This window comes from Bombina bombina, chromosome 3 (genome assembly GCF_027579735.1).
Source record: "Bombina bombina isolate aBomBom1 chromosome 3, aBomBom1.pri, whole genome shotgun sequence".
NCBI classification, from domain to species: domain Eukaryota; kingdom Metazoa; phylum Chordata; class Amphibia; order Anura; family Bombinatoridae; genus Bombina; species Bombina bombina.
The window spans coordinates 514,173,609-514,317,787 of record NC_069501.1 but is presented as its reverse complement, the minus strand read 5'-3'; the positions used below and the strand labels follow the sequence as shown (position 1 = coordinate 514,317,787).

The 144,179-nt window shown below is 39.3% G+C and overlaps 1 protein-coding gene across 1 annotated transcript; it reads left to right on the top strand.

The window, feature by feature from the left end:
- Positions 1-25,994: 25,994 nt before the first annotated feature.
- On the top strand, positions 25,995-90,931 carry TNNI1 (troponin I1, slow skeletal type). Its single transcript, XM_053706921.1, has 7 exons — positions 25,995-26,059; positions 27,862-27,903; positions 36,956-37,087; positions 37,200-37,289; positions 38,291-38,467; positions 42,757-42,868; positions 90,682-90,931. The coding sequence occupies exons 3-6, from the start codon at positions 36,962-36,964 to the stop codon at positions 42,862-42,864; spliced, it is 501 nt and encodes a 166-aa protein (XP_053562896.1). The 5' UTR covers positions 25,995-26,059; positions 27,862-27,903; positions 36,956-36,961; the 3' UTR covers positions 42,865-42,868; positions 90,682-90,931.
- Positions 90,932-144,179: the final 53,248 nt, after the last annotated feature.

Below are 144,179 nucleotides of genomic sequence, written 5' to 3'. Positions count from 1 at the left end.
TTCTAGTATGGGAGACATTATTTCCTAAATATTTAAAACACACATATTGGGGTAGATTACAAGTGAAGCAATATTTAGCATTCCCGCTTGAGTGTAAATTTTGCTAGAAGTAATCCTTTTCTGCCCCTTCGGGGAGCACACATATTACAAGTTGAAATTTAAAACCTGACACGCACTAACCAAAGGACTTGGAATATCGCAACCGTGTTAACATATTCTCCCCGTAGACTTCAACGGAGAGCGCAGAAGAAAAAAAAACTAACAGTTATCGCTTGCGCGCCAACCCGGCAGAAACTATGAATCTTTCACATTCCAAAATTTATTTTTATTGTAAATATATATTTCTATATACCTATATATCTATTTTGATAGATATATAGGTATAGCTATCTATTTTATATTAACATTATCAGATATACAAGTAGAAAACCCTTTATCCAAACTGCTAGGGACTGAAAATGGTTTGGATTTTGGAATATTTGCATCTTTAAAATGGGACAGTTGGGGGAGGGGATGGTGTAAACAACATTTTATATAATTTAGACAATTTAAATGTATAATTTATATACAGCTAGATTACGAGTTTTGCATTATGAATGAAAAAGCATAGTTATGCTTCATAACGCTGGTTTTTCCCTAACGCTGCTATTACGAGTCTTGTAGGTAGAGGTGTACCGCACTTTTAAAAAAGTCCTTTTTCAATGGGACTCCCATAGCGCCGGTATTACGAGTTTGTCTGGGAGGCCAAAAAGTGAGCGGTACACTCACCACAAGATCCGTACCGCCATCTAAAGTCAGTAGTTATGAGTTTTACGTTACAAAGCTGGCTGCTGTACCATAAAACTCATAACTAAAGTGTTACAAAGTACACTAAACACCCTTAAACTATCTATTAACCCCTAAACCGAGTCCCTCCCGCATCACAAACACTATAATAAAATTATTAACCCCTAATCTGCTGCTCCGGACATCGCCGCCACTTAAAAATGTATTAACCCCTATTCCGCCGCTCCCTGACATCGTCGCCACTATAATAAACCTATTAACTCCTAAACCACCGCCCTCCCGCATCGCAAATACTATTTAAAGATTATTAACCCCTAATCTGCCGTTCGCCCACACCGCCGCTATAATAAACCTATTAACCACTAAACCGCAAGCTTAACATCACTCCCACTTAACCCTATCCACACCAAACCACATTTAACAATTAGATCCATATGAAATACAATATTCTATACAATTAGAACATCTATCTATCTATCATATATATATATATATATATATATATATATATATATATATATATATATATATATATATATATATATTAACATCTTTTCAAATTATCCCCTATACGTACAAATGAATGGCCATGACAAAATGAAGGGTTATTTAACCCCTATCTAGAGAAGCAGTTTAGGACACTCTATTACAAATTTACAAGCTTTCAACATACAGTATCTCACAAAAGAGAGTACACCTCTCACATTTTTGTAAATATTTTATTATATCTTTTCATGTGACAACACTGAAGAAATGACACTTTGCTACAATGTAAAGTAGTTAGTGTACAGCTTGTATAACAGTGTAAATTTGCTGTCCCCTCAAAATAACTCAACACACAGCCATTAATGTCTAAACCGTTGGCAACAAAAGTGAGTACACCCCTAAGTGGAAATGTCCAAATTGGGCCCAATTAGCCATTTTCCCTCCCCGGTGTCATGTGACTCATTAGTGTTACAAGGTCACAGGTGTGAATGGGGAGCAGGTGTGATAAATTTGGTGTTATCACTCTCACTCTCTCATACTGGTCACTGGTAGTTCAACATGGCACTTCATGGCAAAGAACTCTCTGAAGATCTAAAAAAAAAGAATTGCTGCTCTACATAAAGATGGCATAGGCTATAAGAAGATTGCCAAGACCCTGAAACTGAGCTGCAGCACGGTGGGCAAGACCATACAGCGGTTTCACAGGACAGGTTCCACTTCGAACAGGCCTCTCCATGGTCAACCAAATAAGTTGAGGGCACGTGCTCAGCATCATATCCAGAGGTTGTCTTTGGGAATAATACGTATGATTGCTGCCAGCATTGCTGCAGAGGTTGCAGGGGTAGGGGGTCAGCCTGTCAATGCTCAGACCATACGCCGCACACTGCATCAAATTGGTCTGCATAGCTGTCATCCTAGAAGGAAGCCTCTTTTAAAGATGATGCACAAGAAAGCCCGCAAACAGTTTACTGAAGACAAGCAGACTAACGACATGGATTACTGGAACCATGCCCTGTGGCCTGAGGAGACCAAGATAAACTTATTTGGTTCAGATGGTGTCAAGCGTGTGTGGCGACAACCAGGTGAGGAGTACAAAGACAATTGTGTCTTGCCTACAGTCAAGCATGGTGGTGGGAGTGCCATGGGGTCTGGGCCTGCATGAATGCTGCAGTCACTGGGGAGCTACAGTTCATTGAAGGAACCATGAATGCCAACATGTACTGTGACATACTGAGGCAGAGCATGATCCCCTTCCTTCGGTGACTGGGCCTCAGGGCAGTATTCCAACATGATAACAACCCCAAACACACCTCCGAGACGACCACTGCCTTGCTAAAGAAGCTGAGGGTAAAGGTGATGGACTGGCCAAGCATGTCTCCAGACCTAAACCCTATTTAGCATCTGTGGGGCATCCTCAAATTGAGGGTGGGGGAGCGCAAGGTCTCTAACATCCACCAGCTCCATGATGTCATCATGGAGGAGTAGAAGAGGACTCCAGTGGCAACCTGTGATGCTCTGGTGAACTCCATGCCCAAGAGGGTTAAGGCAGTACTGGAAAATAATGGTGGCCACACAAAATATTGACACTTTAGGCCCAATTTAGACATTTCCACTTAGGTGTGACCTCACTTTTGTTGCCAACAGTTTAGACATTAATGGCTGTGTGTTGTGGTTTTTTGAGGGTACAGCAAATTTACACTGTTATACAGGCTGTACACTCACTACTTTACATTATAGCAAAGTGTCATTTCTTCAGTGTTGTCACATTAACAGATATAATAAAATATTTACAAAAATGTGAGGGGTGTACTCACTTTTGTGAGATACTGTATGTAGTTATAACGAGCAGACTATCAGCCAATTGGATTGACCTCGCAATCTATTGGCTGATTTGAACAGCCAATAGAATGCAAGGTCAATCCGATTGGCTGATTGGATCAGCCAATCAGATTGAACCTCAATCTGATTGGCTGATTGAATCAGCCAATCAGATTTTTCTTACCTTAATTCCGATTGGCTGATAGAATCCTATCAGCCAATCGGAATTCGAGGAACGCCATCTTGGATGACGTCCCTTAAAGGAACCTTCATTCGTCGTTAGTCCGTCGGTTGAAGAGGATGGCTCCACATCGGCTGGATGGAAGATGGCTCCGCTCTGCTCCGGATGGATGAAGATAGAAGATGCCTCTTGGATGAATACTTCTACCGGATGGAGGACCTCTTCTTGCACCGCTTGGATGAAGACTTCTACCGGATGGATGACATCTTCTTGCTCCTCTTGGATGAAGAATTCGGCTCTGCTGGGTGAAGACGACTCAAGGTAGGGAGATCTTCAGGGGGTTAGTGTTAGGTTTATTTAAGGGGGGTTTGGGTGGGTTAGAGTAGGGGTATGTGGGTGGTGGGTTTTAATGTTGGGGGGGTTGTATTTTTTTACAGGTAAAAGAGCTGATTACTTTGGGGCAATGCCCCGCAAAAAGCCCTTTTAAGGGCTGGTAAAAGAGCTGATTACTTTGTAATTTAGAATAGGGTAGGGCATTTTATTATTTTGGGGGGCTTTTTTATTTTATTAGGCGGCTTAGATTAGGTGTAATTAGTTTAAACTTCTGGTAATTTTTTTTCTTTTTCTGTAATTTAGTCTTTGTTTTTTTTGTATTATAGATTAGTTTATTTAATTGTATTTTAGTTTAGCTAATTGTAGTTAATTTATTTAATTAATTTATTGATAGTTTAGTGTTAGGTGTATTTGTAATTTAGGTTAGGATTTATTTTACAGGTAATTTTGTAATTATTTTAACTAGGTAGCTATTAAATAGTTATTAACTATTTAATAGTAGTGCTGCGGAATCTGTTGGCGCTCTACAAATAACCGATAATAATAATAATAATAGCTATTGTACCTAGTTAAAATAAATACAAAGTTGCTTGTAAAATAAATATAAATCCTAAAATAGCTACAATGTAACTATTAGTTATATTGTAGCTATATTAGGGTTTATTTATAGGTAAGTATTTAGTTTTAAATAGGAATTTATTTAATTATAGGAATATTTATTTCGTTTTATTTAAAATATATTTAACTTAGGGGGGTGTTAGGGTTAGGCTTAGACTTAGGTTTAGGGGTTAATAACTTTATTATAGTAGCAGCGACGGTGGGGGCGGCAGATTAGGGGTTAATAATTGTAGGTAGGTGGCGGCGATGTTAGGGAGGGTAGATTAGGGGTTAATACAATTTATTATAGTGTATGCGAGGCGGGAGTGTGGCAGTTTAGGGGTTAATACATTTATTATAGTGGCGGCAAGGTCCAGTCAGCAGATTAGGGGTTAATAAGTGTAGGTAGGTGGCGGCGACGTTGGGGGGGGCAGATTAGGGGGTAATAAATATAATATAGGTGTCGGCGATGTTAGGGACAGCAGATTAGGGGTTCATAGGGATAATGTAGGTTGCGGTGGTGTCCGGAGCGGCAGATTAGTGGTTAATAATAAAATGCAGGTGTCAGCGATAGCGGGGGTGGCAGATTAGGGGTTAATAAGTGTAAGGTTAGGGGTGTTTAGACTCGGGATTCATGTTAGGGTGTTAGGTGTATACTTAGAGAGTGTTTCCCCATAGGAAAGAATGGGGCTGCGTTAGGAGCTGAACGCTCCTGAGGTGTTTTTTTCAGACAGCTCAGCCCCATTGTTTCCTATGGGGATATCGTGCACGAGCACGTTTTTCCAGCTTACCGCTACCGTAGGCATCGCTGGTATTGAGGGTTGAAGTGGAGCTAAATTATGCTCAAGATTTCCATTGAGAAACATGAGAGTCTTGAATATGCCCATCCTTTATTATCGGTATGCCTGAAATAGTAATTTACCGTTAACTAGTGCTTTCATTTATTGAGGATTAATAAGTGATAAATGTACACTTTTTATGCTCCTCTTTGGTATTTATTACTATTTAAAATTTAAGTTATTGAAAGAGGGCTTCCAACAATTTTCCTTAGGTTGGCTTTATAGTATTAGCTTGCAACACCTGTTAAAGATAGATGTGGTTATTATTGCCTTCAATTGATTATGCTACTTTTATTGTTCATTTCATTGGTCATTATGATTGGGTGAATTGGTGACATCATCCAGAGCCAAGGGCTCGGGGGTATACAAGGGAGTCACATTAGAACCTCAGAAGAGGGGTTATTTCTGCTAGTACCTAGGTCAAAGACGGACCAAGAAGGCAGGCGGACTTGGTTGTCCCTGGCATGACACGAATTCCGGGAGTGTTGTCCAAAGCAATGCACCAAGTACCAAGGTGAGGCCCGATGACTGTCACCAATTCCTTGTGCACGAGGACGGCAGTTCATTGTCTAGTTTCCAGTTTCGCAGGGTGCTTGCAAGAGCGGTGGAAAGGATGGGATTGGACCCATCTAGAATAGCTCCACATTTCTTTTAAATAGGAGCAGCTACTAGTGCGGCTGTGTGGCTGTTGGCGGACAAAAGGTGTTAATGGGGTTTAATCATGTTTTGCCAGGTTTGTTAGGTGTGAATTCTCCTCCAGTTCGGTTGTGGATAATAGGGCATTCTTTTATCCACTGGGCATCCATCAGGGCGCTGCATTCCCCAGAAGGTCAGCAGCTCGGATTTCCAACGTCCTAGGTCAACTTTCAATGGTTTGGGTGTAGTGGCCTAACATGGGAGGAATTGCCAGCTCTGTTGCAGGAATTGCACAGGAGGTGGGGTCAGCATCACATTATTGCACTGCACTTAGGGGGGAATGACTTGGGATCTGTACCAGTTTTGGATCTCATTAGGAGTATGGTGACCGATCTGAAGTGGGTGCATGCTTGGCTCCGTGATGTGCGGATAGGGTGGTCCAATGTGGTTGCTCGGCTGCACTGGAGGTATATAGAGACCCATAAGGCGAACCTACCGAACATTCAGAAAAAAGTTAATTGGGAGCTGGGAAGAACGGTCGCGGCCCTGGGGGGCTTTGTAATCAGGCACGATATGATCACGGCCGACAAAAAGGACCTCTATCACCCTGATGGCGTCCACCTAATGGACGTTGGGTTGGACTTGTTTATGAAAGACATCAGGAGTACACTGTTAAAGATAATATAATTATTAACAAAAACACAATCTTGGTTTGGTAATCATCTACACTCATGGACTGTTGGAGGTGATGATTATATAGTTGTCAAAAAAAATCAAAAGGTTTTACATTGTTTAGGTTTAGTCTAATAGGTATCTGGGAGCTGAGGTGGCGGCAAGAGTAAGTTGGGCTTGGCTCTTGTGGCGGGCGGGCAAGGCCCTAGGAGCGGACATGGAGAGAGAAGAGTGACAGTCTATAAAAAGGGAGGGAATACGCCCACTAGGTGCCGGCCTAGGGGGTCCTCTCCCTTGTGGATGCAGAATGAAGATTTCTACACATCACAGCTGTCTCTGCATCATCGAGCTCGAACAGCCGGGTGTCGCCCTGCAAACACTGAAAGGGGCCTTGTCCGTCTATCGGTAGGGGTTAGGTTAGGGTTAGATGCAGCCACCGGTTATGACGAATATTGATTTCAAGTTTGGTTATGTTATGTTGAAAGAGTGCCTAATAAATAATATCAGCCATAAGTTAATCGTTTATTGAATAAACATGACTGTGACCAGTCTTTCTCCCAATGAAGTTGGGTACTGGCAGACAGCTGCCAGTACCCAAGATGGCCCCCAATAAGGCAGATGGGGAGGATTAGAGAGCTGTTTTGGGGGGGGATCAGGGAGGTTGGGGGCTAAGGGGGGATGCTACACCACAGCATATTTAAATATGCTTAAAAAAATAAAAAATAAAAATAAAAAAAACTTTTATTTTAGTACTGGCAGACTTTCTGCCAGTACTTAAGATGGCGGGGACAATTGTGGGGTGGGGGAGGGAAGGGAGCTGTTTGGGAGGGATCAGGGGGTCTGATGTGTCAGGTGGGAGGCTGATCTCTACACTAAAGCTAAAATTAACCCTGCAAGCTCCCTACAAACTACCTAATTAACCCCTTCACTGCTAGCCATAATACACGTGTGATGCGCAGCAGCATTTAGCGGCCTTCTAATTACCAAAAAGCAATGCCAAAGCCATATATATCTGCTATTTCTGAACAAAGGGGATCCCAGAGAAAAATTTACAACCATTTATGTCATAATTGCACAAGCTGTTTGTAAATAATTTCAGTGAGAAACCGAAAGTTTGTGAAAAAGTGAACGATTTTTTGTATTTAAACTGTAAAGTGAGCAACCGGTATTGCTCAAAACAAAGTTCAGAACTATGTTATGTGCTGAGAGAGACTGTCACCCTCGCGACATGTAGTGTTAAATGGAGAGACAAGTATATATATATAAAAGTTGCAAACCAGGAGAAAATACAGCGTATGCACCTAAGTTTAAACACTGAGCAGAGACAAGGAAGCTATGAGACTTTTCTTAGACCACTAGTAGGGCCGTGCAAGTAATATACCTTAAAGCAGTCACTTTAGATGTATACATCAATACCCCTAGTATTCCTGAGTAGCCCAGCTGTAGAAAGTGATCTCACAAGCAGCCCGCTATTAGACATGCAGGAGAAATGGTGTTGCAAAAAGTATTGGCCTGTCAGCTCGTATATCCGTAGCGTTAATCAGGCTCATAGTATAGCACAATTCCACATCTCCGTGGCTTAAAGCTGTATCGTAACAGAAAATTTCAAAGAGTCACATGCAGGTTTAAAGAGGCATACTCACAATGCTGGGGTTCCGCTGTTTGAATAGCTTTTGAATTACTAGATGTCAGTCTCATGCAAGCATAAAGAATACTCACAGTGCCGGGGTTCCGCTGTTTAACAACTTGTGCATTCCAAGGTGTCAGTCTCAATTGTTGAGCCTTCGTACCCAGATAACACTACTCAGCCTCTCTCCATAACGCACACCTTCTCCAATCAGCTGGGATCATCCGGTTCAGCTGTAATCCGCGTCGGCTTGTGCGTGCTGGCGGAAGTGGAGTCCCTGTACTCCACAGTAAATAGAAAGCAAATGAGTATCCAAAGCGCGTCCAAGTTAGAGAACAAAGAATCACTTGATTTCCAAATCCTTAGGTAAAAAACAAGCCTTTATTATGAAGAATCAATAGGATAAAACATGGTCATAAAAACTCTCAGCAGAGAGACAAGTGAAAAAGGTCTGACCGGTTTCGGCCCAGTGTGGCCGAAGTCATAGACAGATAAGAACACACCTTATATACCTGTTAGCCACTCCCCAACTGGGAGTGGTATAGAAAAAGCATATTAAAAACGAAATCGTTACTCTAAGCTAATAAGGAAAAAGGGATATGTTATAAATATAAATATAATAACATATAATAACAAATGGAGAATCAAATAGAAAATCAAATATATATATGGACTATAGGCATGAGCGATGATATTCGCTTAAAGGTGAATAAATAAATAAATAAATGTATACATACATCATTACCTAAATACATAGACTAGTCTGAACCTACTAGGAGATAAATATAAAAAAAGTGGAATATGTATATTCATAAATATTAGAATAAATTTCATGATGGCCAGATGCAAACACTAATTCATAAATGTAAATTTACAGAAGTAATTTTACAGATGTATTAAAGAAACAACATTCAATATGAAAAAAAATAAAAATTGTTATTAATAAATAAATATCTAAATATGAACTAGAGGGCCATATTATCAAATGGCCAAACAGAGAAATGAACATAAAATACTTCATACACTAAGCCTAAATATATTATGAGGATGTATATATATATAACACACTTATACCTTATGTTGTACCAGCCAGCCCAAAAAGTAGTTGATTATAAATGGCTATAAGTATTAACCATTTCTGGAGTGTCAAGGAAAAATTGTGTAGAGTCAGGCACTATCTGTTTTTTATAATTGATAATGTCGAATTCCGAATTGAAACCCTCAGGTACCAGGCTACCGAGCCTGTGTATCCAATAGATCTCTTGCCTGGAGAGGATATGAAGTAAATCACCTCCCCTAGGTGGTCTCGACACCGACTCGATAGCCCGCCACCTGAAGGTTCCAACGTCTCCCCTGTGTACATCCAAAAAATGTTTGGATAGAGCAGAAACAGCCCTTTCCTGGGAAACATAGGAGAGATGCTCTCTAATTCGCTTACCCACAGACCTAGTGGTTCTACCAACATATTGTTTTTTGCACTGGGTGCATTCAATTAAGTAGATGACATATCTACTGCCACACTTGATGCAACCCCTGGTGTCAAAAACCTCCAGTGTTTTGGTTGAGGAAAAGGATTTTGAAACAACCATGTGGTCACATGACTTACACGTCTTTTTTCCACATTCATATGTTCCCTTAACTTTTAACCAAGAGCTAACACTGTCCTTTTGAGGCAGCATACTAGGAGACAAAATGTTGCCCAGAGTCAAATTACGTTTATAGATGAAATTGCATCCATCATCCATAATCTGTCTCAGTACTGTATCACCTCGGATTATTGGCAAATTTCTTTCAATAACCTTATAGACCTTATCAAATTGGTTAGAGAAAGCAGTGACCAAAGTGGGTTTAATTCTAGTGGAAGTATCATTCCTCAGTCTGTTATCTCTTGTCCTTCCTTGGTTACAACTCAATCCATTGCGGAGACTTCCATAAAAGTCTTGTTGATCAAATTTTTGGAGTAACCTCTCTCCTTTAGTCCCACTTTCAAATCCTCACTCTCCCTCAGGAAATCCTCTTTCCGGGAACAATTTCTTTTTATACGCATGAATTGGCCTTTGGCGATGCCTTTAAACAAATGCCTCGGATGGCTACTTCTGGCATGCAACAGCGTGTTCCCGGAAATTGGCTTCCTGTAGAGAGATGAGGATACCCCCCCAGTTTCACCATCAAATCTGAGGGTAATGTCCAAGTAGTTTATGCTAGTCTGGTGAACCGCAGACCAACACTGTTGACATTGAGCAAATCGACCAAAGTGTCTAATTGGTCTTTGTTGCCTGACCAAATGACCAGCAAGTCATCAATATAGCGCAAATATTTTACGATATATTGAGTACAATTTCTATTACCCCCAAAGACATGGAACCGCTCCCACCACCCCATGAACAGGTTAGCGTAGGAGGGGGCAAATTTTGCCCCCATAGCAGTTCCACGTCTCTGGAGGTAAAATTTACCCCTGAACATGAAGAAATTATGCCGGAGTAGAAAACTAACCGCTCTCAGCACATACTCTCCATGCTCAGGGGAAAGATCAATGTCTCTTTTCAAAAAATACGAGACGGCTTGTAGACCGTACTCATGTGGTATGGAGGAGTACAGGGACACAACGTCAATGGTAGTCCAACTGTACCCCTCCTCCCAAGTAACATCCTCAAGTCTGGAGAGCACATGGGCAGTATCCTTCACAAAGCTTGGTAATCTTTGAACTAGTGGTTGCAGGAATTGGTCCACCCACCTGGACAGAGGTTCCAAAAGGGAACCAATTCCTGCCACTATTGGCCTGCCCTGTACATCCACCAGACTCTTGTGGACTTTCAGAAGGTGGTGGAAGATGGGCATTACAGGATTATCCACCAGCAGACAATCATATGTCTGTTCATCAATAATGCCCATCTCCACCCCATCATCCAACAAGTCCCTTAAAATAGCCTTGTACTCTGATGTAGGATCCCTAGACAAACTCATATAGGCCTCGGGGTCCTCTAGTTGCCTTAATGCCTCTTTTATATAGGTTCCTGTATCAAGCAGGACCACACTTCCCCCTTTGTCTGATTGGCGGATTACCACCTCCTTGTTGTTTTGTAGTGTGGCGACAGCCTCCTTTTCCAACCTAGACAAATTAGAGTTACGGTCATGTTTTCTAGATTCATCTAGTTGTGTAAGATCTTCAATGACTCTCTTGTGGAAGACTTCCAAGCTTTTACCCCTAATTTGTAGTGGGTAAAACTTAGACCGAGATTTCAAATTGTGTTGTTTCTGTCTCGTTGGTGTATCTTCTAATCTAGCCTCCTGTGTACCACCCAAATCTTCTAGATCTATTAAAGCACAGACATCACTAAATGGCATGTCGTGATCATTCCTCTCCCTCTCCTGGGTATGCGCTTCACTGGGCATACTATCAGAAGATGTCGAGAAAAACTTCCTTAAGGTAAGATCCCTTACCATTTTGTTTACGTCCAGTATGGTCTGGAATAAGTCAAAATCCCTAGATGGGACAAAATTTAGACCATACCCCAGGACTTTTCTCTCGACATCTGTAAGCTGATAGGAGGATAGGTTAACCACCGAAAAATCACTCACTGGTATCTGTGCCCCCTGGTGCTCCTGCTCTCTCTCACTGGGTACCTCTGAGACTGAGACTGTTTCCTCTTTTCTTTGTGTGTAGCCCCTCCCTCCCCCTCTGGGTTGCTTTGGAGCCCACTGAAAAACCTGCATGTTAGGTCCCACATCATTAGTAGCTGTTTCTCTAGTAATGCCAGATTGGGAATAGAGAGACCGTCCCCTTCTACGGCGACCTCTCCCACCTCTTTTGGGTATAGCTCCCATTGCTCCCTTAGGATCCTTTAAAATACTTCTCGGCATAGAGTTAAATTCTGTGTTCTCTAATAGTTCAGATATCTCTCCCTCTGAGCCCGAGCAGCCCTCATCATCAAAGCTTGAGGCAAATCTGTCCTCATCTGTTTGCTCAGGCTCCGAGTAAGAGAAAGCAACCTGTTTTGATCCAACCGCTCTATTTGGCTTGTTCTTTTCTTTTTCAGGTTTACTTGGTGTTATATCCTGACCTAAATGCTGAGCCCTAGATCTACTATTGTGTGTCTGTGACCAAACTCTACCTCTCTGTTTCTTTTGCCAAATATAAACTGTGCCATTGCTATAGTCTTTCTGATCGCGTATATACTTAGAATGTTTAATTATGATAATTAATTTCTTAGACTCTTCTATAACATTCTTAAGTATAGCATCATATTCTGGGTAGACATTACACAATTTATACTTATTCATATCACCCTGCAGGGCGATTATCTTTTCCTTAACCTCTATCAACAAAATATCTTTATATTCAATCAAAAGAGCTATAAGTTTAAGTGAGCAGTCCGTTAGGACCTGATTCCATCTTTCAATGAACCCAGGGTCCTTTACCCTTTTTTGTATTTGATCGCATTTGGCGGTGAAATGGTGGCATGAAATATACCAAAATTGGCCTAGATCAATACTTTGGGATGTCTTCTAAAAAAAAATATATACATGTCAAGGGATATTCAGGGATTCCTGAAAGATATCAGTGTCCCAATGTAACTAGCGCTAATCTTGAATAAAATGGTTTGGAAATAGCAAAGCGCTACTTGTATTTATGGCCCTATAACTTGCAAAAAAAGGAAAGAACATGTAAACATTGGGTATTTTTAAATTCAGGACAAAATTTAGAAAATATTTAGCATGGGTGTTTTTTGGTGGTTGTAGATGTGTAACAGATTTTGGGGGTCAAAGTTAGAAAAAGTGTTTTTTTTTTTCTTTTTTTTCTCATATTTTATAAATTTTTTTATAATAAATTATAAGATATGATGAAAATAATGGTATCTTTGGAAAGTCCATTTAATGGCGAGGAAAACGGTATATAATATGTGTGGGTACAGTAAATGAGCAAGAGGAAAATTACAGCTAAACACAAACACCGCAAAAATGTAAAAATAGCCTTGGTCCCAAACGGACAGAAAATGGAAAAGTGCTGTGGTCATTAAGGGGTTAAAATGGAATGCTCTATCTGATTCATGAAAGTTTAATTTTGACTTTACTGTCCCTTTAAGAACATCTTTGTCACTAAGATAATAAATCCACAACCCCAATAAAGAAGATTATACATTATTTAAAAAAATAAATCAAACAGACAAATAATCAAACTGAAACAGCTGCATAAAGCACCTTTCTACCAATAGCTGCCTCAGAAAAGCAAAAACATCAAAAAGGTAGAATTTTGTAAAGGAATGCAAAGAAAACCAAGTACAGTAGCTGCTTTGAAAATTGAACAACTGAGGCCTCATTCGTAAACACCCATGAAGTGGTAACTGACCTAGTAGAATCATCAGAAAACCATGAGGGTGGAGACTGACCTGCCTCAAAATAAACCTTGGGAATAAGTTTCAACCAAGAAGCAGCTGGAAGTTTGCCTAAAGGCCTAAGTAGCATTAATGTAATACTTCAGTGCTCTAACAACATCTAAATTATGTAAAGATCTTTCTGAAGCAGTCTTAGAAATATGACACAAAGAAGGAAATACAATCTCTCTGCTAAAGTTTTCAGAAAAAACAACCTTAGGCAAAAAAAATCTAAAGTAGTTCTTAACACTGCCTTATCCTGATAAAAAAATATATAAAAAAGAGCAGATAACTCAGAAACTCTTCTTGCAGAAGAGATAGCCAAAAGAAACAACACTTTCCAAAAAAGTTGCTAAATGTTTACTTTATGCAAAGGCTTAAAAGAAGGGACCTGGAAAACTTAAGACAAAACCATGGATATCAGATCTACCTAGAAATAAAACTGAAAAAGATGAAAACTGCCCTTTCAAAGAACTGGCAGATAAACCCTTATCCAAACCATCCTGTAAAAATTTAATTTCATAATTACAGGCTTTCAAATACAGAATCAGAGAAAACTCTCTGTATCTAAGAACTAAAATGTTAAATTTTCATACCATCGAGTTCAAAAACTTGAGATCCAGATGGAAAAAACAGATTTAGAAACAGAAGGCCTGGCCTTAGAAACAGGAGCAAAAGAGGACAACTGGACATCTGTACTAGATTTGGATACCAAATTCTGAGAGGCCACACTTGAACAATCAGGATCACTAATGATATCTGCAAACTTAAATAGGAAAATATTCTGGGAAGGAATACAAGAAAAAGAAATGCAAACTAAAACAACAATAGAGCTACTAGATCGACCACTAACACGATTAGAAGGTCCCTGGACCTTACATAGTGCCTGGGAAGAATATTGATCAGACAAATAGACATCAGACATTTCTTAGGAACCCATAGAACTAGTATCTGATTGAACACATCTTGGAATAGACACCACTTCCCTGAATGAAAGGACAGAGGACTGAGAAAATTAAAGGACCACTCAATGCAGAAGAATTGCAAAATTAACAAGTGCTTAATAAAACTATGATTTAACACCTACTCTGAATTTCAAATAAGCAGTAGATTTTTTTTCTGACAAATTTATTTTTTCTCCCATTTTCCCCTCCCTGTATCATGTGACAGACATTAGCCAATCACACACTAGTATACGTATACCCTGTGAGCTTGTGCACATGCTCAGTAGGATCTTGTTCCCCAGAAAGTGTGAATATAAAAAGACTGTGCAAAATTTGATAATGGAAGTAAATTGGAAAGTGTCTTAAACTGCATGCTCTTTCTGAATCATAAAAGTTTATTTTGACTTTAGCGTCCCTTTAATTTCCAGTTGTTCACCCTTGCAGTATTAACTAGACAGAACTGTTCTATAACTATGAGGAAAAACAAAATATTTCCATTGTTGCTAGGGAACTGAAAGCATAGTTGCCAACAGTCCCTGATTTCCAGGGTCAGTCCCTGGATTTTGTTGTATGTCCCTGGATTTTTTTTGTCCCTGAAAATGTCCCTGAAAATCTCTTTTGCACAACATTTTTTGTTTGTATATATATATATATATATATATATATATATATATATATATATATATATATATATATATATATATATATATATATATATATATATATATATATATATATATATACATATATAAAGATAGATAGATAGATGATAAATAGATATAGTGTATTATTTAAATATAATTCATTCCTAATGGAATATTGTTATTATTATTGAATGGGTTCACATATTATTTGTCTTTCTAATTTTGATGCTGTGTTGTAAAAATAACCATATGCCCAGAATGTGTTCCAGAGACTGGGTAGGTGTAAGAGCTTGGTGCTGTAATCTGTATAATAAACTATGGATAAGTCTAAATTATACTATTACTTTCAAATGGGTGTGTTTTGATTGCAGAACTGAGTGGGCGGAGCAGTTGAACAGTAGGTCGTCAATACTCCAGTAACCCGCTTGCTTGCTCTGCTGCAAAGTGTCCCTGGAATTTTTTTTTAAATGTTGGCAACTATGAGCCACCATTGTGACATTGTCCAACTTATAAATGGAGAAGGGACTTTCTTAACAGAGGATAAACCTGAAGAGTCCTGGAAATTGCACAGAGCTTAAAAATTTATATTGGAAGCCTCCCGTCCCAAAGAAAACAAACTCCTTGTGCTCATTGTAACCTCCATACAGCTCCAAGGACTTAAATGCAATATAGGTCTGAAAGTACTCTCCTTCTTTAGAAGAATAAAGGGATTTGAATGGAACACCATTACCATTTTAGGCAAAGGATCATTATTAATGGTTTTAAAATTCGAGACAGTGGAATAAAGCTTGAGCTTTTAAAGGATTCCTTGGAACATATGTACGCAAAAGGTTTACGCGGTATGTACGCACAACTTGTTTACCGCACACCTTGTAATTAAATCAGCCAATATGATGTAAGCAGTTCTCATCCTATTGGCTGATTTGAATTTTTTAGCCAATAGGAATTCTAGGGTACCCCAATATAAAAGGGGTACCTAGCATTCAATCTTCAGTCGATCACATGAAGAGGACGTCGCAGATAACCACCGCCCCGCCGATAACCGCTCCTCGCCTCAGACATGCTAGGCTTTTTTATCTTTTTGGGGTGTTTTTTGTTTTAGATTAGGGCTTTTTTTTATTTTTATGGGCTGTAAAAGAGCTGATTGCCCTTTTAAGGGCAATGTCCATGCAAATGTCCTTTTAGGGGCAATGGGTAGATTAGGTTGTTTTTTAAGGTAGGATTTTTTATTTTGAGGGGTTAGATGGGTGTTTTGGTTGTAATGTTAGGGGATACTATGTATTTTTTTTTCAAGGCAAAAGAGCTGTTAAACTTAGGACAATTGGTAATTTATTCATAGATTAGGGGGTATTTTGGATCATTTTGGGGATTTTTTTTAAGGGGGTATTAGATTAGGAATAACCTTTTTATTTTGGATAATTTTGTTTGTTATATTCAGTAATGTTATCTTTTTTATTTTTTGTAATCTTAGCTATTTTTTTGTTTGTAATGTTAGTTTTTTTCTGTAATGTTTTTTTTTTATTTTGTGTAAATTTAGATTTTTATTATTTTCTGTAATGTTAGTTTTTTTTTGTAGTTTAAGCTTAAGTTTTATTTTTTTCACAGGTAAGTTTTTATTTATTTTAAGGTAGTTAGTATATTGTAATTTTAATTTTAAGTTAGGGGGTGTTAGGTTTAGGGGTTAATAATTTAATTTAGGTAGTCGCAATGTGGGGGGATGGCGGTTTAGGGGTTAATAGATTTATTTTAGCCTTGACAATGTGGGGGGACAGCAGTTTAGGGGTTAATAGGTTTATTTTAGTAGTAGCGATGTGGGCGGATGGCGTTTTTGGGGTTAACAGCTTTATTTATTAGATACGATGCTGAGGGATGGTGGTTTAAGGGTTAATAGTGTAGTTTATGGGTGTTACTGTACTTTGTAACATTTTTTATGGGTTTTGTGAAACTTTTTTGTTTTGCAAAATCAATAACTTCAGGTCTTTAAATGCGGAATGGATCGCTGCGGTATAGGCCATAACTATTGCGGTAAAGCAATACCACGTTACCTGTAGTACTGAGTAGCTGACCATTCCGCACACAAAGGCCATTTTTTAAGTGGTAAAGCCTTACCGCACAACTTGTAATCTAGGTGATAGTATCACTAATGTGTTATCCACCCACAGATATTAACAAATACACTCTGGGGCATATGTATCAAGCTCCGAATGGAGCTTGATGCCCCGTGTTTCTGGCGAGCCTGCAGGCTTGCCAGAAACAGCAGTTATGAAGCAGCGGTCACAAAGATTGCTGCTCCATAACCTGTCCGCCTGCTCTGAGCAGGCTGACACACATCGCCGGAAATCAACCCGATCGAGTACGATCGGGTTGATTGACACTAGGGATGGGCGAATGTGCAAATTTTCGAATTTCGAATGTAGAACGAAAGTTATTACCGAAATTCGAATTCTAAATTCGAATGTCGATAAGAACGAATATTCTTAAAAATTCGAAAATCGAATGTTATTTACAGTTTTCGAATGTCACTTTCGAATTCGAATGTTTATAATGATATCGAATGTCTACATTCGAAATTCGAATTTTTCGAATTCGAATATAAATTCTAATTTTTCGAATTCGAATATTGCATAATTCGAATATTACATTTAAAAGCATTAGAAATACTATTACAATCTAAATTAAAAAAAATTCGAATTCGAAAACACGTATTGCATAATTCGAATATTACATTTAAAGAAAAAGCATTAGAAATACTATTACAATCTAAATTTGAATTTTTCGAATTCGAATGCACGTATTGCATAATTCGAATATTACATTTAAAGAAAAAGCATTAGAAATACTATTACAATCTAAATTCGAATTTTTCGAATTCGAATATTGTATAATTTGAATATTATATTTAAAGAAAAAGCATTAGAAATACTATTACAATCTAAATTCGAATTTTTCGAATTCGAATACACGTATTGCATAATTCGAATATTACATTTAAAGAAAAAGCATTAGAAATACTATTACAATCTAAATTCGAATTTTTCGAATTAGAATATTTTTGAATGTAATCGTAAAATTCGAAACCGAACATTCGAAAATCGAATGTTAGAATGTTATGTAAACATTCGAAATTCGATTCGAACGAACGAATGTGTTAAAATTCGTGCCGTTTTTCGAATGTTGCGAAACATTCGCCCATCCCTAATTGACACCCCCTGCTGGCGGCCTATTGGCCACGAGTCTGCAGGGGGCGGTGTTGCACCAGCAGCTCCTGTGAGCTGCTGGTGCCATGCTGAATACGGCGAGCGTATTGCTCGCCGTATTCAGCGAAATCTGGCGGACCTGATCCGCACTGTCGAATCAGGTCCGCCAGACTTTGATAACTTGGGGCCTCTATCTCTCCATATTGGTACTAATATGCACTGTGACAGCAGGATCAAACCCATACCCCCCTAAAAATGTGTCTACACAAGCCTCATTATGTTAAAATGGAACACTTGGTAGACAGTTACATTTCTTTTTCTAAGAGCATTTGGTTGACAAGTTGATAATCTTCTTTACAACCAGCACCTGTCATGAAACCTGTATGGTGTGAACCAACTCCTCTCTGATATTGTTTTACCTGCACTGAAATCCTGAATTTCCTCAGTCAATCTGCCAACTCAGGTGTATCAACTCAGAACTGGACTCTCTATTTCTCTAACTTCCTTTTATTGGTTATCCCTTTACTTCCCTGAGCATCATCATCTGCACCAGCTAAACAACTTGCTCCCTAATAACCATTTACCTAAAACATTTAATATTGGCTTTTGCTTACATTAAAAAATAAAATGTATTCTCTATAAATACCCAACAGGTTTCTGAAAATAGATGTGCTTTGTCTATCTAATCAGGTTGTGTATAGCTGTATTTTGTGTCAAAGCCTTCCCAGTGAGAGATAATATAAATAAATAGAACAAAAATATTGATTGTAAAAATCAGCACGTCTATTTATGCAATAAATATTTTGTAAAGCTTTGAAGGGACAGGAAGCCCCATTTTCCCCATGATTCGGACAGCTTTCCAATGTACTTTTCTTATCAATTGTGCTTCATTCTCTTGGTATATTTTATTGAAGAAGCAGCTAGCTGAACACATTTTTAAGCCAATGAAAATGGGAATACAAGTTCAGCCACCAATCAGCAGCTAGATCCAAGCTCCTTATCCTATCTAGATTTGCTATTCAGCAAAGGATACTAAGAGAATGAAGCAAATTAGATAATAGAAGCAAATTATGTAAAATTGTATTCTCTATCAGAATCATGAAATAATTTGTTTGGGGGTTTATATCACTTTAAATATTTCTGTCTTTCGTTCCCAATGAGTCTTGTTCGCTTTCTCTGCATAATTTATTTTTCATTCAGTCTCTTATTGATAACATTCTCTTCAGTTCTCTATATATATATTTTCCAGTATGTGACCAATATCTGTTCATCTACATTACAAATAATTGTTGTGGGGGATCAGTGTGTTTCCCTGAGAGGACTGTAAGGTTAGACATTTGACTTTTTGTTAGAACAATACCCAGAGGTGCAAATGACAAAAATAGGAACAACAGCTGACACAGGAATTAATTATACATGGTCACTGGCTTGTCCCCCGAAAAATGATTGGGAACAACTGGTGACAAAAATGTAAGCGGTAGATGTTAAGCCAAATAATGTTAACTCTTTACTGTTAAACTGTGACAAAAAGCTTATTTTTATTTGCTGTATTAGCAATGGATGGTCAGGGGACAATAGCAGAGACAAATGAAGAAGGATAGTGACAAAAACAGGACTCTAGCAAAGGAAAAACAGAAAGAAAAATGACATCACCTCATTTTATTAATACACATACAAAGTATAGATACTTAATAAAGAGGCAATATATAAAATAAAGAGAAACGTCTGTCAAAGGAAAATATGAGTTGGAAAATGTAAGAAAAATACAGCAATAGAAGATTCTGACTCTGAGGAATAATAATAATAACTAGTATTTATATAGCGCCTTTCTCCCAGTGGGACTCAAAGCGCTTTTTCAGCGCTCGCAATTAACCAAATCGGCAGCTGAATAGTAATAGTTGTTATTATTACCCAATTTAATGGTACTCATTTTATCGACCTCGGAAGGATGAAGGGCTGAATCGGCCCTGCCGGGATTTGAAGCTGTGACCTTGAATCTTTTTTAAATAGGCTTTTTTGTAGTTAGGGCATTTACCAACTGAGCTACCTCACTGGCCTGGCAAAGGAGGCAGATTAAGAAATGAGGTAAATTAGCAATGCAACTATAGCTGTACTGTGAATATGAAAATGATATAAAAGTTATACTGTACATGTATATTTACAAATATGACTTACATAAAGGTGAGTCAGAGACAAATAGGATAAGAATTTATATGAACTGAAAGTATATAGAATTACCCTCATGGTTACAGATGTTGGCTGCATTTCAGTGCTGATGTGTTCCAAAATGGCGGCACTCATAATTAGAGGGAGGTGCATGAAATGTATTTAAGGTTTAATATCCCTTTAAAAATGCTATACAATTTGGCTAAATGGCAAGAACTATAAACACAGAACAGGGGTAGCGATGAAACAAATGATGCATGCATTACAATGGAGGATACATGACAAGGGTAGGTGCACAATGTCCGTAAAAGACAGTTTAGAAATTGCTCAGAAACAGAGAAAATAGTTATAAGATAAATACACTGATTTTTCAGGAAAAAAAATAAGAAATGTAGTGGGGCTCTGGTGACTACGCCCTTATTTTAAATATATGTAAACTATATATAAAAGGTAAGCAGAAAAGAATGGAATATTAATTTTGCGTTTGCCAGGAAAGAAGTGGTTACGTTTGTGTTCTTCATGTACAGACAACTCTATATAAATAAAGCATTGTGATCCCTATGAGGTGTATGACAGATTTTGGCTCTTACTGCTCATAAAATTACAACCACACTGCATTCTTCTCCCATAATAGATAGTGGGATTAAAATGTCCAGCATTCTCATATCAACATTGTCATAAGGATAAACTCTACCCCCCAAAAGACAGGTGCAGATTAAACATTGCCTTTCTCCACCCCACAGCTTAACAAAGGAGGAGGTTTTATCTGTTGAGCTTCAGTAAGAGTGGGGCACTGCTATTTCAGGTCCAGGGTCCTGAATTTATAATTCACACAAGCCAGCGCTTCATCTAGTGTAGGATCAGCAAATAGGTAAGTACAGTCATAACATATTATTATTGGTTTTAATTATTACTTTTTAAACAATAGTTTCATTAGGTAACATTTTGTGATGGGCTTTCATGATGTGCCAGTTTTTTCAACTGATATCCTTATTTGGAAGACATGATCACTAACTTGGATGGCTGGAATTAAATATATAAATTAACACAGACTACCTCTTAAACAAAATAACATTAGATTGTTAAATACACATGAATGTATTTTATCAGGAACATTAAAGGGACAGTTCACCCAAAAACTTTCTCCCCTTTAAATTATTCCCAATGATCCTTTTTACCTGCTAGAGTGTATTAAATTGGTTGCAAGTAGCTCCTTTACTCATATTTCAGCATTTGAAATAGCTGATTTAGTTTGTGGTTTCCCAACCTATACTGAAAGTTTTGATACTGGCGTATATGCTATTGACAAGCCTAAGTAAACACAGCCAGCAGAAGAGATTACACCCTCAGTGGGGGGCATGATAGTTAAGTAATAAAATGATAATTTTCCATTGTTCTCTCTATGTATTGAGCTTTGGTGTTCCAGACAAATATAAGATAAGGAAGCAAGTCTGTGTACATAAAAGTGATAACATAATGAGATCTGATATTACCTGAAGCTCAACCCATTGTAATAGGCTGTGGTTTCAAAGCACAAAACCAGCTACTTCATATACACAAATAAACCCGAAAATGCAATTTCTCAAATATTTTATACTCTGCAGTTGGTATAACAAGTCATTTAATATACATCAATGGAAAAACAATTTTACAGTGTACTGTCCCTTTAAATTACCAGTATATTATGATTAAACTTATGCCTGTCTCAGTTATAGCTTTTACTGTGCATGGAGTATATGTAGTTATGTCTCATTCAGACACTGTGCATACTTAGAGAGCCAGTAGTGGCATTTATTCATCAACAATTACACAAATTGTGCCAAAACAATATATGATCGGTAAGCAGACATGGTGTTTGAATGCAGGTACAGAGGGCATATGTACATATACTCTACGCACAATAAGAGTTGTCAGTCACTCAAACAGTCACGTTTACCAGCATAAATATGTAATACAAAAATATTTTTATTTAAAGTGAAGTACATTTATGAACATATCAATTTTTAATTGTCTGTGCCTTTAAGGATTGATGTTTATAATAGTATTAAAGGGACATTCCAGCCAAAATTGTAAACCACATGGATGCATTTCAGTTTTAAATAGCAGCATTTTTGTAATATACATTTATTAGCAAAAATGCTTCTAATAAAAGCTATAGCTGTTTAAAAAGTGTATTTAAGTATGCGCCGTGCACCAGCATTTTAAACACAGCACTTAATCAGAGAACCTAAGCTGCTTTTTCCTTCTGGTAATGACTCAATTTGTTAATTTCTTACATAATTCAAGCCCCACTGCTGCTCTGAGCAGCTGCAGTGATAAATAAAAACAGTGATAACTTTTACTAGAAGCATTTTTGCCAATACACATTTCTATTCAAAGATATACTTCATCTATGTGCATTAAAATTTTGACCGGAATTTCCCTTTAAATAAGCTATTCATTAGTCAATAAAATATAAACTAATAAAAGGTCAGTTATTTAACGTGAATACATAATAACCAATAAGTAAATAAGTTTCATATTTGAAATATCCTTTATGAGGAAACACTATAGGAGGTTTTGCAATATTCACTAGTAGTTATTTGTATTTAGATCACCCCACTGACAAATATTGTCAGGGCAATTAAAATTCAAACATTTATGATTAAAGGATTTATTTACTTTCTCGCTGGTCATTAGTTCACTCATTTAAACTCCTCATTGACTGATTGAAGGGTGATGGATAGAAGACAGTCAGTTTGGGCCTCACCCAATCCCATATTCCTGTACCTATATAACTGTAAACGTATCAAATGGTAGGAACAACAAAACTCTTCATAGATTTTAATGGACATTTTTGTTGCTATTATTTGCAATGTTTATAGCTGAGGCATAATCTATGCCTATGTAGCATTCGCTAACATCCTTGGTATTATCTAATTGTCATAGTTATAATTTTATATCTAGAAGGTACATAGGATTTCATCCTCACAATAATCATTATTTGTGAAGGGAAGTTACGGTTGTAGGTATAGTCACCTATCAAAAATTAACTATTGGTACATTTGACTGACATTTCTCTGGTAGTGTCATGCAAACTGAAACCCACATTTTTTCTTTCATGATTTAGACAGAACATACAAATTTATACAACTTTCCAATTTACTTCTATTATTTAATTTGCTTCCCTCTCTTGTTATCTTTGCTGAAAGGTTTATCTAGGTAAGCTCAGGAGCAGCAAAGAACCTAGGTTCTAGCTGCTGATTGGTGGCTGCATGTATATATATATATATACTGATTGTCATTGGCTCACCTATGTGTTTAGTTAGAAACCAGTAGTGCATTGATGCTTCTTCATACAAATGATACAAAGAGAAAGAAGCAAATTTGATATTAGAAATCAACTTTAAAATTGTATGTTCTACCTAAATCATGAAAGAAAACTTTTGGGTTTCATGTCCCTTTACGTTCTGTACTTTACATGTAACATCACCAGAACTCATTTAAACATATAAACTTGCTAACCTGTGCATCCATCATTGCTTGTGCTTCTGTTCCTGCACTTGGTGTGTGGAAAAGGGTAACTGTTAACAGGGCTAAACACAAAACTGGGCCGTATTCATGCATAAACAGATTTTCATTGTTATGTGATTATCATTGTGATTGAATTAGATTAAATTTGTATGTTTTGTACAGAAATATTATACATTTATCTACTGTACACCCTGTTTGGCGACGTGGAACAGGTTAGTTCACTATAAGCAAAGGATTCTATTAATAGTAGTAGTAATAATAATAATAATCACTTAATAAAAAATGAAGATGGTCATGATTCATACAGTTAATAATGTATCTAACTTAGAACAGGTGATTAAATTAAATCAAACTCCTTTTCTCAAGTCATTAGATTATAAAATTCTGGCTTGTTTGAGTGAGCATCACCTCAGGGTACCTTGATTAAGTCAGGGGATGTCATATTAAACACACATTAGTATACTGTGATAATAATGAGGTGGAAGTTTCCCTTCTTGGCCTTACTAGATTCATTAATAATCTAGTATTCATTAAGTATATATTAAGGATAGCTTCTCCAGATTACAAGTGGTGCGCTAAATTACTTTTTGCCTGCGCGCTAACTGTGCATATTGCAAGTTGAAAGTAAAAAAAAAAAAAGTTAGTGTGACCGATGCTTGCTGACGTCAGGACTTTACATACTGTGACCGTGCATAAACTTCTCCCCATAAATTTCTATCGGGCACGTTGTAAAAGAAAACACCACATTGGACTAACTGTGCTATACCCAAAGTGAGTTTAGCTCAGTTTTCGGCTTGCATTTGAGCCCAAACTATAAATTTCAACTAGTGATACCAGAGCAAATTAGTGTGGTCAAGGAAATTCAGCCACGCTAACCCTTCTCTGGTTAACCATGTGCTTGTAATTTCAATGTTGCTTGCTAATGGTAGCGCAGTCAAGCGATATTGGTTATTGCGCCCGCGCTTTCATTAGCGTGCCACTTGTAATCTGGCCCAGTTTCTTATGTCATTTAGGTAATATTTACATATCATAAAACGGCTAATACATGTAAGCTAAAGCTAATTTTATATAATGTGTAATACTTTTGTAGACATAGCACTATCAGAAAGATAGTACAGTACTGTAAATCAGAAAAGTTTTAAACAAATATAGACTAGCATTTGCATTTTAGAATACAAAAAAAGCACAAAAAAACAAAGAGTCAGGCAGAGAAGATTGTGACTTAGAGGTGGAGGAAAAAAAGTAATTATTTTCTTAGGAACTAAAATACCACCTCTCTGTTATATCAAATGGAGGCTCCGCCTCTTTTCAATAGGTATCTTCGAGTATCAGCAAGTCACATGTTCAGGAAGATATGCTTTACTGAATGATTCAGATTTATTGCATCTACCTCATAATTTCAGTTTAGTGAAGTATGGGAAAGTACTAACATTTTAATAGAAAGACTGGAGAGGTTGATACAGTCTTAGGGAATCTACAAAGACGGGTCTCTTTCATTGGTAGAGAAATTAATGTGCAGGAAAGTTAACTCTATTTAGTTATACTGTGACAGAACACATTATGACACCTAGTTGTCAAAATATGACATGACATTTCATTTTTCTCTCTCAGTTTATCTAGGTGATCTGCATTCTATATATTCATCATGCCTGAACCGTAAGTATATAGGTTGCAAAAGGGTTGGTGTGCTCAAAATACATGTACATAACAATAATATATAATTAAAAGGACATGAAATCCACATTTTTTCTTTCATGATTCAGATAGAGCAGGCAATTTTAAGCAACTTTCTTATTTACCCCTATTATCAATTTTCTTTGCTCTCTTGGTATTTTTTTTTGAAAAGCAGTAAAGTAAGCTAAATGAAGTCACCTATCAGAAAGCGCTACCCAGGGTTCTGAACCAAAAATGGGCTGGCTCATAAACTTACATTCTGGCTTTTTCAAATAAAGATGCCAAGAGAACAAAGAAAAATTGAAAATTGGAGTAAATTAGAAGGTTGCTTAAAATTGCATGCTCTATTTGAATCATGAAAGATAAAATGTGGGTTTCATATCCCTGTTACATAGTGTTATATAAGTCTGTGTACAGGGGTAAAAAGGGTTGCAATGTTAGACACACTCACATAAAAATATGTTAAATTGTATTTGTTCATTTTTGTGAGGTGCTTGAATTTAACATCTACTTTTTTTTTACATTATATTTTAAATCTTTCTGTAATCTGAATGGCGAATACAACATCAGAGAGGTGAGAACATATTTTCATTTTTATTTCCTTATCTCCTAACTTTCATCTTCTCCTCTAAACAGCGCTGAATATCTAATTAGGCTGCTGTCTTAGGCAAAGTCTCTTAGAGACTCCTTAACGTCAAGTGATAAAACACTAAGGACCAGAGATATTAGTGCTCTGCTGAGAAATACAAGTGCACGCTAATGTGAGCTGGTATTACAAATTGACAGCAATACGAACACAAGCTTGCGTTCGCATTGCTAGGAAGCATTGCGCTCACAAAAGTGTGCTTCCATGGGCTCCAAAAGGGAGCCTCGTTCTGATGCTGTCAGAGATGGCATCAGAACCTAAGCACAGTGAAGGGAGTAAGTAGCCCAGCGATGGCAGAAAATATAAATATATATATACTGTATATGGTTATATACAGTACATATATATTTATGTGTTAATATGTGTAAATACATAAATATATATATATATATATATATATATATATATATATATATATATATATATATATATATACTGGGAACATTGCCGTTTTTTTTTTTTATTACACTCCCCTCCCCGACAACTTTACCCCCAAAATAGCAGTTATTTTATTTAAAAATAAAAATGGTACAATTTGTATTTTTTTATAAAATACACTACACTGGGGCATTTGGGGCAAATTTAAAAATTAACCAGAGATCTGATCTGTGGTTAATTTTATAAGCGCTAATTGCTACAGCGAGCTTGCGGTAGCAATAACCAGCCACTTGTAATGGCTGGTTAATTATCTCATGCCCGTTTGCGGGTGCAAGATAAATTAGCGTTCCACTTGTAATGTAGCCCTTAATCGCATCTTACATTATTTGTACTGTACTCTTGTTGTGGGGCTACACTATAATATTTAGCCAATTCTTTAGCAACTGTATGTTTTTGGCTCTGTTTTAAGGTATATTAGTGGCACCATTACTATGCTTGAGTGAATTAAAACGTTAGGAAAATATCTAATTAACCTTTGTTTAGTGCATTGTAAATTTAGCCCTGTTTATAAGTACTTATCTTCTTTTGCTTGCAGACGATTTTTTATTTCAATGTTGTTGCCTTTCTTTTTCACATAATATAATAAGGTAGTTGAACCATTTGCAACAAGAGCTATATTGTTTTCTTTTTAACTGGGGCAGATGACACATTTTTAAAATACTTATTTAAAACAAAAATGTACAGTAATATAAACAAAACTCTAATGAACAATGCTATTGTAAGACATTTGGCATTGCTTGTACAAATGCCACAAGCCTACATGTAAACACAGATCCAAGAATACACAGATCCAAGAATAATACTTAAGCTGTTGTCTGTATTCATAAGTAACATGCACGGATGATTCATTTGTCTGGCCAATGTATGTTTTGCAAATGGGGAGGTAATGGATTAGAGAGAGATCAGTGGCAAACAAACTAATAATGTCACACAAATATGTGGTGCCTATAAACAGCTTGAAAACCTATGTCAAAATATCAGAAAACACCAGAAAACCTATGTCAAAATATCAGAAAACACCAGAAAACCTATGTCAAAATATCAGAAAACACCAGAAAACCTATGTCAAAATATCTCCCAGACGCAAACATTATTACAGACTGGGAATGTGGAAGCCAGATAATCACTCAAGTTCATGATTTGGCCCCATATGCAATCGGTTGGACAACTATGATATTTAATATTTTTTTTTTTACTTTATGTAATTTATGTACAGAACTCTTTATAATATATAACCCTGTTTCTCTTTTTTTAAGTCACCCTAATTAACACTTTTTTCCCTCTAATTACAGAGAAAGTCAAAAATATCAGCTTCTCGCAAGCTCCTCTTAAAGGTAATCATACAAAGTTTGTTAAGAACCAGTTAAAGGACCACGCAATTCAGTAGAATTACTAAATAAAAAGACAAGGCAATAACACTTACTCAATTTCAAATAAGCATTAGATTTTTTTTTCTGACAAATTTATTTTTTCCCCTTTTTCCGGCACCCTGTATCATGTGACAGACATCAACCAATCACAGACTAGTATACGTATACCCAGTGAGCTTGTGCACATGCTTAGTAGGATCTTGTTCCCCAGAAAGTGTGAATATAAAAAGACTGCAAAAATTGATAATGGAAGTAAATTGGAAAGTGACTTTAAATTGCATGCTCTTTCTGAATCATAAAAGTTTATTACGACTTGAGTGACCCTTTAAGAATATTTTTGGTTATTTTGGGTCATTTCCCCATCTACCTAAAACTCTATCTAAAACTACCCCATCTATCTAAACCCTCACATTTGCTTAAGAGCAATGTACTAAGAAATTATATATACTGTAGATTTATTTCTTTTTGGCCAATGTTAAAATGTTATAAAGAAGTATTTATTTTACACATTGCTCATAAGTTGTACAACATTAAAGGGGGACTGTCAGCCGCTCTGGAATCAATCCGGGATGTAACCCAACTGCTAGCGTGAATTGAAAGCACACGCTAGCACACTGAGAAATATCCAGGACGTGACCCACTCAGGAAGCAGATTAGAAGATAACAAAAATGAATATTGTTCCAGAATGCAGGAAAGCCACAAAGGATAAAACGTCCCTTTAAGTAGTACAAAGAACAAAAAGGAAATGCTCTTACTTGAAGCTTCTGAAAAAGGTCCTCTTTAGCAGGCTTGTAAAACAAAGGAAAAGTTCTCTTTTGCAGCTTGTAAAAGTAAAAGTTCCTTTTAAGCAGGTGTATAACAAACAGAAAGGCAAAGTTCTCTTTTGCAGCTTGTAAAAGTAAATGTCCCCTTTTTAACAGGTTTAGAACAAACAGAATAGCACAGTTTCTTGTACAGCTTGTAAAAGTATAATGTCCCTTTAAGCAGGTTTATAACAAACAGAAAGGCAAAGTTCTCTTTTGCAGCTTGTAAAAGTAAATGTCCCCTTTTTAACAGGTTTAGAACAAACAGAATAGCACAGTTTCTTGTACAGCTTGTAAAAGTATAATGTCCCTTTAAGCAGGTTTATAACAAACAGAAAGGCAAAGTTCTCTTTTGCAGCTTGTAAAAGTAAATGTCCCTTTTAAGCAGGTGTATAACAAACAGTAAGGCAAAGTTCTCTTTTGCAGCTTGTAAAAGTAAAATGTCCCTTTAAGCAGGTTTTGTTTATCAAAGAAAAGGTTTAAAGGTAAAGGCACAAGCTAGGTCAGGCAGGCAGAAGTCGGCATCCAAATATCAGCAAAAGGTATAGGCAAAAGACAAGGTCAGGCAAGCAGAAGTCGGCATCCAAGTATCAGCAAAAGGGTAAAAGCTACAGGCAAGGTCAGGCAGGCAAAAGTCAATATCCAAATATCAGCAAGTAGGGATTAGGCAAGAGGCTTGGTCAGGCAGGCAGAAGTCGGTACACAAAAGAACAAAATTGATATGGTACTCACAATCCAGGGAAACAAACAAACGGGCCCAGATTCAGATCTCCCGCCGTGATTTAAAGGGCAGGAGCGTAACCGTCATCAGAGGGGTGTGAGAGAAAGCGTCATGTTGCTAAGCAACATGACGTCAGACACACAGAGAAGTTCCGGGAGCAGCGGCGACACGGCGATGAACGGAAGCAATCATGACAGCACCCCCTCCTCAAGGACCCCTCCGGGGGACAGGACCAGGTCTATCAGGATGAGTCTTGTGGAAGGTCTTGACCAAAATAGGAGCATTTACTTGATGAGCAGGTTCCCAAGAACGTTCCGTGACTGGATAACCCTTCCAATGAATGAGATAATACAATTTCTTGCCCCGCCACTTGGAATCTAGAATATGGCTGATCTCAAACTCAGGATGTCCATGCACCAATAACGGTGGAGGTTTAGAAAAAGGCTTAGAATACCTGTTAATCATCACAGGTTTTAAAAGAGAAACATGGAATACCGGATGGACTTTGAGAGACTTGGGTAAAGCTACCCGATAAGCAGTGGAACATACCTGACCCAGTATTCGGAAAGGACCCACATATCGTGGTCCCAATTTGTTAGAAGGTTGTTTCAGGCGAAGAAATCGAGAGGAAATCCAAACTTTATCACCAGGGCGATATTTGGGAGCCTTCTTCCGTCGAAGATCCGAAAAGAACTTGTAACGTCTAGAAGTCACAGAAAGAATACGATGTATCTTCTGCCAATGTCGAGTTAATCTTCGGGCTGTAAGATCAGAAGCAGGATTCACTGTGGAGGAAGTATGCAAAGGGAATGTCCTAGGCTGATATCCGTAAGCTGCATGAAAAGGAGAAGTCTGAAGGGAGGAATTGTACCGGGCATTATGAGCCAATTCAGCCAAAGGAAGGTAAGAAGTCCAGTTAGAGTGATAATGATCCACATAATGTCTAAGATATGTTTCAAGACACTGGTTTACTCTTTCAGTCTGACCATTCGATTGTGGGTGGTGAGAAGTAGAGAGAGATATAGTAGTACCAAAATGTTTACAAAGTGACCTCCAAAATCGAGAAACGAATTGTACCCCTCTATCTGAAACAATATCTAGAGGAAATCCATGGATTCTTACAATATGTAGAATAAAAAGTTCAGAGAGTCTTTTGGCAGATGGTAATCCTGGCAAGGGTACAAAATGAGCCGTCTTAGTGAACCTGTCGACCACCACCCAGATAGTATTGTTCCCAGTGGACAAGGGAAGATCGGTAATAAAGTCCATGGATACATGAGTCCAAGGCTGGTGAGGTATAGGCAATGGTTGGAGTAATCCTGAAGGAAGTTGGCGTGGAGTTTTGTTCATGGCACATTGTGTGCATACTGAGACGTAATCCTTCACATCTTGAGAGAGTGTAGGCCACCAGACATGTTGTTTGAGGTTTCGAGTGGTAATACTGATGCCAGGATGTCCAGAAAGGGGACTATCATGAGCCCAAAATAAAATCTTGGAACGAAGGCGTTCAGGAACAAATAGTAAACCATCGGGAGGTTTACAGGACAAAGGAAGATGCTCTTGAGCGGACTGTAATTCTTGTAACCAAGAAGTTGTTAACTGGGCAATGACTTCATGAGGTTGGAGAATGGTACCAGACTCAGGAACTGGGGTATCTTGAAATTGTCTGGAAAGTGCGTCTGCTTTAATATTTTTTGAACCAGGTATGTAAGACAAATTATAGTGAAACCGAGAGAAGAATAATGACCAGCGTGCTTGCCTGGAATTTAATCGTTTGGCTGTTTGAAGATACAGAAGGTTCTTATGATCAGTAAGTATAGTAAATGGCAAAGAAGTACCTTCCAGCCAATGTCTCCATTCATCCAATGCCATTTTGATGGCAAGCAACTCTTTATTCCCTACGTCATAGTTAAATTCGAAAGGAGTGAATTTTTTAGAGAAAAAAGCAACAGGATGAATCCTTCCAGTCTCTGGTATTCGTTGAGACAGAACAGCTCCAGCAGCAACAGAGGAAGCATCCACCTCCAGAATAAATTGAAACTCAGGATTTGGATGACGAAGGATAGGAGCTGAGGAAAAAGCTTCTTTGAGAGATTCAAAAGCTTCTATAGCCTCAGACGGCCATACCTTACAGTTTTGTCCTTTTCTTGTGAGAGAAGTAAGAGGAGAAGTAATAGTAGCAAAATTCTTGATGAACTTTCTGTAATAATTGGCGAAGCCTAGGAAACGTTGTAAAGCCTTCAAAGAATCAGGTCTAGGCCAATCCAAAATGGCAGAAAGTTTAGTAGGGTCCATTTCGAATCCAGATGCCGATATTACATAACCCAGAAAGGGTATGGATTTTTGATGGAAAGAACATTTCTCCAGTTTAGCAAACAGATGGAATTCTCTTAGACGTTGAAGTACTTTCTTGACGTGGTGCACATGATCTTGGTGGTTCTGAGAAAAAATTAAGATGTCGTCCAGGTATATGATAACAAAAATATTCAAAAAATCACGAAAGATCTCGTTTACAAAATGCTGGAAAACCGCCGGAGCATTGCATAGCCCGAAGGGCATGACCAAATATTCATAATGCCCAAATCGAGTGTTAAAGGCAGTCTTCCACTCATCTCCTTTGCGTATACGGATCAAGTTGTATGCACCACGTAGGTCGAGTTTGGTGAAAATGGTGGCTCCCTGAAGATAAGTAAAAAGTTCAGGAATAAGGGGCAGAGGATAACTGTTCTTGATGGTAATCTGATTCAATCCACGATAATCAATACAGGGTCTTAATCCGCCATCCTTTTTTCCCACAAAAAAGAAACCAGCCCCTACAGGGGAAGAGGAGGGTCGAATAAATCCTCTAGCCAGATTGTCTTTTATATATTCTTCCAGAGCCATGTTTTCTGGTTTAGAAAGTGGATATGTCTTGCCTCGAGGATAGGCAGCCCCAGGAAGGAGATCAATGGGACAATCAAAAGGGCGATGAGGAGGAAGACGTTCAGCTTCTTTTTTGGAGAAGACATCCACAAAGTCATGGTAATGCATAGGTAAGGATTCCGGAGTTTCAACTGTGAGAGCAATAGTGAGTGGTAACTTAGTAATCTTTTGAAGACATTTAGTCTGGCATGTAGATCCCCAGGAAGTGAGTTCACCGAAAGTCCAAGAAAAAATGGGATTGTGAATCTGGAGCCAGGGTAATCCCAAGATAATGGGAAATTGCGGAGTGGGAATGACATCGAAACAAATTGTCTCAGAATGAAGTATTCCTACGGTGAGGAGTAAGGGTTGAGTAGAAAACTGAATGTATCCAGAACCCAAAGGATCTCCACTGACCGTAGAGACTGAAATGGAATACTCCTTCTTTAGTAAGGGTATAGAATGAGTAGAAACAAATGTAGAGTCAATGAACACACCTCCAGCACCAGAATCAATTAGAGCTTGGGTATAGATCTTCTTATGTCCAATTAGAAGAGTTACTGGAACAAAGAGTTTCTTGTATAGGGAATGACCACTATTTTGGCTTAACTCAGTTCCCTGGACTAGAGTTAAGCCCTGGCTTTTACTGGCCTAGTAGGACAATCCCTTAATAAATGCCCTTTAAGGCCACAGTACAGACATAAGCCAAGAGTCCGTCTTCTCAAGCGTTCAGTCTCAGTTAATTTTATACTTCCTACTTCCATGGGTTCAGCCTGATCAGTAGTAGGAGAGGCTGGAGTGACTGGATTAGAAAAACGAGGAGCTAAACGAAAAGGAGTTCGAGTTGAAGTCCTCTGTGTTCTATCCTTTTCTTGTTGGCGTTCACGAAACCTGGCGTCGAGACTGATGCAGAGATTTATTAAGGCTTCTAAGGACTCTGGAAGTTCACGATACACCAATTCATCCTTGAGACGCTCAGAAAGTCCTTTACGGAAAGCGGCTCTGAGTGCTCCCTGATTCCAAGTGGTTTCAGAGGCAAGGGTGCGGAACTCAATTGCATATTGAGAGACTGGTTGATTTCCTTGACGTAAATCCAGGAGAGTAGCTTCAGCAGCGGATGACCTTCCAGGTTTATCGAATACGTTTGAGAATGTAGATAGAAATGTATCAACATCCAACAGTATAGGATCATTCTTTTCTAGCAAAGGTGACACCCAAGCCAAGGCTTTTCCTTTCATTAAGGAAATAAGAAACGTGATTCTAGAAGAGGCAGTAGCAAAGAGAGTAGGGCTATTTCGGAAATGAAGACGGCATTGATTCAGAAAGCCTCTACATTCTTCAGGATTCCCATCATATTTATCCGGAAGAGGTATCCTGGGACTTAATTGTACCTGAGACTGATTGTTAGGAATCAGAGGAGGTAATGCCTCAATCGGATTTGGATTGGGATTAGGATTGGGAGGTGCGGTAGCAACCAAATTTTGTAATAGAGCAGTAATTTGATCAAGTTTAGTGTCCAGAGACTGCAAGTGAGTGGCATGAGAACCCAAGAGCTGTCCCTGGTGAGCCACGGCCATAGATAATTCAGTGGGGTCCATTTTTATGGCCCGTTTGTAATGTCAGCCGCTCTGGAATCAATCCGGGATGTAACCCAACTGCTAGCGTGAATTGAAAGCACACGCTAGCACACTGAGAAATATCCAGGACGTGACCCACTCAGGAAGCAGATTAGAAGATAACAAAAATGAATATTGTTCCAGAATGCAGGAAAGCCACAAAGGATAAAACGTCCCTTTAAGTAGTACAAAGAACAAAAAGGAAATGCTCTTACTTGAAGCTTCTGAAAAAGGTCCTCTTTAGCAGGCTTGTAAAACAAAGGAAAAGTTCTCTTTTGCAGCTTGTAAAAGTAAAAGTTCCTTTTAAGCAGGTGTATAACAAACAGAAAGGCAAAGTTCTCTTTTGCAGCTTGTAAAAGTAAATGTCCCCTTTTTAACAGGTTTAGAACAAACAGAATAGCACAGTTTCTTGTACAGCTTGTAAAAGTATAATGTCCCTTTAAGCAGGTTTATAACAAACAGAAAGGCAAAGTTCTCTTTTGCAGCTTGTAAAAGTAAATGTCCCCTTTTTAACAGGTTTAGAACAAACAGAATAGCACAGTTTCTTGTACAGCTTGTAAAAGTATAATGTCCCTTTAAGCAGGTTTATAACAAACAGAAAGGCAAAGTTCTCTTTTGCAGCTTGTAAAAGTAAATGTCCCCTTTTTAACAGGTTTAGAACAAACAGAATAGCACAGTTTCTTGTACAGCTTGTAAAAGTATAATGTCCCTTTAAGCAGGTTTATAACAAACAGAAAGGCAAAGTTCTCTTTTGCAGCTTGTAAAAGTAAATGTCCCTTTTAAGCAGGTGTATAACAAACAGTAAGGCAAAGTTCTCTTTTGCAGCTTGTAAAAGTAAAATGTCCCTTTAAGCAGGTTTTGTTTATCAAAGAAAAGGTTTAAAGGTAAAGGCACAAGCTAGGTCAGGCAGGCAGAAGTCGGCATCCAAATATCAGCAAAAGGTATAGGCAAAAGACAAGGTCAGGCAAGCAGAAGTCGGCATCCAAGTATCAGCAAAAGGGTAAAAGCTACAGGCAAGGTCAGGCAGGCAGAAGTCAATATCCAAATATCAGCAAGTAGGGATTAGGCAAGAGGCTTGGTCAGGCAGGCAGAAGTCGGTACACAAAAGAACAAAATTGATATGGTACTCACAATCCAGGGAAACAAACAAACGGGCCCAGATTCAGATCTCCCGCCGTGATTTAAAGGGCAGGAGCGTAACCGTCATCAGAGGGGTGTGAGAGAAAGCGTCATGTTGCTAAGCAACATGACGTCAGACACACAGAGAAGTTCCGGGAGCCGCGGCGACACGGCGATGAACGGAAGCAATCATGACAGGGACATTCTAGAGACACAGAACTGCTAATATTTTTTTAGTATACATTTAATTCAAAATGACTTCATAGAATGTGCAAACCTTGGAGCCTTGCAAGCTTCTGACAGGCTAGTAAGTGAGCATACCATACACTCCAACAAGTGGCAATGCATACTCCTGAGAATGGTGCAGAGGGTGTTCAACTAAATGTATGTTGTAAAGTTGCTTTGCAAATTATATACCTCCATGCGTTTCACTGAGGATTTCCAGGACAGGGCGGTGAGAGGGACTTGTAAGCGGAATCACAAAAGGTGGGGCTGGATTATGGTTGCATTGTGGGAGGGGCTAAACATGCCATGGGTGTGGTTAGACAGAGTATGGACGTGTTGTTGACAGAGCAGGGCTGGCCCTGATGAAGGAAGATGTGGAAGGAGCAGTGGGCAGCCCTCATACCCTGTGACAATCTAGCAATATATGGGGCGTTTATGAGGATTTCAATTATTATGAATATCTACGAGTCCCAGAATATATTGCACATAATACCTTTAATAAATAGAGTAAAGCTTACTTGCAGATGTGTATATTTGAGCTTTCTTCTTTTGATTTTTATGCAGTGGCGCAAAATGTGAGGTATGAGACCTCTAGTCTAGCATTTTGAAAATGAGATGACCTTGAGACTTAAAGGGACAGGAAACATCTGAATGTTCTTTCATGATTTGGATAGAACATGCAATTTTAAACAACTTTACAATTTGCTTCTATTAACTAATTTGCTTCATTCTCTTGTTATCCTTTGCGGAAAGGATAGCACTGCACTACTGGCAGCTAGCTAAACACACCTAGTTAGCCAATCACAAGAGACAAATGTGTGCAAGCACCAATCAGCAGCTAGCTCCAACCAGTGTAGGAAATGTGCGTATTCATTTTCAACAAGGGGTACCAAGATAACAAAGCATATTTGAAAATAGAAGTGAATTTAAATGAGCCTTAAAATAACATGCTCTATCTGAATCATGCAAGTTTAATTTTGACTTTTCTATCCCTTTAAAAAAAAAAATGTATACTGTATGTACCAAAATCAGATCAGACCCCATGGCTCTTACAGTCCCCCTGTCAGCCACATACCCACCTCACATTTGCTTGAGTAAAATTGCAATCTCTGTCAACTACATACCCCCATTAGTGGTGGTTCTAGGAGATGCTGGGTGGTACTAGGCACCTCCAGCTATTGGCGTCAAAACCTTAGTTTTGCAGATCATAATTTTGCAGATCAGTACATTTTTGCATGCCCTTTCCACAAGCAGGGCAAGAATAGAAGCAAATGAAAGGAAAGATTAAATCAGAGGTAGAAACAATTATGAGAGCCCTATGAGTGTGTTATGGAGAAGAGACTACAAATAGTATGTCACAGAAACCTGACAGCTAATCAATTCACAAAATAATTTCCATTTATAAAACATTATTTCATACATTGCACAAGTTTTGAAAACCTATGCAGAGAGGTCAAGAAAGGAGAGGGTAAAGTTTGTTAAGTCACAAAAGCAGGAGATGGAAATGGTAACTGTGCAGGGCTGAGGGCAAATACAAGGTATAGATACTTTTGATGATGAATGGGAATGGAGTGGGTAAAACTAGCAAGGAAAGAAAATGTCTAACCTTTTTTCTTGTCTTCTGATACAGAGTTTGATGCTAGCAAAGGCTAAGGAGGCCTGGGATCAGGATCACGATAACACACAGGAAGAAAAGCAGAGATACCTTAATGAGAGAGTACCAAATCCCAACACCCATGGGATGACATTAACTGCCCTGCAGGTATGGAGTTAATGGACAATATAAACCATTATATATTTTTTTTGGTCCCTCCTTGGCTGTTTAAAAATGAAGAGGATTCTTCACTAACAGCAGGTTGTACCTCCCCTGACAGGAGCTGTGCAGAGATCTTCATGAGAAAGTTGGCATTGTGGATGAGGAACGGTATGATATTGAGGCAAAGGTCATTCACAACACAAGGGAGGTAAGAAATGAGTTTTTTTTAAAATGTTCAGTTTTAAGTAAGGATGAGACAAGACCCAATGAAAATATACAAAGATGCATATGAGGCACCGTGTGTGTGAAGGGAAGGTGGACTCACAATTCTCATAAAAGGTTGGAGTTGTAACCATAGTTTTGTACATGGATGAATAGCTGATACCGATAATAGCGGGATTCATATAAATTAGAAGATGTAAACCTTTTTTAAAGGAACATGAAACCCAACATTTTTCTTTCATGATTCAGATAGAGAATAACATTTTTAAAAAAGTTACAATTTACTTATATTATCAAATTTGCATTGCTTTCTTGTTATTTTTTGTTGAAGAGATATCTAGATAGGTAGCGTGCACATATCTGGAGCATTACATGTCAGGAAATAGTGTTGACATCTAGTGATCTTGCTGATGTGTAACGTTGTTGCAAAACTACTGCCATATAGCACTGCTGTTAATTGCACACTCCTAGGGGCAGATTTATCATAGTGCGAGCGGAAATGATCCACTGTAGCAGATCATGTCCGCCGCACATCAGTATTTATCATTGCACAAGCATTTTCTAGTGAAATGCTTGTGCAATGTTGCCTCTGCACATTCACAGCCAATCGGCCGCTAGCAGGGGGTGTCAATCAAACTGATCGTATCCGATTGGGCGGATTGCTGTCCACTGCCTCAGAGGTGGAGAATGAGTTAAGGATCAGCAGTCTTAAGACTGCTGCTTCTTAACTCCTGTTTCCAGTGAGCCTGAAGCCTTGCGCAGAAACAGGTGCATACTGGGCATGATAAATCTTCCTGCTTTTCAACAAAGGATAACAAGTAAACAAAGAAAATCTTATAATAGAAGTACATTACCATGTGCAAAGAAGGTTTAGGTTTTGCCATTATTTATATCATGGCAAACTAGCATTTTGCCAATGTGAGGGGTAGACTGTTATTGTTAATGTGTATGTTAGGTTAACATTTTGTGACCAGCTGTACCCAACAGATTCAAGATTTGAGGATGAAGGTTCTTGACTTGCGTGGGAAGTTTAAGAGGCCAGCTCTGCGCAGGGTGAGAGTTTCTGCAGATGCCATGCTACGCGCTTTACTGGGATCCAAGCATAAAGTATCCATGGACCTGCGTGCCAATCTAAAATCTGTCAAGAAGGAGGACACAGAAAAGGTGACCTTGTTTTTGTGTCTGTATGATAGACTCTGATGTAAAACATAATAAATGAAATGTGTGTGCGAGTTTGCATGTTTTTCATTATAACAAACAAGGTGTCTATAATGCTTAGGGCATGTATACAACAGCTACATTTCTGATTAATATTTATTTATGTGAGTGATGATTAGGTTTGTGAGCTAGGTGTGTATCAGAGTTAACAACGTGCTTATTTGTATGAATCAGAAAATGACAAGTGTAAGTTTTCAATGGGTCGATCAGTCATGTTTTAGGCACGTGTGATGGCTTTGTACTCTATTGACAAGGTATTGTGCGTGAGGTGTTTCTAGGTTTTTTAAGGCCAACCTGGTTATCCAAATACCTTCTTTACTTTTCAAGCAAAACCGTCCCCTCCCTAGATGTAACTAAGAGCTCCATTTATCAAGCTGCAGCTTTGGAGCGCCTTACCGTGCAGGCTCACATCAGAGAACCTGCAGCCTATAATTAAGTAGCAGCTGTCATCAGACCGTTGTTTCATTACCCATATATCAGCTCTGAGCTGGCGGTTTACAATAATCCTTAACTAGTCCGAGCAAGCAGATTGAAGCCCCTGCACTTCACCTGTCTAGAGAGGCTGGAATTCTTTTCATCATTCGAAAAGGCACATAAACAACTTGTAATTGAACTAGAGTAACTTATCAGCTAAGTGTGTAAACTTTCTGAATACATTGTCACAATGTTTGCTCTAATTATTTTTGAAAGCCCACACTTTCCTTATTTGGAGGAACCATTCCGGAACTTGTTACGAAAGTAGACCAGGCTTTCTACTGTCATTTTGTTTTGTTAGCAAAAGTTACATTGTTTTGCAATATCTTATTGTATACGATGTAGTCAATAAGAAGTAGATATGTAGCAAGGTTAGACGAGTGTAGTTTGTAGTGTGGACTTCCTATTCTCAGAATTGGAAAACTCACGGTTTTATAGAGGAAAAAGCGATAAATAATAACAGTATACGCTAGTTTTTTTTCACTATGCATAATTAAAGATTTTACCTAAAAAAAAATCAAAGTATAGTGAAATTTACCTAAACCTGCAATATTCTTCACATTGATTGGTTGCTCAGAAAACCTACTTGTTTATATCTGTCACTAATTGTTTAGAGCAAAGAAGACGAGGAACATAATTTCCATCAGGCTTTTCCAGAAGTATATTCCTGAACTACTCTTGATTTTTATAACCTTGTAAATTGTGCAAAATGACAGTGTTAAATTATTTTACAACTTTTATTTTTCAATGCATTGATTATCAGCAGCTGAGCATTCTTCAAGAACCAGAAGAGGTATTGCTAGTTCCAATGCGCGGTTAATACCACTTCTTGGTTTGTTTCCTTTTTAGAGTAATAAGTGTTTGGTTATTTTGACACAATCTCGTTACCTTTCAGTTTGCAAGATAAACCTGCAAATTCTGCAGGAGCGAAACATTTAACCCCTTGATGACCACCGACTTACCCTGTGTGACGCTGGGGGTGGTTAAACAAGCCCTCTTATCAGGCTTGTTTATAGCGCAGGTCTGGCTGATGTCAGCAAGACCGCACTATATCTGCATGCTTCCGGCAAAGCTGCGCTAGGAAACCCCTTAACAACCATGCGACAAACAGGGTATGTTGGTCATTAAGGGGTTAAAGAATACACCGGCCCTCACAGAGAAATTTCAGTCACACCCATGGAACGCCCCTACTAAGACCACTAGCAGAAAAGGGGAACTTTAATTTTATAAGAAAAACAATACGCTTTGAATTTTGTATTATAAATATGAATTTCACCATGGGTTTTGCATGTGCAGTATAGTTTTATTGCGATTTCTACCTTAAATAGTTTTTCTTCTACATAATTTCAATTTGAATTAAAAAATTTCAATAAAATACAATTTTTGGCACAACAATCAAACAATACAATTTTCACTGCATATTTAAGTTTCAATTTTTCAATCATTTAATTTATTTATTTTACATGATTTTGAGATTGATTTTTTTTTTATTGTAATGTACTTCCCCTTCACAAACTTAAAGGGACACTGAACCCAATTGTTTTCTTTTGTGATTCAGATAGAGTATGCAATTTTAAGCAACTTTCTAATTTACTCCTATTAGCAAATGTTCTTCATTCTCTTGGTATCTTTATTTGAAAAGCAAGAATGTAAGTTTAGATTCCGGACCATTTTTGGTGAACAACCTGGGTTGTTCTTGCTGATTGGTGGATACATTCATCCACCAATAAACAAATGAGAGAACAAATAAAAATGTATAATAGGAGTAAATTAGAAAGTTGCTTAAAATTGCATGCTCTATCTGAATCACGAAAGAAAAAAACCTTGAGACACACTGTTCTCAAGGTAAAAACTACCTTTATAAAAAAAACAACCAGTCAGGTTTTCATTATAGCTGTACTAGAGCACAAGTGAAATAATCAGATGATCAGTAACCATGGTTACTACCCTGCTCTCACCAATTTTACTGATTATTTCACCTGTGCTCTACTTCAGCTATAATAAAAACCTGACCTGTTAAAAGGTACTTGAGGACAGCGGTTGAGAAACACTACTATAGATGACTGGACCCAGACTGTTTTCTATGGTAACATTCCCTATTTTAAACATTCAAATATCATCTCAGATAGCTTTGACCAGTAAGATCCACAGCTATTTAAGGGATGCCATTTTAAATCTTTTAGTTGTCCATTTTTATATCTTAATAGCCAGCTACTCTGATCCGCTTTCTATTTGTTTTTAGCCTATTTGGAGTTTAACCCCTTAAGTACCGGACATTTTAGCCAAAAGACCAGAGCTGATCTAGGCCCATTTTGGTATATTTCATGCCACCATTTTACCGCCAAATGTGATCAAATGTGTTCAGAAATAGCAGACATACTGTATATGGCTTTGGCATTGCTTTTTGGTAATTAAAAGGCTACTAAATGCCGCTGCGCACCACACTTGTATTATGCCCAGCAGTGAAGGGGTTAATTAGGTAGCTTGTAGGCGTAATTTTAGCTTCAGTGTATAGGTTACCCTCCCACCTGACACATCCCACCCCCTGATCCCTCCCTGACCCCTTTTAAACAGCTTTCTTCCCTCTCCCACCCCACAATTGTCACTGCCATCTTAAGTACTGGCAGAAAGTCTGCCAGTACTAAAATAAAACACTTTTTTTTAATATATATTTTTTTTTAAAAAAAATCTGCAGTGTTGGATCCCCCCTTAGCTCCCAATCTCCCTGATCCCACCAAACAGCTTCGAACCCTCCCCCTCTACCTATTTGCCACCATCTTAGGTACTGGCAGCTGTCTTGCCAGTACCCAGTTTGCTGCAAATTAGGCAATTTTTTTTCTATAGTGTAGCTGCCCCCATCAATACCCTCCCCCTCCCAGATCCCTTTATGGCAACGAATACCACATAGGATCCCCCTCATTCATTGCCCCTACCTCCCTCCTTCCCCCTCAATGACGCAGGTTTTATTTTAAATTTTGGGCTTCCCTATAGCATGATGTAGTGGACCCACCCACTCCCGCGCCCCTCATGTCCCTAAATAAAATATCAGCAGTACGGTGTGGGATGGAAGCTTCACTGCCCGAGTTCCCCTGTTTAGTTTTGTATTCAGGAAGTTACCTTTTTGGTTGATTATTCAGTCCTACACTGATAAGCATCAGGCTTCACACCACCTTTGATACATCACAATGTTGTGACATTTTTCTTCTAGTACTAAAAAAACCTATGTGCAGTAAAGTCTATGAGGCCCATTTATCAAGCTCTGAATGGAGCTTGAGGTCCCGTGTTTCTTGCGAGTCTTCAGACTCGCCAGAAACAGCAGTTATGAAGCAGCTATGTACTTAAAATACATAGCATTGCATTGTACAACAGGATACATATACATGAAACATTGTATATACACAATACATGTATTGACATAAATAGGACCGCTGCTCCATAACCCTGTCCGCCTGCTCTGAAGAGGGGGACAGAGATCGCCACAATTCAACCCGATCAAGTACAATCGGGTTGGTGGCCGCAAGTCTGCAGGGGGCGGTGTTGCACCAGCAGCTCACAAGAGCTGCTGGTGCAATGCTGAATATGTAGAGCGTATTGCTCTCCACATTCAGCGATGTCTGTCGGACCTGATCCGCACTGTCGGATCAGGTCCGACAGACATTTGATAAATAGGCCTCAATATGTATGTGCTGTTGAATGAGTTAACTGACTATTTCTAATAGCTTCAAATGTCTATAACTGATCGTGGTCATCTCACTATCTAGGAGCGTCCAGTAGAAGTCAGCGACTGGCGTAAAAATGTAGAAGCAATGTCTGGCATGGAAGGTAGAAAGAAGATGTTTGATGCAGCAAAATCCCCCACAGGACAATGAAAAGGTGGGTGCTCAAAAATTAGCAATAGTCAAAAATGTTGTTTTTTTTTTTAAATATTACATCAATATTTATTTCTTAATTCTTATTGCACAATTCCACTTAACTTCCATCCCATTTTGAATCACACATTCCCCCGAAGAACGTTCTTTATTGAATTTACATACAAACAAATTTGTATGTGAAACCAGAAATGTGGATGGTATTTATAACTATAAAGTAAATAAAGACAGCTTAATACAACACATAAGACACCAGAACCCTCCTGACTGAGGCCCCAATGATCGAAAGTTCCAAAAAGTGGCAACATATTGAAAAGGGATCAATTGCTATGTTGAGAAAGCTGGCAAAATATTCTAAATGATCAAGCTCAAAACTACTGTAAAGGCAGCATCTTCGAGAGGCATTTTACTATACATCGTAATGGGTTGTGGTGCTGTCTGCATCGCCTCCATTGTGATGTATAGTAAAGGAACCCATTTAAATATATCACCCAAAACTAATAAACATTTCTATTAAGCCCTAAAACAACATAACCCCCACTGCAAATTGTCCGTAAACTATTTAATCCCCTAACAGCCAATACGACCCTTACACTACTTGACCCCCAAACCGCTAATTCCAACCGCAAACAATCCCTACACTACTTAACCAGCAATACCCCACTGCAAACTACCCCTAAACTACTTAACCCCCTAACAGCTAACCCCCAAGACCCCCTAAGTTACCCTTCAAGTTGGTGAGTACAAACATTTGGGGTTTAGTGTAGAATTCTTTTTTTTTTTTTTTTTTTTTAGTTTGCAAGAGCTTAATCACTGATGCCCTTTTCAGGGCATTTCTTAACATAGGCTTTTTTAGAATAGGGATGATTTTTATTGTGCAAAAGAGCTAAATCATCAATGCCATTATTAGGGCAATTTTTAGAGTAGTTTTTTTAAAGATATTTTTTGTTTTGTGGAGGTGGGGTTACTTTTGTGTTAGTATATGTTTTTTTCAAAGCAAAGAGCTGTGATTACTTCAACTAGGGCACTGCCCGACAAATGCCCTTTTCAGGTAGGTTTTAGTTTTAGTATAGGTTGTTTTTTTTTTTATCGGGGACTTTTTATTAAGGGGACTTTATTTTTAGGATAAGGCTTTTACTGGTAGTGGTTTTTTATTTTTGGTAGTGTTTTTTTCTTTTTTTGTAATGATAGCATTTTTTTTATTTTTTGTAACTTAGTGGGTCTTAGGCTAGGAGGGTTAGCTGTTAGGGGGATAAGTAGTGTAGGAGTAGTTTGCAATGGGGGGTTAATAGGTTAGGGTTTGGGGGATATGTCAGATTGTGATGGGGGTGTGGTGGTTAGAGGCTAATAGCGATGGGGTTTATGGCAGATTAGGGGTTAATAGTGTAACAGATTAATAGTTTAGAGGCGCATTATATACAATTTTTTATTGATATGCATTTTCTTGTATAATGCATATTTTTTAAAGCACTGTATTGATTTTAAACTTCTGTTTTTTGTGTGTTCTTTTTTAATAATATTCATATATATGAACTTTGCAATGTTAAACATTATGCAGTTTTGTAAAACTATAAAGTCACTGATATTGTCTTTTATAATATTTATCTAAAGAAAAATAAATATAATTGCTTTAAAAACCCACAGCCAGTTGTTTAAAATCACTACAATACTTAAAATACATAGCATTGCATTGTACAACAGGATACATATACATGAAACATTGTATATACACAATACATGTATTGACATAAATAGGATTTTTTTTTTTAGCAAGGTAGACCGCAAACATGACGTAGATGTAGGCATTATAGATCAGAATCCCACCAAACGTTTTCAACATGAGCTTGGGCAGATGCTGGATGATGGGGTAGAATTAGGAATATTGGACCAACAAACAGCAGATTCCTTATATGTGAAATGTCCAATTATCCCCATCTTCCACCATCTGCCTAAGGTCCACAAGAGCCTTACTAATGTCAAGGGTCGTCCCATTGTTTCAGGGATAGGCTCACTTCTTGAGCCTTTGTGTGACTGGCTGGATGGAATACTCCAGCCACATGTTCTGGCCTTGCCAAGCTATATTCGTGACACAACGCATGTGTTGGGTATGCTGGAGGACATCGAATGGTATGCACATTACAGCTGGCTTACCATAGATGTGGTTTCGTTGTACTCCAGCATACCCCACAATATGGGGTTAAATGCCATTGAATATTTCCTCACTTCCAGTGCTGACTTAACTACTGAACACATAGCGTATCTTTTACGCATTACTCAGTATTTGCTTGAACATAACTACTTCTGCTTTGAGGGGGTGTTTTACCTCCAGAAGCAAGGCACGGCCATGGGGGCTAAATTCGCCCCCTCTTATGCGAATTTGTTTATGGGCTGGCTTGAACCGTTTTTCATCTATGGAGGTGATAACCCCCTCAGAGCAGAAGTGGTTTTTTACCGCCGCTTCATTGACGACCTCATATTTATCTGGTCATCTACTGAGAATAAAGCTGTTTCATTTTTTCGGCATCTCAGTGAGGCCAGGCATGGCCTCACGTTTACTTATGAGTGGCACAGGCAGAGAGTCAACTTTTTGGATGTCACTCTAACAGGAGATAATGAAACACATAAGATTATAAAAATTATACAGGAAACCCATCTCAGGGAATACGATCTTACACCACAAGAGTGGACATCCCTCTCATGTATTTAAGGGGATAGTAAAGGGTCAATTCCTGAGAGCTAGGAGGGTCTGCAGTAATGACAGTGATTTCCTCAAGCAAAGACTCAAAAGCAGGGGATATCCATCAAAGTTGCTTAACAACATAGCAAAGAAAACGGCCCTGGAAGGAAAAAATAACTCTTTAACGTTCAAACGGGGGAATAGGGAGGAAAGACCACTCACATTCATTACACAATATTCCTCAGATTTCTCAAAAGTGTGTGACATCATCCAAAAATATTTCCCCATCCTTTTGGGTGATGTACACCTAAAATCCACAGTGGAGAAGGGGTTCAGGTGTGTCTATTCAAAGAATCTGACCCTAGGCAACATGTTGTCTCCAAGCCTCCTACCTTGCAAACAAAAGAACAAAGGCTCTTGGTTGCAAGTTAATGGCACTTACAAGTGCGGGGATCACAGATGCAAAGCATGTGATTTTATCACTGAAGGCAAAGAATTTTATTCTTGTGCCACTACACAAAAATTTGCATCCAGAGGGTGCATCAAATGCTCCAGTACCTATATAGTGTACCTCATTGAGTGCCAGGCACACTCCAAACAATACGTTGGAGTGACTAGCAGGGAAGTCCGCACCAGAATCAGAGAACATTTAGGATATATCAAATATGAGAAGCCATGCTCAGCATTATCACGGCACTTCATTGAGGTGCACGGCAAAGATACTTTAGCATTTAGATGGCGAGGCATTGAGACCATAAAATTGCCCCCTAGAGGTGGTGATAAGGATCAGATCTTGGCTAAACAGGAGGTGTACTGGATCATGAAATTGAATACTCAGGTTCCTCAGGGATTTAACTCTGAGTTTGACATTATTAACCATTGGAAATAATTTGGTGTGGTTTTTGGTCCAGTGCATCTCCTGTTGGCCAAAAAATACAAAAAATACATTTTATTCTTCTCTCTGGTGCACTTTATTCTCCTCTCACTGGTGCACTTTATAATGTAATTACATAGTGGTCAGGATATTATTATCTATAATAACATACTTATTACCCCATTATTGTATAACCCCTTACTACCATTAAAAGAAATTTACTAATGAAAACGTCCAGAGGCACTGGACAGGAGTTCAACCTAAACCTGTTATTAAATACCCTCTAGTCCCTAGATTTTGAAATTGAGCTTTCTTTTAAATATTCACAGTAACATTTAAAGCTCTTAACTTTAATATAAGGAACATTAATTTAATGCATATTTGATTTTCAAGTGTAAATATAAATACATTATAGTTACAGGTCTTATCCAGATAGTATGTTGAACTATATCAACTTATTTGGACTGTATACAAAATTGCACTTTATAAATCTTTTTTAAATCTTTTTTATCTTTGGATTATTGTTAAGAACATGGTATATTTTCATAGAACTTAATTTCTCTTGATCAGGTCAATGCTTTGTTAAGTGACTTATTATGTGTGTATATTTGTCTTTACATGGTTAATAGGGGTGTGTTACACACCAACCAATAGTCATAAAGTTTGTATCCTTTTTAAACAGACACTTACCTGTGTCTAATTAGGTTTATGAGTATGGCACTGGGCCAAAACGCGTAAAACCTATCACTACTGTGTGATCCATGTTGAATTTTTAAATTGAATAATAAAGCTGTTTTTCTTTTACATATTTTGGATATCGGGACCGCTTCTTTTCTTTTTTCATTATATACAATGTTTTATTGATATGCATTTTCTTGTATAATGCATATTTTTTAAAATCACTGTATTGATTTTAAACTGCTGTTTTTGTGTGTTCTTTTTTAATAATATTCATATATATGTATCATAAGTCAATAGTCGCAACTTCAAATTTTTACATAACTGCATTTGTTTAACTTTGCAATGTTAAACATTATGCAGTTTTGTAAAACTATAAAGTCACTGATATTGTCTTTTATAACATTTATATAAAGAAAAAGAAATATAATTGCTTAAAAAACCCACAGCCAGTTGTTTAAAATCACTACAATACTTAAAATACATAGCATTGCATTGTACAACAGGATACATATGCATGAAACATTGTATATACACAATACATGTATTGACATAAATATGATTTTTTTTTTTAGCAAGGTAGACCGCAAACATGACGTAGATGTAGGCATTCAGTGGAAGTTAGCTGGGCGTTTCTTTGGAATAACCTGCATTTTAATTGGGAAACATCACCAGTAGTGCGATATATTGCAAGGGCTGCCTGCAGGTTAGATACAGGTTTTCAACCACAGTTGTCTTGCCACCTTTTTAGTGGCGAGATTTTCCAGTGTGAGGCATTTAGTGTAAGTACAGTTAGACTAAAGTTACACAGGTGTCATGAGATGCAGGACACAGCATAGAAGGTACAACTCTATTTTATTGCAGATCATAGAAGAATAAAGCTTGCACAACACATCTAACTTAGTAACTGCGACACAGACTATAACAGCTATAAGCCACGCCCCCATCCGGTGATGTCACACTCCCACTCTCATCACATCTTCCGCCTTTTCAAAGGACAAAGCATGCATTTTTTTTTTAGAGTACAACAAATAACAAGGTATACAAGAAGCATACAAAAATAGTTTTGTTTAGTGTATAACAAATAACAAGTTATAAAAGAATATATATGAATAACAAGAAATACAATCCTGACTTGGACATCGGGGTAGACTACACTACTCCACATTGACCATGGGATTATTCTGCCCATTATTCTGGTCACTTCTCTAACTAGTGCTAATCCCGATAGCGGGCTGGAAGTTTCACCACTCTTCCACTTGACGTCATTTTACATGAACTGTCCTCTGATACAGAAGAAGGTGATTGAGAGTCTGCTGGAAGCAAAGAAATATCCCCACTGATCTTGCTGAGGGGAAGGCACCCCTCATAAAACAGGGGATCCCAGAGGCTATGGCTCTCAGACATCCAGTCCCAAACTCTCAGGTACTGGCTGAAAATGTCTTCTATTTCGACGTTTGACTGTCCCTCCATCAGTAAGGACTACATAAGTCCTTGGTTCAGAGCGTCCAATTACCGTAGCAGGCATCTTCCATTTCTTCTCATCATCCAGTTTAACGCTGACACTTTGGCCCACAGTCAGCTCATGCAAGGGCCTCACAGAGTGTTTTCTATTGTAGAAGAATCAGTAACCCCTTTTCGTCTCTTCATCCCTTCTAAGGACCTTTCCATTAGCCTGCGGGTAATGTGGACTTGACGTAGAATGGACAAAATCATATTCACTGCAGAAAGAACTGAACTCCATGGAGGCAAACTGCATTCCATTATCACACACTAACTCCATTGGTATGCCCCACCGGGCGAACAAGCTCTTGAGACGAGTGATAACGGCTTGACTGGTAATCTCATTCAAGGGTGCAATCTCCAAATACCTGGAATTGTAGTCAATCATGACTAGTTACTTCTTCCCATGCAGTTCGCACAAATCTGCAGCTATTTTTCTGCCATGGGTCTGCAGGCAGCGGGGTAGAAATCAAGGGCTCCCTTCTCTGAGTAGGCCGGCGTTCCCAGCAAAAGGCACATTTTGACACGTGGCTTGCAATGTTGGAACTGATCCCAGGCCACCATATCGCCGTAGCTGCCCTTTCTCTGCACTTTGTAATGCCCAAGTGGCCATCCTGAATCCTGCTTAACATCTCCTGCCGCATGCTAACAGGAATGACAATGCAGTCTTGGAACAGCACTAAACCAACCAGCTCCGTGAGCTGCGATCTCTCTAGCTGATAAGAACTTAAAGACATCCAGGCTGCCCAGCTCTCGGGCCAATCTTCTTTTATGTACTTAATAACTTCTTGAAAGTCTGTATCTAAATGTGTCTCCTTTCTTATTTGCTCTAGCTTTCCTGACTAAATGGATTTGGATGCCAGAACTGAATCTACTTACACTTTCACATCTGATTCCATTGAAGATTCTTCAGCAGCAGCCAGTGGGAGCCTGGAAAGTGTATCTGCCACTACCAGTTGTTTCCTCGGCACATGCACTGCCTGAACGTTGAACCTGAGCAGCCTCATCAGAAGTCTCTGTCATGTTAGGGGTGTTTTGTCAATATCTTAGGAGTTGATTAGAGGCACTACCGGTTTATGATCAGTCTCCATACTAAATTTCTCTAAACCCACTAGGTAACGCTGAAAGCTCTCACAGGCCCAAACTGCAGCCAGGCACTCTTTCGCAATTTGGGCGTATTTCGACTACACAGCCATTAGTGTATGGGAACAGTAGGCGATGAGCTGTAGTTTGTTCTTATTCAGCTGCAGGAGGGCGACCCCTAGCCCATAACTGTTAGCATCAGCACTAACCACAGTCTTTTTAGAAGGGTCAAAGACCCCAGCAAGGACTTGACCTGTGCAAAAGCTTCTTCCTGTGAAGGACAACTCTGTGATAGGGTACAGTACTGTGGATAAATCTGGAAGGAACCTGCCCACATAATTCACAGGGCCCAATATTTATCTCAGCTCATGTACATCAGAAGGACTCTTCATCTGTTCAATAGCAAGGATTTCTCCTGTTAAGTGTAGTCAGTCCACGGGTCATCATTACTTATGGGATATTAACTCCTCCCCAACAGGAAGTGCAAGAGGATCACCCAAGCAGAGCTGCTATATAGCTCCTCCCCTCTACGTCACACCCAGTCATTCTCTTGCACCCAACTAATAGATAGGATGTGTGAGAGGACTGTGGTGATTATACTTAGTTTTTATATCTTCAATCAAAAGTTTGTTATTTTAAACGGCACCGGAGTGTGTTGTTTTCTTCTCAGGCAGAATTTGAAGAAGAATCTACCTGAGTTTTGTATGATCTTAGCGGACGTAACTAAGATCCATTTGCTGTTCTCGGCCATTCTGAGGAGTGAGGTAAACTTCAGATCAGGGGACATCGGGCAGGTTCACCTGCAAAGAGGTATGTTGCAGTATATTATTTTCTAAGGAATGGAATTGACTGAGAAAATACTGCCAATACCGATATAATGTAAGTACAGCCTTAAATGCAGTAGTAGCAACTGGTATCAGGCTGATATGTATGTATGTTTACACTTCAGTATTCTGGGGAATGGCACTTCACTGGGATAATACTGTATGCATATAACTTTTAGCCTAACTTGCAGTGTGAACGACTAGCAGCAGGCTTTTAATGACATTTCATAAATTAGATTTTAAACGTTTGCTGGCATGTTAAATCGTTTAATTATCTGAGGTACTTGGTGAAAAATTGTTTTGGGCGTTATTTTCCACATGGCTGTCGTTTATTTTAAATTAAAACAGTTTCACTGAGCTTCCCTCACTGTTGTGTGTGAGTGGGAGGGGCCTATTTTGGCGCTTTTGCTACGCATCAGAAATTCAGTCACAAGTCTGTCTTCTCTCCCTGTATGATCCAGGACGTCTCCACAGAGCTCAGGGGTCTTCAAAACTTATTTTGAGGGAGGTAATCACTCGCAGCAGACCTGTGAGACTGTGCTTTGACTGTGATAAAAACGCTTATATTTTAAATTGTTATACGTTTTTTCTGATATTAAGGGTTAGTCATCCATTGCTAATGAGTGCAATCCTTTGCTAAATTTAGGTTTTTACCGGTAAATTTGGTTTTTATAACTAATCCGGTTCATTGTTATTCAACTGTCATAGTTTTTTTCTGTGCTTCTTAAAGGCACAGTAACGTTTTTACATATTGCTTGTAAATTTAGTTGAAAAGTATTTCCAAGCTTGCTAGTCTAATTGCTAGTTTGTTAAACATGTCTGACTCAGAGGAATCTCTCTGTGCTATATGTGCAAAAGCCAAGGTGGAGCCCAATAGAAATTTATGTACTAATTGCATTTATGCTACTTTAAATAAAAATCAATCTGTACATGTTGAACATCATTCACCAGACAACGAGGGGGAAGTTATGCCGACTAACTTGCCTCACGTGTCAGTACCTGCATCTCCCGCTCGGGAGGTGCGTGATATTGTAACGCCAAGTACATCAGGGCGGCCATTACAAATCACTCTACAGGACATGGCTAATGTTATGACTGAAGTTTTGTCTAAATTGCCAGAACTTAGGGGTAAGCGAGATCACTCTGGGGTGAGAACAGAGTGCGCTGATAATGCTAGGGCCATGTCTGATACTGCGTCACAATTTGCAGAACATGAGGACGGAGAGCTTCATTCTGCGGGTGACGGATCTGATCCAAATAGACTGGATTCAGACATTTCAAATTTTAAGTTTAAGCTAGAAAACCTCCGTGTACTGCTAGGGGAGGTATTAGCGGCTCTGAATGATTGTAACACAGTTGCAATCCCAGAGAAAATGTGTAGGTTGGATAAATATTTTGCGGTACCGACGAGTACTGACGTTTTTCCTATACCTAAGAGACTTACTGAAATTGTTACTAAGGAGTGGGATAGACCCGGTGTGCCTTTCTCACCCCCTCCTATATTCAGAAAAATGTTTCCAATAGACGCCACCACACGGGACTTATGGCAAACGGTCCCTAAGGTGGAGGGAGCAGTTTCTACTTTAGCTAAGCGTACCACTATCCCGGTGGAGGATAGCTGTGCTTTTTCAGATCCAATGGATAAAAAGTTAGAGGGTTACCTTAAGAAAATGTTTGTTCAACAAGGTTTTATATTGCAACCCCTTGCATGCATTGCGCCTTTCACGGCTGCGGCTGCATTTTGGTTTGAGTCTCTGGAAGAGACCCTTGACTCAGCGCCAATAGATGAGATTTCACACAAGCTTAAAACCCTTAAGCTAGCTAATTCATTTATTTCTGATGCCGTAGTACATTTAACTAAACTTACGGCTAAGAATTCCGGATTCGCCATTCAGGCACGCAGAGCACTGTGGCTAAAATCCTGGTCAGCTGATGTTACTTCTAAATCTAAATTACTTAACATACCTTTCAAGGGGCAGACTTTATTCGGGCCCGGTTTGAAAGAAATTATCGCTGATATTACAGGAGGTAAAGGCCATGCCCTGCCTCAAGACAGAGCCAAACCTAAGGCTAGACAGTCTAATTTTCGTGCCTTTCGTAACTTCAAGGCAGGAGCAGCATCAACTTCCTCTGCTCCAAAACAGGAAGGAGCTGTTGCTCGCTACAGACAAGGCTGGAAACCTAACCAGACCTGGAACAAGGGCAAGCAGGCCAGAAAACCTGCTGCTGCCCCTAAGACAGCATGAAGTAAGGGCCCCCGATCCGGGAACGGATCTAGTGGGGGGCAGACTTTCTCTCTTCGCTCAGGCTTGGGCAAGAGATGTCCAGGATCCCTGGGCGTTAGAGATCATATCTCAGGGATATCTTCTGGACTTCAAAGCTTCTCCCCCAAAAGGGAGATTTCATCTTTCAAGGTTGTCAACAAACCAGATAAAGAAAGAGGCGTTTCTACGCTGTGTACAAGATCTTTTACTAATGGGAGTGATTCATCCGATTCCGCGGTCGGAACACGGACAAGGGTTTTACTCAAATCTGTTCGTGGTTCCCAAGAAAGAGGGAACCTTCAGACCAATCTTGGATTTAAAGATCCTAAACAAATTCCTAAGAGTTCCATCATTCAAAATGGAAACTATTCGGACAATCTTACCCATGATCCAAAGAGGTCAGTACATGACCACAGTGGATTTAAAGGATGCTTACCTTCACATACCGATTCACAAAGAACATTACCGGTATCTAAGGTTTGCCTTCCTAGACAGGCATTACCAGTTTGTAGCTCTTCCATTCGGGTTGGCTACGGCTCCAAGAATCTTCACAAAGGTTCTGGGCTCTCTTCTGGCGGTACTAAGACCGCGAGGCATTTCGGTGGCTCCGTACCTAGACGACATTCTGATTCAAGCGTCAAGCTTTCAAACTGCCAAGTCTCATACAGAGTTAGTACTGGCATTTCTAAGGTCGCATGGGTGGAAAGTGAACGAAGAGAAGAGTTCTCTCTTACCACTCACAAGAGTTCCCTTCTTGGGGACTCTTATAGATTCTGTAGAAATGAAGATTTACCTAACAGAAGACAGGTTAACAAAGCTTCAAAATGTCTGCCGTGTCCTTCATTCCATTCAACACCCGTCAGTGGCTCAATGCATGGAGGTAATCGGCTTAATGGTAGCGGCAATGGACATAGTTCCTTTTGCACGCCTGCATCTCAGACCGCTGCAATTGTGCATGCTAAGTCAGTGGAATGGGGATTACTCAGATTTGTCCCCTACTCTGAATCTGGATCAAGAGACCAGAAATTCTCTTCTATGGTGGCTTTCTCGGCCACATCTGTCCAGGGGAATGCCCTTCAGCAGGCCAAACTGGACAATTGTAACAACAGACGCCAGCCTACTAGGTTGGGGCGCTGTCTGGAATTCCCTGAAGGCTCAGGGATCATGGACTCAGGAGGAGAGTCTCCTTCCAATAAACATTCTGGAATTGAGAGCAGTTCTCAATGCCCTTCTGGCTTGGCCTCAGTTAACAACTCGGAGGTTCATCAGGTTTCAGTCGGACAACATCACGACTGTAGCTTACATCAACCATCAAGGAGGGACAAGGAGTTCCCTAGCGATGATGGAAGTATCAAAGATAATTCGCTGGGCAGAGTCTCACTCTTGCCACCTGTCAGCGATCCACATTCCAGGAGTGGAGAACTGGGAGGCGGATTTCCTAAGTCGCCAGACTTTTCATCCGGGGGAGTGGGAACTTCATCCGGAGGTCTTTGCCCAAATACTTCGACGTTGGGGCAAACCAGATATGGATCTCATGGCGTCTCGCCAGAACGCCAAGCTTCCTTGCTACGGGTCCAGGTCCAGGGACCCGGGAGCGGTCCTGGTAGATGCTTTGACAGCACCTTGGACCTTCAGGATGGCTTATGTGTTTCCACCCTTCCCGATGCTTCCTCAGTTGATTGCCAGGATCAAACAGGAGAAAGCATCAGTGATTCTAATAGCGCCTGCGTGGCCACGCAGGACCTGGTATGCAGATCTAGTGGACATGTCATCCTGTCCACCTTGGTCTCTGCCTCTGAGACAGGACCTTCTAATTCAGGGTCCTTTCAAACATCAAAATCTGATTTCTCTGAAGCTGACTGCATGGAAATTGAATGCTTGATTTTATCAAAGCGTGGATTTTCGGAGTCAGTAATCGATACTTTAATACAGGCTAGGAAACCTGTTACCAGGAAGATTTACCATAAGATTTGGCGTAAATACTTACACTGGTGCGAATCCAAGAGTTACTCATGGAGTAAGGTTAGGATTCCTAGGATATTGTCTTTTCTACAAGAAGGTTTAGAAAAGGGTTTATCTGCAAGTTCTTTAAAGGGACAGATCTCAGCTCTGTCCATCCTTTTACACAAACGTCTGTCAGAAGTTCCAGACGTTCAGGCTTTTTGTCAGGCTTTGGCTAGGATTAAGCCTGTGTTTAAGACTGTAGCTCCACCGTGGAGCTTAAACTTAGTTCTTAACGTTTTACAGGGTGTTCCGTTTGAACCCCTTCATTCCATTGATATCAAGTTGTTATCTTGGAAAGTTCTGTTTCTAATGGCTATTTCCTCGGCTCGTAGAGTCTCTGAGTTATCAGCCTTACATTGTGATTCACCTTATCTGATTTTTCATTCAGATAAGGTAGTTCTGCGTACTAAACCTGGGTTCTTACCTAAGGTAGTTACTAACAAGAATATCAATCAAGAGATTGTTGTTCCATCATTGTGCCCTAACCCTTCTTCAAAGAAGGAACGACTTCTACACAATCTGGACGTAGTCCGTGCCCTGAAATTTTATTTACAGGCAACTAAAGATTTTCGCCAAACTTCTTCCCTGTTTGTCGTTTATTCTGGTCAGAGGAGAGGTCAAAAAGCATCTGCTACCTCTCTATCCTTTTGGCTTCGTAGCATAATACGTTTAGCCTATGAGACTGCTGGACAGCAACCTCCTGAAAGGATTACAGCTCATTCTACTAGAGCTGTGGCTTCCACTTGGGCCTTTAAGAATGAGGCCTCTGTTGAACAGATTTGCAAGGCTGCAACTTGGTCTTCTCTTCATACTTTTTTCAAATTTTACAAATTTGACACTTTTGCTTCTTCGGAAGCTGTTTTTGGGAGAAAGGTTCTTCAGGCAGTGGTTCCTTCCGTATAAAGATCCTGCCTGTCCCTCCCGTCATCCGTGTACTTTAGCTTTGGTATTGGTATCCCATAAGTAATGATGACCCGTGGACTGACTACACTTAACAGGAGAAAACATAATTTATGCTTACCTGATAAATTCCTTTCTCCTGTAGTGTAGTCAGTCCACGGCCCGCCCTGTTTTTTATGGCAGGTCTAAATTTTAAATTATACTCCAGTCACCACTGCACCCTATAGTTTCTCCTTTCTCGTTTGGTTCTCGGTCGAATGACTGGGTGTGACGTAGAGGGGAGGAGCTATATAGCAGCTCTGCTTGGGTGATCCTCTTGCACTTCCTGTTGGGGAGGAGTTAATATCCCATAAGTAATGATGACCCGTGGACTGACTACACTACAGGAGAAAGGAATTTATCAGGTAAGCATAAATTATGTTTTTATCAGGATCCGGATTAATGCCATGTCCATTGATGATATGCCCAAAGTAACATAACTCCAATTTCTAAAATGGCATTCCAGCCCGGACTCTCTAATGGTCTGCAGCACACAGCTCAATCGCTGATCATGTTCTTCCAATGTAGACCCATACACTAGAATGTTGTCCATGACGACTGCCATGCCCTTGTGGTCTCTTAGGAGGGAACTCAGCTTTCTTTGAAAGATTTCAGGAGCAGAGGATATCCCGAAGGGGAGTTTGCAGAAACAAAACCGACCTACCGGTGTAATGAAGGTAGTCAGTTTGCGTCACTGTGGATCTAGAGGTATCTGCCAGAAGCTGCTGTAAGCATCCAGTGTAGAGAAGAACTTCACCCCAGCCAGTTTTGGAGCTATGTCGGCAGCACATATCTCTTTCTCTTCACCGCCTCATTCAGCCTTTTCAAGTCTACGCAGATGCGTACCTTCCAGTTTTTCTTCTCAACAGGCACAATGGGGCACACCAGTCAGTTGCTTCAACAACCTCTTCAATGACCCCCATATTCTTCATACGCAGAAGTTCCTTCTCCACTTGAGGCATGAGCTGGAATGGAATTCTACGAGGATTGGTAATGCTGTATGGGACTGCATCACTATTAAGTGATATTCGGACTGAGTTGCAAATCAGTAGGCCCAATTCACTGAACATGTCTTCCGAAATCTCATTCACCCTGGCGACAAGGCCCAAATCACAGGCTGCTTTCCTGCTCAATAGGTTGTTAACACACTGACCTCTAATTACATTTACTCACATGGTGAATTTCCTCTGCTTGTACTCACAGCTGGCAAGAAATTTCCCCGCACAATCGATGCGGCCACCAGGACTATGAAATTTCGTTGTATCTGAGGCTGTCGAGGCAGTTTTATGAATGCTGCAAGGGACATAACAGTGATATCTGCTCCCGTGTTAATCTTGAAGGCAACCTTGGCTCCCATTACAGTAAGGGTAACACGCCAATCTTCATCTGAACCAGACCCTACAAAGCACACTTCTTGACCCTCCTGGTCACTATCCACCTGCATCTCCTTAATGTATTCAGTTTTATACACCACTTCAAAATGGCCCATTTGGTTATACTTTCTACATCTTTTATCTATAGCCGGGCATACGACATTCTGATCATGGGTACAGTTACACCGTGTGCAGTGAGCCTGCTGCGCCCATCCGCTTCTGGGCCTATCTGTTGGCCTTGTTCTACCGCTCACACTGTGCCTTTCACCTGCAGCTCTCCTGAACTGCTGTACTTCATCCACAATACTCTCAGACCTCAGATCAGCACTTTGCTTTTTCACCAGTTCACTCTGGCGGGCCATCCTATGAGCCACATCTAACGTTAATTCAGCCTCCAACTGTAGCTTCAGTGAGACCTCAGCATCTGCAATTCCAATAACTATTCTGTCTCTGATTTTTGCTCTTCTTTAGCAACACCAAACTCACAGAATTCAGCTAGTTCATACAGGCTGCGCACAAATGACTCCACAGATTTTCCCACACGCTGAGCACGTTTATGAAAACAAGACCTCTCATGAATCACATTTATTTTGGGCACAAAGTGAGCACTGAGTTTAAACATAACTTTTTCCAAAGTAAAATTCTTCCCCTTTTTGGAAAGTAAGGGCATTAAACACTGGCTCCACATCTTTCCCCATAGAGTATAAAAGAGAATTAACTTGTACTTTACCACTCTCCTTGCCCAGCTTGGAAGCAATCTGCAGGCTTAGAAAAATCAAAAGGCTGCAGGCTGAGAAAAATCAAAAGGCTCAGGTGGGGATAAACTTCGACATCGTTATTACTCAGGAAACAGAAGCGTAGGCAAGTACTTCTGACACCATGTCATGAGATGCAGAACACAGCATAGAAGGTACAATGCTATTTTATTGCAGATCATAGAAGTATAAAGCTTGTACAACACATCAGACTTGTTTGCAAATACATAAGGTGAAAATGTATTTAAAGATGTTATTCAGGCACTATAGATTTAGGAGATTATAGATTCTGTTCTGTCCAGTCATATTTGTGGACCCTAAGATGGCTGATAGAATAGAATACAATAGATGTTCTTCATTACATGACCACCATACGTAAAAGTATAGGCCCATATATAAAAAAATATATTTGAAGTAGAAGGACACAGCAAGTCCAATAAACATGTGTGTGTAAAAAGTTTAACATAGTAACACAAAATCTGTGTGAAAATGAACAAATGGAATCAATTTGCTTTTATCATTTATTAATAGATACATTGATTCACAAATACAGACAATGTAGATTTCATCTTTTTTTACTATACTAGTAAATAAGTTCCATTGAAGTTGGTGGAAAACTATAAGGAAAGTTGCGCAATGGACATCTTATAACATTTCAGAGAGCTTCATACTCAAGGTCATTCCAGTCCTTTAGAAAAACTGGTGTCTGCATGAATGTGAGAATGGTTTTGCCCAGTGTAAACCACACAATACAAGTCCCCTTTATCCACTATTTGAATGTTTTAAGGTGATTTTAATAAACCATTTTTTTAACTACAAGTTAAGTGGAAGCACCTTTTTTTAATCATATATCTATCACTACATTGCACCTGCGCACCTTGAGATACCTACTTCTGGAGTGGGCTGGACTGCACCTGCACACCTTGGTGGAGCCAGGAGAGGGTGAGCTGATACACCCAGAGCTTTCAGCTTTCTTCTACTAGTACATAAGTGTGCTTATGTTAAATGTGAGTACTGATTCGGCTTTATGTCTACATGCTTGTGATATACCTTTAAGGTATCTCCCTGCATGCACTTCACTCCTTTAAAAGGGAGCCTCCTACTTCCAGACCTTGCCTGATTATTGAGAATACAAGCAGCCTTTCGTTTGTAACCTTTTGCCACAACTTCAGGTCCATTACCAATTCCTAGAACCCTCAGGGGATCTCTATCAACTATCCACAGTTTGACCTTGTGGATCTACTTTTGTTCCAGAGTGATTATCTTTATGCCCTATATACCTGTGCACAACCGCTACTGGAAAATCCATTTGCAGCTCTCCCTTTGCAGCGCCTGTCAGTTTCCATCACTGACCGCGATACCACAGCTACTCTCCAACTTCTGTTTCTGCTAACCGGAAGTGAGTCACACATTCACCGCAAGCCTCCTTGAAGCCTCTCAGGTAAAACGTTCCTGTAACTTTCTATCTGCTTACAGCTTACTAGGATTTGTCCTCTTACTCAGCTACCATTACTCCAAAGTTAATCCGGACTACCTGCTACTCCTCAGCTCTGTGTAAGTTACATTCCTGTTTCCAGACTCAGCTGTTCATAAGTTTATTTATCAACCTGAGACAGACTGTGTGTTTGAGACTGTAAATATTTTATCGGGTGAATGTGTGTGAAGGATTCTACTTTACTATCTGGAATACAACTGTGACATTTGATTACTATAGTGAATTCATTCAATAACCTTGTTCATTATACTTCTGTTTAGAGGTAATTTGTGTTACCTTGTATCCACTCCTACTGGCAATTAATTGCTCACTGTTTCCTTTTCTGACCAAACTGAGTCTGTGTTTGCAGAAATTGTTAGACAAAAGAGCTACATTTAAACCTTTTTCTGGTAACTGAGCACTGGATTCATTACAATGCTCATGTTTGAATATGCTGATCTACACATGAGGCGCCCCTCTGTTCTGTTCTTTTAAATTATAGAACTTCCCTCTATGGGCACAAGAGTGGTCCTTATTATCTTCTACATTTTTATCACTCCCCACGCAGTAGTCAAACTATACCTAGGTGACATATGAGAGGCCCAAAAGTTGTAATACGGACTAAATAATCCATGCTTACTTGTTCAGAAAACTGTGTTTATAAGTTTAAAACAAATTTTCCCTATTGTTTTTTTTCCCCTTTCTCTCCTGAACATATATTGTATGTATGCCTATATATATAAAAAAAAACACAAAATGAGGTTAACTATTAGAGATCCACAAGTGGTCTCCTTTTATTCATGAATACCCTCTGTTGCTATGCACATTCTATATTACTAGGAGGTACAAAAGCGACCTCAGATATCATCTGGAGGGTACACAGTTTATTTGGAAGATGACATACATCTTGATATTATTGAAACTCGTCATATGAATATATGTTGTTACTTTCATTTGGTTCATATTGGTTGTATTATATGTAACAAATCTGTGATGCATGTTTCCCTAACATGCTTTTTGTATACCTTATCTTCAACCTCAATAAAAAAATATTAAAAAAATAAAATCCTCTTTATTATTATTTTAACCATGGGTTTGGCTCCTTTTACAAGTTTGTGTTACTGATCTTAGAGCATTACATGTTGTTAAGTAAATATTAAAGTAGTCACTTTCTTACACAGTAGCATATAGTAAATGGTCACTAGTCTGTTCTAGTCACTAGCCTTGTTTTTTAATGAATTCAACAGATGCACACTGTATTGGCCATGTGGTGTCACTGTTGACTAGCATTTTACACAATGAAGAAGGACTTAATACGGCAACATGTTAATATTACATACTGTAAATACCACAGCGAGTTTAGAAAAAGGGACTCTGAATACTTTGGGCTACATCTGGCACTGTTTATTTTTTTTAAAGTAGCTCAATTTTCTGGCTGTATCACTATTATTTAGTGACAGAGTGATATGTGCTCTCTTTGTGTTTTGACTAAACCACACATGCCTCTTAATAGACAGCCAAGGAAGAGGAATGTGCACCAATTAATATATAAGTTAGATAGCTGTGTTTCTTTCCATTAATCATAATGTCAATATATTGGCGTTAGACTATGAAGGAATCATAGGATCCCCTGATAGTAACACAGTGGGGGTGGATCTTTTTTATTTATTACTTTTTATTCTGTCACATGGCTGGTGTAAGGATATTACAGGTTATGACTGGCAGAGGAAAGGGGCTTATATGGGCACAGGAACAAGCTGTAAATACTAGCAGCAGGTTTAAATAGTTATTATTAATGTACAGTTCCTGTAATGCCATGATTACTTTTAGGCTGTCAATATCCAGCTTCTAGTACTTAAAGGGATAGTCTAGTAGCGCTTGCTGATTGGTCTCTAAATGTAGTCACCAATCAGCAAGCACTACCCAGGTGCTGAACCAAAAATGGACCAGCTCCTAAGTTCACACTCTTGCTTTTTCAAATAAAGATACTAAGAGAATGAAGAAAAAAATGATAATAGGAATAAAATATAAAGTTGCTTAAAATGGCATGCTCTATCATGAAAGTTTAATTTTGACTAGACTATCCCTTTAATTGGTAAAAGGATGTTGATCTTCCATTATTACTTCTTAACTTAACTGAGATCTATTCTTAAATGTCTGTAAGGTCTCAATAGGTTTAAATTATCAAGCCTATATCAAGTAGCAAGAGCTGTATCTGATGCTATCAACTGTGGTTTGCATGTAATCCAACTTTTTGAACAACCACCTTATTGTAATCCCCAAACACCTAAGGATAGCCCCAACACCCTCCAGCATAATTTACCCCATTGTAATTCACAACATTGAAAAGAACCACTTACATGACTCCTTGTAGCAACAGGAATTTGATGATAAAAGTAAATTGGAAAGTTGTTAAAAATTGCATGCCCTCTCTGAATCATGAAAGGATCATTTTGATTTTGCTGTCCCTTTAATTCTGGTGTTGTTGCCTTCCTTTTCAATTGCAACTTTCCTACTCAAGGGACCTACCTACACAACTTTCCATACCACAATTCCCCAAGAGAGCCACCAACATGACCCCTGTCATAATCTTAACACAATCCACCCTTTGTAATCTCCACAAAACCCAAGGGATCTCTCAGAGAGCCCTGCCACCGTATTCCTGATTGGTTAATATCATAGCCAATCAGGGCTGCTTTAAAAAAATTTAATAGGAAGAAATATCAAATTTGGCCACGACCAACATAGAGAAAAAAGAAGACAAATATGCTATGAAGTATGGCAAGGGGATGCACTGCTCAGTAACATTGGTAACAATAGTATAAAGGTAACAGTGCCTACTGCAGCTGAACTCAGAAGCTCCATACTGGCCTGGACATGCGCTGCTAATAATTAGTGGTATCCAAAAACCACACTGTCTGTCACTAAACAAAGCAATTTGCTTCTGATAAAGTTGTAAAATAGAACTACTGTAAAAAAAACCCAACTATTTTTTAGGCCTGATTAAAATTCAGTCCCCAGTTTTTATATTAGCTGGTAATTCCAGATCTTTGATGAATCTCATACTAGGGATTTAGCAATCTCACAGTAAGCCTGTTTGACTTATTTCTACTCCTACTATATTATATTTATATATTTATTTTTAACTGTGTGGTATTATGTTATTTTATGAGCAGTAATGCTGTCATTACTTTTGAACTGGCTACAATGCAAGCCTCAAATCAGTATAATTTTATTCCTTGATATTCCAGATTCCTCAACTGAGGAAAATGAAAGACTGAGTTAGAGCTATGAAGCAATTGGCTATATTTAAACTTTTTTTTTAATGAAGACCAATAGTTTCTAGCAATACCATTTGAAACAGTTTATAAGAATATGTTTTTCTATTAGTCACAAACAGCACACACACAAACAGAAAATAGCATATTTACTCATAAAAAGTGTATAGGTTTACAATCAAGGGCTAGATTCAAACAGTAGCTGAAAAGTGACTATATAATTGCCTTTCAATTTTGAACAGAAATGTTTTTGCAATACCGATGTATTACGGAAATGCGTCTAGTTTCAGTGACAGGTTTTACTTTGCAAACTTGTACTTGGAACATATGTACATATGCTTTATGCACCTGCTCAGAGACAAATGGTGGTTAGTAACTAATCAGCACTCAGCAATGATGCAAACTGTTTCATTACTGATGTGGAACCTGCTGCTATAACTGTTTAGGGGCATTACACAACCTATTTACCACCTGTATCACAATCTTGTCATACTGATATAAGTTAACTGTTGGTAAAGAGCCTGTGACTAGTCCTTAACTGTGAATTAAACAATTAAAAGGACATTATAGTACAAATATTACATGTTCTAATTTTACCCAACTCACACTACTAACAATGAAATTCTATGTGTTTAACCCCACAAAGGGATTAAACACATAAAGACCTGCTCTGGAGCTGCAGAGAACTGCTGGTTCCAAGCAGGAAAACGGCCAACATGCCAACTAACATTGGCAATTACACAACCCCACATATCATTGTTTGTTTTTAGCTATGGTAGTGTAGTACTTACGGCTTCTGAGTGAGACGTTGGCTATGTGTTTAATCCCGTTGCAGGAGATAACACAGGGTTTCAGTTTGAGTAGAGTAAAGTGACATGCTATGATGAATTAGAACACATAATGCTTGAATGATAATCTCCCTTTAAGTTTATTATTATGTACAAAGCTATTTTATAAATCATTGATATATAAATTAAATAAAAATATAAAACTAATTTATAGGTTTCTTTTTTCTTTCAATATTTAGCCATTCCAGCCTAGACTACTGCAACTCCATCCTCTCTGGTCTCACTAGCTGCCACCTAGCTCCTTTACAATCCATAATGAAGGCCTTTGCCAGGCTTATCCTCCTTTCCTTACACGTCGCTCTTCATCTGCTGCACCTCTCTGCCAATCCCTTCACGGGCTTCCTCTTGCCTCTAGGCTTAAACACAAAATTCTCACTCTGACATTCAAAGCCCTCAACTGCACTGCTCCCCCCTACATTTCAGACCTTGGCCCCTAGTTATCAACGTGTCTACTTTACCTGCCTTCGCCGGTTCAATATGCCCGCCTAAGCTCGCCTACCATCGCCGCCGCGGACCTGAAAAATTTCGCCTGTTATCAATAAATCTGTCAAAAAGCCATACACCAAGTACGGGGCAATGAGCAGCGGACTGTGAGAGTTATCACTCATCCGATCTCGCTGCTCTTCGGCTTTTTGACAGCTTTATTGACAAGCTGTCACTAAGCACCCACACTAACTACACTGTTCTACCCCCTATACCGGCACCCCACGCAAATAAATAATGTTATTATCCCCTAAACCGCCGCTCCTAGACCCCGCCGCAACTCTTATAAATGTATTAACCCCTAAACCTCCGCTCCCGGACATCACCGCCACCTACATTATACCTAGTAACCCCTATCCTGCCCCCACTATACTGCCCCCACTATACAGCCAATCAGATTGAGCTTGCATTCTATTGGCTGTTCCGATCAGCCAATAGAATGCGAGCTATATCTGATTGGCTGATTGGATCAGCCAATCTGATTGAACTTCAATCTGATTGGCTGATTCAATCAGCCAATCATATTTTTCCTACCTTAATTCCGATTGGCTGATAGAATCCTATCAGCCAATAGGAATTGAAGGGACGCCATCTTGGATAACGTCCCTTAAAGGAACCTTCATTCGTCGTTAGTCGTCGGGAAGAAGAGGATGGTTCCGCGTCGGCTTGTCTGAAGATTGGCTCCGCTCCGCTCCGGATGGATGAAGATTGAAGACGCCGCTTGGATGAAGACTTCAATCGGATGGAAGACCTCTTCAGTGCCGCCTGGATGAAGACTTCAATCGGATGGAAGACTTCTTCAGCGCCGCCTGGATGATGACTTCTGCCGCTCCAGATCTCCTCTTCGGTTCCATCGGTGGTCGGCTGGCTGAAGGCGACTCAAGGTAGGATGATCTTCAGGGGGTAGTGTTAAGTTTATTTAAGGGGGGTTTGGGTTAGATTAGGGGTATGTGGGTGGTGGGTTTTAATGTTGGGGGGGTTGTATTTTTATTTTACAGGCAAAAGAGCTGTTTTCTTTGGGGCATGCCCCGCAAAAGGCCCTTTTAAGGGCTGGTAAGGCAAAAGAGCTGATAACTTTTTAATGTAGAATAGAGTAGGGAATTTTTTTATTTTGGGGGGGTTTGTTATTTTATTAGGGGGCTTAGATTAGGTGTAAGTAGCTTAAAATTGTTGTAATATTTTTGAAATGTTTGTAGCTTTTTTATTTTTTGTACTTTAGTTAGTTTATTTAATTGAAGTTATTTGTAGCTCATTTATTTAACTAATTTAATGATAGTGTTGTGTTAGGTTTAATTGTAACTTAGGTTAGGATTTAGTTTACAGGTAATTTTGTATTTCTTTTAGCTAGGTAGGTATTAAATAGTTAATAACTATTTAATAACTATTCTAACTAGCTAAAATAAATACAAAGTTACCTGTAAAATAAATATAAATCCTACAATAGCTACAATGTAATTATTAATTACATTGTAGCTATCTTAGGGTTTATTTTACAGGTAAGTATTTAGTTTTAAATAGGAATAATTTATTAAAGTATAGTGTAGTGTTAGATGTAATTGTAACTTAGGTTAGTTTTTATTTTACAGGTTAATTTCTCTTTATTTTAACTAGGTAGCTATTAAATAGTTAATAACTATTTAATAGCTATTGTACCTAGTTAAAATAAATTGAAAGTTGCCTGTAAAATAAAAATAAATCCTAAGATAGCTACAATAAAATTATTATTTATATTGTAGCTATCTTAGGGTTTATTTTAAAGGTAAGTATTTAGTTTTAAATAGGAATATAGTATAAAAGTATTTTCTATAAGAAAAAACAAAGGGGACGCGCTGTAGTGTTGATAGATATTGTGTTGATGTGAATGAAATTCCTCTGGTATCGTGTGAGTTGAACCGTGACAGATAAGTATGTGAGAGTAGAGGTGTATATGTGTATATGATTGAGTGAAATCTTGTTAATCAAAGGAGAATGTGTGACTTGTTACAAACCGTAAGACTTGAAACAATTGTGATACCTAAACAAAAAATCAGTTGGAATATTGCAAAGAACTAAAGACTTGCAACAAAATATGTGAACAGTTGAATTTGATTAAACTCAAAAAACTGAAAAGTCCAATATGTGATAAGTGTTCAGAGATAAAAAGTCCAAATTCAATGTAAAGGATATATAAAGAACAAAAGTTCAAAGGATCAAAACAAATGGCTTGCTCCGCTTGAATCCAAGGTGTGATGAATCAGGAAATCTAGGAGGATAGAAAAACAAGGGGCGCCAACATAGTGTGAATCAGTTTGGAAAACTGGAAAACAGTAGTTATAATAAAATCTACTCACAAGTGGAGTGGCACCTAGAACCAACTGGGTGCATACAGGCAGGCTGACATTCAGGACCAGCAGTCAGTACACTGGGGGTCTCACCCGGGAGACCTGTGGGTGGGTCAGATGAGGTAGATGGAGTCGGCTGTGTGTCGTCTGGTGAGCCGGATCGCCACTGTGGAAGTCCAAAGGGCTGTGTTGTTTATCCCAAAAGGGTAGCTGCTCACACGATCAGCCTTGTTTAAATAGGAATAATTTAGTTAATAAGAGAAATATTATTTAGATAGGGGGGGCAGGATAGGGGTTAATAAATTTATTATAGGTGGCGGCGGTGTAGGGGGGGCAGATTAGGGGTTAATAAGTTAATAAGTTTAATATAGGTGGCGGCGGGGTCCGGGAGCGGCAGTTTAGGGGTTAATACATATATTATAGTTGCAGCGTGGACCGGGAGCGGCGGTTTAGGGTTTAACATATTTATTGGAGTGGCGGTGGGCTCCTGGAGCGGCGGTTTAGGGAGTAATACATTTATTTAGTTGCGGCGGTGTAGGGGGGGGGGCAGATTAGGGGTGTTTAGACTCGGGGTACATGTTAGGGTGTTAGGTGTAGACAGCTCCCATAGGAATCAATGGGATGTTTAGCAGCAGCGAACATGAACTTTCGCTATGGTCAGACTCCCATTGATTCCTATGGGATCCGCTGCCTCCAGGGCGGCGGTTTGAAAACCAGGTACGCAGTGCCGAGCGTACCTGCTAGTTTGTTGATAACTAGCAAAAGTAGTCAGATTGTGCCGAACTTGTGTGCGGAACATCTGTAGTGATGTAAGAATAGATCTGTGTCGGACTGAGTCCGGCGGATCGAAGCTTACGTAACTAAATTCTACTTTTGCCGGTGTCTAGGGCTTGATAACTAAGGCGAATCAGCCTCGCCACAAATACGCTGCGGAATTCCAGCGTATTTGAGGTTGACAGCTTGATAACTAGGGGCCCTTGTCTCCAGATACTCTCCCTCCCGAGCCCTTCGCTCTGCTCACAATCTCCTACTCTCCTCCTCTCTTGTTACCTCCTCACACTCCTGTTTACAGGACTTCTCCAGACTGGCTCCCATCTTATGGAACTCTCTGCCTCGCTCCACAAGATTCTCCCCTAGTTTTGAAAGCTTCAAACACTCCCTAAAGACTATTCTGTTCAGGGATGCATACATGCCTTAGGCACTCAAAATTCTGCTGCCCCCCCCCCCCCCAAACACACACACACACGCCACAGGTTTTAGGCCTTTTTTAGCCATGATATTTTTTGGTCAGGGTGTTTTTGTTTTTTTGTTTTTTGTTTTTTAATGTCTTTTTAAGTAGATGTTCACCAGGGCTTGATAAATAGATAGATAGGAGACACACTAAGACACACAAACAAACAGATATACATACACACACACACACATCCATACAGACCAGCCCTATATATATATATATATATATATATATACTGTATATATATATATATATATATATATATATATATATATATATATATATATAAAAACTCATCAGTTGTAGCTTCATGCTGATTTAGGGGTGTTTATGTACTCTCTGTCTGTATCATATTGATTTCTGCACTAGCAGCAAAACCGTGCACAGCTTACACACATACATATATAATATAATCAAAAGCTAGATAGAATTCTGAATCCACTGTGTTAACAACAGACAAGGCAGTTTTATATCACTATAATTAAGACCATGAGAGAAAACAGGTTATACAGTCACAGACACAAGGCTATACTATGGAAAACATAATCAAAATAAATCAAGTAGTAACTGTTCACCTTCACCAGCATCCATCAATATTTATTTTAATTTTAGCCCTAATGCCGCCCTCTACCAAATTTAAGGTCAGACAGTCAGTCATTATATACCGTACTACTAACAGCCGGCCCAGCCAGCATCTACTGTCAACAGTGGCATCATCCCGTCACTCAGGCAGCAATCAGCAAGTTAGCACCTGAGTCTCTGATGGAAATCGAATGATCACAAGTAGTGACTCTCTGTGGCAGCCTGAGTTGGACTTGGTTCCCTACCTGAGTTCTTTGCTCCAGTCCACTGTCCTCACTCTCACAGTAGTCACTGTCTCCGCACGCCGCAGCTCTACTGGATCAGTGATCAGATTCAGTCTGTTTCCCACTCTCTTCCCGACTGCGTGACTCCCGGTCTCAACTTCAAGCCATGATGTGCGGTTGGTTATAAAAGTCATGTGACCCTCTGTGAAGCAGGTCACGTGACCGCCGAAGCTGCCCGCTCAAAGTAAAATAAAAAATATTTTTGAATTAGAGTTATCAAGTGAGTGTCAGTGTAGACAAGTGCCAAAAGGTGCCGCTCTAGGCACTGGCCTTGTTGGCCTATTCGGTAATACGCCCCTGCATACAATCTACAGTAACATTTCCTAACTCCATTGCTATCCCCTTGCATGTAAGCCTAGGAGCTCAGCTGTTTGTAGATCACCCGCACAAGAGCCGACTACAACAGTGGAACTCTCGGCAGGGCCCTTTACCCATTTGATCCCATATAAATGTTACCTTGTATACCGCCTATATTTATAGTGCTGCGGAATCTGTTGGCGCTCTACAAATACCTGATAATAATAATAATTATATACAGTATTCTGCTGTCTATAGGCATTTTAGGATTTTCAGTCTGCACAATAAGCTTTTCTTTTTTCATTTTTCTGTGTACTAGTTAACAATATTTTAAATTTGGGCGTTGACATCATTTAGTGATTGAGTGTTTTCAAGGCAGCAGTATAAGCTGCTATTGGTGTTAATGTCTCCAGGTCAATATTTCCTTTAGTCAGGAGCTGGAATTGTTAGCATCAGCAAATCTACTAAGGTGTAGCTGTAAATTCATTGTGAATGTGATAATCTAGATAACAGCAACTTATTATTTAAAAAATAAAAAAGTCAATCAATTTTCTCAATACCAAAATGCTTTATTTAAAGGGACAGTCTACTCCTAAATTGTTATTGTTTAAAGAGATTGATAATTCCTATATTATCCATTTCCCAGTTTTCCACAACCAACACTGTTATATTAATACACTTTTTACTTCTGTGATTAACGTGTACCTAAGCCTCTGCAGACTGCCCCTTATCTCAGATCTTTTGTCAGATTTTCATTTCAGCCAATTAGTGCTGACTCATAAAAAACTCCACAGGAATGAGTACAATGTTTTATCTATAAGGCACACATGAACTTGCAGTGTATAACTGTGAAAAGCTATAAAAATACACTGAGATAAAGGCGGACTACAGGGGCTTAGAAACAGACAGAAATGTAATGGTTTAAAGGTTATAAAGTATACTAAAGGATAATAAAACTCAGGTTTAAGAAGGAGCATTAAAAGGCACGGATGTATTGTAATAAGCATACAAAACAAATCTTACTTACGTCTTTTTTAAACTGTAGCAATTATTTAAAATATATATTTTACTCTACTTTGTGACGTAATAACAGACAGCCCTCAAAAGTGGGTTGCCCGACACGCTGCTCAACGGTCCAATCATGTGCGACTTATTTACACATTGAAATGAATATGCTGAGCTCCACAAATGCATGCGCACCGCCATTGTTGCCAGCAGTGTCTTCAGGAGTAGCGCATGTGCAACTTACAGATAACTTTCACTTGCTTGTGTTGGAAATACATTTTCTCTTGTTAAGTGTATCCAGTCCACGGATCATCCATTACTTATTGAATATATTCTCCTTCCTAACAGGAAGCTGCAAGAGTCCACCCACAGCAAAGCTGCTATATAGCTCCTCCCCTAACTGCCATATTCAGTCATTCTCTTGCAAGCCTCAACATAGATAGGAGGTCGTGAGAGTCTGTGGTGCTTTCTACTTAGTTTATTCTTCAATCAAAAGTTTGTTATTTTTAAATGGCACCGGAGTGTGCTGTTTATCTCAGGCAGTATTTGGAAGAAGAATCTGCCTGCGTTTTTCTATGATCTTAGCAGACGTAACTAAGATCCATTTGCTGTTCTCACACATTCTGAGGAGTGAGGTACTTCAGAGGGGGAATGGCGTGCAGGTTTTCCTGCAGATAAGGTATGTGCAGTAAAATATTTTTCTAGGAATGGAATTGACTAAGAAAATACTGCTGATACCGAAGTAATGTAAGTAAAGCCTTAAATGCAGCGATAGCGACTGGTATCAGGCTTATTAATAGAGATACATACTCTTGTAAAAATGTGTTTTAAAACGTTTGCTGGCATGTTTAATCGTTTTTTAACATATGTTTAGTGATAAAACTTATTGGGGCCTAAGTTTTTTCCACATGGCTGGCTTAAATTTTGCATAGAAACAGTTAACTGAAGCTTCCCACTGTTGGCTGTGGCAGTTTGTTGTGTCTGTTTTTAAAAACGTCTATGTCATTTTTTTTTTTTTTTTATCTGTTTTTTGCATTAAGGGGTTAATCATCCATTTGCAAGTGGGTGCAATGCTCTGTTACCTTATTACATGTACTGTAAAAATTTCGTTTGTTTTACTGCCTTTTTTTCACTGTTTTTCAAATTTTGACAAAATTTGTTTCTCTTAAAGGCACAGTAACGTTTTATATATTTGCTTGTTAACTTGATTTAAAGTGTTTTCCAAGCTTACTAGTCTCATTATTAGTCTGTTCTAACATGTCTGACATAGAGGAAGCTCTGTGTTCATTATGTTTTAAAGCCATGGTGGAACCCCATCTTAGAATGTGTACCAGATGTACTGATTTCATGTTAAACAATAAAGATCATTTTTTGTCTTTAAAAACATTATCACCAGAGGATTCTGTCGTGGGGGTAGTTATGCCGACTAACTCTCCCCACGTGTCAGACCTTTTGACTCCCGCTTTAGGGACTCACGCTCAAATGGCGCCAAGTACATCAAGGGCACCCATAGCGTTTCTTTTACCAGGGGATTCTGTCGAGGGGAAAGTTATGCCGACTAACTCTCCCCACGTGTCAGACCCTTCGACTCCCGCTTCAGGGACTCACGCTCAAATGGCGCCAAGTACATCAAGGGCGCCCATAGCGTTTATTTTACAAGACATGGCAAAGGTGGTGAATAATATTCTGGCAGCAGTATTAGTCAGACTACCTGAAATTAAAGGAAAGCAGTTAGCTCTGGGGGTAGATACAGAGCATACAGACGCTTTAAGAACCATGTATGATACTACCTCACAATATGCTTAGTCTGTGGGTGATTTTTTTTTGACTCAGGGAAGATGATTTAACCTGATTCTGATATTTCTACATTTAAAATTTATGCTTGAGAACCTCCACTTGTTGCTCAGGGAGGCTTTGGCTGCTCTGAATGAATGTGTACAATCGCAGGGCCAGAGAAATTGTGTAGACTGGATAAATAATATGCAGTGCCGGTGTGTACTGATGTTTTTCCAATACCTAAAGAGGTTTACTAAAAATTTTTTTAATAAGGAATGGGATAGACCAGGTGTGCCGTTCTCTTCCCCTCCTATTTTTTAGAAGAATGTTTTCTAATAGTTACCACCACACGGGACTTCTGGCAAACAGTTCCTAAGGTGGAGAGAAGAGTTTCTACTCTAGCTAAGCGTACCACTACCTCTGACGAGGACAGTTGTGCTTTTTAGATCCAATGGATAAAAAATGTTTATTCAACAGGGTTTTATCCTGCAGCCCCTTGCATACATTGCTTCTGTCACTGCTGCTGCGGCGTTCTGGGTTGAGTCTCTTGATGAGGCTTTACAGTTAAGCGACTCCATTGGATGAATATATTTCACAAGCTTATGCTAGCCAATTCCTTTGTTTTCTGATGCCTTGTTCATTTGACTAGACTGACGGCTAAGAATTCTGTTTTTTACTATACTGGCGCGCAGAGCGCTATGGCTTATATCATGGTCAGCTGTCGTGACTTTAATAAATAAGCTACTTAACTTCCCTTCAAGGGGCAGACCCTATTCGGGCCTGGTTTGAAGGAGATTATTGCTTATATCACTGGAGGAAAAGGTCATGCCCTTCCTCAGGATAGGTCTAAATCAAGGGCAAAAAAAAAAAAAAAAAAAAAAAAAGTCTAATTTTCGTACCTTTTAAAAACTTCAGGGCAGGTGTGGCATCCTCTTCCTCTAAGGCAAAACAAGAGGGAATTTTTGCTCAGTCCAAGGCGGTCTGGAGACAATCGGACCTGGAACAAAGATAAGCAGGCCAAGGAGCCTGCTGCTGCCTCTAAGGCAGCATGAAGGAACGGACCCTATCCGGTAACGGATCCTATAGGGGGCAGACTTTCATTCTTTGCCCAGGCGTGGGCAAGAGATGCCCAGGATCCCTAGGCATTGGAATTTATATCCCAGAGATATCTTCTGGATTTCAAAGATTCCCCCCCAAAAAAAGGGGAGATTTCGCCTTTCACAATTATCTGCAAACCAGATAAAGAAGGAGGCATTCTTACATTGTGTACGAGATCCATCCAGTTCCAAGAGAGGAACAGGGACAGAGTTTTTACTCAAATCTGTTTGTGGTTCCCAAGGAGAGGGAACCTTCAGACCTATTTTGGATCTAAAGATCTTAAACAAATTCCTCAGAATTCCGTCATTTAAGATGGAAACTATTCGTACCATCTTAACTATGATCCAGGAGAGTCAATAGAGGACTACAATGGATTTGAAGGATGCTTATCCTCACATTGTGATGCATAAAGATCACCATCATTTTTCAGGTTTGCCTTTCTAGACAGGCATTACCAGTTTGTAGCTCTTTCCTTTGGGATATCTACAGCCCCAAGAATCTTTATGGAGGTTCTGGGGTCGCTTTGGCGGTCCTTAGACCGCGGGGCATAGAAGTGGCCCCTTATTTAGACGATATCCTGATACAGGCGTCAAACATCCAAATTGCCCAGTCTCATACGGACGTAGTACTGGCATTTCTGAGATCACATGGGTGGAAAGTGAACAAGGAAAGAGTTCTCTATCCCCAATCTCAAGGGTTTCCCTCCTAGGGACTCTGATAGATTCTGTAGAAATGAAAATTTACCTGACGGAGTCCAGGTTGTCAAAGTTTCTAAATTTCTGCCGTGTTTTTTTCATCCCATCCGTGCCCTTCGGTGGCTCAGTACATGAATGAAATCGGCTTAATGGTAGCGGCAAGGGACATAGTACCGTTTGCACGTCTACATTTCAGACCGCTGCAACTATGCATGCTCAGTCAGAGGAACGGGGATTACACAGATTTGTCCCCCTGTTAAACCTGGACCAAGAGACCAGAGATTCTCTTCTCTGGTGACTATGTCGGGTCCATCTGTCCAAGGGTATGACCTTCCGCAGGTCAGATGGGACAATTGTTACAATAGATGCCAGCCTTTTAGGTTGGGATGCAGTCTGGAACTCCCTGAAGGCTCAGGGATAGTGGACTTAGGAGGAGACCCTCCTTCTAATAAATATTCTGGAACTGGGAGTGATATTCCATGCTCTTCAGACTTGGCCTCAGTTAGCAACTCTGAGGTACATCATACTCAGTCGGACAATATACACGACTGTGGCTTACATCAGCCATCAAGGGGGAACAGAAGTTCCCTAGCGATGTTAGAAGTCTTACAATAATTCACTGGACAGAGACTCACTCTTGTCTATCAGCTATCCATATCCCAGGTGTTGAGAACTGGGAGGTGGATTTTCTAAGTTGTCAGACTTTTCTTCCGGGGGAGTGGGATTTCCTCCGGAGGTCAAGACCAAGCAGGAGAGGGCTTTGGTGTTTTTGACAGCGCCTGCGTAGCCACGCAGGACCTGGTATGCAGATCTGGTGGACATGTCATCCTTTCCATCACGGTCTCTGCTTCTGAGACAGGTCCCTCTACCTCAGGGTCCTTTCAACCATCTAAATAGAATCAATCTGAGATGGACTGCCTGGAGACTGAACGCTTGATGTTATCAAAGCATGGCTTCTCCGAGTCAGTCATTGATACCTTAATACAGACATGAAAGCCTGTCTCTAGGAAAATTGAACATAGATATGGTGTAAATATCTGATTGTTATGAATCCAAGGGTTACTCATGGAGTTAAGTCTGGATTCCCAGGATATTATCTTTTCTCCAAGATGTTTTTGAGAAAAGGGTTGTCAGCTAATTCCTTAAAAGGGGACAGATTTTTACTCTGTCTATTTTTTTGCACAAGCGTCTGGCAGGTATTCTAGACGTTCAGGCATTTGGTCAGGCTTTGGTTAGATCCAAGCCTGTGTTTAAAACTGTTGCTCCGCCATGGAGCTTAAACCTGATTCTTAAGGTTCTTCAAGAACCTTTTTTGTTCCATAGATATCAATCTTTATCTTGGAAAGTTCCTTTTGGGTAGCTAATTCCTCGACTCGTAGAGTCTCCAAGTTATCTGTGTTACAATGTGATTCTCCTTATCTGGTCCTTCGTACGGATAAGGTAGTCCTGCGTACCAACCTGGGTTTTTTCCTAAGGTGGTATCTAACAAGTACATCACTCAAGAGATAGTTGTTCCATGCTTGTATCCTAATCCTTCCTCAAAGAAGGAACGTCTATTACACAATATTGGACGTGGTTTGTGCTTTAAAGTTTTACTTACAAGCTACTACAGTTTTCATCAAACGTTCACCTTGTTTGTTGTCTATTCTGGACAGAGGAGAGGTCAAAAGACTTCAGCAGCCTCTCTGTCTTTTTGGTTAAAAAGCATAATTCATTTAGCTTATGAGACTGCTGGACAGCAGCCTCCTGAAGGGATTACAGCTCATTCTACTAGAGCTGTGGTTTTCACTTGGGCCTTTTTTAAATGTGGCTTCTGTTGAACAGATTTACAAGACGGAGTCTTGGTCTGCGCTTCATACTTTTCAAATTTAACAAATTTGATACCTTGCTTCTTCGGAGGCTATTTTTGGGAGAAAGGGTTTTTTACAGGCAGTGGTAACTTCCGTTTAAGTACCTGCCTTGTCCCTCCCATCATCCGTGTACTTTAGCTTTGGTATTGGTATTCCATAAGTAATGGATGATCCGTGGACTGGATACACTTAACAAGAGAAAACATAATTTATGCTTACCTGATAAATTTATTTCTCTTGTAGTGTATCCAGTCCACGGCCCGCCCTGTCACTTTAAGGCAGGTAATTTTTTCATTTGAACTACAGTCACCACTGCACCCTATGGTTTTTCCTTTCTCTGCATGTTTTCGGTCGAATGACTGAATATGGCAGTTAGGGGAGGAGCTATATAGCAGCTTTGCTGTGGGTGGACTCTTGCAGCTTCCTGTTGGGAAGGAGAATATATTCAATAAGTAATGGATGATCCGTGGACTGGATACACTACAAGAGAAATAAATTTATCAGGTAAGCATAAATTATGTTTTTTCCTTTGATACTGCAATTTCTATTATATAGTTGTGCTAGTTTGATCTAGGGGTGATCCACATATACTTATCACTGTTTAGATGCCGCTCTCACTCTCCTCCACTGGTGCAGATGCTGCATCTTGGGAAACACTGCAGTCTTGTGACCGGCTTCTCATGTCGGCTCTAATCTCTTCAATATATTGCGCAAGCAGTAGCCAATGAGCATAAGAGTGCATGCATTGGGAACTGGATCACATTGAGGGAATTAAGCTACAGAGCAAACCCAGGTTGCCCACCATAATTGGCTAATGCCAATTAGCCACACTGTGGGGGTTTGGAAACACGCCCAAATTTCGAAGCTGATTGCAGCTAAACTATAGACATTTGACAGTGCAAGGTATTTAGACATAATTATGATTTATCTTAAAGTGAATGTAAATTTTCACGAATGAAAGCTCTGTTTTTAAAAATACTATAAAAACAGGGGCACTTTTATTCATTCCCCCACCCCCAGAAGACCTGGGGGCGGGGGAATCGCTGCTCCGGTGTTCCACGCTTGCAAGGAAGAAAAGGTAAGTATTTTTTAAAAAACGGCTGCAATGTAAACTTTCATCAATGAACGTGCCCCTGTTTTTAAAAATATTTTTAAAAACAGGGCTTTCATTCGTGAAAATGTACATTCACTTTAACGTTTAAACTAAAAAATAAGAGCACAGAGCGCAACCTCGATTCAAAGTAAAGTAGATACAATTTATTAGCGCACATAAACAAATGCACTTACTAGATGATTATGATAAAAAAGCCTCAAAAACAGGACCCACTGTTCCTATGCAGCTTCACTCGACTCTATCGACAAGCCTCTCTCACAACACTGTCTCTCTGTCCACAGTCTGAGTGATCAATACAATCCTCTGTTTTGCAAGTACCTCATTACAGGATACTGATGGTACAGCTTTAGTCGCAGATCTCATCTACGCGTTTCGCCTGTCCTTGTGCAGACTTTTTCAAGACTATCTGATCAGCTAATCATAATCATCTAGTAAGTGCATTTGTTTATGTGCGCTAATAAATTGTATCTACTTAACTTTGAATTGAGGTTGCGCTCTGTGTTCTTATTTTTTAGTTTCTTGTCTTAGGCCAAGTACTCCCTACAGTACTTTGTGAATTGAAGAGCTTCACCTGGATTCTTACACGGATTCCCCATTAAGGATTGTGACATTTCATACAGATATAAGAAGTGATGGTCATCACTAGTATCTTTTATGTGAGACATTTATAGGGGAGCGTTGCACATTTGTGGTGTTAAGCCTCATATTGGGATTACACTAATTGTGATTTTGATTTTATTGATTTTTTTATTTTTGATTTGTTTATTGATTCATGCATTTACTTTAGTGATTTGTATAGATTTTATTATTTGCGTCTCCCCAGCTCAGCTGTTTTTGTGAAGTGCAAGGCTTGAGCGCAGCTCTGTGTTTTTGTGTTATCGTAACGTTTACAGTAAGTTATGGAATTTTAAAGGGATACTGAACCAAATTGTTTTCTTTCATGATTCAGATACAGCATGCAATTTTAAGCAACTTTCTAATTTACTCCTGTTATCAAATTTTCCTCGTTCTCTTGGTATCTTTATTGAAAAAGCAGGAATGTAAGCTTATGAGCCGGCCAATCTTTGGTTCAGCACCTGGGTACAGCTTGCTGATTGGTGGCTAAATGTACCCACCAATCAGCAAGTGCTATCCAGGGTACTGGACCAAAAATGGGCCGACTTGTAAGAATACATTCCTGCCTTTTCAAATAAAGATAGCAAGAGAACGAAGAAAATTGATAATAGGAGTAAATTAGAAAGTTGCTTAAAATTTGATGCTCTATCTGAATCATGAAAGAAAAAAAATTGAGTTCAGTGTCTCTTTAATACAAAAGTGTTGGTTATGCAAAACTAGGGGAATCGGTAATAAAGTGTTAGGTTAGTAATTACTCGCCTACATCAACCACAAGCTCCCACAAAAGTCCCTAAAAACTTCCAAAATGTACAATAATCCAGATAGAGGGAACACCAAGGAGGCTAGAGTGATTTAAAAATATGAACTAGGAATAGAAACTTAATTTTACAAAGAAAAAATAACAGTGCAATATCGCAAGTAACAATCCAGCCCCATAGTAAGGCTTACCGGTTTGTTCCCTGCTCGAGGGTACTGCTTGAGCTTCCTAAACTGGTAAGCCTTACTTCAATATAGGGCTGGACTGTTACTTGCGATATTGCACTATGTTATTTTTTCTTTCCACAGGTTTTTTTTTTCACTAGTTTGTTAAAGAGATTAATATAAACTAGCTCTAAATAGGGGGCGCTATAATAAGTGTATTAGGACAATGATAAATGAGTGTGTAAGCTCTACACATCAACACAAAAACATCTACCAACACATATACACACACATATATGTGAAAAATTATATATATATATATATATATATATATATATATATATACACACTTACACAAGTATACACACACCAATGTGCATGTACACTATACACACACACAAAAACAGTTATATGTGAGTGCCAGTAGTAGTATCGTTAACACCCAAAATTCTATGTACAATAGACATATACATATGATATTCCAATGCTATATATGTACTATATATGTACTTTCATCTTCCAGATTTTTTTTCACTAAAATCACTAAAGATATCACGTACACTATATCATTTCATTTTTATATTTTTTCCTTCTTTTGGATATAGTTTTACATTTTTAAATTTTTTCAATCTTCAATATTCCTTTTTTGTTGGGACATGCATTTGGAATTTTAACTAGAAAGTTCACATCACGTCGAGGGACAACTATTGTGCACACTGGCTCATATTGCCAACTTTGGGACATTTTATATTGGACTTATTATCACAACTATTATATTGCATTATGTTTTAACTGATAGGGTACCCTACTGTTATTTGTTTTAGATAATACATTGTTTTAGATAATAAATTTCATATTTTTAAACCACTCTAGCCTTCTTGCCGCTCCCTCTATCTGGATTATTGTACGAATCGGTAATAAAGGTGTACATTGTCTGTCTTTTTTAAACAATAACAATTTTGACGTAAACTGTCCCTTTATTAGGATTGCCCCTGTCAGTTCAGTTGCCAGTTAGAAAATAATTTCTGTCTATATTCATTATACCGTAAAGTGTTTACAAGCTATAAGTAAAGATTTCAGTAGTCATGGAGTACAGTCCTAAACAAATTGAATGCATTATTATGTTTATTTTAAAAACCCAGCTCATAAAATGAAGTATAGCTGCAGATCATTACTGTAAACAGGAAGTCCTTCTGAGTATGCTCTTCACAGTGGGAGTTAGGAAGGGCAGGACACAAGCACACTGAGTCACTCCCATATCCCTTGGCACAAACAATTCATGATGAGTTAATAGTGGTTGCACCTATGCTTTTATATACATTGTATACTAGCAGATTTGGCTGCCATTATTATGATGTATTACTTAAACATGAGTCACTTCTGTTTTTCCTCCTTCTTACCCTTGTATCTCTCTCTTTACATACACACATGCACTCACACACACACACACACATATATATATATATATATATATATATATATACACACATATATATAGATAGATAGATAGATAGATAGATAGATAGATCAAAATAACAAGAGTATTGCATTGAGCAATGATACTTTTTTTATTGGACTAACTATACATTTATAAGTTGACAAGCTTTCGGAAGAGTTCCTTCCTTTATCAAGTCTAAAGCAATACTGACCAATTCAATGGAATTTACAGATTATATCTTGAAACACAGAATAGCTGAGAAGACAGTGCAGGGAGAGGAGGAGGTGTCGTAAAAATCATGAGGGGGGCTTAGGTAACAGGCAGACAGTGTCCAGTGTAGGAGAACAGACAGGGGAAATATATAGCTTTACATAGAGCATATAATGACATAAAGTTATATATCAACATTGAATCAATATCTATAAATATGTGAAATTGTATATACAGGGGGAATACAAAAGTTAAAAAAAAAGACAAAAGTGTGGACATAGGCTTACCTGTGTACCTATGTATAAAGAATGTGGAATATACAATGTAATTGACTAAATTGGCCGCAAATCTGCACGGGGCAGCATTGCACATGCAGTTTACCAGAACTGTTTGTGCAATGTTAAATGCTGACAGCATATCATGTCGGACAGACATCGATAAATCGGCCCCTTTGAATTCAATGCCCTTAAAATGACCATTAAACAAAATTCCCCATTTCAAAATGGGGTAGATTTATTACAGGTCAAGTGGACTTGATTCACTGTAGTGAATCATGTCCTCTCAACCTCGCTAAATGCCGACAGCATGTGGTGTCGGCATTTAACATTGCACAAGCATTTCTTGTGAAATGTTTGTGCAATTCCGCCCCCTGTACACTTGCGGCCATGATCGGGATCAGATTGGGATGATTTTCTTACAAATGCAGTCTTTTAACTTCTGTTTCTGGCACACCAGAAATCTACTCCAATGTGCTTAAAAAGACACAAAACACTAAAGGGCCAGATTACAAGTGGAGTGCTAAATATCGCTTGCATGCGAGTAAATCACAATGCAAAAATGAGCTTGCGTTCGCATTGCTAGGAAGCATTGCGCTCATGTTTGTCATCACTCAGTCTTGATTCACTCTGCCTTATATCAGGCTTACTTCCCTTCTCCCTTACCTTATGTTTCCATTCCCTCTTCTTGTATATTGTAAGCTTGAGAGCCTCTCTACCTGTAGGCCACTTTGTATTTAAGTGAACTACTACTGATTGTGCTCAAGGGCAGGGCATTCCTCTCCTTTTGTATAGCTCAATTACTACACCTACAACTGTAATGTACCCCTACTGTACTTGTTTGTGTATTATTATATCCCTGTAATGTTTTTATTCTTTGTATAGCACTGCGTAATCTGCTGGCGCTTTATAAATAACCGATAATGATAATGAGAACACGCTTCCATAGACTCTTATTGTTGCCTTGTTCTGATGCTGTCACAGACGGCATCAGAACCTCACGCAGCAAAGGAGGTAAGTAGTGCAGCATTTTTAAATATATATGTATACAAATAAATACATATATATTTACATGTTAATATATGTATATACACATATTAACACATAAATATATATGTATATAATTATATACATATATATATACATTGCGGTCTATGGGAACAGACAGTTCCCATTAACCACAATGTCAAGGCACTTCTCAGTGCCATTTATTTTTCTAACACCCCACTCCCACCAACTTTAAAGCCCCAAAACTGCCTAGTGCGGTTTTTTTTTTAATTAAAAAAAATAAAGCTTGATTTTTTTAAATAAAAAACTACAATGCCCTCTATTTTGAGGGCATTTGGGGAACTTTTAGAAAATTAACCAGATATCTAATCTCTGGTTAATTTTCAGCGTGCTAATTTCTACCGCGAGGCCACAGTAGCAATGACCAGCCACTTGTAATGACTGGTTAATTATTGCACTCCCCCAAATGGGCAAATGGGCCCCTTTTGCAGGAGCGCAATAATTTAGTGCTACACTTGTAATCTAGCCTTAAATAAATTCTAGACATGATGAAGATTATGAAGTGAGTATTAGCCTAAAAGTAATATGCAGATTTTTAAACATTAGATTCTTAAATATTATTATTATTGGTTATTTGTAGAGCGCCAACAGATTCCGCAGCGCTAATATTGAAGAAATCATTGTAGCGGCAGACCTCCCAACTGTCCCTATTTGAGAGGGACAGTCCCTAATTCTGAGCTCTGATCCCCTGTCCCTCTGAGAGTCCTTATTTGCAGAATTTCCTTTTAAAGGGGCAGTCAAGTCCAAAATAAACTTTCATGATTCAAATAGGGCATGCAATTTCCAATTTACTTTTATCACAGATTTGCTTTGTTCTCTTGGTATTTTTTGTTGAAAGCTAAACCTAGGAGGTTCATATGCTAATTTCTTAGATGTTGAACGCCGTCTCTAATCTGAATGCATTATGGCAGTTTTTCCACCACTAGAGGGCGTTAATTCATGTGTTTCATATAAATAACATTGAGCTCACACATGTGAAGTTACCCAGGATTGAGCACTGATTGGCTAAAATGTCAAAAGAACTGAAATAAGGGTGCAGTTTGCAGAGGCATAGATACAAGGTAATTACAGAGGTAAAACGTGTATTGTTATAACTGTGTTGGTTATGCAAAACTAGGGAATGGGTAATAAAGGGATTATCTATCTTTTTAAACAACAAAAATTCTGGTGTTTACTGTCCCTTTAAACCCACCCATAGACCACCTAGATAGACCCACAAACCACCCAGACACAACTACTGACTACCTAGACATGCCCATAACCCCAACCACTATCATCCCATGACTCCACCCCCTTTTTACATGAAACAGCAACAGCCCCCTCATCCTTCCAAGTGCCTTATACCTAGCTACAAATGTTGGGATGTATAGTTTATATAGCGTGATAGGTGCAGCCATGTTGTAACTTGCTCTATAGGTTTCCCTAACTTTTAAAGCACATTCTCCTCATCTAATCTTCTCTGCTGAGCCACTTAGAGATAGTCATAAATGAGCTGATAAAGTAACAGTTTGAGAGGGTTTGGTGTCCCATTAAAATTGTACACAAATGCGTTATGATTTCTTCCCCTGAGGAGGAGCTTGCTGGGTACACAACATACACAATGGGCTAGATTATGAGTGGAGCGTTATTTATCAATCCCGCATTAATTGTGCTCGACTTCGGCTTTTTGTGTACGTCGGATACCGCGTGTATTGCAAGTTGAAAGTAAAAGCTGAATATACAATATTGCAACCGCATTAATGTATTCTCCCATAAACGTTACTGTAACACAAAAAGTGGAAAGTAAACCTAACACCCTACTCGCGTGCAAACCCGATTGTATTTTCTCAAGTGCGCTAACCCAACATAAAATATTAATATTTCACATTCCTATGTTCTTCACATAACAGAATATGTTCTATTTATTCATGAATACATATATATATATATATATATATATATATATATATATATATATATATATATAAATAATGTTTTTTTGGTATAATATAGATCTATTTATAAATATAAATATATATATATATCTAGATAGATATACATATATAGGTATAGATATATACAGATATATATAATTCATTAAAATTATGGGGGGAGATAAAAAACTGAAATTAAAATCCTCCATGTCTCAAGATTAAATCAATGTAAATATTTGCATAGGAAATTAGCACAGCTAGGCAAGTATACCCGCTTGCTTTTCCCCAGAAATAACTCACATACAATGTTACCAATGCACAAGAGAATTCTGGGTAAGGTATGCAAATTAGATATGCAAATTCTCATTTTTTTATAGGAATATGTATATATAAATACTTAGAACATATTCCCCTATGTGAAGAACATTGGAATGTAAAATATTTATATTACAAACACAGTTAAACACTTTATTAAATATAAATATTGCATACATTTTTTTCCCCGTTTTCAGCTACTAAAAGGGACATTCCGGTCAAAATTTAAATGCTCATGGATGAATTACATCTTTAAATAGAAATATATTTGCAATATACATGTATTGGCAAATATGCTAGTGCACGGTGCATACTTTAATACACTTTTGAAACAGATTTAGCTTGTATTAGAAGCATTTGTGCTAATGCATGTATATAACAAAAATGTTTCTATTCAACTAAATGCATCCATGATGGAGACCCAACTTTCTGACACTGGGCCCTACATTGGACCACAGAATTTTTTTGGTAGTCTTCAGATTTCATAATGCCATGCACACATTCAAGAAATCCAGTTCCTGAAGCAACAAAGCAACCCCAAAACATCAGTGAACCTTCATGTTTGACCTTAGGGACTGTATTATTTTTTTTAAAAGCCTCAATTCTTTTTCTGAAAACAGTAGAATACCAAAAAGCTGTAATTTTGTTTTATCCACAGAACATTCTCCCAAAAGGATTTTGGCTTCCTCAGGTAAGTTTTAGCAAACAGCAATCTGGCTTTTTTATGTTTCTGTGTCAGCAGTGAGGTCCTCCTGGGTCTCCTACCATCACGTTCCTTTTCATTCAGATGGCGACGTATAGTGCGAGCTGACAATTGTAACATTTGTCAGCTTGAATTTGTCTGGAAGTTGATCAAGGTTCTTTATCCACCATTCAAACAATCCTTTGTTGCAGTCTTTGATCAATTTTTCTCTTCTGTCCACGTCCTGTGAGATTAGCTACAGTGCCATGGGCTGTAAACTTCTTGACAATGTTGCGCACAGTGGACAAAGGAACATTAATATCTCTGGAGATGGACTTGTAACCTTGAGATTGTCCATGCTATTCCACAATTTTTGTTCTCAAATCCTCAGACAATTCTCTGCTGTTCTTTCTCTTCTCCCTACTCAGTGTGACACACAGATACACAGAACAGAAAGGTTGAGTAAATTTGTCATCATTTTAACTGGTTGCCGGTGTGATTTCTATATTGTCAGCACCTGTTAATTGATACAGATGAGTTTAATTACAAATTACAGGAGCATCACAAACTTGGAATGCAATTATTTCTTACAATTTTGAGAAGGTGCCAATAATTTTGTCCGGTCCATTTTTGGAGTTTTGCGTGCAATGTGTCAGATTTGGCTTTTTTTCTCCACTTTTTTTGTGTCATACCGATACAAACAAAAGAAATAAACATGAGAATGCCTAAACATTTGTAATTGCAACAATTTTCGTGGTGTAGTGATGCATTATCTGACAGAAATGCAGGGGTGCCAATATTTTTGGCCATGACTATATATATATATATTTGAGCTCTTATAACTTTTTAATGCCATTTTTTTTCTTAGACATAGTTATTATGAGTGTAACTGTACTAAAAGCATTTTGAATGTTTTTTTTTTTGCAACTTGTTTGAGCATAACAGTTAACCAGAGCTCTGAGGTCCCACTAATCCGATGTGCATTAAATTAAATTCAGCTCGAGCGAACGTGTTTACTTTCAACTTGTAATACGCACCAGACTTCTGACATATGCAAACACTGGAGTGATACACCCGATATCACTTGTGCACAACTGTTAGCGCGCCACTTGTAATCTGGCTACATCTGCAGGAGTTAAATATATAGGGCCAGATTACAAGTGAAGCGCAAACATTTGTGCACACGCTATATCGGGTAACGAGCTGAAAGTAAATGCGATCGCGTGCGCACAATCACATTTACGCTAGAATGATTATCGCATCCTCAGAGCTCTGGTTAACTGTTTTGCAAAAACATTAAAAAACATAAATTATGCTTACCTGATAATTTAATTTCCATCTGTGGGAGAAGAGTCTACTGCTTCATTCATTACTTGTGGGAACTAAGAACCTGGCCACCAGGAGGAGGCAAAGACACCCCAGCCAAAGACTTAAATACCTCCCCCACTCTCCTCATCCCCCAGTCATTCTGCCAAGGGAACAAGGAACAGTAGGAGAAATATCAGGATATAAATGGTGCCAGAAGAATAAAATTAAATTTAGATCCATCCACCAGTGAACAGGTGGGAGCAGTGGACTCTCCTTCCACAGACGGAAATTAAAGCATAATTTATGTTTTCCATCTTAATGGGAGGAGAGTCCACTGCTTCATTAATTACTTGTGGGAACAAATACCGAAGCTCTAGAGGACACTGAATGAACAAAACGGGAAGGTAAAAGGAGGCAAACCCTTTACTGAGGGCACCACAGCCTGCAGAACCTTTCTCCCAAAAACAGCTTCCGCTGAGGCAAAAACATAGAATTTGTAAAATTTAGCAAAAAGTATGTAAGGAGGACCAAGTAGCCGCCTTAAAAATCTGCTCCAAAGAGGCCTTGTTCTTAAAGGCCCAAGAAGAGGCCACAGCCCTAGTTGAGTGAGCCGTAATCCTCTGAGGAGGCTTATGTCCCGCTGTCTCGTAGGTCAAACGGATAACGCTCCTCAACCAAAATGACAGTAAAGTGGAAGAGGCCCTCTGCCCCCCACGCTTCTGTGAATACACGACAAATAAAGACAAAGTCTGTCTGAAATCCTTGGTGGCCTGAGGATAAAACTTCAAGGCTTGAACTACATCCAAGTTATGAAGTAACCTTTTCTTAGACAAAGAAGGGTTATGACACAAGGAAGGAACTACTATTTCCTGATTGATGTTATTATCTGACACCACCTTGGGAAGAAACCCCAACCCAGTGTGAAGCACAGCCTTATCAGCGTGAAAAAACTGGTAAGGGGGCTCACATTGCAAGGCCGCTAACTCAGAGACTCTGCGAGCTCAAGCAATAGTCAGAAGAAATAGAACCTTCAAGGAAAGAATCTTAATGTCAGGCGCATGCATGGGCTCAAACGGCCCTCTGCAAAACCTTAAGAACCCAATTTAAGCTCCAAGGAGGAGCAGAAGTTCTAAATACCGGTCTGATTCTAGACAGAGCCTGAACAAAGGACTGAATATCAGGAAGCTCCGCTAGCTTCTTGTGTAACTGAACCGATAAGGCCGAAATCTGTCCCTTTAAAGAACTGGCGGCAAGACCCTTATCCAGACCATCTTGGAGAAAAGCCAGAATCCTGGATACCCTAACCTTGTGCCAGGGATATCCAGGTTCCTCACACCAGGATAAATAGGTCCTCCACACCTTTATGATAGATGTGACGAGTGACCGTTTTCCTGGCCTGAATGAGAGTATCAATCACTCTTTCTGAGAACCCTCTCTTGGCCAAGACTAGGCGTTCAATCTCCACGCAGTCAGTCTCAGAGAATCAAGATTTTGGTGGAGAAAAGCAGTGAACCAGCAGATCTCTGCAACAGGATAACCTCAATGGAGGAGACAACGACATCCCCACCATATCCGCAAACCATGTCCTCCATGGCCACAATGGAGCAATTAGAATAGTCGAAGCCTGCTCCTGTTTGATGCGGGACACCACTCGAGGAAGAAGTGGCAGGTGGGAAAAAAGGTAAATTAGGTTGAATTTCCAATTTACTGCTAAGGCATCTATCAGCTCTGCCTAGGGATCCCTGGACCTTGACCCATATATGGGTAGATTGAAACTAAGTCTGGACGCCATGAGATCTATCTCCAGCATCCCCATCTGTTGCAGATCTCCGCAAACACCTTTGGGTGGAGAGCACATTCCCTCGGATGAAAAAAGATTGTCTGCTGAGGAAATCCCCTTCCCAGTTGTCCACACCCCGAATGTGGATCGCTGAGAGCGAACAGTTGTGGGTCTCCGCCCATTCCAGAATCCAAGACACCTCCCTCATAGCTAGGGAGCTTCTCGTTCCCCCATAATGGTTTATGTATGCCACTGAGGTGGTGATGTCCTACTGGAACCTGATGAAACGGGATGACCCCAAGAGGGGCCAAGCTCTCAGAGCAAGGAATATTGCTCGTAGTTCCAAGATATTTATCAGTAGGGTCGACTCCTCTTGAGTCCACCTGCCCTGTGCCTTTTTGGCACTCCAAACAGCTCCCCATCCTGATAGACATGCATCCGTGGTCACAATCTCCCAGGATGGTCTCAAGAAGGATGTCCCCTAGGACAGCTGTCCCAGGCAGACCCACCAAGAGAGGGATTCCCTTGCTCTATTGTCCAGAAAAATCTGCTGGGATAGATCTGAGTGATTGCCGTTCCATTGTCTCAACATGCATAGCTGTAGAGGTCTTAGATGGAAAATGGCGAAAGGAATGAGATCTATGCTGGAAACCATGAGCCTGATCACCTCCATACACCTGGCCACAGATAGCATTGAGGAGGTCTGAAGCACAAGACAACTGGACATAATCTTGGAACATCTCTGATCGGTCAAGAATATCTTCATAGATATGGAATCCATTATTGTACCCAGGAACTCCACCCTGTTGCTGGGAACCAGAGAACTCCTTCCCTCACTTATATTCCATCCGTGGGATCGAAGGAGAAGAAAAAGAGCACTTGAATGGTCCTCCGTGAGACTGCAGGACGGAGCCTGAACCAGGATATCATCCAGATAAGGAGCCACCGCAATACCTCTGGCTCTCACTACCACGAGCAGCACTCCCAGAACCTTCGGAAAGACTTCAGGCAGTCACCAGACCAAACGGTAGGGCCACAAACTGGAAGTGTTAGTCCAGAAAAGCGAATCTAGACTTGGAAGTCATGTCCGCAGACCACAGAGCCCTGCGGGCTAGAACCGAGAAACCTGATTTCTTGGCATTTAGGCGAATAACCTGCATATTAGCATCACAGATAAAATAATTAGCTACCCTTAATGCCTTAATCTTTTCCTGTATCTCCTTGAGGGGAGTCTCCACCTCGACCATAGCTGACAGTGTGTCTCACCAGTATGTAGCCGCTCCTGCCACTGCAGTGATCGCCGCTGCCGGTTGAAAAACAAACCCATGAGTTGAAATATCTTCCTCAACATGGATTCTAATTTTTTATCCATGGGCTCTTTGAAGGACGAGCTATCCTCATGGGGAATAGTTGTCCACTTCGAGAGCATGGAGATAGCTCCATCCACCTCAGGAATCGCCCCCATAGCTCAAGCTGAGAGCCTGGAACAGGGAACAGCTTTTTAAAAGAGGTAGAGGGAGAAAAGGACGAGCTAAGTTTCTCCCACTCATTCTAAATAATAGAAGCCATCTTCATGGGAACTGGGAAGGTCTGAGGCACCACCCTGTCCTTGTAAACCCTATCTAGCTTAGGGATCGATGGTTCTTCCGGAAGTTGCGGCTCTAGAACCTCCAATGTAGCAAGCACTTCTTTCAATAAAAAGCGCAAATAAACTTAAAGTCTGGCTCCTCCACAGCTGGAGGTCTAGAAGACACTGATTCCGTCCCAGAGAGAGCGCCCTCCAAAAAGTCGGAGGTGTCCTCATCAGCAGATAATCTTTCAGAGACATCCAACGGAGTAGATAACCCCTGGGATGGAAGGCTATGTCTTTCCCTTCGCTTGCGCTTCGAAGGGCGTGGTAAGGCATGGAAGGCTGCAGAAACCGCTGTTTGCAGCTGGACAGCGAAATCTGGAGGCCAAGAGGCCCCTACCACGGGAGGATCCCTCAGGCCCTGGGGAGCTGCATGTGTGATCGGAGATGAATGTAGGGAACGCACCTCGTGGGATGGAGAACCCTCCGAGGTTAAAGGCTCATTAGTGCTAAATATATTATTCTTTTTAGATATTGCAATCGTATCAAGGCATGTGGAACACAGTTGAGCATGCGGAATCAACATGCACCTCCTCACAATAAACACAGGTATTGGATTTAATTAAAGAGGGAGTATCTCTAACATATCAGAGTCCTCCACAGCTTGCGCCTTTAATACGGACTAGATAGATTAAATGGCACCTTTATAAACCAATCGCCGGGACACTCACCACCACCTATGACCCAGACCACAGCGAAACCGTTACATCTCCCGCAATTGCGATCAGAAAAGAGGAAGTTGAAGAGGCCACACCAAGTCACATGGAGTGCCATGCAGGACCGCCCCTGCACTATAGAAAAAACGCGTCAAAAAAGGCAGCGCCGATCTACACCTGACTGTTCACACATTGCTAGAGCCTCATCTCACACATGATGCAGCACTAAACACAATAAAGATATTATGCATAAATCCCCCCCCCCCCCGTTCAATAATCCCCTTTCCAGGGATATTAACCCTTGATTCTATACAGATGAAAGGAGACACACTGTGACCCTGTCTTCTTGCGTTATCATATGTGTATAAATGAATACCAGAATCTACGCCGTGGAACAGGAACATGGCCCTTCAAGTGTGACAGGTTAGTAGCATCGCTCCTGACATGGACTTGAGTGCATAAAGCAGGCAGCGAAACTCGTCAACGCTGATTGCTTAAGGAGCTGTTAATCTGAGTCGGGATGGTTTCGCAGAAAGACTCTCCCTGCATATCCGTACTTTCACCTATGCTCTCACTGAGAGGCTGACAGGACTACTTAAAGGGACACTGAACCCAAATTTTTTCTTTTGGGATTCAGATAGAACATGCAATTTTAAGCAACTTTCTAATTTACTCCTTTTATCAAATTGTCTTCATTCTCTTGGTATCTTTATTTGAAGTGCAAGAATGTAAGTTTAGATGCCGGCCCATTTTTGGTGAACAAACTGGGTTTTTCTTGCTGATTGGTGGATAAATTCATCCACTAATAAACAAGTGCTTTCCATGGTTCTGAACCAAAAAAATAGCTTAGATGCCTTCTTTTTCAAATAAAAAAAGCAAGAGAATGAAGAAAAATTGATAATAGGAGTAAATTAGAAAGTTGCTTAAAATTGCATGCTCTATCTGAATCCCGAAAGAAAAAATTTGGCTTCAGTGTCCCTTTAAAACTCCAGTCCCATTTCGAAGAGTACTACCCTCCATAAGAGACTACTCCGAATCTTCCGACACTTCTCTGCCAACCTCCTGTGACGAAAGGCAAAGAATGACTGGGGGATGAGGGGAGTGGGGGATGAGGATTTACAGACATATATACACATGTAACACAAATTCATATGTACATATATATATAAGTGCATTGGAGCCCTTTGCGGTAAGGTAGATGAAAACATGTAAAATCATATTTATGCAATATTCATATTTTCATGTCGGGTTAGAATATGCGATTGGGCTTGCGCATATTAGAATATGTGATCGGGTTAGTGCAAATGAGAATATGCAATGGTGTTTGCGCAAAAGTGGGGTGTTTTTTCCAATTTTTTTTCTCCATTGACTTCTCTGGGGGAATACGTGAACGCGCACACGATATTCTAACTTCACATTTTTGCGCTTGTTTGGTTACTGCTAGAGCAAAAACAGTTTACTTTCAACTCATAATAGGAGCGCAACCCGACAAGCGCAAAAATCTTAATTCTAGAACAATAACACTCCACTTGTAATCTGGCCCAATGTAAAAGCATTTTTTTTAAATATAATGCACTAAATAAATGGATAATTTCATGTTTGTACTGCAAATATAGAAAGTGCACTAACAAGAGATTTGAGGCACACACATGCATAGCAATACTGATCGTTCTTTTTTTCTTCTTTTTTCCAGAGGGATCGGCCTATCTTTTTTCCTGCCTTCATCTTTGTTCTCACTGTCTAAACATCATATCAAAACATGGCAACAAGTTAGTGTACTGCAAGAACAGGTGCTTCCATGTCACTGTATATTCATCAGTAAAATGAGTGTGAGGTGGGACGATTCGAATTGCTGATTACTATTTCACCGCAGCTGAACATTCCACCTCAAGGAGTATCTTTGTTAATAATAAAACCAAGTAAATAAAGTATTCCACATAGTATCTGGTCTTGTATTTTCTATCAAATCATAATGGGTTAAACATTTTATCTCTCCCTCTCCAACTTTTTATTACCACCCCCCCTATCTTCCTCTACTCTGCAGAAAGGTATAAAGAGCACAACAAAGAAGTTAAATATTAAACATAACAGTCTCAGCACTCCACAGGGGGTAGAGCTGAAAAACATATTAAGTGTTACTGTTTGTTATATGTATCTTCAAGTTATAACAGGATGTGAATGTTTGCAGTATTTATTATCAGAGTAATAATACTCTGCAACATTATATACTTCAGCATTTGTTACATATTATGGCAGCACCATTATACAAAGTAACATATTTATTACCAGTGTATAGATATCCATTACAATTATACAGGGCTGTATATTTATGGTCACTAAATCAACACTCGTTTCATCTTACAATACAGTACAGTTGATAATCAATATATACAGAGGGTGCCATTTTGATTTTGTGTGTATTCTGTTGCTCATTTTAAAGTTCTAATTTATGTAGAGGCATGTCATATCATTGTATAATGCAATATGTTCATGATCGATATCTAGACTCGCTATATAGTATTCATTATTAATATTTAGGCAGTCATACATTGCAGTCTGCTCATTATTAGTGAGTATATAGCCCACATATATAAATGCATTATTAATGTATAGGTATTTATCATCATTACACTTAAAGGGACATTAAACACTAAATAAATGCTATACAGAATGATGCATTCAAAGAAAAGATTAGTATGAGAATAAAGTAGATCGATTTTTTAAAGTTTCATTAGCTGTTTAAATATTGACAAAATAGGTGTAAAGTTTTAGTGTCTATAAAAAAATGGGAGCTGCCATGTTGTAACTTAGGTTACCTTCTCTGCTGTGGCCAATTAAGGACAGTTATAAATAGGTCCCTAGAGTGTTCAGCCAATGGCTGTGTGGAATATAACAGTGTTCAGCAACTGAAAAGCTCACAATTTTAGAATGGAATTATAGGAAACGGGGACAAAATAAATAATGAAAGTATATTGTACAGTTTTTTTATATACATATGGATGATCATTTTATATTACCATCTCAAAGTGTTTAATTTCCCTTTAACATTCTTATCAGTGTACAGATACACAGTGCAAATCTATCTCTCTTAACAGTCTGCTTTCTTTCTCATCAGTCTTACACAGTGCAACTTTTTCTGTGTCAGTCTATTTCTCTCTTCAGTCTATAGATTCACAGGCCTCTAGTTATCAAGCCGTCAACCGCAAATACGCTGGAATTCCGCAGCATATTTGTGGCGAGGCTGATTCGCTGTAGTTATCAAGCCCTACAGCCCGGGAAAAGTAGAATCTAGTGATGTAACATACAATCCTCCGGACTCAGTCTGACACAGATCGATGGTTATGTCACTACAGATGTTCCGAACGCAAGTTCGGCACAATCTGACTACTTTTGCTAGTTATCAAAGAACTAGCAGGTACGCTCGCCACTATTCCAGGTCAGCGTCCCTGGTTTTCAATCCGCCGCTGACAGCAGCTAAAAGCTCATGTTCGCTGCTGCCCGATATCCCATTGATTCCTATGGGAAGTGTCTGCACTTAACACCCTAACATGTACCCAGAGTCTAAACACCCCTAATCTGTCCCCCCTACACCACCACTGCCTACTTTTATACTTATTAACCCCTAAACCGCCGCTCCCGAACCCCGCCGCCACTATAATAAATATATGAACCCCTAAACCGCCGCTCCCGGACACCTCCGCCACCTACATTATACCTATTAACCTCTAATCTGCCACCCCCTATACCGCCGCCACCTACATAAAGTTATTAACCCCTATCCTGCCGATCCCGGACCCCATCGCAAATAAATTAATTATTTAACCCCTAAACCGCCGCACCCGGAGCCATCCTCCACCTACATTACATTTATTAACCCCTATCCTGCCCCCCTACACTGCCGCCACCTACATTACATTGATTAACCCCTAATCTACCCCCCCTACACCGCCGCCACTATATTAAATGAATTAACCCCTAAACCTACCTCTAACCCTAACCCTAACACCCCCCTAACTTAAATATTATTTAAATTAATCTAAATAAATATTCCTATAATTAAATAAATTAATCCTATTTAAAACTAAATACTTACCTATAAAATAAACCCTAAGATAGCTACAATATAATTAATAATTACATTATAGCTATTTTAGGGTTTATTTTTATTTTACAGACAACTTTGTATTTATTTTAACTAGGTACAATAGCTATTAAAGTTATTAACTATTTAATAGCTACCTAGCTAAAATAACTACAAATATACCTGTAAAATAAATCCTAACCTAAATTACAATTACACCTAACACTACACTATCATTAAATAAATTAAATTAATTAACTACAATTACCTAACATTAAATAAAATTGGCTAAAAATAACTAAAGTACAAAAAACCCCCTCTAAATTACAGAAAATAAAAAAATTACAAGAATTTTAAACTAATTACACCTAATCTAAGCCCCCTAATAAAACAAAAAAGCCCACCAAAATAATAAAATTCCCTACCCTAAACTAAATTACAAATAGCCCTTAAAAGGGCATTTTGCTGGGCATTGCCCCAAAGTAATCAGCTCTTTTACCAGCCCTTAAAAGGGCCTTTTGCGGGGCATTGCCCCAAATTATTCAGCTCTTTTACCTGTAAAAAAAAGAAATACAACCCCCCCAACATTAAAACCCACCACCCACACACCCCTACTCTAAAACCCACCCGATCCCCCCTTAAAAAAACCTAACACTACCCCCTTGAAGATCACCCTACCTTGAGCCGTCTTCACCCAGCCGGGCACAAGTGGTCATCCGATCCATCCAGAAGTCTTCATCGAATCCGGGCAGAAGAGGTCCTCCAAGCGGCAGATGTCTTCATCCAAGCGGCATCTTCTATCTTCAATCAACCGGAGGGAAGCCATCTTGAATCCAGCCGACGCGGAGCCATCCTCTTCTTCCGATGTCCTAACACTGAATGAAGGTTCCTTTACATAACGTCATCCAAGATGGCGTCCCTCGAATTCCGATTGGCTGATAGGATTCTATCAGCCAATCGGAATTAAGGTAGGAAAAATCCGATTGGCTGATGTAATCAACCAATCGGATTGAAGTTCGATATGATTGGCTGATTGGATCAGCCAATAGAATTGACCTTGCATTCTATTGGCTGATCCAATCAGTCAATCGGATTGAACTTCAATCCGATTGGCTGATTACATCAGCCAATCAGATTTTTCCTACCTTAATTCCGATTGGCTGATAGAATCCTATCAGCCAATCAGAATTCGAGGGACGCCATCTTGGATGATGTCATTTAAAGGAACCTTCATTCAGTGTTAGGACATCGGAAGAAGAGGATGGCTCCGCGTCAGCTGGATTCAAGATGGCTCCGCTCCGGTTGATTGAAGATAGAAGATGCCGCTTGGATGAAGACATCTGCCACTTGGAGGATCTCTTCTGACCTGATTCGATGAAGACTTCTGGATGGATCGGATGACCGCTTGTGCCCGGCTGGGTGAAGACGGTTCAAGGTAGGGTGATCTTCAAGGGGGTAGAGTGTTAGGTTTTTTTAAGGGGGGATCGGTGAATTTTAGAGTAGGGGTGTGTGGGTGGTGGGTTTTAATGTTGGGGGGGGGTTGTATTTCTTTTTTTTACAGGTAAAAGAGCTGATTACTTTGGGGCAATGCCCCGCAAAAGGCTCTTTTAAGGGCTGGTAAAAGAGCTGATTACTTTGGGGCAATGCCCAGCAAAAGGCCCTTTTAAGGGCTATTTGTAATTTAGTTTAGGGTAGGGAATTTTATTATTTTGGGGGGCTTTTTATTTTATTAAGGGGCTTAGATTAGGTGTAATTAGTTTAAAATTCTTGTAATTTTTTTTTATTTTCTGTAATTTAGAGTTTTTTTTGTACTTTTTATTTTTAGTTAATTTTATTTAATGTTAGGTAATTATAGTTAATTAATTTAATTTATTTAATGATAGTGTAGTGTTAGGTGTAATTGTAACTTAGGTTAGGATTTATTTTACAGGTATATTTGTAGTTATTTTAGCTAGGTAGCTATTAAATAGTTAATAAGTATTTAATAGCTATTTTACCTAGTTAAAATAAATACAAAGTTGCCTGTAAAATAAAAATAAACCCTAAAATAGCTACAATGTAATTATTAATTATATTGTAGCTATCTTAGGGTTTATTTTACAAGTAAGTATTTAGTTTTAAATAGGAATAATGTAGTTAATTATAGGAATATTTATTTAGATTAATTTAAATAATATTTAAGTTAGGGGGTGTTAGGGTTAGACTTAGGTTTAGGGGTTAATTCATTTAATATAGTGGTGGTGGTGTAGGGGGGGGTAGATTAGGGGTTAATCAATGTACTGTAGGTGGCAGCGGTGTGGGGGGGGGCAGGACAGGGGTTAATAATGTAATGTAGGTGGTGGAGGGCTCCGAGTGCGGCGGATTAGAGGTTAATAGATATAATGTAGGTGGCGGTGGGGTCCGGCAGCGGTGGTTTAGGGGTTCATATATTTATTATAGTGGCGGCAGGGTCCGGGAGCGGCGGTTTAGGGCTTAATATATTTATTATAGTTGCGGAGGGGTCCAGGAGCGGCGGTTTAGGGGTTAAAAAGTTTATTTAGTTGTGGCGGGGTCCGTGAGCGGCGGTTTAGGGGGTAATACAGTATAGTATAGTGTGGGTGCTTAGTGACAGGGTAGCAAAAAAAGCTGCGAAGAAGCCGATGAGCAGCGAGATTGATGACTGTCAGTTAACAACAGTCCGCTGCTCATCGCACCGTACTTGGTGCGCAGCTTCTTGACAGCTTTCTTGATAACTTTGGCGAACGTATTCAGGTCCACGGCGGCGATGTTAGACGAGCTTAGGCGAGCGTATTTGGCCGGCGAATGCAGGTAAATACGGAGCTTCATAACTAGAGGCCAATGTGTAAATCTCTCCTATTCTCATCAGTCTATACTATAGATACACCGTGCAGCTCTCTCTCGTCTACAGATACACCATACAACTCTCTCTTGTCTATAGATACACCGTGCAGCTCTCTCTCTCTTCAGTCTATAGATACACAGTGCAACTTTCTCTGTCTCATTAGTCTATAGATACCATGTGCAACTCTCTCGTTCTTCATTCTCTAGATACAACGTGCAACTCTCTCTTCATTCTATAGATACACCGTGCAGCTCTCTCTCTGTCTCATCAGTCTTTAGATACAGAGTGCAACTCTCTCTCTTCAATCTATAGATACACAGTGCAACTCTCTCTCTCTTCAGTCTATACATACACAGTGCAACTCTCTCTCTCTCTTCAATCTATAGATACACAGTGCAACTCTCTCTCTTCAGTCTATACATACACAGTGCAACTCTCTCTCTCTCTCTCTCTTCAGTCTATAGATACACAGGGCAACTCTCTCTCTTCAGTCTATACATACACAGTGCAAATTTCTCTCTCTCTCCCGTCTATACATACACAGTGCAAATTTCTCTCTCTCTCCCGTCTATACATACACAGTGCAACTCTCTCTCTCTCTTCAGTCTATACATACACAGTGCAACTCTCTCTCTCTCTTCAGTCTATACATACACAGTGCAACTCTGTCTCTCATCAATCTATAGATACACTGTGCAACTCACTCTCTCTCTCTTCAGTCTTTGGGGTCAAATTATCAAGCTCCAAATGGAGCTTGATGCCCGTTTCCATGCAAGCCTTCAAGCTCGCCGGAAACAGCAGTTATGAAGCAGCGGCCTAAAGATCCTATACGATAGGGCTGATTGACACCCCCTGCTAGCGGCCGATTGCAGGGGGTGGCGTTGCACAAACAGTTCACAAGAACTGCTGGTGCAATGATAAACGCTGACAGCATATGCTGTCGGCATTTATTGATGTGCGGTGGACATGATACGCTACATCGTATCATGTCCGCTCGCACTTTCATAAATCGGCCCCTAGATACACTGTGCAACTCTCTCTCTCTCATCAATCTATAGATACACAGTGCAACTCTCTCTCTTCATTCTATAGATACACAGTGCAACTCACTCTTATCCGTCTATACAAACACAGTGCAACTCTTTCTTCAGTCTATAGATACATAGTGCAACTCTCTCTCTTTCTCATCAGTCTATACAAACACAGTGCAACTCTTTCTCTCTTCAGTCTATAGATACACAGTGCAACTCTCTCTCTCTTCAGTCTATAGATACTCAGTGCAACTCTCTCTCCATCATATAGATACTTTCTCTCCATTCCATAGATACACTGTGCAACTCTCTCATTAATCTATAGATACACAGCGTAACTCTCTCTCTCATCAGTATATAGATACACAGTGCAACTCTCTCTCTCATCAGTCTTTAGATACACAGTGCAACTCACTTTCTTCAGTCTATACAAACACACTGCAACTCTCTCTCTCATCATTCTATAGATACACAGTGCAACTCACTCTCAACAGTTTTTGAAAACACAGTGCAACTCTTTCTTTCCTTAGTCTATAGATACACAGTGCAACTCCTTTCACTCTCTCTATCAGTCTATAGATACACAGCGCAACTCTCTCTCATCAGTCTATAGATATACAGTGGCAACTCTCTCTATCAGACTATAGATACACCGTGCAAATCACTCTCACTCTCACTCTCCCTCTCTCTATATCAGTCTATAGATACACAGTACAACTCACTCTCTTTCTTTCTCTATCAGTCTATAGATACACTCACTCTTTCTCATCAGTCTATAGATACATAGTACAACTCACTCTCTCTCTTTCTCTATCAGTCTATAGATACACTCACTCTTTTTCATCAGTCTATAGATACACAGTACAACTCACTCTCTCTCTTTCTTTCTCTATCAGTCTATAGATACACTCACTCTCGCTCTCTCTCTATCAGTCTATAGATACACAGTACAACTCACTCACTCTCTTTCTTTCTCTATCAGTCTATAGATACACTCACTCTCGCTCTCTCTCTCTATCATTCTTTAGATACACAGTGCAACTCACTCACTCTCTTTCTTTCTCTATCAGTCTATAGATACACTCACTCTCGCTCTCTCTCTCTATCATTCTTTAGATACACAGTACAACTCACTCTCTCTCTTTCTTTCTCTATCAGTCTATAGTCGCTCTCTCTCTGAACAAACTTTGCAACCATCTGCTTTTCCTACTCTATGTTGTATGTAGTAAGTTAAATAACTGCCATTTTAGTTGACCCACATTATTATCTTATGTGTTATATGATACATTAATTACAAGCTTATGGCCCTCTTCATTGAGGGAAAGGAGAACACACTCCTGTTGCTTTGGCTTCAGCAGTGGCCTTTATAAAAGAAGAGACACCCAGAACAGGGTCGGCTCCAAGGGGGGGCATTGGGGGGCAATGCCCACCCAAATGGAATGCTGTGCCCCCCAGGGCAACCGCCTAATTGGAGAGCAGTGATTTAAATTTTTTTTTTTACATTTTAAAAGTGACAGAACTTCCAGGGTCCCAAAGATCCGCCCCTTAGGAGGGCCCAGCAGCACCATTTCCTTTCCCTCTAAGGTGCCAGCAGTCAGTGCCGGTATAAGCTCCTCCTCCACCCTAAAGCGTGTGTGCCCTCTGTCACCCAGCACCAGCACTCATGGCCTGATCCCTCTTCCATCCCAGCCGGCCGGCTTTAACTGTCTGTGACACATACATGTCATTTCATCTGATGCACCTGGGGGAGGAGCAGGGGCCACCAACAGTGCCACTAGTTACTAGTACCGCTGCTAGGAAACCTCCCTGGCCCGCCGCACCCCCTTCACTTCCACACTCATTGCTGAGCACTCGCCAGCCTAGCCAGGAGGCTTTAGATAGGTACGTGTGTCCAGATTCTATGGGGCAGCTGTGCAGTGGGATGCGCTGCTTGATGTGCACTACGTTGGGCTGTTTTGTGGGATGCACTGCTATGTTACATTGTGAGATGATGTTCTGTGTTATGGGATGAGCTGGTGTGGGATGTACAGTTGTGCTGTGGGAGGCTTTCTTGTGAGATACGCTGATGGGCTAGGAGTGCACTAATGACGGTGGGGGTGCTGTATGATTCACTGCTGGAGGATGCTCTGTTTTGTGATGAGCTAATGTTCTGGTCCATGGGATATATTATAGGATTTACTTTACACATTTATGTATGATAAGAAGGAATAGTCTGCATTTCTAAGCTAGATATTGCAGTTTCATTTTTTTAATAGAAGTTTAGTAGGGTCATTGGTAGAGCTACACATGCAAACAGTGTCCACTGGCTGTGTCATATGTGGGAGACGTCAGATGGGACTGAGATAGTGTGACACTAGGGGATAACGAGGAATGTTTTTTTAAATTGTATTATTATTTAACATATTTCTCACCAAATAAATATATAAACCTGCTTATTTATTTGTACTAGCATAATAAGAGAATCTGTCTATTTGGTAAATGAAAAATGTAATACAAAATTACCCAAAGATTAAAAATTACTATAAACTTATGTTTTTTTTGTTTTTGTTTTTTAATACATTCCAATAATCACAAGAAAATTATTATGGGTTAAAATGGCCATACAATCTCATGATTACAGCAGTACTACCTTTGTTAGACACAAACATATAAGCTAAAATATTAGCCAAGTGGCATCCCTATCATTACTTGTAGCAGGTAGTGACATACATTGTACAGGTATGTGACACACTATGCAAACATCTGTCTGCAGGGTATTCATTGGAAATACCTCCAGGAATCCCATCTCTCTGCAGATAAACTGGTCAACTGACTTCTTTCCATGTGTTGCTCAGTATAGCACAGTACAGTGAGTCCGGTTATTGGGGGCGTCAACTTGCTTTAAGATAGCGTGTGTCACCCCGCTCTGCCACTCCTCAATTTTTCCTTGGCAGCTCTGTAACTGTAAGTACTAGTACCCGGGTTGTTAGGGAACTGGCCTGCATATGTCCCATATTAACTGTATATAGCATATATATACTGTATATATATATATATATATATATATATATATATATATATATATATATATATATATATATATATAATGTGTATATCTATATATATCTATATATATATATATATATATATATAAATATATAGAGAACTGAAAAAGGTAGCCCCTACACTGCCAGAGATATGTCAAATGTTACTCCTGCAATTCCTGAGATATGACAAATGTAACCCCTACACTGCCATAAATCTGGTAAATGTAACTGCTGCGGCACTGCCAGACATCTTATAAATGTAACCCCTATACTCATTGAGATATGACAAATGTAACCCCTGCACTTCCAGAAATATAAACAAATCTAACTCCTGCACAGCCAGATATCTGATAAATGTAACCCCTGGACAGCCACAGTAGGTTTGCTCTTATTTTGACTCTCATACATGCTTTGTAAATGGGTGCCCCCTCGTAAAAAATTAAAATGCCCCCTCATTTAATTCGTTCTGGAGCCGACCCTGACTCAGAATGAGATTTCCTATCTCTCATTGAAACAACTTACACATTTTAGGATTAGCTGTATTGCCCACAGCATGTTCTTCAAATAAAAAAGCTTTGTACATGGGTAAGTGATACAGGAACCATAGTGGTTTAAATTGTATGTTGATCAGCCGATCGGGACACTTTTTTTTTTTTTTTTACAGAACAGAAATGCAGAAGTGCATTATCAATATGCTTTTAGGAAAAAAAAGGTTTAGAGGCCAATTTATTAAAATGTTGGATGGACATAATCCTCTGTATTGGATCATGTCCGCCCGACATAGTTAAATGCAGACAGCATACGCTGTCTGCATTTAACATTCCACAAGCATTTCTAGTGAAATGCTTGTGCAATGCCGCCCCTTGCAGATTCACGGCCAATCGGCCACTAGCAGGGGGTGTCAATCATCCCGATCGTATCTGATCAGGATGATTGCTGTTCGCCTCCTCAGAGGTGGCAGTCGAGTTAAGGAGCAGCGGTCTTAAAACTTCTAAGCTTATGTTTCCAGCGATCTGGAAACTACGGGGGTAGATTGCAGCATCCACTGCTTAAAGCTACACCTATATATATTTTCATCTTGACTTTATATTCATCATGGGATATATTCAGCCTCTGGACTACCTCACAGAAAGATCTAGCTAGATAAAAGATGGGCTGGTAAAAAAAAAAATGTGGAGAGAGAAATATTTTAAGAATGGCATTTGGAAAGCTCCTTGCAGTAGGTCAGATAATGAAAGGAGTGTTGACACTTACTTTTCCAAGAAGCTAATTTAGAACTGCATAATAGACATTAAGCCAATAACAACATATGTGAAGCTTCATCGTTATGGAATGGCAATAAAACAAGCAGAATTTTTATACTATATATCTAAACAATGAATGGTGATTCAGTGCTATAGTCACAAAGAACATTTCACCAACAACAAATAAACATACTTGTCTTTAATTAACAGAAAGAACATTCCAAAACTTTTAAAAATGTTTACAACCTCTATTAAAACAAAGATAAATTCAAAGCAGTAGCTACCTTTATATGATAAATATCAGAATTTGGCCACATTCAGATATTCAACTTACGTTTTAATGACTTTAATTTTTAATACAACAAATTCCTTTGCACTATATAGAGTATACATTAAAAACAAACCACAGTAATGAAAACAAAACCAGAAGGAACGGAGAGCCTTAAAATATAAGAGGTAGATGATAAACACAAAAGTATAAAAAGGTTTCCTCATGGGGGACAAATCGATTATAACAAGAATGAAAAAAAGCATTATTTTGATTCCACTACAGATATGGAAGTGATACATTAAAGGGACATTGTAGTCAAAAACAGAAATCAAATAGTTATGAAATAAGATCCGTAGGAATATATCAGTTTTACCATATATAGCGCTATTTCCCCCCCGCTTGCACGCAAACCCTGAAAGCAAACTTTTAATGTGGGAGGTTAGCGATCCTATTACAAATTGAAAGTAAAGTAAATTGTTTGCATTTGAGAGAAACCCTATGCGCGCAAACTTCAGGGCTTCAATATCATGACAGCATTAACTTCTTCTCCCCATAAATTTCAATGGAGGGCGCTTTAAAAGAAAACACTTATCGCTTGACATTGCATAACCAAAGTGAGTAATGAATGTTTTTACATTCTAATGTCAATGTTCTTGACATAAAAGAAAATGCTCTTTTAATTAAAAAATAAATATATATATATATATATATATATATAACATACACACACATATATATATATATATATATATATATATATATATTTAGACATATATATACTATATATATATATATACACACACACACACACACACACATACATATATATTATATATATATATATATATATATATATATATATATACAGTTGTACTCATAGTTTACATACCCATGCAGAATTTATGATTTCTTGGCCATTTTTCAGAGAATATGAATGATAACACAAAAACCTTTCTTTCACTCATGGTTAGTGTTTGGCTGAAGCCATTTATTATCATTCAACTGTGTTTACTCTTTTTAAATCATAATGACAACAGAAACTACCCAAATGACCCTGATCAAAAGTTTACATACCCTGGTGATTTTGGCCTGATAGCATGAACACAAGTTGACGCAAAGGGGTTTGAATGGCTATTAAAGGTAACCATCCTCACCTGTGATCTGTTTGCTTGTAATTAGTGTGTGTGTATAAAATGTCAATGAATTTCTGGACTCCTGACAGACCCTTGCATCTTTCATCCAGTGCTGCACTGACGTTTCTGGATTCTGAGTCATGGAGAAAGAAAAAGAATTGTCAAAGGATCTGTGGGAAAAAGGTAGTTGAACTGTATAAAACAGGAAAGGGATATACAAAGATATCCAAGGAATTGAGAATGCAAATCAGCAGTGTTCAAACTCTAATCAAGAAGTGGAAAATGAGGCGTTCTGTTTGATAACATACTGCATTCATCTTACCATCAATTCTGACCAAATTTCCTGCGCCTTTGTAGCTCACACATCCCCAAAACATCAGCGATCCACCTCTGTGCTTCACAGTAGGAATAGTGTACCTTACATCATAGGCCTTGTTGACTTCTCTCCAAATGTAGCGTTTATGGTTGTGGCCAAAATGCTCAATTTTGGTCTCATCACTCCAAATGACTTTGTACCAGAAGGTTTGAGGCTTGTCTATGTGCTGTTTGGCATATTGTAAGCGGGATACTTTGTGGCATTTGCGTAGTAATGGCTTTCTTCTGGCGACTCGACCATGCAGCCCATCTTTCTTCAAGTGCCTCCTTATTGTGCATCTAGAAATAGAAAACACCACATGTCCTGTATGTAACCTGAAGTTATTTGTGGGTTTGTCTTTGCATCCCGAACAATTTTCCTGGCAGTTGTGGCTGAAATTTTAGTTGGTCTACCTGACCATGGTTTGGTTTCAACAGAACCCCTCATTTTCCACTTCTTTATTAGAGTTTGAACACTGCTGATTTGCTAAACTTTTGATCAGGGTCATTTGGGTAGTTTCTGTTGTCATTATGATTTTAAAAGAGTAAACACAGTTGATTGATAATAGATGGCTTCAGTCAAACACTAACCATGAGTGAAAGAAAAGTTTTTGTGTTATCATCAATATTCTCTGAAAAATGGCCAAGAAATTATAAATTCTGCCAGGGTATGTAAACTTATGAGCACAACTGTATGAGTTGTGAAACATTGGCAGAGCAGAAGAAAGTACGTTTTCCTCCAGGATTACCTTGTATGTGACTTTGTTTGGGCATCGTTCACAAAGATAAATCTGTTATAACAATGTTCCCCAACTCTGAGTATTGGTTTTTCCAGCACAACAATGCTCAAAAGCCAGATCAATCAAGCTGTGGAAGGAGGACCACTAGATCAAGACCCTGTCATGGCCAGTCCGATCTCCAGACCTGAATCCCATTGAAAACCTCTTGAATGTGATCAAGAGGATGGATGGTAACAAGCCATCAAACAAAGCCGAGCTGCTTACAATTTTTGTGCCAGGAGTGGCATAAAGTCACCCAACAGCAATGTGAAAGACTGGTGGAGTGCATACCAAGACTCATAAAAGCTGTGATTGAAAATCAGGGTTATTCCACCATATTGATTTCTGATCTCTTGCTAAGTTAACACATTAGTATTGTGTTGTTTAAAAATGTCAGTAGTTAATAGAATAAAACAAAAATGTTAAATTTTAATCAAATACATACCTATAAATAGTAAAACCAGAGAAACAGATAATTTTTCAGTGGTCTCTTAATTATCTCTCTCTCTCTCTCTGTCTCTCTCTACACACACACACACATATATATATATGTCACAATTAACCCCTTCTTCTGAAGAAGGGGTTAATTGTGACCCTGAAACGCCAATAAATCTTGACTTGCTTTTTCACAAACCCTGAGAGTGCATATCCTTATTATTTTATATATATAGGGGGCGCCCTTGGTCAATCACAACAAATTAATATAAAATGCCAATAATATGAGCTATAAACATAAGGACTGTTTATGTGTACTTATCTAAAATCAGTGCAATGCAGTAAATTTTGGTATAGTATGTATCAACAAAAGGTGCTAGTGTCCCATGAAAAGGAGAGATGATAAATAAGGAACCCAAGAAAGATTATAATATCAGGTCCAGGCAGCTGTCTGTAGATGGATCAAGGCAGTGATCCAGGGTCAGTCATCTGTAGACAATATAAGAAGACAGAAGCGCCACATGGCCTAGTATTGTATGAACAGGTGGAAAATAGTATGTGGTAAATCACACTCACATTTAGTGAAGCACCCCTATTGGTGCAAGAAAGGTGGCTGTGTTCCTTGTTCAGAGAGGAATTGCCTGGTATTTCGGCGCTGGACTGACCGTAATAGGCGGGATCAGACTGATATACTACAGAAAAGTTCTACTCTGTAAAAAGCATTATTGGGCTAAAAAAAGCTGCACCCAGGTGGTAAATCGCCATAGAGCAGGCTAACAATAGTATTGAGCCAGTTGTTCGTTCCTGTGAGTGTGCTTTTTTCTCTTTATATATATATATATATATATATACATATACAGTATATATACTGTATATATGGCCAGCTAAAGAGATATTGGCACTGCTAAAAGGTCTCTGGTTATTTTGTTTTACCGTGGATTTGTACTACCAGATTGCGTACTAATCTTAGTGCAGTCTTGCAATTTTCATAGCACACCCTGCGCTCACTTGTTATCTAGGCCTAGTGTTTATCCATTTAAAAAACACATCAAAAGAATATATAATCAATAAATAGTTTGATAATCAAATGGATTTTGACTTTCCTGATAATGTGAAAAGAATACACTTGTAATTGTGCAGTCCTATACTAGGCAAGAATACTGATAGTGAGTAATATTAAAGGACTGAATGTACAAATGACAGGTATGCTTTTTGTTAATCCTTATGTAGTCAGTTATTGCTACCAACAAGATACTGCATGCAGAGATAAGAATATGCAAACTCTTGAAGGGCATAGATTGGTCTGTCTTGGATATTTGAATGCAAATCCAACTCCCATCAAAATATATGAGCAGAGGTTTTTTTTAACAAACCTCTGCTTTAAGTTTTCTGTAGGAGAAAAGAAAGATGGTGAATCAAGTGACCTTAAAGGGACACTAAACCAAATTTTTTTATTTCATGATTCAGATAGAGCATGCAATTTTAATAAAATTTCTAATTTACCCCTATTATCAATTTTTCTTCGTTCTCTTGCTATCTTTATTTGAAAAAAAAGGCATCTAAGCTTTTTTGGGGTTAAGAACTCTGGACAGCACTTTTTATTGGTGGATGAATTTATCCACCAATCAGCAAGGACAACCCAGGTTGTTCACCAAAAATGGGCCGGCATCTAAATTTACATTCTTGCATTTCAAATAAAGATACCAAGAGAATGAAGAAAATTTGATAATAGGAGTAAATTAGAAAGTTGCTTAAAATGTCATGCTCTATCTGAATCACGAAAGAAAAAATTTTGGGTTCAGTGTCCCTTTAAAGCAGTGGTCTCAAAGTATGGGCCCTGGGATCATATGCAGGCCCCAAGATAGTTTCATGTGGCCCTCTCTTGTTTAAGGAAAACCATTCATTTGGGCTGTCAATTTCTTTTAGGGTTCTAAGAGGTGTAACTAGTTAATGGTCTATATAGGCACTCAAAAGATAAATATAAAGACAAGAGTCCAATGTAGACTCCCACCATACACTGCTTGGATAAATGTCACTTTTGACATTGCTATACAGTTCCAGAATGATCACTTCACTTGGCGCTTACAAGATAAATATAGACAACTGTGTATGTCTGTTATGGGCTACAACTCCCACCATGAACTACTACTTGGGTAAATGTCACTTCCAGTTCCTAGTATATCTAATACTTACTCAGTTCAAGCGGCCCCCATGAGCACAGAACACTTGGTCAGTGGCCCCCAGATACATTGAGTTTGATACCCCTGCCTTAAAGGGACATGAAACCCAAATGTTCTTTTATGATTCAGATAGAGAATACAATTTTAAAGGACTTTCAATAGACTTCAAAAACAAAACTCTGGTAACCTTAATCTCATTCCTCTTGCATCTAAAGCCACCACCTCCTTCACTTGTGCACTCATGGATAGAAGTGAGCTTGTTGCAAACAGAGTTACAGACCTCTTTATCTCCCACTCTCTCAATCTTCTGGCTCTCACAGAAACTTGTCTCTCTCCTTCAGACACAGTTTCTGCTGCTGCACTGTCACATGGGGGTCTTCACTTTAGCCACACCCCTACGTCTGGTAATAGACATGGAGGTGGTGTTGGTATTTTACTTTCCTCTCGTTGCACCTTTCAAATACAGCCCTTCTCTTCCATCACATTTTCTTCATTCGAAACACACATGATTCGCATATTCTCTCCCCTTTCTGTCTGGCTACCTTATTTCCTTTCCTCAGACACCCCTGTCCTCATTCTTGGTGACTTTAACATCCCTCTTGACAATCCCACCGCCTCCTCTGCAACTCCTGTATCTCACTTCCTCTTTCGGCCTGTCTCAATGAACTGACTCTCCCATTCACAAATATGTTCACTCCCTTGATCTGATTTTCAGCTATCGATGCACTCTCTCAAACTTCAACAACTCCCCTTTTCCTCTTTCTGACCATCATCTCCTCACTGGTAACATCACCACCCTCCCAACAACTCTCCCTCCTACCCCTCACACCAAAATTCACATAGGAATTAAGTAATTAGATCAACACCAGCTCACTAGCTCTCTCAAACCTCTCTTCTCTTCCATCCCCTCCTTTTCCTGCCCTAATGAATCTGCCACAATAACTCCACCCTTAAATCGGTCCTTGATAATCCCCACCTACCATAGCTCTGAAATCATACACTCAACCTCAGCCCTGGCATTCTCCTCTAAAACGGTACCTACGCAGATGTTCCTGTGCTGCTGAGCGACACTGGAGGAAATCTTGGAGTTCAGCTGACTTTCTTCACTATAAGTTCATCCTGAACTCTTACTATTCTGCCCTTAATCTATATAAGCAACATTACTTCTCTACTCTTATCTCTACTCTTTCTTCAAACCCAAAACGTCTGTTCTCCACGTTTAATACTCTTCTCTGCCCACCCCCACCTCCTACTATAACTTCTCTCTCAGCTCAAGATTTTGCCAGCTACTTCAACCACAAAATCGACTCCATCAGAAAAATAAATCAGCTCTCAACATACTACCAGTCTCCCACCCCCTCAAAAGCTCACAATCACACAAAACCCACACAGCCATAAATTTAGCTCTTTTGCCCTTGTTACAGAAGTAGTTGTTTCTGCCCTTATACTGTCCTCTAACCTCACTACCTGTCCCTTCAACCCCATACCCTCACAGCTACTCCCACTCTCTCTTTATCCCTTACCCCTATACTCATACATATATTCAATCACTCCCTCAGCACTGGTATATTTCCCTCATCTCATAAACATGCGCTGGTCACACCTATCCTCAAAAATATGCACATCTATCCAATTTCCTTACATTAAATTCCCTCCTTGACCCACTGCAATCTTTATTTTGCCCCCTTCACTCCATAAAGACAGCAATTGTTAAGGTTACCAACAACCTACTTACAGCAAAATCCAAAGGCCACTTCTCTCTGCTTATCCTCCTTGATCTGTCTGCAGCCTTTGATACTGTCAACCACCATCTTTTGCTCCAAACCTAGGGCCGTTTCTATGGGCATACAGGGCAGACAGTGGCCTGGGGCGCAATACTAGAGCAGTGGGGAGCACTTTTACAATTATTATTTTTTAAAGTAAAGGGTTGCGCTGGCGGTACTCTTAACCTGATCTCAGACTGAGGCAGACACTGAGCTGACAGGCAGTTACTAACAGTTAGCGAGGGAGGAAGTAGTTTACTTTTTCCTGCGCCTGTACACGACTCTGTCTCTGTCAGATTCAGTGACTCAGTGTGAGGGCATTGCTGGGGGCTGCAGTCACTGTCAGAGCAGAGAGAGCTTTTTAGAGCTGGTCCCAGTGGTCCGGACAAGCAGATAGCATCATCCTCAAAACAGAGTTGCACCTTTATCCCCACAGATCTGCACATGAGAGAGGTAAGTTCCTCCGGCTCCCACCCAGAGCTGCCGCCTGCCTCCCTGTCAAGGTGGTTATTAAGCATGGGACCTGGCTGACAGTAACCGGACACTCAGTCCGGTAACGGTTTAAAGTGAAGGTAAACTCACCCTAGTGTCGAACTAGTATTGCATTCTTTTAAAACAAATATGACTTTCATTCATCGATTATTATTTTTTTGTGTATATATTGACATTTTGGCTTTTTAAAGATATGCATTAACGATCCAGTAATTCAACCCGTATTATTTTTTTTTTTCTCTGTTGATCACGTTTTTTGATCAACCTATTTTGATCAACATATTGAAATTCTGGCCGTTAGGCGGCCGTGATCCAACGTCATACGCCCCTTGTTCCATCTGCACATGTGAGATTTATTTTTTACTATGAATTAATTCCTAGCGCGCACCCATTTTGCGCATGCGTATTTGCAAATGATCGGAATTCTCCATCTGCTGACAATAGTGTATACCACGGGTCAGCGATAACGATAGATGCAGCTGCTATGACATCGTATAGTACTAAATTAAAGGGACAGTATACTGAAAAATTGTTTTTCGCTTAATGTGTTTTCAATTGCTTTTTTTACCAGCTGCAGAGAAAAAAATGTATGAAAAATAGCTTTTTATGTTTTTGTGTGTATATTAAAGCTCTGATTTTGTGTTTTGAAGCCACAACCTAATAAAATGGGTTGAGCTTGTAGATATAATCAGATCTCATTACTGTATCACATTGTATACATATACCTGCTTCTTTATCTTATATCTGTCCATAAAACAATCACCAGTACTTGGAGAGAAAAATGGAAAATCAACATTGTATTACCTTATCTCTGCTATATCCCACTGGGAGTGTAATTTCTTCTGCTGGCTGTGTTTACAAAGCTTATCTATAGCTGGAACCTGCGGCCACCAACTTTCAGAATAGGTGGGGATACCACATGCTAAATCAACTATTTCAAATGCCAATATAAGGGTAAAGGAGCTACTTGTAAACAATTTAATACACTCCAGCAGGTAAAGTGGATCATTGGGAACAAATTAAAGGGGAGAAATTTTTTGAGTAAACTGTCCCTTTAATATAGCAATTAATTCAATACTATATTAGGAGATTTAGCACATGCACATTAAAAAGAGGCTTTGGTGATTTGCGCATGCGCATTCCAATCAGAATTCATGACCGCGCATTTGTGACACATAGAGAGCAGGTGGGACCGCTGAAGACGTCCCACACTGAAGATTAAGGAAGTAGGGATGGGGAGGAGTTGTGTTATCAAACGGTAGAGAATTAAAAGTTTCTTTTTTATTAAAAGTATTACAGTAACAGGAAAAAAAAATTGACTACATGAAGGGGATGATGATCTATGGTAAGTTGGATAAGTTTACTTTCACTTTAAGTTAACAAAATACTGTTACATTACTGTAATACTTAACTTAGTGTGCAGAAGACTATGAAACACAACTACCTAGAGCCAAAATCTCTAGAAAAGGCCCTGAACTACACTCAAATGTAAGCTGCTGCAGAACCTAATTTATTGATTAACTATCGCCTAGATTACGAGTCTTGCGTTAGCCTTAAAAAGCAGCGTTGAGAGGCCCCAACGCTGCTTTTTAATGCCCGCTGGTATTACGAGTCTGGCAGGTACAGGTGTACCGCTCACTTTTTTTTCCGTGACTCGAGCACACCACAAATCCACTTACGTAAATTGCGGATCCTATCTTTTCAATGGGATTTTCCTAACGCCGGTATTACGAGTCTTGGAAAAAGTGAGCGGTACACCCTCTCCTGTCAAGACTGATACCGCATTTAAAAGTCAGTAGTTAAGAGTTTTATGGGCTAACGCCGTAACATAAAACTCTTAACTAAACTGCTAAAAAGTACACTAACACCCATAAACTACCTATTAACCCCTAAACCGAGGCCCCCCCACATCTTAAACACTATATTTAATTTTTTAACCCCAAATCTGCCTAACTGGACATCGCTGCCACTTCAATAAATGTATTAACCCCTAAACCGCCGCACTCCCGCCTCGTAAACACAAGTTAAATATTATTAACCCCTAATCTGCCGTCCCTAACATCGCTGACATCTACCTACATTTATTAACCCCTAATCTGCCGACCCCAACGTCGGCGCCACTATATTAAATGTATTAACCCCAAAATCTAAGTCTAAACCTAACCCTAACACCCCCCTAACTTAAATATTATTTAAATAAATCAAAATAAAATTACTACAATTAAATAAATTATTCCTATTTAAAACTAAATACTTACCCATAAAATAAACCCTAAAATAGCTACAATATAACTAATAGTTACATTTGTATCTAGCTTAGGGTTTATTTTTATTTTACAGGCAAGTTTGTATTTATTTTAACTAGGTACAATAGTTATTAAATAGTTTCTAACTATTTAATAGCTACCTAGTTAAAATAAAGACAAATATACCTGTAAAATAAAACCTAACCTAAGTTACAATTACACCTAACACTACACTATTATTAAATAAATTAACTAAATTAACTACAATTAATTACAATTAAATTAAATAAACTAAATTACGAAAAAAACAAACACTAAATTACAGAAAATAATAAAATAATTACAAGTTTTTTAAACTAATTACACCTAATCGAATCCCCCTAATAAAATAAAAAAGCAACCCAAAATAATAAAAATCCCTACCCTATACTAAATTACAAATAGCCCTTAAAAGGGCTTTTTTCGGGGCATTGCCCCAAAGTAATCAGCTCTTTTACCTGTAAAAAAAAAGACAATACCCCCCCAACATTAAAACCCACCACCCACACACCCAACCCTACTCTAAAACCCACCCAATCCCCCCTTAATAAAACCTAACACTATCCCCTTGAAGATCACCCTACCTTGAGACGTCTTCACCCAACCGAGCAGAAGTGGTCCTCCAGACGGTCTGAAGTCTTCATCCTATCCAGGCAGAAGAGGTCCTCCAGACGGCCAGAAGTCTTCATCCAGGCAGCATCTTGTATCTTCATCCATCCGGAGCGGAGCGGGTCCATCTTCAAGACATCAGACGCGGAGCATCCTCTTCTTTCGACGGCGACTGGAACAATGAGGGGTCCTTTAAATGACGTCATCCAAGATGGCGTCCCTTCAATTCCGATTGGCTGATAGCATTCTATCAGCCAATCAGAATTAAGGTAGAAAAAATCATATTTGCTGATCCAATCAGCCAATAGGATTGAGCTTGCATTCTATTGGCTGTTCCAATTAGCCAATAGTATGTGAGCTCAATCCTATTGGCTGTTCTTATCAGCCAATAGGATTGAACTTCAATCCTATTGGCTGATTGGATCAGCCAATAGAATTTTTTCTACCTTAATTCCGATTGGCTGACAAAATTCTATCAGCCAATCGGAATTGAAGGGACACCATCTTGGATGACATCATTTAAAGGACCCGTCATTGTTCCAGTCGCCGTAGAAAGAAGAGGATGCTCCACGTCGGATGTCTTGAAGATGGACCCGGTCCACTCCGGATGGATGAAGATAGAAGATGCCGCCTGGATGAAGACTTCTGGCCGTCTGGAGGACCTCTTCTGCCCGGATAGGATGAAGACTTCGGACCGTCTGGAAGACCACTTCTGCCCGGTTGGGTGAAGACGTCTCAAGGTATGGTGATCTTCAAGGGGGTAGTGCTAGGTTTTATTAAGGGGGGATTGGGTGGGTTTTAGAGTAGGGTTGGGTGTGTGGGTGGTGAGTTTTAATGTTGGGGGGTATTGTCTTTTTGTTTACAGGTAAAAGAGCTGATTACTTTGGGGCAATTTCCCTCGCAAAAAGCCCTTTTAAGGGCTATTTGTAATTTAGTATAGGGTAGGGATTTTTATTATTTTGGGGGGCTTTTTTATATTATAATAGGGGGATTAGATTAGATGTAATTAGTTTTAAAAACTTGTAATTATTTTATTATTTTCTATAATTTAGTGTTTTTTTCATAATTTAGTTTATTTAATTTAATTGTAATTAATTGTAGTTAATTTAGGTAATTTATTTAATTATAGTGTAGTGTTAGGTGTAATTGTAACTTAGGTTAGGATTTATTTTACAGGTATAGTTGTCTTTATTTTAACTAGGAAGTTATTAAATAGTTAATAACTATTTAATAACTATTGTACCTAGTTAAAATAAAAACAAAGTTGCCTGTAAAATAAAAATAAATCCTAAGCTAGCTACAATGTAACTATTAGTTATATTGTAGCTATCTTATGGTTTATTTTATAGGTAAGTATTTAGTTTTAAATATGAATAATTTATTTAATAATAGTATTTTTATTTAGATTTATTTAAATTATATTTAAGTTAGGGGGGTTAGGGTTAGACTTAGATTTAGGGGTTAATAACTTTATTATAGTGGCTGCGACATTGGGGGCAGCAGATTAGGGGTTAATAATTGTAGGTAGGTTGCGACGACATTGGGGGCGGCAGAATAGGGGTTAATAACTATAATGTAGGTGTCGGCGATGTTGGGGGTGACAGATTAGGGGTTCATAAGTATAATGTAGGTGGCGGCGGTGTACAGAGCGGCAGATTAGGGGTTAATAATATAATGCAGATTAACATTATGCAGCATTACAGGAAATTACAAGGATTAACAATTGAGGGGAAAAAATCCTGTTGTTTCAGGACTTCTCCTCTGAAACAGCTTCTAAGAGGAGGGTAATGGCACCATTTTGTTCAGGGCTAATTAAGGCTGGTTTAAGAGCAATGTTGATATATCCTGCAAGAATAAATGTCTTAACTATGGAAGGGAGAGTAATGCTAAACTCAGTCAAGGAAGCAAAAGATTTCTGTCAGGAGAATAATATAGAAGTCTGAAGGGAAGTTTTCATTCAATAAGTATGTATTATATAAGGATGATGTATCAGAATTTTAGAATGTCAAGTGTAATAAAAAGTTTCAGAGGGGGGGGGGGGGGATAGCGGCTTGTCCTTGGGTTTCTTTTTTTTTTTCTCCCCTCCCTCCTTCCCTTTTCCCTACTTCCTCAGCTGGTTTGCAGGGTTAAAGGAATAAAATGGCAGAACCCTTAAAAGTAGTTTCGTGGAATGTGGGTGGAATAACTTCCCCCATAAAACGAAAAAATGTTCTGAGATTGTTGAAAAGAGAGACCCCGGATATCACTTTCCTTCAAGAACTGCATTTAAAGGGCCATGAAATAGAAAAATTGAAAGTGAATTGGGTGGCAGAAATAGTAGCAACACCTTGCAGTAAGCGTAAGCGGGGGGTGGCCATTATGATAAATAGAAAGCTTAATTACAAGATTTTGAAACAAGAATGTGATCATCTGGGTAGGTTTATAGTTCTTCAGATACAGATAGAGGGGGTAACCTGGGTCTTCTGCAACATATATGCCCCCAATAAACTTGATAAAGACTTCTGGCAAAAAATACAACAAAAACTTTTACCATATTTAGAGCAGAACTTGGTTATAGCCGGGGATATGAATCTTACCTTGTATCCAGAGATGGATAGGTCGAAAACCAGAAGCAGTCAGTCGTATAAAAGGGAAGCTAAATTTTTCAGAAATTATATTAAGACATTAAAATTGACGGATATCTGGCGGTGCCAACATCCGGATGATCGAGTATATATGTGTGAGTCTAAGGCATATAGGTGCTTTTCACGCATTGACATATTTCTGATAAATCAGCAAGTAGCTAGGCTGGAGATTGAAACTCAGATAGCGGATATCTCGATATCCGATCATGCCATTATTAGCCTATGGGTCTGGCCGGGAAAAAAAATTTGAAGTCCTGGGAATACGTTTAGTTTCCCAACATACATGAGTCAAAATGCACAGTTTACGAATTGGCTGAAAGCAAAGTGGCAGGAGTATGGGGATCAGAATATTGAATATCAAGACAAATCAGAAACCTTCTGGGAAGCAGGGAAAGCAGTCATGCGAGGAGAAATTAAGGCTTACATGGTGAAGCTAACGCGCAGATTTAAAGTAAGGGAGCTACAGTTGGCAAATCAGCTTAGAAACGCATATAATAGATTTCTTCAATCCCAGAATCAAGTAAATTGTAATAAATATATTGCCTTTAAAACTGAACGAGAGGATTTTCTCAGAGAGAAATGGGCGGGGGAAGATTTTAAGGTGAGGGCCAAGTATCAAGGGTATCAGGGGATTTCAGCTAAATATTTAGTAAAAATAATAAAGTTTCGACAAAAGAAAAATATTATATCAGCAATTAAGGACGGGAATAAGGTATTAACACAACCCTCATATATTCGGGATGCTTTTTTTAAATACTTTCGTAATATTTATACCAGTGGTGGAATAAATGAAAGTGCTAAGGCACAATTCTGGGAAAAAATTAAATTACCTAGTATTTCATCGGAGGATCTCAACCAAATCAACGCGTCAATAACAGAGTTAGAAATAGTCAAGGTAATACAAAGGATAAAAACAGGAAAATCACCTGGCCCAGACGGCCTTCCGATTGAATTTTATAGAATATTATCAGACACAGTGGGCACCACATTAAAGAACTTATATAATGACTACTTTTTAAGACAAGCTTTAAAATCCCCCTACTTTTCAGATTCTATCGTGACTCTTATACATAAGAAAGGGAAAGATTTAGATGAGTTATCATCATATCGTCCAATTTCCCTGTTAAACCAGGACAATAAAATTTTTATGGCAATTATAGCTGATAGGTTAAAAAAGGTCGTGGGTAAGCTGATTCTTACGGATCAGGCAGGCTTTATTCCGGATAGGAACTCGGTCCGTAATATGAGAAGAGTCCTGACAGTGGTGGACCACTGTCGCCAGATCTGCCAGCCGGGCAGTAAGGATTACCACAATTCTATAAAAAAAGATCTCGCTTTAATCACTATAGATGCTGAAAAAGCTTTTGACTCCATTGAGTGGAACCATCTTATAACTTCTCTTGAAAAATTCGGTTTCTCTGGTCGGGTGGTAGATCTGGTGAGAGTGGTCTATAACAAGCCTAGATCACAGCTTCTAGTGAACGGGGAGTTAACACAGCATATTATTCTAGAAAAAGGAACACGTCAGGGCTGTCCATTATCCCCGCTCCTATTTGACCTGGCTCTGGAACCTTTGGCAGTTCACATCCGGCAAACAATACAACCAGTTAAGATAGGTAAAGAAACGTTACTCATATCATTATACGCAGATGACATACTTTTGTTTTTGCAAGATACTGTAAAGTCTATCCCATGTGTCCTTCAAATCATTACAGATTTTAGTACCTTTTCAGGTTATAAAATTAACCCTAAAAAATCAGAGCTATTATGGGTAAACAAAACAAGGCAAAGTTCGAACTACATCTTTAGAGAAGTTATGGCCATCAATTATCTAGGGATTAAGATCACTAGGAACCCTAGTGAATGGTACCAACTAAATTACTCTGAATTATTTGATAAGATTCAAGACGATTTGAATAAATGGAATCTATATTTTTTTGTCAATATCGGTCAGATGTATGATAATCAAAACAATTATATTCCCGAAAATTTTATTTCTGTTGCAGAACCTTCCCCTTGTTATCACAAGAAAAGATATAAAAAGATATAATAAAGCTTGTACCTCTTTTATTTGGGGGAAAAAGAGACCAAGAATATCCTTAGATAAAATGGGTAATTCAAAACAATATGCAGGGTTTGCTCTCCCTAATATTAAGCATTATAATTTAATAGCCCTGGCAAAATTCGGATTAGACTGGCTTTCAAAAGCAGATTATGTAACATATTATAATTTAGATGCAGAATTGATTAGACCTTTTAACCCACAAGCTATATTACACTGTCCATATAGGAAGCTACCTCAGAATATAGCTGTAATGCTAACATTCGCCAATATCATTAAAGGCTGGCAGTCATACTGTCTCTTAGTGGGACAGGAATTTCGTGTGTCCCCGTATTTACCGATTATTGGGTGCGTTAATTTCCCATCGGGTTACAATTATGGATTATTTTCTGAATGGAGGGAAAAGGGGCTGTGTTATTTCGCGCAGCTGAAGAGCAATAGGGGCGGTCAGACCTGTACTTTCCAGAGATTAGCGGAGCAATACCATTTGCCAACTAATAACTTTTATGCTTACCTGCAAGTACGTCACTATATCGAAAAAGTTAACAGAGAAGTAACAGCTGAGTGGGGATTGGCCCAAATAGCTTTGGGCGTTAAACTTTATCAAGCAGGGAAACGTTCAATTTCCTGGTGGTATCAAAAAATTTTAAATACGAAAGGGCCGATATACATTAATCAAGCTAAAGACAAATTCAACAAATACTTCGGCACGTTACAATCTGAGGCAATACTAGAGAGTATCAAATTAGCAGCGGAGGCGACCCCATGTATTAGCTGGAGGGAGTCTCAATGCAAAATAATAAATAACTATTATTTGACCCCAGCAAGAATGGCCAAGTGGACCGAGACAAATGCAGGGAACTGTTTTAGATGCACAAAGGCAGGAGCAGATCTTCTGCACTGTATCTGGAATTGTCCTAAAGTTAGGCAATATTGGGCAAAGGTTCAGTACTGGTTGAATTGCCATCTCCAAAGTAAAGTTGAATTACAGGCAGAGCACATATTTTTTTTTAAAAAGTCAGCTAACATGGGTGAGAGAATGCTGGTTAACATAGTGATATTGGTGTCACGTAGTTTGCTGTTTAAAAAATGGAGGCAAAGAGAAGTTCCCTGTATTAGGGAAATTAGCAATATTATTAAAACCCAGATGCTTGTGGAAAGGCAGAACCTTAAGAGTGACTCAGAAAAACAGTATAACAGTTATTTCAAAAAAATGGAGGAGCCTGATTAGTTCCTGGGCCCCAGAGCAGCAGGTCCGATTTCTGGAGCCTTTTCAGAATGCAGTTCCATTTCTAAATTTGATTATATCCGGGGTAATACCCAGGCTTTGGTTAAAGGAAAGGATTAATTGATAGAGGCCTATCATAAAAAAGATAAGAGGCCTGCCCCCCTCTTTTCCTTTTTTTTTTTTTCCTCCCTCTCTCCGCTTTCTCCCCCCCCCCCACCCCTTCTCTGCTTTCTGGTATGTTTATTTGGACGCTGAGGTTTCTGTCCATATAATGCTACATAAAGTAAAACCTAAATTAATGGGGGTTTTTTTTTTTTCTTTTTTTTTGTTTGTTCCTTTTGTACTAATTAACCAAGAAGTGTTTTTGCGTTTCTTCTTCTTTTTCTGTTTTGTTCTCTTTTTGGAATAAATGTTTCAGAAGTTATCCATATGCTTAGAATATAAGTGGTTCAAGCTAGGAAAAGGGAGGTTAAGATCTAATGGTATGTTTGATTTTTTTTGTAGATATATACATGGATCTTTTGGCTACAGAAATGAATCTGTACATGTGATATATGTTCATATTGTGAGGTGTATCTTTTTCTTTCTGTTTCTGTATATTGTGTATCTTCGATCCATGTTGTAATTTGATTTTAACCTCAATAAAAAGAAATTAAAAAAAAAATAATAATAATATAATGCAGGTGTCGGCGATGTCAGGGGCGGCAGATTAGGGGTTAATAAGTGTAAGATTAGGGGTGTTTAGACTCGGGGTTCATGTTAGGATGTTAGGTGTAGACATAAAAATTATTTCCCTATAGGAAACAATGGGGCTGCGTTAGGAGCTGAACGCTGCTTTTTTGCAGGTGTTAGCCTTTTTTTCAGCCAAATCTGCCCCATTGATTCCTATGGGGAAATTGTGCACGAGCACGTTTTGCCAGCTTACCGCTACCGTAAGCAGCGCTGGTATTGAGGTGAGATGTGGAGCTAAATTCTGCTCTACGCTCACTTTTTTGCGGCTAACGCCGGGTTTCTAAAAACCCGTAATACCAGCGTTACTGTAGGTGAGCGGTAAGGAAAAACTGTGCGTAAGCATCGCACACCATTACCAACAAAAACTCGTAATCTAGCCATATGTTTCTTTAACCAGGGCAAACCTATATCAACTGTTAATTGGGGGAAGAAAACTGAATGAAAGTTCACAGTCTCTGATATGATAAGATATATGATATATGATAAGAGCAGATTTCAGTGGCATTAATAACAAGGGTAGAAACAAGAAACATTTTAAAACAAGAGGATAGAAGTAGAGTGAATACATCAATGCGTTGTTCCTTCTTCACTGGCTAATATGATTAGACTTAATTCACTGGGGCCGAATTATCAAGCTCCGAATGGAGCTTGATGCCCCTGTTTCTGCGCAAGCCTTCAGGTGCGCCGGAAACAGCAGTTATGAAGCACCATAACTTGTCCGCCTGCTCTGAGGCTGCAGACATCGATCCACCCAATTCTATACGATCGGGCTGATTGACACCCCCTGCAAGCGGCTAATTGGCTGCAAATCTGCAGGGGGCGACATTGCACAAGTATTTCACCAGAACTGCTTGTGTAATGATAAATGCAGACAGCGTATGCTGTCAGCATTTATCGATGTGCGGCGGACATGGTACGCTACATCGTATCATGTCTGCTTGCACTTTAATAAATCGGCCCCACTATGTGTAACTTATTTACAACTGTGATACGTAAGCAGGAAACGTGTAAATTGTGCTATATAACTGGTCTGTTATGCCCATATTATTCGTACAGTAGTAGTAGTATAAGTATTAAATATTTTTGGACAATTTACCCTAAGTGTTGGGAGGATTAGCCCATCCAATGGAGTATTTGAGCAAAAGCGATTAAAGTGTAGGATAAACCAAGCATAGAAACTCCACAGTGAGTCTTGCATAGAAATGAAGCTTGGTAAAGTCAGCACACTTTAGAGTTCCCCGTGATTTAATCCCTTTTTGGCTACCCATAACAATATTTATCAGATCAGTGTTTTTTTTATAAATCATTCTTAGTGCACTGTGCAAAAGATTACCTACGCTAGTGTGCGTGTATGAGTTTGTGTGTGTATATACAATATATATATGAGTTTTTGTGTGAGACAGTATGGGTGTATGTATGAGTGTGACTTTACAGATTGAAATTAAAATTAAATTGCAATGAGACATGGAAGGTAGACGGGAAAAGGTTGCACTTTAGAATGTGTGTGGGAGGGGGGGGGCACATTTTGGAATTTCGCCCTGGGAGTCAAAATCTCTAAAAATGGCCCTGTCCAAATCCTACAATCCTTCGGCATCTGCAACACTGCTCTCTCGTGGTCTGCTCTCTCGTGGTTCTCTTCTTATCTATATAGCCGTACCTTTAGTCTAGCCTTCTCTGGGGCATCCTCTGCCCCATTACCTCATTCTGTTGGGGTACCACAAGGATCTATCCTCTGTCCCCTTCTCTTCTCAATCTACACATCATCATTAGGTTCCTTAATAAAGTTCCATGGGTTTCAATATCATTTGTATGCCAACGACACCCAAATCTACCTCTCTGCACCAGACCTTTCTCCTTCCTTGCTAACCCATTTCACTAACTGTCTTTCTCATATCTCATCTTGGATGTACTCTCATTACCTTAAGCTAAATCTCTCTAAAACTGAGCTCCTTATTTCCCCCCCTTTTTCCAAAATATCCACCCCCCATTTCTCTATAACGTTGATAACTCTATCATTACCCCTACCCCACATGGCCGATGTCTTGGGGTCACACTTGATTTAGATCGTTCTTTCACTCCTCACATTCAGTCTTTGGCTAAAGCCTGCCACCTCCACCTTAAAAACATCTCTAAAATTAGACATTTCCTTACACAAGACACAACTACAATTTGAATCCACTCTCTCATCCTTTCCTGCCTCCACTACTGCAACTCCATCCTCTCTGGTCTCCCTAGCTGCCGCCTTGCTCCTTTACAATCCATAATGAATGCCTCTGCCAGGCTCATCTTCCTTACATGTCACTGCTCATCTGCTGCACCTCTCTGCCAATCCCTTCACTGGCTTCCTCTTGCTTCAACTGCACTGCTCCCCCCTACATCTCAGACCTTGTCTCCAGATATTTTTCCTCCCATCCCCTTCGCTCTGCTCATGATCGCCTACTCTCCTCCACTCTTGTTACCTCCTCACATTCCTGTTTTCAAGACTTCTCCAGACTGGCTCTCATGTTATGGAAATCTCTGCCTCGCTCTACAAGACTCTCTCCTAGTTTTGAAAGCTTCAAGTGCTCCCTAAAGACTCTACTATTCAGGGATGCATACAACCTACACTATCCTTCCTATCTCCACTGCTATCCCCTTGAACCCCTTAGCATGTAAGCCTATGAGCCCAGCTGTTTGTAGTTCACCTTCATAGGAGCCGACTACAACTGCGCAATTCTCGGCAGGGCCCTCTTACCCATTTGATCCTTGTAAATGTTATCTTATATACTCTAAGTTTATAGCGCTGCAGAATCTGTTGGCGCTCTACAAATGCCTGATAATAATAATAATATTAACAACTTTCCCAATTTACTTCTATTGTTTTATTTGCTTCATTCTTCAGATATCCTTTGTTGAAGAAACAGTAATACACATGCGTGAGCCAATCACATAAAGCATCTATGTGCACCCACCAATCTGCAGCTACTGAGCCTATTTAGATATGCTTTTTAACAAATGATATCAAATGAATTAAGCAAATTAGACAATAGAAGAAAAAATTATGGTTTCATGTCCTTTCAATCTTCCTTTAAATCAGAAGTGGACAATTGGTGGCTCATTGACCACATGCAGCCCTTTGCCCTATGGTTCCTGGGAAATAGCAGAACTAAGACTATGGGGTCTATCTATCAAGCTCCGAACGGAGCTTGACGGCACGTGTTTCTTCAGACTCGCCAGAAACACAAGTTATGGAGCAGCAGTCACAAAGACTGATGCTCCATAACCCTGTCCGCCTGCTCTGAGCAGGCGGACAGCAATCGCCGGAATTCAACCCAATCGAGTATGATCGGGTTGATTGACACCCCTGCTGGCGGCCCATTGGCGCGAGTCTGCAGGGGGCGGCGTTGCACCAGCAGATCTTGTGAGCTGCTGGTGCAATGCTGAATACGGAGAGCGTCTTGCTCTCCGCATTCAGCGATGTCTTGCAGACCTGATCCGCACTGTCGGATTAGGTCCGCAAGACATTTTTTAAATTGGCCTCCTTGTGTCATAATTTTGTAGTTCCACAAAAAAGTGGAACTAAAAATGTGTGTTTTGGTGATTTCAGGTGGTTTGGTAAGCAAGGTGACAAATAAAAAAAAAAAAAACAAGTTTGAATTAAACAGCAGAGAGAGGGTACCCTGCAACTGTGGAAATTCTTAGGAAATATTTTATTTCTGTGTTTAACAGCCATACATTTATATGCGGCCCTTAAAGGGACATTAACCCCTTGACCCAATATGACATATATATGTCATGCAGTATGAAGCCCATCGTACCTCATAACATATATACATTGCAGCTTTAGGAAGCTACAGCAGCTTTGGCTGTAAAGTGAAAGCCAAGAGCTGCTGTTGCTGCGCTGCAGGCAATCTGTCCTCATATAGTAACAGAGCACAATCAGTGCTCAGCTACCATATTTAGATTGCCATATCGTTACAGACTGTGACGGAGGGAAGCGACACTGCACTACAGGAAAATAGGGAATTAGGGTGGGGGCCCTACTTTGGCGATCGCAGGGAGTGGTGAGACCTCTACACTACAGAAAAAAAAAAAAAAAAACTAAAAAAAAATGTATACATAAACTGGGTACTGGCAGACAGCTGACTAAAACATTGACTACAAAATGAGTTGTTTATTAAAATGTAAATGGAATTCATACTTTACTATTAGCTTTGTTCTTTCTTTTAATCCTCACTGGCTGATCAGGACAACCGCCTCTGCTTCACTCACTGGTAAAGAGAAACACACCTCTAAAATACATTTTGAATTGCGCTCTTGCAGATGAAACAAAGTTTTAACCCCTGAACAACCACGACATACCCTGTACATCACTGGTTGTTTTAAGTTGTTTTTTGTTTGTTATAAAAGCGCTGGTCCTGCTGTCTCTCCAGCTGACCACCAGAAATAGCGCAGCTATTAAAAATGCAAGTCCCATAGAAAGACAAGTGACCTACAGGGTACATTGCTGGTCCTTAAGGGGTTAAAAAGCTTTCCAATTGACTTCTATGATCAAATTTGCTTCATTCTCTTAGTATTTTTGGTTGAAGGAGCAGCACTGCACTACTGGGAGTTAGCTAAATACATCTTGTGAGCCAATGACAAAAGGCATATATGTACAGCCGCCAATCAGCAGCTAGCTACCAGTAGTGCATTACTACACCTGAGTCTACCTAGGTATGCTTTTCAACAGGTTACCCTGAGAACAGATAGAAGTAAATTGGAAAGTTGTTTAAAATTGCATATTCTATCCAAATCATGAAAGAAACATTTGGTTTTCATGTTCCTTTAAATAATAAAAAAGCTTATTAACACTTAAAGTAAGCATTTGTAAAATATTCACTGGAAAAAAAAGCTGTGCAAACAACCAACATATGTCATTTCAACAGATCCAAGGTGTTGAACTAGGAAGGCCAACATTTCTCTGTAAAGCACCCAGAAAAGTGATTTCTTATTAATCATAATACTGGTGTTTAATTATTCCCATAGAAGGAACTGGGTGAGTTTTCATTTTGCCGATACTTTTCAAATGCAAAAGATAAATGCAGGGTTTTCATACAATATTGAATGGGTTTGACAGTAAAACGCAGCTCTGATTTAATAGATCCCTTTGGACCGAATTTATAAGAACAATATTTCTCTACAGGCATCTACTATATACATATATAGTGGTAATAACACCAGCACATAAATAATGAGTTTCATAACAAATCAGTCACTTTGAAAATGAAATCCCTCACAATCTTTGATTTTGATAATATATGTTTAAATGTATAGCCAAAAAAGTTCACAAAAGTTTACCTCAATTGTATGGTACGTTTTTGGGGGAGTGAGATTAATTTCTCACACTATTCCCCTTTGTGCCTCTGGAGTGTAGAGCTTCTTTTAGGGCTAGATTTATCAAAGGCTAGGCAAACTCTGTATGTGCCTCGCCTGTAACTGCGCCCCAGCTCGCCTCCGGAGAAGCTCACATGTGCGTCTGAATTTATAAAAAAAATAGACGTAACTTTGTGCAGGCGAGCTGGGGCGTAATAATGATAGATTTTGCCTGTCGGAAACAGCATTTACTCCCTATTTACTCTCTATTTATCACAGTACATCCCTATAAATATTTACGCCGCCATGTTTTGGTTTTTAAAAATACATTTTTTAAGTTAACATTCAGCTTATATTTATATTATATAATGTTTCTGTGCTGTTTTTGCCATATGTTGATAATTTAAGATTGCAAACATAAATATATCAATATATCAATATATATATATAAAACTGTTGGTACCCATATGCGCCAGTGGAAGCGCAAATTTCTGGCAATAACAGTCTCTTCTTGGCTCTGCGCCTTTGAAAAATTAGTTAAAAGAAGAAAGTACTGCATCAAAAGATGTAAAAGCATGTATTATAATGGTGTTCGCCTCAGTCGCGAAATATACAACACGCAATTGAAGCCGAAATTGTAGTTCCCTATGTACGCAGAGCAATGATAAATAAGAAACTGGGCGTATTTGTAGGTCGGGCTGTTAAATTACGCCTATTACTAATGTATATAGTTGCACTCAGGAGCGCGCCTGTGCGTCTAGGCGAATGCACGCAGAGTGCGAAAAAGTTTCTTTCAGATTTGCGCAATTATAGGCGCAGAGTGCTGTGATGAATATGAATGAATTGAAAGGGAAAGCAGCTGCCCAGGCTGTCACAGGAGCCTGCAACCTGCTGCTACCTAATCTTTCCAGCAGCCAGAACAACAACTTTTATTCAGAACTGTGTGCCTGTCTGAGAACATTTATCTTACCTTCATATGTTATCTTATCACTTCAATGAAATGGTTATCTGCCTGCCTTATAATCACTTGGAAGCTGGAACACACTCTCTCTCTCTGTAGATTCCTATTGTGTTTCTCTTTCCCTCTCTTTAAAGGGACAGTATACACCAATTTTCATATAACTGCGTGTAATAGACACTAGTATAAAGAAGAATATGTACAGATATTAATTTAAAAATCAAGTATAAAACTTTTTTAAAAACTTACTTAGAAGCTCCCAATTTAGCACTGTTGATGAGGTTAAGCTGGGACATCCACTGAAAAGGGCTGAGAGCAGATCTTCCCCCTCCCCCTGCATACAAAAAGACCCATTATACAAATAGAAACAATTGGAAGTCTGTCTACATCAGTAAACATCTAAAACTTTGGGGCTTGGTTAAGAGTCTACTAGCACAATGTTATTTAAAAAAATAAGCAAAACTATACATTTTTACAAAAACACCCCCAGATGGACTATATAAATGGATCATCTACAAAACATTTCTGCAAAGCAAAATCTAGTGTACAATGTCCCTTTAAGTGTAACTGTTCTTACATGGCTTTGTTTCTTCTTATCTCTGTTGCTTTTTCTCCACTCATGATTGTCTCCCTCTCTCTATCTACATCTGTGTCTCTATTTTACTTCCTATTCATGTGTTTCCCAAGTCTTTTTCCTTTTTCTCTTTATCACAACTCTGTTTCTGCATCTTTTGACTTTCAGTTTTTCTTCTGGGTCTCTTTTTTTCCTCTGTACTTCTTTTTGCTATTTCTGGGCTTCTGTAGATTATTGGGTTAAACACACAGTAGAAGTACTGCTCGTGACCACAGAGAACTGCTGGTCCCGAGCAGAAAACGTTGCTGGTACAACAGCAGCACTAATTACAAATGTGTTTAATTTTTGTCTTTATGTAAATTAATGAAATAAACAATTTAATATAATTAATTTAAAATCATCTGAAATAAAATCATTAATCAACATATCACAGTTAAAACGTAATTTGAACTTTGTTCTTAGGGTAAGCTTGCCCAATTCTACACATTGATTATGTGATCACTCAGAAGTTTATTTATATCTGGCCTCGGCAAAGAAGATAAGATAGAGGGGGAGATTTATCAAGCAGCCAATGTTGCTTGCTCCACCCAAGGTTTAAGGTCCGCTTGAAACCTAAGTTAAGAAGCAGCGTGTGTGTTATTGCACATTCATTCGTTTATTATGCACATTCATAATAAACACTTATTATTATACTGCATACTCGTGCGTCAGTTTCCCTTTTTGAGTACCATTGTGAGAGCTAGTTTGTGTTTCCCCAGCGCCAGGACAAAAAAACGTAAGAATGTTGTATTGTTTAGTTAAAAGATGTAATTTATTTGAAATTAATTCTAAAGCATCTTGTACTGGTTCTTCTTCTGCCCGGGTCTTTCTAAATAAACCCGCTCTATACTTTGTACTGAATGTACGCACAAGGGCCTCTAGTTATGAAGCCGTCTACTTTCCTGCATTCGCCGGCCCAATACGCTCACCTAATCTCGCCTACCATCGCCGCCGCGGACCTGAATACGTTCGCCAAAGTTATCTAAAAAGCTGTCAAGAAGCTGCGCACCAAGTACGGGGCGATGAGCAGCGGACTGTTGTTAACTGACAGTCATTGATCTCGCTGCTCATCGGCTTCTTCGCAGCTTTTTTGATAGCCTGTCACTAAGCACCCACACTAAACTACACTGTTTTACCCCCTAAACCGCCGCTCCTGGAGCCCCCCACACCTAACCCCTATCCTGCCCCCCACTACACCGCGGCCACCTATATTCAAGTTATTAACCCCTATCCTGCCCCCCACTACATCTCCGCAACCTACATTAAACTCATTAACCCCTAAACCGCTGCTCCCGGACCCCGCCGCCACCTATATTAAACTTATTAACCCCTAAACCTAAGTCTAACACTAACACCCCCCTAACTTTAATATTATTTTAATAAATCTAAATAAAACTTACTACTATTAACTAAATTATTCCTATTTAAAAATAAATACTTACCTATAAAATAAACCCTAATATAGCTACAATATAACTAATAATTATATTGTAGCTATTTTAGGATTTATTTTTATTTTACAGGCAACTTTGTATTATAGGTACAATAGCTATTCAATAGTTATTGACTATTTAATAACTACCTAGCTAAAATAAGTACAACATTACCTGTAAAATAAATCCTAAACTAAGTTACAATTAAACCTAACACTACACTATCATTAAATTAATTAAATAAATTAACTAAAATTACTTAAAATTAAATTAAATAAACTAAACTATAGTAAAAAAAAAAAAATTACAGAAAATAAAAAAGAATTACAAGAAGTTTAAACTAATTACACCTAATCTAAGCCCCCTAATAAAATAATAAAGCCCCCCAAAATAAAAAAATGCCCTACCCTATTCTAAATTACAAAGTAACCAGCTCTTTTACCAGCCCTTAAAAGGGCTTTTTGCGGGGCATTGCCCCAAAGTAATCAGCTCTTTTACCTGTAAAAAATATACAACCCCCCAACATTAAAACCCACCACCTACATACCCCTACTCTAACCCACCCAAACCCCCCTTAAATAAACCTAACACTAACCCCCTGAAGATCATCCTACCTTGAGTCGTCTTCACCCAGCCGAGCCGAATTCTTCATCTAATCCGGGCGATGTGGTCCTCCATCCGAGCAAAGTCTTCATCCAAGCGGCAAAGAAGAGGTCCTCCATCCGGGCGAAGTCTTGATCCAAGCGGCAAAGAAGAGGTCCTCCATCCGGGCGATGTCTTCCTCCAAGCGGCATCTTCTATCTTCTTTCTTCCGGCTCCATCTTCAGACCGCCGACGCAGAACATCCACCTTCCCCGACGGACTAACGACGAATAACGGTTCCTTTAAGGGACGTCATCCAAGATGGCATCCCTCGAATTCCAATTGGCTGATAGGATTCTATCAGCTAATCGGAATTAAGGTAGGAAAAATCTGATTGGCTGATTCAATCAGCCAATCAGATTGAAGTTCAATCCGATTGGCTGATACAATCAGAATTAAAGTAAAATGTTGTCCCTTTAAGTAGAAACCACCGTTTTTACCCTCTATATAGACACCTACACTGTTATATGAAAATACACACATTTGTAAAGGTTATAATAAAATGAGACCACGTCTGGGTCTCAAGATATTTTATATAGCAAATAACAATTAACCCTTTTGCTGATAAAGCCTTTTTTCACCCCAGTGCGGAGCCAATTTTGAGCTTTTTTGGCTACCTACATTTAAACCCTATTGTAGTGAAATTTCAGTGCATGACCCACACAAATTAGATTATTTTTTTTTAGCAGGCCCAGCAGATTCACAATATACCATTATTATATGTATAGCAAGTGAGATAGCTGTGGCCAAAACTGTTAAATTAAATTTGTCATTTTTAGGTAGATTTTACTAAATAATATTGAATATGGCCCAGTGACCACTGCTGTAATTGTGATCACCTTACTAAATTATCATCAAGTGTAGTTACTTGTGAAATAGGGGCACATACAGGCTTTTGGGGGTTATAATGTAGATTAGAGAGGCCCTATTGTGCAGTACAGAAATTGTTGCAAGGTGTTCACTGTCACTACAGTGATTACCTGACTATAAAAAAAAATTATATATTTTTTTAAGAGAGGCATTTGTCTACTGAGAAATTAATTTTATCCCATGAAGCCTGGGAGTGCTGCCAACTAGGCCCCCAACAATCTCCGGCCTGTAGTGAAGGGGATCGCCGAAAATAGCATTTTATTGGCAATCCTCCTGCATGACGAGAAAGGATCGTCATACGTCTACAGGTAGTGATGCACATGATGAGAAGGCCTCATCATGCGTATTAAATGGGTTAAAGTGCACTTTAAAACTTCCAGAACCAACCATACAATATGGCAGAATTGAGATGCTATATAGAGAGACAACCATCAACAACTGAAACTCAATAGTACGATCAAAATGGCTAATGGTCAGATAAAGCTCCAAATGATAAAACCTTGTTTAAAAAAATGTTGTTATAGTGTATAAACATCTATTGATTCTCATTTCTATGGATAGCAGGGAAGACAGCATGTGTGGACACCAATTTACATAGAACACATCACTTTGATGCAGAATACTTATCCGATGCTCCTCTTCTGTATCGTTAAGTCCAACTGGATAGCTGCTATTCGGCCCAAGAAGTCATAACTCTGACTGACCATAAAGCAAACAAAAAGCCTAAACTTCAGCATCTCTAGAGTGTCTCCAATGCCACCAGGCAGGCATACTACTTTCTCTATGTATCTGAACATTTTTATGAGCTTTTGAGGTCTCAAGTGTTGGACAATCGTATTGCCTAATTCTTGGGAGCCACAGTATCAGGCACTATTCTCCAACTACCCTATAGCTGCCCGGGTCTGAAGGGCATCTGTCTTAAAGGGACAGTATACACCAAATTTAATTTAACTGCGTGTCAGACACTACTATAAATAACAATATGCACAGTTACTGATCAAAAAATACAGTATAAAACCTTATAAAAACTCCCAGTTTAGCACTGTTGAAAAGGTTAGCTGGAACACCCAGTGAAAGTGGTAATATAGCAAAAAAGCAGACACTCCCTCCTCCCCCTTTCTCTGCATATGAAAAGACTCTTTATACAAACAGGAGCAAACTGGAGTAGGTATACATCAGTATTCTCCTAAAACTTTAGGGGCTTGGTTAGGAGTCTGAAAATCAGCGCAATGTTATTTAAATATAAGCAAAACAAAAAAAAAAACCTGTATAGGCTATATAAATGGATCATCTACAAAACATTTATGGGGGAAAAAATCTAGTGTATAATGTCCCTTTAAGTGACCAAAGTGGCTGGCTCTCCAATAGCATGGGGTCAGTATCAAGGGGAGTATTCACTATTCACTGCTTTACCCTCAGATTCTATGTTCAGTGATTGCAAGTCCAACTCTATTCGGACAGCCACCGGGTAGAGGACAGGTGCAGATCACAGATGGCGAGTAAAACTTGGGGCTCTAGTATTATGTTTTTTTGGGGGGGTAGTTTTAGTATAGGAATTTTTTTTTTAGGATAGGGGTTTTTTAGGTAGACTTTATTTTTTTAGTATAGAGCTTTTTTATTTTTAGGTGCTTTTTTTACTGTTAGTGGGGGTTTTTTAAACATAGGGGTCTTGAAGGTGTTGCAGTTAGGGTTTTTTTTTAGAGTAGGGGGTTTATTGTGATAGAGTTGTGGCGGTTAAGTAGTGTAGAGTTTTTTTGTGATTGGGTTATGGCGGTTTAGGGGCTGAGTAGGGTGAATTTGCGATCATGGATGTGGCATTTATGTAAGTTAGTGGAGGGTTTTTTGGTAAAGAATAATGAATGAACGAATATTAATTAATTTAATTAATAAATATGTTAATTTTTTGTTCTTTTAATTTGTGCAGGCACATGCCTAGTATTAATGGTGTTAATCAAGCCATCCTTTTAGCTTGAGTCTGAGCCAGTCTCTATGTATTAAATAACATTTGTAATTTTGTTAGTCTGTCTCTATCCTTATAGCTTCTATCTTTCTATAATTGAGATTGTCAAATATAGTATGAGTAACATGTTGCTTTAAAGGAACTAGTATGTTTGTATGTTTTAACCAATTAGCTAGCACATGACTAGAATTATAACAGTGATCTAAAGTTCAATATAACCTATATTTTATGGGGACCAGTACATGTGACTGCCATGATTTAATTTCCCCTCCCCACCCATTATGACTTGGGTCAGACGGTTTCCATGGCCATCAATATCATCAGCCATGCAGGTATCCATCTTTTTATATTTACATTTTTATTTAAAATAAATTCTAAACAATCAGGGTCTAAGAGCTTGCAAGTTAGATGGGCCTGCACCTCTATTGGGTCTAATGTGGTTATGTTGCTAACAGAGGTTCTGCAGGACCAGGGGTCTAATTTGAGACTGGATTTAAGTATGGGATTGAGAGAGGGGCTATATTGTTATTTGGGCCTGATGTAGGTATGGGTATTCTGGAGCAAGTTACAGGGCCATCTTATCTGAGGTCTAATGTGAATCTGGATTTCATAGAGTGACTGCAGCACCAGTGATCTGATCTGAGATTTGAGGTGACGTGTGGCTGCAGGACAAAAGGGTCCAATGTGGCATTTAACTGACAGAGGGTCTACAGGGGCAAAGGTGCAAACTGAAGACTGAATTGGGTAAATGGATGATAGAGGGACTGTAAGACGAATTGGCTTTATCAGATATGGGTAAGGGGCATGTTGAGGGGTTGCAGGAAAATCTGGTTTTGATCTGAGGTCTTTTGTGAGTATATGTACCAAACTATTATGATGGTACACAACTAACAGTTTGTGGTCACTTGCAAATTAGAGACATATGACCCTCAAAATCTGTGAATCCCCCCTTTCAGATTAAGGCTTTCATCTCCCTCTATATATGAATGTGAGGGTGGATTATAAAGCTTTAATTCTGAACTAATACCAACAAAAATATTAACTTGACAACATTAAAGGGTCATCTACATTAGACTGTCACATTGTGTAAGTCCAATCATGAAAAAGAGGCAAAACTGTCAGGTCACACTAGAGTCGACAGTCATGTAACACAAGAGACAGTGTGACACGCCATTTGAAGTCTGTTCTTCTGATTATTCAGGATCAGCTAATTTACACCAGGAACACACAATTTAAAGTTGTGTAAATCTTCAACAATGTTACATTTGTTAGATCTAGGGCGCGATCCGATATAGATCACAGTTTGCGGCGCAAGCGAGGGAACCCACGTCGCCCGCAGTTTCAACTCGCAACTCGAGCCATCCAATATGCGGCGCCGTCACTTGCTAAAGTGGCGCAAGTCTCACAAACCAGCGATGTCCAGAAATCTGCGTAAGTACAGATTTTTGGAGTCGCCAGTGACTTGCGCCACATTAGAAACTGCCGGCGCCTATAAAACCTGACTAAAGTCTAAATCACCCGCACTGTCTAACACGCTTCCTAAACATAGCCCGACACGTCTAACACGCCTCCCTAACATAGCCCGACACGTCTAACCCTCTATCCGCTATCCCCCCTCACTATCCTAACAATAAAAAAGCTATTAACCCCTAAACCGCCACTCCCGTACCCCGCCGTAACCTAATAAAGTTATTAACCCCTAAACCGTCGCTCCCGTACCCCGCCGCCAGCTATATTATATCTATAACCCCCTAAAGTGAGCCCCTAACACCGCCGCCATCTATATTAAAATTATTAACCTCTAATGTAAGCCCCTTACACCGCCGCCATCTCTATTAAAATGATTAACCCCTAATTTAATCTACCTACCCCCCCGCCAGCTATATTATCTATATTAACCCTAAGTATATTATAGTTAATATAGGTATTACATTATATATATTAACTATATTAACCTTAATTATATTAGGGTTAATATAGTTAATATAGTTACTATAGTATTTATATTAACTATATTAACTCTATCTAACCCTAACACCCCTAACTAAATTTATATTAAATTAATCTAATTCATTTATAAACTAAAATATTCCTATTTAAATCTAAATACTTACCTATAAAATAAACCCTAAGATAGCTACAATATAATTAATAATTACATTGTAGCTATGTTAGGGTTAATATTTATTTTACAGGTAAATTGTTAATTATTTTAACTAGGTATAATAGCTATTAAATAGTTATTAACTATTTAATATCTACCTAGTTAAAATAATTACCCAATTACCTGTAAAATAAATCCTAACCTAAGTTACAAATACACCTACACTATCAATAAATTAAATAAACTACAAACATCTATCTAAAAATACAATTAAATTAACTAAACTAAATTACAAAAAAAACAAACACTAAATTACAAAAAATAAAAAAAAGATTACAAGATTTTTAAGCTAATTACACCTATTCTAAGCCCCCTAATAAAATAATAAACCCCCAAAATAAAAAAAATTCCCTGCCCTATTCTAAATTAAACAAATTTCAAAGCTCTTTACCTTACCAGCCCTTAAAAGGGCCTTTTGTGGGGCATGCCCCAAAGAATTCAGCTCTTTTGCATACAAATACAATACCCCCCCCCATTACAACCCACCACCCACATACCCCTATTCTAAAACCACCCAAACCCCCCTTAAAAAAGCCTAACACTACCCCCCTGAAGATCTCCCTACCTTGTCTTCACCACACCGGGCCGAACTCCTGATCCGATACGGGCGATGTCTTCCTCCAAGCGGCAAAGAAGAATTCTTCCTCCGGCGATGTCTTCCTCCAAGCGGCAAAGAAGAATTCTTCCTCCGGCGACGTCTTCCTCCAAGCGGCAGCAAAGTCTTCATTCTTCCGGCGGCATCTTCAATCTTCTTTCTTCGCTCTGCCACCGCGGAGCATCCATCCCGGACGACTACTGAACTACGAATGAGGTACCTTTAAATGACGTCATCCAAGATGGCGTCCGCCGAATTCCGATTGGCTGATAGGATTCTATCAGCCAATCGTAATTAAGTTAGAAAAATCTGATTGGCTGATTGAATCAGCCAATCAGATTCAAGTTCAATCCGATTGGCTGATCCAATCAGCCAATCAGATTGAGCTCGCATTCTATTGGCTGTTCCGATCAGCCAATAGACTGGTGAGTCTTCTTCCTTCTAATTTATTTGGGACATTACGCTCTGCACTATTGTGTGTTTGTTTTCTACTTTTAGGTGACATTTGGGTCGGCCGGGCCCCTGATGAGATTTTTATACACCACTACTTCCCGGTACTGCTAAAGGTTGCAGATAATTTCTCTTCACAGGATTTATCAAGAACAAATTATATTATATTCTTTTTGTTGTTTATTACAGTGGCCACTGATTTTTTCACCTTTTTTCACTACGCTTCTTTTTTATATGGATTGAACACTGCCATTTGGATTTAATTTTTTGGAGGACTGTTTTTTGCTCTTAGTCACATATGTTATTTTTGTTTCATGATTATCTAGTATTAACTGATTTATCACTATTATCATCTGATTTAATTTTTGAATTTTTGTTTATTCACTATTGAATTTTTGTTTATCCACTATTAATTGTTACACTTGTTAACCTTTTTAGTGACATCAACATTAGACCACTCATTATTATTTACTATCTTCTATTTTGGTAGGGTACACATTAGTAATTGCCTTCTTTTCTTCTAGCACTCAGATTCATTACTCACCTTTAGCAAGGATTCAGAGAACTAACGTTAATCATCTAGGCAATCTCACTTAGAAAGGGGATCAGTCCATCTGTACTAGTCACTCACAAGAGAACTAGCCATGAATTTTACTGTCTGAAGATTATTATAGTGTTTGAAGATTTTTATACTGTTTTTTTAACTGTTTTTATATCATGTATGTCTGTTTGTAACATGGATCCATGTCTGTAAGAAATTAAAGTGTACATTTTTTATATAGTTTTTTATAGTTTTTCATAAATTATAATTTTATAATTTCAAGGCTATTCATTCACACAGACCCAGCCTTTTAGGCGCTTTGGTTTCTAAGTCCGAGTTTCTGGAAGACACCTTCTTCAAGCAGTGGTACAGGAAGAAGTCTGCATCCTTCAAGAAAAACATGATTTTCATGCAGGACAATGCTCCATCACACGCATCCAAGTACTCCACAGCGTGGCTGGCAAGACAGGGTATAAAAGAAGAAAATCTAATGACATGGCCTCCTTGTTCACCTGATATGAACCCCATTGAGAACCTGTGGTCTATCATCAAATGTGAGATTTACAAGGAGGGAAAACAGTACACCTCTCTGAACAGTGTCTGGGAGGCTGTGGTTGCTGCTGCACGCAATGTTGATGGTGAACAGATCAAAACACTGACAGAATCCATGGATGGCAGGCTTTTGAGTGTCCTTGCAAAGAAAAGTGGCTATATTGGTCACTGATTTGTTTTTGTTTTGTTTTTGAATGTCAGAAATGTATATTTGTGAATGTTGAGATGTTATATTGGTTTCACTGGTAAAAATAAATAATTGAAATGGGTATATATTTGTTTTTTGTTAAGTTGCCTAATAATTATGCACAGTAATAGTCACCTGCACACACAGATATCCCCCTAAAATAGCTATAACTAAAAACAAACTAAAAACTACTTCCAAAACTATTTAGCTTTGATATTAATGAGTTTTTTGGGTTCATTGAGAACATGGTTGTTGTTCAATAATAAAATTAATCCTAAAAAATACAACTTGCCTAATAATTCTGCACTCCCTGTACATGTATTAGCTAAAATGCTTCTAGTAAAAGTCATCACTGTTTTAGTGTACACATTTCTCCAACATTGGTGTGTCCGGTCCACGGCGTCATCCTTACTTGTGGGATATTCTCTTCCCCAACAGGAAATGGCAAAGAGTCCCAGCAAAGCTGGTCACATGATCCCTCCTAGGCTCCGCCCACCCCAGTCATTCTCTTTGCCGTTGCACAGGCAACATCTCCACGGAGATGGTTAAGAGTTTTTTGGTGTTTAAATGTAGTTTTATTCTTCTATCAAGTGTTTGTTATTTTAAAATAGTGCTGGTATGTACTATTTACTCTGAAACAGAAAAGGATGAAGATTTCTGTTTGTAAGAGGAAGATGATTTTAGCAGACAGTAACTAAAATCGATTGCTGTTTCCACACAGGACTGTTGAGATGAAGTAACTTCAGTTGGGGGAAACAGTTAGCAGTCTTTTCTGCTTAAGGTATGACTAGCCATATTTCTAACAAGACCATGTAATGCTGGAAGGCTGTCATTTCCCCTCATGGGGACCGGTAAGCCATTTTCTTAGTTAAACATAAAAGAATAAAGGGCTTCAAAAAGGGCTTAAAAACTGGTAGACATTTTTCTGGGCTAAAACAATTGCTTTACTAGGCATATTATGCAGATTCTAACTAATTATTGGTATTATAATCTTGGGGAACGTTTATAAAAACGGCAGGCACTGTGTTGGACACCTTTTTCAGATGGGGGCCTTTCTAGTTATAGACAGAGCCTCATTCTGGGACTGTATAGGGGTTAAATGTAAAAACGGCTCCGGTTCCGTTAATTTAAGGGTTAAAGCTCTGAAATTTGGTGTGCAATACTTTTAATGCTTTAAGACACTGAACAATTCCTTCATACTTTTTCACATATTTAGTAATAAAGTGTTTTCAGTTTGAAATTTAAAGTGACAGTAATGGTTTTATTTTAAAACGTTTTTTGTGCTTTGTTGACAAGTTTAAGCCTGTTTAACATGTCTGTACCATCAGATAAGCTATGTTCTATATGTATGAAAGCCAATGTGTCTCCCCATTTAAATTTATGTGATAATTGTGCCATAGTGTCCAAGCAAAGTAAGGACAGTAATGCAACAGATAATGATATTGCCCAAGATGATTCCTCAAATGAGGGGAGTAAACATGATACTACATCATCCCCTACTGTGTCTACACCAGTTATACCCACACAGGAGGCCCCTAGTACATCTAGTGCGCCAATACTTATTACCATGCAACAATTAACGGCTGTAATGGATAACTCCATAGCAAATCTTTTATCCAAAATGCCTACTTATCAGAGAAAGCGCGATTGCTCTGTTTTAAACACTGAAGAGCAAGAGGACGCTGATGATAACTGTTCTGACATACCCTCACACCAATCTCAAGGGGCCATGAGGGAGGTTTTGTCTGATGGAGAAATTTCAGATTCAGGAAAAATTTCTCATCAAGCTGAACCTGATGTTGTGACATTTAAATTTAAATTAGAACATCTCCGCGCACTGCTTAAGGAGGTGTTATCTACTCTGGATTATTGTGACAATTTGGTCATTCCAGAGAAATTATGTAAGATGGACAAGTTCCTAGAGGTTCCGGTGCCCCCCGACGCTTTTCCTATACCCAAGCGGGTGGCGGACATAGTAAATAAAGAGTGGGAAAGGCCCGGCATACCTTTTGTTCCCCCCCTATATTTAAGAAATTATTTCCTATAGTCGACCCCAGAAAGGACTTATGGCAGACAGTCCCCAAGGTCGAGGGGGCGGTTTCTACTCTAAACAAACGCACTACTATTCCTATCGAAGATAGTTGTGCTTTCAAAGATCCTATGGATAAGAAATTAAAGGGTTTGCTTAAAAAGATTTTTGTACAGCAAGGTTACCTTCTACAACCAATTTCATGCATTGTTCCTGTCACTACGGCAGCGTGTTTCTGGTTCGAGGAACTAGAAAAATCGCTCAGTAAAGAATCTTCGTATGAGGAGGTTATGGACAGAGTTCAAGCACTTAAATTGGCTAACTCTTTTGTTTTAGATGCCGCTTTGCAATTAGCTAGATTAGCGGCGAAAAATTCAGGGTTTGCTGTCGTGGCGCGCAGAGTGCTTTGGCTAAAGTCTTGGTCAGCGGATGTGTCTTCCAAGACAAAATTGCTTAACATTCCTTTCAAAGGTAAAACATTATTTGGACCTGATTTGAAAGAGATTATTTCAGACATCACTGGGGGAAAGGGCCACGCCCTCCCACAGGATAGGTCTTTTAAGGCTAATAATAAGCCTAATTTTCGTCCCTTTCGCAGAAACGGACCAGTCTCTAATTCTGTATCCTCTAAGCAAGAGGGTAATACTTCACAACCCAAACCAGCCTGGAAACCAATGCAAAACTGGAACAAGGGTAAGCAGGCCAAGAAGCCTACCACTGCTACCAAAACAGCATGAAGGGATAGCCCCCGATCCGGGACCGGATCTAGTGGGGGGCAGACTTTCTCTCTTTGCTCAGGCTTGGGCAAGAGATGTTCAGGATCCTTGGGCGCTAGAAATAGTTTCTCAAGGTTATCTCCTGGAATTCAAGGAACTACCCCCAAGGGGAAGGTTCCACAGGTCTCAATTATCTTCAAACCAAATAAAGAGACAGGCATTCTTACATTGTGTAGAAGACCTGTTAAAGATGGGAGTGATACATCAAGTTCCAATAAGAGAACAAGGAATGGGATTTTATTCCAATCTGTTCATAGTTCCCAAAAAAGAGGGAACATTCAGACCAATTTTGGATCTAAAGATCCTAAACAAATTTCTCAGGGTACCATCGTTCAAAATGGAAACTATTCGAACGATCCTACCTACTATCCAGGAAAATCAATTTATGACTACCGTGGATTTAAAGGATGCGTACCTACATATTCCTATCCACAAGGAACATCATCAGTTCCTAAGGTTCGCTTTTCTGGACAAGCATTACCAGTTTGTGGCACTTCCATTTGGATTAGCCACTGCTCCAAGGATTTTCACAAAGGTACTAGGGTCCCTTCTAGCGGTTCTAAGACCAAGGGGCATTGCAGTAGTACCTTACTTGGACGACATCCTGATTCAAGCGTCGTCCCTGTCAAAAGCAAAGGCTCATACGGACACCGTCCTAGCCTTTCTCAGATCTCACGGATGGAAGGTGAACAAAGAAAAAAGTTCTCTGTCCCCGTCAACAAGAGTTCCCTTCTTGGGAACAATAATAGATTCCTTAGAAATGAGGATTTTTCTGACAGAGGTCAGAAAATCAAAACTTCTAAGCTCTTGTCAAGTACTTCATTCTGTTCCTCGTCCTTCCATAGCGCAGTGCATGGAAGTAATAGGATTGATGGTTGCAACAATGGACATAGTTCCTTTTGCACGAATTCATCTAAGACCATTACAACTGTGCATGCTCAGACAGTGGAATGGGGATTATACAGACTTGTCTCCGACGATTCAAGTAGATCAAAAGACCAGAGATTCACTCCGTTGGTGGCTGACCCTGGACAATCTGTCACAGGGAATGAGCTTCCGCAGACCAGAGTGGGTCATTGTCACGACCGACGCCAGCCTAGTGGGCTGGGGCGCGGTCTGGGAATCCCTGAAAGCTCAGGGTCTATGGTCTCGGGAAGAGTCTCTTCTCCCGATAAACATTCTGGAACTGAGAGCGATATTCAATGCTCTCAGAGCTTGGCCTCAACTAGCAAAGGCCAAATTCATAAGGTTTCAGTCAGACAACATGACGACCGTTGCATATATCAATCATCAGGGGGGAACAAGGACTTCCCTGGCGATGAAAGAAGTGACCAAGATAATTCAATGGGCGGAGGATCACTCCTGCCACTTGTCTGCGATCCACATCCCAGGAGTGCAAAATTGGGAAGCGGATTTTCTGAGTCGTCAGACATTCCATCCGGGGGAGTGGGAACTCCATCCGGAAATCTTTACCCAAATAACTCAAATATGGGGCATTCCAGACATGGATCTGATGGCGTCTCGTCAGAACTTCAAGGTTCCTTGCTACGGGTCCAGATCCAGGGATCCCAAGGCGACCCTAGTAGATGCACTAGTAGCACCTTGGACCTTCAACCTAGCTTATGTATTCCCACCGTTTCCTCTCATCCCCAGGCTGGTAGCCAGGATCAATCAGGAGAGGGCCTCGGTGATCTTGATAGCTCCTGCGTGGCCACGCAGGACTTGGTATGCAGACCTGGTGAATATGTCATCGGCTCCACCATGGAAGCTACCTTTGAAACAGGACCTTCTTGTTCAGGGTCCATTCGAACATCCGAATCTGGTTTCCCTCCAACTGACGGCTTGGAGATTGAACGCTTGATTTTATCAAAGCGTGGGTTTTCAGATTCTGTAATAGATACTCTGATTCAGGCTAGAAAGCCTGTAACTAGAAAAATTTACCATAAAATATGGAAAAAATATATCTGTTGGTGTGAATCTAAAGGATTCCCATGGAACAAGATAAAAATTCCTAAGATTCTATCCTTTCTACAAGAAGGTTTGGAGAAAGGATTATCTGCAAGTTCTCTGAAGGGACAGATCTCTGCTTTATCTGTTTTACTTCACAAAAGACTGGCAGCTGTGCCAGATGTTCAAGCATTTGTTCAGGCTCTGGTTAGGATCAAGCCTGTTTACAGACCTTTGACTCCTCCCTGGAGTCTAAATCTAGTTCTTTCAGTTCTTCAAGGGGTTCCGTTTGAACCCTTACATTCCGTAGATATTAAGTTATTATCTTGGAAAGTTTTGTTTTTGGTTGCAATTTCTTCTGCTAGAAGAGTTTCAGAGTTATCTGCTCTGCAGTGTTCTCCGCCCTATCTGGTGTTCCATGCAGATAAGGTGGTTTTGCGTACTAAGCCTGGTTTTCTTCCGTAAAGTTGTTTCCAACAAAAATATTAACCAGGAGATAGTTGTACCTTCTTTGTGTCCGAATCCAGTTTCAAAGAAGGAACGTTTGTTACACAATTTGGACGTAGTCCGTGCTCTAAAATTCTATTTAAAGGCTACTAAAGATTTCAGACAAACATCTTCCTTGTTTGTTGTTTATTCTGGTAAAAGGAGAGGTCAAAAAGCGACTTCTACCTCTCTTTCCTTTTGGCTTAAAAGCATTATCCGATTGGCTTATGAGACTGCTGGACGGCAGCCTCCTGAAAGAATCACAGCTCACTCCACTAGGGCTGTGGCTTCCACATGGGCCTTCAAGAACGAGGCTTCTGTTGACCAGATATGTAAGGCAGCGACTTGGTCTTCACTGCACACTTTTGCCAAATTTTACAAATTTGATACTTTTGCTTCTTCGGAGGCTATTTTTGGGAGAAAGGTTTTGCAAGCCGTGGTGCCTTCCATTTAGGTGACCTGATTTGCTCCCTCCCTTCATCCGTGTCCTAAAGCTTTGGTATTGGTTCCCACAAGTAAGGATGACGCCGTGGACCGGACACACCAATGTTGGAGAAAACAGAATTTATGCTTACCTTATAAATTACTTTCTCCAACGGTGTGTCCGGTCCACGGCCCGCCCTGGTTTTTTTAATCAGGTCTGATGAATTATTTTCTCTAACTACAGTCACCACGGTATCATATGGTTTCTCCTATATATATTTCCTCCTGTCCGTCGGTCGAATGACTGGGGTGGGCGGAGCCTAGGAGGGATCATGTGACCAGCTTTGCTGGGACTCTTTGCCATTTCCTGTTGGGGAAGAGAATATCCCACAAGTAAGGATGACGCCGTGGACCGGACACACCGTTGGAGAAAGTAATTTATCAGGTAAGCATAAATTCTGTTTTTTCTCTGCTCGTGCATGTGAAGCATAGCTAGATATTCTTTTCAGTGCACCAGCATTTAAATACTACAACTGTTCAGAGCACCAGTGGGTTTGTATCATGTCAGCAATTAACTTATGCCTAGATTTAGAGTTTGGCGTTAGCCGTCAAAACCAGCGTTAGAGGCTCCTAACGCTGGTTTTGGCCGCCCGCTGGTATTTGGAGTCAGTCAGGAAAGGGTCTAACGCTCACTTTGCAGCCGCGACTTTTCCATACCGCAGATCCCCCTACGCCAATTGCGTAGCCTATCTTTTCAATGGGATCTTTCTAACGCCGGTATTTAGAGTCTTGGCTGAAGTGAGCGTTAGAAATCTAACGACAAGACTCCAGCCGCAGAAAAAAACAGGAGTTAAGAGCTTTTTGGGCTAACGCCGGTTCATAAAGCTCTTAACTACTGTGCTCTACAGTACACTAACACCCATAAACTACCTATGTACCCCTAAACCGAGGTCCCCCCACATCGCCGCCACTCGATTAAATTTTTTTAACCCCTAATCTGCCGACCGCACACCGCCGCCACCTACGTTATATTTATGTACCCCTAATCTGCTGCCCCTAACACCGCCGACCCCTATATTATATTTATTAACCCATAATCTGCCCCCCACAACGTCGCCGCCAGCTACCTACAATAATTAACCCCTAATCTGCCGACCGGACCTCACCGCTACTATAATAAAGTTATTAACCCCTAATCCGCCTCACTCCCGCCTCAATAACCCTATAATAAATATTATTAACCCCTAATCTGCCCTCCCTAACATCGCCGACACCTAACTTCAATTATTAACCCCTAATCTGCCGACCGGACCTCACCGCTACTCTAATAAATGTATTAACCCCTAAAGCTAAGTCTAACCCTAACACTAACACCCCCCTAAGTTAAATATAATTTAATCTAACGAAAAAAATTAACTCTTATTAACTAAATTATTCCTATTTAAAGATAAATACTTACCTGTAAAATAAACCCTAATATAGCTACAATATAACGAATAATTATATTGTAGCTATTTTAGGATTTATATTTATTTTACAGGCAACTTTGTAATTATTTTAACCAGGTACAATAGCTATTAAATAGTTAATAACTATTTAATAGCTACCTAGTTAAAATAATTACAAAATTACCTGTAAAGTAAATCCTAACCTAAGTTACAATTAAACCTAACACTACACTATCAATAAATTAATTAAATACAATACCTACAAATAAATACAATTAAATAAACTAACTAAAGTACAAAAAATAAAAAGAACTAAGTTACAAAAAATAAAAAAATAATTTACAAACATAAGAAAAATATTACAACAATTTTAAACTAATTACACCTACTCTAAGCCCCCTAATAAAATAACAAAGCCCCCCAAAATAAAAAAATGCCCTACCCTATTCTAAATTAAAAAAGTTCAAAGCTCTTTTAACTTACCAGCCCTGAAAAGGGCCATTTGCGGGGCATGCCCCAAAGAATTCAGCTCTTTTGCCTGTAAAAAAAACACATACAATACCCCCCCCCCAACATTATACAACCCACCACCCACATACCCCTAATCTAACCCAAACCCCCCTTAAATAAACCTAACACTAAGCCCCTGAAGATCTTCCTACATTATCTTCACCACGCCGGGTTCACCGATCCGTCCACCAAAGTCTTGATCCAAGCCTCTGAAGTCTTGATCCAAGCCTCTGAAGTCTTGATCCAAGCCCAAGCGGGGGCTGAAGAGTGACGTCCATCCTCCGGCTGAAGTCTTGATCCAAGCGGCAAATGAAGAAGTCCATCTTTGGGCAGAAGTCTTCATCCTATCCGGGCAGAAGAGTAGATCCGGACCGGCAAACATCTTCATCCAAGCCGCATCTTCTATGTTGTTCCATCCGATGACGAGCGGATGATCTTGAAGACCTCCGGCGCGGATCCATCCTCTTCGTTCGACGTCCAACTGAAGAATGAAGGTTCCTTTAAGGGACGTCATCCAAGATGGCGTCCCTCGAATTCCGATTGGCTGATAGGATTCTATCAGCCAATCGGAATTAAGGTAGGAAAATTCTGTTCCGATCAGCCAATAGAATGCAAGCTCAATCTGATTGGCTGATCCAATCAGCCAATCGGATTGAACTTGAATCAGATTGGCTGATTCCATCAGCCAATCAGAATTTTCCTACCTTAATTATTCGATATATTGTAGCTATATTAGGATTTATTTTACAGGTAAGTAGTTTTAAATAGGAATAATTTATTTAATAATAGTTAATTTATTTAGTTAGATTTAAATTATATTTAACTTAGGGGGTGTTAGTGTTAGACTTAGCTTTAGGGGTTAATACATTTATTATAGTAGCGGTGAGGTCCGGTCGGCAGATTAGGGGTTAATAATTGAAGTTAGGTGTCGGCGATGTTAGGGAGGGCAGATTAGGGGTTAATACTATTTATGATAGGGTTAGTGAGGCGGGTTAGGGGTTCATACATTTATTATAGTAGCAGTGAGGTCCGCTCGGCAGATTAGGAGTTAATAAGTGTAGGCAGGTGTCGGCGACGTTGAGGGGGGCAGATTAGGGGTTAATAAATATAATATAGGGGTCGGCGGGGTTAGGGCAGCAGATTAGGGGTACATAGGGATAACGTAGGTGGCGGCGGTTTACGGAGCGGCAGATTAGGGGTTAAAAAAAATATGCAGGGGTCAGCGATAGCGGCGGCGGCAGATTAGGGGTTAATAAGTGTAAGGTTAGGGGTGTTTAGACTCGGGGTACATGTTAGAGTGTTAGGTACAGACGTAGGAAGTGTTTCCCCATAGGAAACAATGGGGCTGCGTTAGGAGCTGAACGCTGCTTTTTTGCAGGTGTTAGGTTTTTTTTTCAGCTCAAACAGCCCCATTGTTTCCTATGGGAGAATCGTGCACGAGCACGTTTTTGAGGCCGGCCGCGTCCGTAAGCAACTCTGGTATCGAGAGTTGCATTTGCGGTAAAAATGCTCTACGCTCCTTTTTTGGAGCCTAACGCAGCATTTGATTAAACTCTCGATACCAGAGTTAAATTTATGGTGCGGCCAGAAAAAAGCCCGCGGAGCGTTAACAGCCCTTTTACCGCCGAACTCCAAATCTAGGCCATAGTGTTTATTATAAACATTTTTGCTTATATATGTATATTACAAAAATGCTTCTATTCACAAATGAAATGCATCCATGGGGATTCCGATTTTGGCTGAAATATCCCTTTAACCTCAAGGCGGCATTTCCCATAAAACGTTTCAGTAAATATAAAAGAACAATAAAATCTTTTAATGATTTCCTAAGAAGCCATAATAGATGAAAAAATTGTTAGAGCACATCATTTTAAGACTAGCAACCGTGCACTACTATTTGCTTAAAGGGACACAAAAGCCACAGTTTTCTTTTGTGATTCAGAGAGAGCATACCATTTTAAAAAACAACTTTCCAATTTACTTTTATCAGGGCTCAAAATTTCCACTAGCCCACTAGCCATTGGGGAGTTGAAATTTAACGGTGGCGAGTAAAATTTAGATAGTGAATGTTGAGTCTGGTGGCAGGTTGTAAGTAGCAAAAT

Excerpts from the sequence above, each read along its gene's own strand:
- TNNI1 (XM_053706921.1), top strand. The coding sequence starts at position 36,962 with ATGCTAGCAAAGGCTAAGGAGGCCTGGGATCAGGATCACGATAACACA. Across the intron at positions 37,290-38,290 it reads TCATTCACAACACAAGGGAG|ATTCAAGATTTGAGGATGAA; the intron begins GTAAGAAATGAG and ends TGTACCCAACAG. Across the intron at positions 38,468-42,756 it reads AGAAGGAGGACACAGAAAAG|GAGCGTCCAGTAGAAGTCAG; the intron begins GTGACCTTGTTT and ends CTCACTATCTAG.